Raw genomic sequence first — 128,453 nt, 5'->3', positions numbered from 1 at the left:
CCCCCTAACTACTGGCAGATCTGTGTCATGGTTTGAATAGTTTGGGCATTTCTGCAGGGTCTACTCCAGTTTTAAAAATGTTTAAAAATTCCACATTTGAGAATTCTTGGTGAAATGGGATTGAACAGCAGGAAAAAGGCAAACCCAAGACCATTTAGCCCTGCATCTTAGGAGACTTCAGGCCCACGATCAACAGGAGGCACCTGAGTGCTTGGCGCAGGCTTTGGGTATCTCCAGCAAACAGCTGCAAATCTTCTACATCCTCATGGACCACTAATGCTCCACAAGCACATTGCAAGAACTCCTTGAGAAATACATATTCCCTCTTAAAAACCACCCTTTTCATTTTCTTCTTCTCTCTGTGTCTCCCCCTGAGGACTGGATTCCTTATCAAGATCCAGTGCCTAAGACCTCTAGCAGTGTCAGTTACAGTGAAAACTGGAAGAACCATGGTTTTTAATACTGTGATCATTAAGATCCCCCCCTTGCTGATGCAGTCTGTTGCCCACTGCTGCTTAATTTATCCAGATACCCTATAGCTATAGGAAAGGGGATGGATAGCATCCTACAGATGTTTTTTGGAGATGATGGCTTCCCTCCCTGCACCCTTTCAGCCTCCCTACACCCTCCTAGCTGGGTCCTCGCCTCCCTTGCAGGAAGCACACGCACACTCACATGATGCAGGAGCAAGTTTTGACTATTTTAGGGCCTGAAATTTCCCTGTCGGCATGGCAACTTTCAACTCCTCACCTCTGACGGAAGCTGCTTAAAATAGCAAATCCAGAAAGCGAGCTTTGTGCTCCATGCTCAGCAAGCCCAGCTCCAGTATCCAGGCAGGGCAGGATCTGGCCTCACAGGGCCAGAGAAATGCCGGGGTTAGGGAAGATGACCCACAGGCCATCACCACCCCCTGCTGCAGTTTGTAAAACACCACCTGAATCTCCATGATTTTTGCTGTCTAAAGGTATCCCCTCCCTGTCCAGCCTTCTTAGCTCAGGGAAGCTTGGTTTCAATATTCCCAGGCTTATGCACAGCCGCTGAGCCTCCATCTTTCCATGGTTATTGTCTCCCTCTTGGATACATTTCCCCCACACCTCCAGGCCTATTCACTACCACGAAGCATGCCAACCCTCCAAGCTTACTTTTTATTTGCATTTTTTTCCTTTGCAAAACCCATTAATTTTTTACACTTACTCTTTTTCGCAAACCAATTTTTCCTCCAGCTCACACATAAACAATTGTGATTGCATGGGGTCAAGTGGGCATGTGGTGTGTCTGCTCTAATCCCCGCTTAACCTAATTCATTTTCTGCCTAAGAACAAAACTCTGCGAGATTCATTCAAGAGTCTGGATTATGTCTCTCTTGGCCTACAATGCTCACATAGGATTAGGGAATAAAAAAACCTAGAAGTCATTGGCGAGGCACTAAACCTGCAAACAACCTAAACACCTTAAAAATCCCTTTCTGTGCCTGGATTTGAGCTATGAGCCAGGATGTGCGGGAAGAGCTTCTCCACTGAAACGTCACTGCCAACACAGAGTCCAGCCCTCAGGGCTATTTTTAGGTCAATGGGGATCTGGACCTTGCTGTCATATTTTGTGCCTGAGGGCTTTTTCCCCTTATTTTCTCCTCTCTGCAGCCCAAAGTTTTCTGGGGAGTTCAGCGGATGGAGCTGGGATGTCTGGGGGGCTTTATTCGGCTTTCATATGGGAAAAATAAAATCAATCTTCTACATCAGGGAGAAGGGCTTGTTTTCTACAAACACAATCACTGCTGCTTGCTGTTGCTTCTAGGGGAGCTTGTTGACATTTTTCAATCAAAATATTTTCCACTCTCCCTCCAATTTATGTCTTTTTCTTTTCTCCCCTCCTCCTCCTCCTCCCCTTCAGTTTGGCAGGTGTTGTTTTTTTAAACAATTTATGCACTTTCATTTCTATGTGTTTTTGAAAGGGCAACAAACACCCAAGCATGTTTCTCTCCCTTTCTGCAGGTGGGCAGTGAATATTAACATAAAGAATTTCTCTCTCTCCTGTCTTTATTTTGTTTATTCCCATCCTTTTTCCCACTGCTTTCCTCTCTCCTGAACTTGACAAAACTTCTCCAGGCAGGCAAAGGGCAAATGCCAGCTCGCCTCTGGAGAGCTGGAAGCACCCCACTGAGCCAGGCAAGGCCAATAACCTCTGTTTTCCAGGATAAAAATTGATTCACTTTACTTTTCCTTCTTAATTTGAGATCCAGGGATGCTTGACTGAGGCACCTCTAACAAGGCATCTTCTCAAGAGTCTGCTGCAGGCTCCTGGCTCCAGGGGGATGCAGGACTCCGCTGGGAGGAGAAGTCACCTCCAGGCACAGGGATGAGCTTTTGTCAAAAGCAAGCCTGGGACACTGTCCCCTGCAGATTTTGCACCTTTTTTTGGGTATTCTGACCCTTTTAAAAGCTGCCACTCGAAATGGAGATTACCTGGCTTTAGGCAATGACTTTCGCCTGACTTGCATTTTGAAATCACCACTCATAGATTCCCTTAGAGGAGAAACAGGGATGTCCATTCCCCAGACCAGACAGAAAACCTCAGGGTTGTATCTCTTACACAAAGTGCCAGAGGAGATTTAATGCTTTACTACCACAGCGTGTGCTGTTGTTCAGCCTTAGAGGCAGCAAATCCCCATTTCCCAGGCAAAGCTCCTCTATGGCATGTGAGCTGCTACAGTCTCCAAGGAATGCCAGGAAGAGTGTGGGATATCAAGAAAAAGCAGTCAAGCTGGACAAGCAGGTAACTGCAGCTCATCTAAAGGACCTGCAGATAAGAGAAAAACAGCAACAGAAATTTCAAAAGCAGATTAAGGGAGTGAAAAAGTGCATTAATTCATTTCACTCCCAGGTGTTTGGGAGTGATTTACCGAAGTGTGCTCATTCCAAACATCAGCTTTCCTGGAGCCATTGAACAGTGAAGCAAAGTTAATATGCTCATGTAGTTGCCTTTATATAAATGTCTATGGTGTCATTATTAACACAGTCAATACCAGGAGCTTTATTTCTTGATTCCCCTGAGCGGGACACGAGTCCCGAGGTGCCCTGGGTGTGAAGCCCTTAAGCCTGGAGCTGCAGGTGGGTTCCTGCAGGACTACAAAGCGTGCCTGTGCTCGAGCTGCCCAAGCAGACACGGTAAACACCCTCAGCCCTAACTATTATAGGAAAGAGTGAGCCCACATGTCCTGACTCACTCCCTGAGGGACACCCAGCAGAGGAGCTTGTGGTCACCCGTGCCTCCCTCCTGCCCCACCACTCGCCTTTGCTGTGGCTGCAGCTGGTTCCCTCTGAATGTTGGAGCCTCTCTGACCTCTGCTCCCAAGGGAGTGCACCCCTCCTTTCCCAAATTCACTGTCTGTCTCCTGTTCCTCCTTCTGTGCAGCCCCAGTTCCTCCCTCAGATATCCCTTCCTCTGCGGCAGGCACTGGCAGTGATGGAGCTCCCTTTGGGGCAACTCCGGGTTAGCCCACTGCTCCCAGCTGACGGTGTTCATCTTCCAGAGGTGTAAACAACTCATTGAAAGTAAATCAACCTTGAAACCCCTTCCTGGTTTGGAGCTTCTCCATCAGCCTCATGGTCTTACCTTGCACGATGGCCATGCCATCACAATGCTTCGAGCTTTGGAGCAGGGATAGGACAGAAATTTGTGTGTGCATCTACAGAGAAAAGGGGTTGATCAGTATGAGGAGAAAGGATCAGGGAGCAGTGCAGCAGATTTGTGCCAACAAAGGATGTTTTTTCCTCTCTGTCGCTTTCATTCCTGTTTAACTCCCCCCAGCCCCTCACCAGCCACCAGCTGAAGCCCAAAACCAGCTTTCAATGTTCAGGCTCTGTCTGAGGGAACAGAAACCTGCTGTGAGAAGCCCAGATGTTGGGATAAATGGAAAATTTCCTAAAATTGTTGCAAAAATCAGCTGCTATTTAATTTAGATATTGCTAATGAGAATTGCCTGGGTAGGCTGTGCAGATTACTAGAAAGTCCCTTCCATACCTCTCCGTCAGTCTGACTATTTAAAACCCCCTCTGTCCCCTCCCTAGACACCCCTCGACTGCCCCTGCTGGCAGGACATCTGCCAGGGGAGCATGGTGAGACAAAGGAGCCACCATAAATCACAGCTGCTAATTGCAAAGCTGTGTGTATCTGCCCTTGCCCTTTTGTGCCTTCGCCTTCAATCCACAGCTCACCCATCCGATCCATCTCCTGTCAGTCTTGCTCCTTCCTGTCCCTCTGTGCTGCTCCCCTCTATGCTCTGAAGCACAGCCTCTGCTTCTTCATAATCAGCTTCATTCCCTGTGTCTTCATTCTTGAGCACTCCTGGCCCCTTTGCCAGCTTGTTCAGTCCTTTGATATTTCTCTTCTTCCTCGAGTGTCATCACCCTCCTTGCTTCCCTGCTTGCCTCTCTGAGCAGACACACATGACATGTTTTGCTGTTGCCATGCTTTTCAGACATAAACTATATATGGTCTGTGAGCCAGAAGGTCAGCAGTAGGATCCTTATTTTTGCAGCCCTCAATCCCACTATGTCAACGCACACACAAGCATGGATGAAGGTCTTTCAGGGAGATGGTCAGGCCCAGACACAAAAACCCTATAAAACCAGTAAAAAAGGCTGATTCTTATCATAGAAGCACTCCCTTGTCAGCATGTGCTGTGCCCAGTGCTCGAGAGAAAAGCCACGTCAGCTGCACTTTAATGTCAGAAATATTCAGGAGGCAAAACTGCCAACCTGCCAACCTTTGGGTCATCTCTTCATCCTTAAAGCATTAGTCAGCCCCCAGATTTCCAAGAACAGGTTTTTTACCACCCTGAGGAGTGTTGGGAGATGACAAGAGGCCATACTTTTATATTCAAGGGATTTAGGAAAAATATCAGGAATAGATCCCAGGGAGAGAAGGAAACCCCTTGGGAATTACTAGGAGCCAGTTTAGTGCTTTCCTGGGGGAAAAACAAATTGCAGGGCAAACCAAGAACTGGCAGTCTCTGAGGCAGTGTTTGACTACCTGCAGAAAACCATCCCTGATATTTGCTGTCAGTGCTTTGTTCCAGCCTGAACTGCCTCCACCCAAGCAAAGTTGTTCCACAGCTTTCAAAAACTGAAAAATTGTAGGGAAAACAGGGTTAAAATATTTCAGAGAACAAAGCAAACCAGGAAAGTTCTTCTGCGAGCCAAATACCATTATTTTTTAGCAGAGACTTCTGGACTGTGGGACCCCAGCATTAGCAACTCTTGTTAACAATTTGCTTGAGCATTTCTGTGAGGCACCAGAAGAATGGGTTACGTGTCTTATTGATTTAATGACAACTATTGCTGCTGGGAATTGATGCTTTCATTAGAGAAAGCAGGTTAGCAATAGACTTGTGAATGTCTGACCAACTCAGGAGGTGGCAGGGAACAAATGGTTTCCCCTATTGAAATAGGCAAGGTGCAATGCAGAAAGACTCTGCTAATATCACAGAGCTGTAACACAGCTCTGGTTCACCGGATTAAAAAATCCCATAGTTGCTGAAATCCTCCAAAGATTATGATTAATATATCATCTCTTTGGAAAAGAGCAGTGAAATACCTGATAAAAGCTAGTACTGTTTGCTGAATATCTGCCTTTGAAACCTTGGGAATAAGACTCAGTTTCCCCGTGCTGGGAATCTTTGGCTGATGATGCCACATGACTTGGATGATTATTCCTAGAAGGATGTAGGCAACCTGAGGCAGAGAAGGCTTCCTCAGTGTGAAAAAAGTCAGAAAGGAAATTGAGGGTTGAGGTGGGAAGAGACCTCTGGAGGTCACGGGGTCCTGTATCATCTGTGGATGCATCCCTGTTCTCTCCTTGAGGTCCTTAACAGAGATGTGGGGCAGCACTGGGGGGCTCCACCGTCAATCCCTGCCTCTCGGGGTCTCTCGCTGGTCTGAGTGATCCCAAGATAAGTTAGAGAGTCTCTTTTCCCAGCCCAGCAGTCGAAGAACTCTTCATTTCTCAGTCTCAAGGTTGTTTATTGTATCTTATCTATAAAATTATTTCTCCTGTCCTGCCGAGGTCTGCTCAACAAGACAGACAGAGGCACTCTGCCTGGCCCCGGGTGGTGTTATGTCTTTATACTAAAAACTGCGTGTACAACATTGACAATTATCTTCCAATACCTATCACCTATGTTAGACAGTGAGCTTCTACTCTAAACCAATCTAAAAGTGTCAACATCACAGCAGAAGATGGAGGCCAAGAAGAAGAAGAAGAAAGGCTGGACACACCCAGTTCCCTCCATCTTGCCTCCTGAACCCACATTCTAAAAACCCCAAAAACCTATTTTTTCACCCCGTAATAAATTCACTATCATTAAACTTTCATGGCTGGTAATTCCTCATATAAAGTTGGCAATTGTTTTTTCTAAGGGCTAAATCAAAGGCACAGGGGGTCTTGGGCTCTGTGCCAGGGTCTCTGAGCCCCTTGGGCAGGGTCTTGAGCCCTGCAGGGCAGCCAGAGGAATTTCCTGGGTTCCCACACCTGCCTGCACCATTTTCCCCTGAGTGGGCTTTGTGCCACCAACCACAACCCTCTGGACCCAGACATTCAGCTGCTTTTTAACCCACACTGCCATCCCCTCCTCTAACCTGCACTTTGTCCAGGGGGATGTCACAGGAGACAGTGTCAAAGCCCCTCTGAAGCTGAGGTAAAGAATATCCACCATTCCCATCTTGTCTACCCTGTCACCTCCTTAGGGTTGGTTAAACACAATTTGCCCCTGGCCTTTCCCTTTTTCTGCTGAAATAACAGCAGAGCCCAAGGATGTGGTGTTTTAAGAAAACAACTAGATTAAGAGACAGATGCTAAGTGTTCTAAGACTTCTGACAGAGATAAACTGCAGTGTCAGTCTCTATCAGATGGGGAGCACAGGCCCCACGCTTCAGGGGAGAGGCTTAATGATTTAATAGAGCTTTCCCACCTCTCACTGGTGAGCTCCAGCCCTGCACACAGATATGTGAGCGCCAAGGGGACAACCCCAGATGTAAATAAATCATTAGAAACCCTCACTCAGGGTCTCAGCACTGAAGACATTGTTTGGGCATGTTTCAAGCAAGAAGCAGAGCATGTTTCCCTGTACCAGGTTATGTCCCACGCCTCCTGGAGGAGGGTGGATATCTCTCTTCGTTCTTCCTACTGCCTCTGGGGCTACAGCCTCTGTTTTCTCTGGTGCTTCAGGCTTTTTAGCAGGTATTTAACTGTTCATGTGAGTGCACAATGATTATGCTCATGGTGGGAGAGGGGGACCAAAGAATTTTCTGGATTCTGCTTCCTCTTTGTCCTTTTTTTTTGTCTGCCTCCCATCCACCTTGGCTTTCTGTTCCCCCAGAGGAGCTGCCCCACGTTACCCAACCAAGCAAGCACAGCTTGGCTCTGCAGGTTGTCCTCCATCTGCAGCCCTCACCCCAACACTCAATTAGGTGGAAACCTCTAACCTCCAACTGGATGGGAAAGGAAGGAAGAAGAGAAACTTCCATGTGGCTGCTTGAGGTGCAGCATCTCTCCTGTTTGTTGGGGAACAGGGTCATAACTCTGGCATCCTCACTGGCTCCATTTCTGAGGAGGGATGTTCTCTGCAAGCTTCCTCTTCCTGTGCAATGGCTTCCAGAGGCTCTGCCCACTGAGGGATGATGTTGAAGCATTTAAACACACCAGCATATGTGGATCCAACAAGACTTACCAAGTGTTATCCACAAGGAAAATGGAGGCTTGTGATGGTACCACTGCTCTATTTCCTCTGAACTCATTGACATGTATTAACCATGGCGGTTAATACTCACATGGTTTAGATTGATTAAATGAAGAAAGAGAAAGGGAGAAGGACTCAAGCATACAGATTGGGAGAGAGGAAAAGTCCTGAAAATGCCATAAAACTTGCCAGGCATCCTTATTGCTGCCATTGGGAATAAGATTTTTTTCTAGCACAATGGCAGAAAATAGTTGAAAGATGCGATTTCAAGGACCTCCATAAGAAATCCTCCTCCTTGCTGTGTGAAGCTTCACCTTTTCTGATGAGTTTTTAACATCCTGCTTGGACCACTGTACTGATTACAAAATTAAGTTGCTCCTCTGAAATCAGGACGTCTACACTAAGTAACAGCCAAAGAAGCTCTAGTCCCAAATCCCACATAAGAAGCTCTGGCACCCACAAATTTCACAGGATTTTTGGGTGCTCACCACCTCCCAGGCAGCATGTGTCCTCAAATGACTGAAATGAGAAGAAACAAAAAAAAAAAAAAAGAAAAAAGTCCTCTCAAAAGTAAAACACGCTTCTGATGCAAAATTAGCATTTGGCAGAGAAGTGACTCATGGTGACTGAGGGTTTCATGCAGCCCTTCTCTGAAGCATCCAGAATCTTTTTCTGGCTTGTGATTCACCAGAAAATGGTAGATGAGCACATCTTGACCCAAGCAAAAACTGAGGGTGTCACAGAAGAAGATTAACATCTCTTCTCTGCTCTCTGAAATGGCGCTGCTGGCAACTCTGTGATGCCAGGAAGAGGGAAGGCAGCACTTCCAGGGCTGGGTTAAGAGGTAGAGAGCTTCATTTACAGCATATTCTAAGCCTTTGGGAAGCCCAAAGGTGAACCAGTGGTGGATTCCACTTCATACAGAGCAGGACCCTGCGTGGGAGGGTGACATGTCAGCTCTTCTGAGGGTCTGATACCTTTTATTTTTTTATTATTATTTATTACAGGACCCCATTCTTGTCACATTTTCCTTATGCTCTTGTGACTGCTGAGTCCAAAAATCTCATCTTCAGGCTCTTCACAAAGGACCTTCAGACTTCTTTGAGAAGAATTTTTGGGAATGGGGATCAGCAAAGCACCTGAGCACCACCCTAAACCCCATCTATGCTTCCCCTTTGGACCCAGCCTCACATCAGCAGCGCTGTGTGCAGCAAAGACAGAATTTTATCAACACTCATGAATTGCAGTTTCACCACCTAAAATTGCTACAGGACAGAAGGAAAGAGACATCTATAAGACATGTATGTGTTTGCTGAGTGGAGCACATACACAACAAATTTGGCTTAGAGTCCAGCTGCATGAAATGGGGCAAGCACAACATCTCCAGCTCCACAATGTCCTGAGAGAGCCTTTCTGCCCAAGGCAGGGCTCAGTGTGGAGCCAGCAGGCACAACTGTGCTGATGCCCCAGGGATTCCCTTGCTTTTTGCAGGAGGGGCGATTGCAGCTGTCCAGGCACAGAGAGGCAATGAAAGACATTTTGTTTGTGGTTAGATTAGCTGGGTTTACTGATGGCTAAGGTGAAAAGACCAGCTCGTCTTCTGCTTCTTGTTTCATAACTATGCCCCCTGTCATACTTCATTTCTACATCTCTCTTAATTATTTTTAAATCCAGATGACTCCCCACAGCAAAGTCCCCAGTCAAGCAGTCTCTTATTCTCTCTGCTAGAGAAACAAATGTTGACAATGATATTTTTTTCTTCACATCAAGTAGAATTAAGTGCCAGCTTTTGTCATGACTACAAAACATTCTCTCTGGGCCGAGGATCCCCTTTGGAAAAATGCTCATCACAAAATAGCACCTTCCCAAGCACCTTCCCTCATTAATTATCCCCCTGGTCAAAATTTCCAGGACCTTCCTACTGCAAAAACACTATGACACTGATGTCATGGTTTAACCTGAGCTCATCTTAAAGAATCTAAATCAGGTTTTGTGGGAAGGGTAGCCACAACTACAGAGAAATACTGAGGGTAAACACTTGAGGTGGTGGATGTTAGCTGAGCTCTGTTGGATGCTACAGGCATTGAGGGATCCCTGGATGAGTGGCTGGGTGTGTCACTCCCCATGGCTCCGGATATCCAAGTGCAAAGTCCTTTTTTGCCACTTGTGAATGCAGGCAAGGCCAAGTGTCTTTGGGCTTTTGTGCTTCCCTTCTCTGGGCTCTCCATGAACAGGAAGGTGAAAATTGCTTTCCCTGTGCTGTTGCTGAGGGAATCTGAGCAGGAGCTCTTTCCATAAGGATGCTTTGCTGTAGGATCATCCCCCTGCCCTGAGGTACCTGCTGAACCTTTTTGTCAAATGGCAAAAGGGAGATACAGAAATGGTGTCGGGCCAGCCACGCAGACCTGAGCACAAAATGCTGCCTTGGTGAGGCTGCCTCCTTGAGCAACAAAGGAAAAAACAAAAAAGGAGTAAAATTCCAATCCTGCCATTGCTTTCATGGTAATCAGCACGACATTATGCAGAATGATTTGTAGTTTTACACTGACAGCTATTCTCTTCTGGCAGCCGCCATGACTCAAACAAATGTCTGACGTTGCAAGGGGCTGTGGGTTTGTGCCTTTGACAAAAACCTCAGCTCAATAAGGAGCCCAAAGACAGAGATGCTGCTCTGCAGGCCTCACTTCACTCCTGGCCTGTGGATCATGGAATCTTTCCTTGGTGCCTGTGGTCGTCCTGTGATGTCAGCCTCACTTGGAATTCCTTTTGCAGAGCAAACAAGAAGCACAACCTGTGGAGTTTGCTTTTAATATCCTCCTTTTCTTCTGATGGAGAAGTGTCTGGAATGAGAGGGGATGCAGGGATAAACCCCACAGCTTGACCCAACTTGGCAGACTTTGAATATAAGAAATGTCAAAGTAATATCCAACCTCTTACTTGGGCAAAAACTTTTATTTTTTTAATGCCTTCTAGATAGAAAAAGCGGGCAGTAAGTGCCTGGGTAATAAGCGATCAAGTAACTCTTCAGCTGTACACAGGTTCACAGGAAATTGTCTAATCTTCCTTACAACTCACAAAACAAGGGAGGCAGGATACAGAAAATGAGAAATATTCTCTTTTGCCTTGAATTAACTGGTATTTCCAACTGGATTTCTCAGAAATCCAAGTCCAGTGACTGGAGGAGCTTGAGCCTTATGAGCTGTCTGGTCCTGGACACTGAGGAGGATCAAACACAAAATGGGATGAGGCTCCAGAGCTGGAGTGCTCCAGCTCAGATTCATTCATAATATTAATATTTTTCTCGCCATCAGGTCTTGCTCATTCAAGATACCTGTATAGCTCAGGCCTCCCACCAACCACAAACACACCCTGCCAATCCACAGGGGTTTCCTATAGGTCTATTTTTAGAAAAAGTTCAGAGTTTGGAATCAATAAAAACTGCTTAGGTCAGAGTTCCATCTGTGTCGAGCCTGGCTGGTTTTCAATCAATCTCTTCATTAAATTTTCATGTCTTGATAGAAAATTAGAAAAAAAAAAAGGAGGATTTGTTATTGTGTAGGAAAAAAAAATTGCTTTTCAAGCAAAGCAGCTATAATTTGTCCAAAGTTGATCCACACTTACAGAACTACTTTGGCTTCTGTGAATATTTTTAGTTTTTGTCTGGCTACTTTTGATGGTTTATTTAAGGTGTTGTTGGCACAAGTGGGAGATTTCTGGGAACTTTATAAAAGCTTTTAACTTTTTTTGCTTTTATTCTGGAAGCTTTTGTGTGCCCAACAGCTGACAAGCTGTTTCCAGCTCTAGTGGCTTGTCCAATAAAATATATTAATGTTCCCTACGGCCCCGATACATTTCTGTGACGCTCAGAAAAATAGAGGGCTGCAATTCCCACCTCAAAGCCTCTCACCAAGTACTCTGCCTGATATGTAAAAAACCCCAGTGTCCTGAGGCATTTGTAATATAAAGTTGAGGTTATATAATGCACCATCCCCTTCAATCCTGATCGGGACAGATCCAAGGTCATTTCCCTGGTAACTTCAGGAGACTGGCACAAACCCATGGCTTTATTTATCATTTCAAGCCACTTTTGAAAATATTGCCTGATACCACCAAAATCTCCTCAACCCAAAGGGATTTTTTTTTCAATTTTTTTTCCTTGCAATGCTTTTTTTTCCCTCCCCAGGTGCTCCTTTTTTAGCATGAGGAGGTGTTGGCATCTCTTTTGATGCTGTCCAACACGTGAGATCCAGCAGGAGGTGGCACAGTGGCCCCTCCAAGCAGAAGAACAGTTCCCCCAGGTGGCTCTGGCACATCTGTCTGGGATTTTGTGCCTCATGGTCCCTTCAGTCTGAAGGCATGAGAGCCTTGCCAGCTGGTAGATTAACATCACACCAGCCCCATCCAAGTAAAGCCATTTTTAATTATTCCAAAGCTGTGGCTGCTCTCCTCGGTGGGCATGGCTCCACAGCCTCTCCACTCCCCTCCTTCCCAAGCCCTGGCTGGGCCCTGGGCTCCTTTAATGTTGGAGTTCTTCCTTTTGATCTCAGATTTAGTCTTGGGAAGAGTAAATGCTCTGCAGCCTGAGCGGAGCCAGCCACAGCTACTCCCCAATAAACATCTTGTCCTTTGTTTTTCCCGGCAATGTTATCTAGGTCATTGTTTTACCTTTCCTGCTCAGGCCCACTCAAGGTGACTGAAACCACATAGAAACGATGAAATGGGGAACTCCCAGTTCTCAGGGCCCATCTTCACCCATTGTTTGGATGCTCACCTCACCTTCTCCACCCTAATTTCTACCACACTGAGAGCTGCTGGGATTTCTTACTTCCTCATGGCAGTGCCTCAGCAATCCCCCCATGGGCAGGATTTGCCTGAGGTCATTCTGCACAGAGGACGTGACCAGGTCATCATCACTAGTGCATGTGGTGGGCAGTGGGGTGAACCTCCAACACCTGAATGCTGCCTCTGTAAAGAAATCAACCCCCTAAGGCTCAGCTCTGTAGCAGTGAGCATGAATATGAAAAAAAATAATTCAAAGAGAGTTGACTTTTATATCCCCACTCAGCTCTGAGTCTACCTTTGAACATCAGCACTCATGGCAGGACTGTGTTTCTATGTAACACACACCCCCTTTAGATAATTACATTTAATTGCTGTTGTTGGTGGCTCAGGCTCTCCCAGACTCCACCACGATCCTGCCAGCATCGCTCAGGAGCTGATCAGGGCCACCACGTGTGCTCCAAGCTGCATCCCGAGGATGCCCAGTGCCACTCGCACCCCCTCCCTGCTCCCTTGGCAGCTCTGGGAAAACAAAAAAGGCCCAGGGCCTGTTACAGAGGGATGCAGAGGTCTGCCCCAGCATGCAGGCCAGGAGTTATCTGGGAACTGGGAATAGCCCCTTTCATCCCAGCCAATTAACTCCGAAGGATAAAGATGGTGATGGAGCGACAGCAGCTGAGTTTATCACAGCTTTCAGTTCAGGAGAAACAACCCACTGATGTGTGCTCTGAGCAGATGGATGTCACACAAGCCAGGGGTTTAGGGAGCATTCCTCATTTTTCCAGACTCCTCTCCTTCAGACCTTCCCATTGCCTCTTCTGAGCTCCAGAGAGAGCTGGGAGACCACAAGGCCAAAATGGGATGGTGGGGGAGCAGCAGCAAGGAAAGGCAGGAAGGACTGGCTGGAACCCCTCGGACCCAGGTGGGGAGCACTGAGGCTGGTGTAACTTCTGCCCCATGGGGCCCTGCAACAGACAGCCCTCCCCCACGAGGAAGGGATTTGCACCTGGAGCCTTGCTTCCTGTGCTCACACTGCTTTTCTCACCTGGAAAATGCCCTGCTCAAGGAAAGGACCCCACAGAGCTCTATGGAGGCAGCAGTCTGACCCCAGCACATCATTGAGATGCCAGATTTGCAACAGCCTTTACTACATTTTGTTTATTGCTTGAATGAGAGAGAAGAGAATCACTATTTTTCTGTCTTATTTTTGAAGCCCTTCGCTTGTTCTTTTGTAGTTTCTGAAATGCCCAGCCCTGCAGGAAGGTTAGCAGGAGCTTAGTGTTCTACCCTTAGGGTATGAATCAGTGTGAGTGGGCACAGGATAACTTATATCCTGCCTGCCTGCTCACTTAAGGAGCACAGCACCAGAAGCAGGGCTATATTGCCAAACAACCCCTCATTCCTGAAATCATCTACCCCAGCACTCTGAAATATCAAGAGATAAATACTAATTTCAGTGATTCCCTAAGCCACCCTCACAGAACTTGTCCACAGTGTTTATCTGTATTGTTTCAGCCAAAAATTGTTGTAATACTTCTTCTTGGTAGTTATTTGAAAAAGCCATTGCAGTGTGCCACTGCCCCTCTGCCTGTCCCTGTATTTTACAGGCAGCTACAGGAACCAGATGCCAGGGAGAGGAAGACAATTCCCCCATGGCAGGAATATCTGGCTCTTTGGCAAACTCCAAAGGCCATTGTGTCAACCAACCTCTCTGGTGTCCATTCTGGTTGTGCAATCAGCTTGTACAGGAGCTGGCACTAAAACCTTGCTCTTCCAGGCACCTCCTGTCTTCAGGTGACTTTTGAATGTAGAAGACTGGTTGCTTTGCCCAAAAGATCTGTTTTCTTGAAAGCTTCTCAGCTTATCTATGCTGTCCTTGTTTCCCAGCTGAACCCTTTGCTAGCCTCAGACCTAACCACATTTCTGCTAGGCACAGTGGCTTCTTTTTTCCTTGGAAAAGGTTTATGCACTGACCTTTTCCCCACACACTTCACTTTTGCCTTCTGTTTGTCTCACCCAGCTTCAAGCAGCTCTCTGAAAAACCCAAATAAGGAGTTTTGTCACCCTGGGTTGTCCCTGTAGTCAATGCCCCAGAAGACAGAAGAGATATTTCTTTTCTCCCAGCAGGAGTTACAGCTTGGCACCATGATGTTCTCCAGGTCCTTCTTTCCATTTGCATGACCATGGACATCTCAGACAGCTCAGTGGTATGCAATGATAGGCAAGGCAGCTTAGAGCTGACTTGTAATTCACTTGTGCTGTGGTGATACCAGAGATGACTTGTCCAGACATCACTCAGGTGATGTGGGCTATGGGGCAGGGTGGGATTCTTCAGGTCCCAAACCAGAAGAATTTTGTGGAGTCTGCTTTGGGAGTGCATTTATGGGTATACAAGAGCCAACAACCACATGAGCTGCAAATGCAGTGAAGAAAGTAGCCTTTGACTGGTGTTATTTTTTGGCTGGTGAAAAATATGCCTCCTGTCTTCTATCAGATGCATTGAAATTACTACATTAAATTAAATAATTTCCTCCTCTTTTTTTTCCCCTTAAATATACAGTGCTTTGTTTCATATAGTAACATTTGCTATAGTAGAATGTCAAATTATTGTGGTAGAGCTAAACTACTGTGGCTTGAAGACTTTTGCAAAATATGGGGTTTTATATTAGACAAACATGGAAATTTTGGTTAGTCTGAGGTAGCAGCAAATGAGGCAGAAATAAAAAACTTGGAAAGTTAAGAGACTGCTCTCTCTGTTTAGTTTGCTACTTACGTAGGAAACTTTCTTGATTTTGTGGAAACTTTCTTTACACCCCTTCTTAAACTGATGCTCTACTTGGCCAGGATCTGAAACATAAAAATTAAAAATAATGGACTGTCCTGCATAAATTATGAGACATTTACACCTTGAATGCATCTTCTTTCTATTATTAATTGTCCTTTTCCCAGAAGGGATTGTGAAAAATGGGCTGCTTTGAAAACAGTCTTCCCCAGCCTGCTGATGGAAGGAGGGATGATGGACATGGTGTGGATTCTACATCTTGTTGCTCCTGGGGCACCTCTTGCTTGTTCCTTCTGCCTGCAGGAGAGGAGAGGGTTCCAAGGGCACAACTGCCAGGCCAGAAGTCACAGTTATCATGAGTTTCACCCCCAAAGCCATTGATATGTTCATGCAGAAGGGTTTCTCCCTCTGGGCTTTAATTTCAGCAGCTCTAGCTGAGCAAACAGAGAGGGACCACCAGGTCCCTGTCACTGCAGTGGGCAACGGCCCCAGGAGACCAGGTTAGCTCAAAGCCAGCTCTGGAATAGCTGCTCTTGCAAAATGGCCATGCAGTAAGTGTCTGAGTGGAAAAACTTTACTAAAAGGTGCATTGTGCTGCCTAAAAATAACTACCACATCTTTGTCCAAACCACATGCCTCCAGAGGGCTCCAGTATTTAAGCACGTTTGGATCAAAGAGGATTCCCAATCAGGGAGATGTTTTGCTCTGGCCACAGATCTCTCTGAAGTCACTGGGAAGCATCTGCAGAGGCCCTGGGAGGGCTTGGCTGTCACCCTTGCCCAGGCACTGCAGCAGTGGGCTGGCTCTTGGAGCGCTTTCCTGTAAGTGGGGCGACCGATCGATCGATCGCTCACGTGCAGAGGAGCGAATTAAAATCCTGGGAGCTTGGCAATGTAGAGAAGCTCACAGCTGCCCAGGGAAGGCTGAGGGGCTGACACAGAACCGTGGGCTTCTTTAGGCTGGAACGGGACTTTAGGGTCATCACATCCAATCATTAGGGCAGCACAGCCAAGGCCACCACTGAACCGTGTCCCCAGGTGCCACATCCACACGTCTTTTAAACACCTACAGAGACAGTGACTCCACCACTGCCCAAGGCAGCCTGTCCCAGTGCTTCTCTAGAAGCTTCTCCAGACCCTTTCCCAGTTTTATTGATCCTCTCTGGACATGCTCCAGCACCTCAATGCCTCTGTTGTAGTGAAGGCTCCAAAACTGAAGACAGACAGGGTTTGAGGTGCAGCCTTACTTGTGCTGCATAAGGGGGACAATCACTGCTCTGCTCCTGCTGGCCACATTCCTGTGGTGAGCAGCAGGAGGTATCACTTGTCACCCCATCCCCTGCCCCATGAAAAAATAATTTCCCTCCAGACACCATGTTTGCCTTTTCAAGAGTGCTTGCCCGGAGGGAAGAGGCTCCCCAGAGTAGGGTGTCCTACCATGGGCTGTTCCAGCATATTTTGGGGATACCATGACCTGCCACGCTGGGCCTGTGCCTCAAAACTCACTTCTCATCTGTCTCCCCTGTCTGCAGGATTCCTGTAATTCCTCCCAAGTAGATGGATGAGATTTTGAATGGGAAGGGTCAAGGTCCAGCTGAATCCAGCAGATCCCCTTCCTCCTTCACCCTCACCCTGTCCTTTGTGGAGCTCTGCTCCTTCCATGACAGCAGACATTTCAAGCACTACTTTAAGAAAATAAAAATAAAATTGTCCCAAAACTCTCTCGCTCCCCAAAGCTCCTCTTTTTCTTTTCCCAGCAACTTTCTTTCTTTAAATTTAAGATGAGGCTGGTCACTTTTGCTCCAAAAATGCATAAAACTGCTGCATAACTATTTTACAAATAATTAATCTTTCCAGTGGAATAACTCAAAGCCTCACGTTTCCTGTTATGTTACACAGCTGCAATTTGTAACAAGAGATCCCGCGCTGAGCTGCATGGGCAGAGGGCCAAGGACGTGGCACTTTACCTACACAAGAGCCCTACATAAATAATCCTTCCCTGCATGTTAAACAGTTAGGTACTGTTCAGTTCAAGAAAAAAAGGAGATGGAAAACAAAAGCCTTTCTTTTGGTTGTCATTTCACAGTTTGGGATTAAATTTTCAGTGGTAATCTCTTTTGTTTCCTAAGCTTCGGGGGTTGGGAATGCACCTTCTCAGCTGTCAGGGGCACCCATGCTCAGTTACCACTACCAATAGCTGTTTTATTGATTAATTCACATGTCACACAAATATTTTGTCTGCCATAAAACTTACAGCCTCCTGTATAACTGGGATCTTGAGATATGCCAAGTATAAGCAGAGTAATCCTTACTTCTCTGCCCAAAACCAGGCTTGGGTGGAAATCGTGGGAGATGGCCAGAAGATAGGGGGTGTCACTGGATGGGACAGCCCTGGAGGGCCACAGGAGCCAGGCATACATCAGAGCCACCCTGAGATGGTGAGAAAGGACGCCAGGAGCTGCACTGTCCCCTGCCAGCGTCAGCATGGGGACAGCTCTGAGGTGAAATGAAACCTCCCCTGGCAAACCTTCCTCGCTCCTCTGCCTGGCACAACATGCAGCTCCCATCATGCTGCAATTTGGGGTCTGGCCTCCCAAATCCCTGAGGGCCTCTGGTCATGTGTGTTTTACATATCCATGATAACAGCATCATATGGCTGTGAGGCGGATGCAGGGCTTGGCTGAGGTAGCAGCAGTGTTTGTGGGTGTTATAAATCATCATCAGATTCATGCACACTGCACTTGTACTGTCAGGATAACAGTGAGAAGGACTGGGATATGGCATAAATCAGTTGTAAATTGTTGTCTTATCAAATTGAGGGAAAGGATTTCAAAGGCTTTCAGCAAAGGCAGATAAGCACAGTGTGCACGCTCACGGATCAGCCTCCCAATTTTATCCCTGGAGATACAAGCAGGAGCTTGGCAGAAGTTTGTTGTGTGATGGGAAGGTCTGAAAGCATCTAAACTAATTCAGCACCCAGCCTCCTGTGCTGTCAGTGGGATTTTAGGCGTCATTCACTTCCAGACCTCTAAACATACTCAAAGCATCAAACCTGTGTTTAGTGGGACTAACATGAGGAGGTGGGATGGAATGGAGGATGCATCCCTTGAAAGAGCAGGTGCTGCTGCTTGTCTCCTCTTTTCGGTGAGGAGATGAGGGTCTGAGTGCAGCAAGGTAAAAATCCCAGCTCACTCAGCCCAGTGAGGCAATGAGCCTGGAAAGATTGCTTCCAGCACCTCCCAAATTTCAGTGACACTCCTGATTTGGGGATTACCATGAGACTTCCAGGTGATGGGGTAGTTTTGCTGGGAGGAATGAGTGAGGAGACTGCAGGCTGTGGTTTCCCTTGGCCCTGCCCCTGTGCTCACACTTCACAGAATTCACCCCAGGTGATGGGCAGGAGCCTGGTGCCCATGCCAGGACCAGTCCCAGCTGGTGAGCTTGGCTGCCCCGGGCAGAGCAGCCCCATCAGCTGCAGGAGCAACCCTTCACAAGGGAAACAGTTTGAAATCAGGCAAACAGGAGAACAGCTTCCAAAAGGCATGAAAATTAGCTCGTTTCATGCTTAGAATAACCCCATTACTTCAATATCCTGAATGAATTATGCCAAACTTCCCATGCACACACGCACACGCACAAAATCCCCCTTTGGGCTACTTAACAACAGGGAGAAATTTCAGAAGAAACAGCTCCCGAAAAGAGGGAATTTGAAACAAAAGTGTTCTTTGGAGCAGAACTACAAAGTGTGTATCATTGTGCTTTGATATTTAGAATGGCAATTGTTCTTCTTATTGTGAAATATATTTCTTTTGTACCAGCAAATCCTTGAAAAAAGCTTAATCTTGCACACATTGTGCATTAGGAAAATTCTCAAATTAAGACCTCTTTGAGACACTGATCAATGCAGCGGTGAGGAAGGCCAAGAGGAAAAAAAAAGCAGCTCAGAGAGGGAAATTTACCTCCTTCTGGACAGAGAGGGCTATTTATTGTAAGCAAGGATGGGGGTGCTTACACTGCATTATGAGAAATTATGTTTGTGACTTCACTTCTATGTGAGAAGGTTTGCACCCAGGTAAAGCAGCTGTACAGGCAATTGTTCTTCAAGAGAGTCTAATGTTCTCCTCACACATGGGTGCTGTCAAACTCCATGCAACTTTAAGATCTTAAAAACTTTTTTGTGAACTTTTTTACTTCAAAGCACAGAATAAAATGCTGGGCTCAGATGAAGTCCTTGCCTTTTCCCCATGTCTGCTCTTGGTTGCTTCTCTACATGAGTCCACTTTTTTCATCAGAGTGATCCAAAAGACTGTGTGCCACCTGGAAATGCCTTTGTGTCAGCACAACTCTCATTAGACATCACAGTGTCCCCACCAGCAAATTGGCCCAACCCTGGGAACACTTCAGCCCTTTCTTGCATGGAAGAGACACAAATCCAGGGTAAATTTGTATATACTTTTCCCACCATTTGCAGGAATTTGTAGTTTGGATATCTCCTCCCAAGTTTGAAGCAGTGGGTGGCAAACCTTGGAGAAGAAATGGAAAGGCCAGAATGGGAGATCATATATGGCTGGGGAGAGGAATGTAGCAGGAAAGGTGATGAATTGGTGAAAAGAACAAGCAAGCAACCAAAAAGTAAAATAAACTTACAGGAACATAGAGAAGTTTCAGTGAAAGGAGAAAGAGAAACAATCTGGGAATGTCAGGCAGCAATGTGGACAGTATATTTAGTTAAGCCACTGACACTGGTGGGAAAAGTGACAATTGCAGGGTTTAGATCTTAATCCAACAAGGGAATTTCAGCATGGGCTTATTTTTAGACATGTGAGTAATGCTCATGATTTCAGATCAGAAAGGTAGATCCCAGCTGGTATCATCCTGTTGTCAGCATGGACCTCACTGTTAGGAAAAAAAAATATTTTAAACCTTTTTTAAGTCACATTTTATTTTCCCTGTGAAAAAAAAAAAAATATACATACCCAAATTTATTCAGATGAATAAAGACATGGAGGTGGCTGCTGTGAGACAGGGAAACGGGGTTTGAGGTTTCCTGTGGGCTGAGGCAGGTCTGCCCGGGGAGGCTGCTCCTGCTCCGGCTGGGTTTTGCTGAGAGCAGGCAGAGCCGGAAAAGCAGAATGCTGGAGTCACTTCTGGAGGATGGAGGGAGCAGCAGGACATGGGCACCCAGGACATCACACCCTCAGGAGTGGGACTTGTCTGGTGCAGAGAAAACAAGGCAGGTCACTACTGTGAGCACCCCAGGTGTTGCAACCTGTACTGAGCATGGCTTGGGTGGAAAGGGAAACAGAAGAGCACATCTAAGGGTGAGCCCGGCTCAAACATTCAGTGCACAATTCATTATATTTACATTTTAAATGAGATAATATTATTATAGTTATTTATTGATTGTTTCCAACACCACTGTCTCCTCTTAAAAGTCAGACTAGACAGTAGCTTGATATAAAGTATTTCATTCACTGGATTTTAGGGTGGTTTCTTTTGGAGGGGGAGGCAGGATTGCTAGTTCTTTCTGCATCCATCCTTTTAAAATGCTCTCAACAATAAGTGTTTTTAAGCTTCCAGACACAGTGATGCTTGGAGTGCCCCATCTTCAAGCAACCTGTTCTTGCGTGGAGATGGTCCTGCTCTCTCTCAGTGACATTTTATCACTTGCTGCAAGCATTGCAATGTTCCCTGAGACAGCAAAGCCCACCACGGCGTGTTCCTTATGGGCCAGTGATACCAAAACGATTTACCACAACCTCATCATCCCCTTTTTGTGCTGGGCTTTGTACTGGTTGTCCTGGTTTACGACAAATTTGGGAGAAAACCTCCAAAGGGGTTCCTCTACAAAGCAGATTCAAGTGGCCCCTCCCCCAGCTGGTTCGCAAAAAGATTGCCTTGGAGAAAAGTGGAAAAAACCTGTTTCTCTAACAGGCAAAGCATTCACCAGCGCAAAAAATTAACAATATTAGGCAACAAAACCTCCTGCCGCCCTGAAGAGATGACAAACTCAGAAAGTCCTTTCCATGGGTTACAGCTGAGCTCACTCAGTCTCTGATCAGTCCCTCCAGTGCTGGAAATGTCGCAGCCCAGGCCCGGCCCCGTGGGCCTCAGGTGCAGCTGCCGGTGCTCTCCTGGGTGTTCAGTCCAGAGCAGGTTTGAACAGGTCCAAAGAAAAGGGAAAAAACCACAGTCCAGGGACCTTCTCTGCCTCAGCTAGCTAAACTAACTAAAAGCAAAGGAGAGCTCTGTCCCGCTGTCTGTCCATCCTCAGACATCACAGTCCAGGAGCAGGAATGTGGAGGAGCGAGTGCAGCTCCTGATAACAAACTGCTGCTTCTTCTTCCTCCCCTTCACTCTTGGAGCCACCCTTAAAGGTGCAAAACTTATTCCTGGGCTAAACAGACAAATGGGAATACAAGCATCATAAAGTCACCCCAGGACATTCCACCCCGTATCCCCATATCTTCAACTCACTACCAAAACTAATACATATTCCAACTTTACAAATGCATGCATTATACATATATATACATATATACACACAGAGTACATAGCTATATGCAGACAATGACAGTGATATTCAGCAAACAGTGATATTTACACATGGTTCTTAGCCAACAATCAGATCTCCCTGAGGTACACATCGTGTTGTTCAATCTCTCTGCATTATCCACCATGAGCAACCTGGTCCCTGAGCAAAGACAACCCCACAAATGGGTTTGTCTGTACTTGAGGCAGAATTGATCCAAACAGTTTCCCCTAACAAACCTCTGACATGTACCACTGGGACTTTGTCTCTGGCTACTGTATGCAGGGACTCAGACTGGGCAGGACCTGCTCGGTTGGTGGAGCCTCGGGTGTTGACTAACCAGGTGGCCTTTGTTAGATGCTGCTCGCAATTTTTGAAAGATTCCCCCACTCAGTGCTTTCAATGTAGTTTTTAACAGTCCATTGCACCTCTCCCCTTTGCCAGCAGCTGGTGCATGGTAGGGGATATGGTACACCCACTCAATGCCATGTTCCCTAGCCCAGGTGTTGATAAGGCTGTTCTTGAAATGAGTCCCGTTGTCTGACTCAATCCTCTCAGGGGTGCCATGTCTCCACAAAACTTGCTTTTCAAGGCCCGGGATGGTGTTCCAGGCTGTAGCATGAGACACAGGGTAGGTTTCCAGCCATCCAGTGGTGGCTTCCACCATGGTCAGCACGTAGCGCTTGCCCTGGTGTGTCTGGGGCAGTGTGATGTAGTCAATCTGCCAGGCCTCCCCATACCTGTACTTGGACCACCGCCCACCGTACCACAGGGGCTTCACTCGCTTGGCCTGCTTGATGGCAGCACACGTCTCACAGTCATGGATAACCTGAGAAATACTGTCCATGCTTAGATCCACCCCTCGGTCTCGTGCCCACTTATAGGTGGCATCTCTGCCCTGATGGCCTGAGGCATCATGGGCCCATCGAGCTAGGAGCTGTCGCAGACATCTTTTGTGAAAAATCTTTTCTTTAGATTTTTTCCGCTAAAGCTGAGAAGTTTCAGCAACAAATGTAAACAACAGTTATCTGCTGCTGTGGAATGCAACAGGCTCATCCATGATTGATCTCCTGTGGATGTTTGGATGTGGTGATCAGTCATGATAGAGCTGGGTCTCGCTTTCTGTCCAAGACAGCCGCCTTTGTTATTTTTTTCTTTTCTATACTTAGCTTAGCAATCTTCTGAGGAAACCTTTTCCTTCAATTTCTTTTAGTATAGTTATAATGCAATATATATATATATCATAAAATAATAAATCAAGCCTTCTGAACATGGAGTCAATATTCTCGTCTCTTCCTTCACCTGAAAACCCCTGTGACCACTGTCACAAGGAACAACTCCCCCTTATGTTGCCAATCTAAGTCTATATTTGACATCTTTGTCTTTGCAGCCTGGTCTACCTGCTCATTGTTTTGGTGCTCCTCATTGGCTCTATTCTCGGGGGCATGGGCATCTATGTGACAGACTTTCACAAGTAGCCTCCCTACTCTGGTAGCAATGTCTTTCCACTCATCAACAGCCCAAATTGGTTTTCCCCTATGCTGTCAGTTGGCCTTTTTCCACCTTTCCAGCCATCCCCACAAAGCATCCATGAATCAGTGTAGAGGTAGAGCTTGGCCATTTCTCTCTTTCTGCAATGTCCAGGGCCAGCTGAAAAGCTTTGAATTCTGCAAGTTGTTGCAGGTGCCAAAAAATGTATTTGTCCTGGTTTAGGGCAAATTTGGGAGAAAACCTCCAAAGGGGTTCCTCTAGAAAGCAGATTCAATTGGTCCCTCCCGCAACTGGTTTGCAAAAAGATTGCCTTGGAGAAAAGTGGAAAAAACCTGTTTCTCTAACAGGCAAAGCATTCACCAGCGCAAAAAATTAACAATATTAAACAATAAAACCTCTTGCTGCTCCAAGAGAGATGACAAACTCAGAAAGTCCTTTCCATGGGTTACAGCTGAGCTCACTCAGTCTCTGATCAGTCCCTCCAGTGCTGGAAATGTCGCAGCCCAGGCCCGGCCCCGTGGGCCTCAGGTGCAGCTGCCGGTGCTCTCCTGGGTGTTCAGTCCAGAGCAGGTTTGAACAGGTCCAAAGAAAAGGGAAAAAACCACAGTCCAGGGAACTTCTCTGCCTCAGCTAGCTAAACTAACTAAAAGCAAAGGGGAGCTCTGTCCCGCTGTCTGCCCATCCGCAGACAACACAGTCAGGAGCAGGAATGTGGAGGAGCGAGTGCAGCTCCTGATAACAAACTCCTGGCTCCTTCTCTCCCCTCCTTCACTCTCAGAACCAGACTTAAAGGCACAAAACTTATTTCTGGGCTAAACAGATGAATGGGGATACAAGCACCATAAAGTCACTCCAGGACACTGGTAAACATGCTGGCTATTGAAATATCCAGAGAAAACTGCACCTCCTCTTGCAGAGGCTGCTCTTAGCCAACTCCACACTGCTCCAGAGCTTCACCATCTTCAAGGAATTTAGGAAATTAGGATGCCTGAAAGGGTCTCAAGTTGCTGGGTGCAGTGTGATGTCACTGGGATGGCTCCTCCACTGGACATTGATGGGGCATTTTTGGGCCCCATGGAGACCTCCAAATCTGGGAGAAATCACCACCTTCCTTGGAATGGAGCACATCTCAATGCATTGGCTGATCAGAAAGACCTGTGTCTGCCTACCTGTGACCTGGCATCCTCTGCTTAACAGGTTGATTTTTAGCAAATAGACCCATTTAAGAAGAATTTGTCAGCAGGTTATTCTGCTTCTTTCCATAGAATTGTCATAAGACCCTTCAACTATGTGCCATCATTAAGAATTTATTTTGGAAATGGGTGGAAAGCAGTGAGATTTGGCTAGTCCGTCCTCATCCTTTTATCAGTGACATTGTGGGTCTCTGAAATTTAGGAAGTTAAGAAAAGAAAAGGAAAACTCTGTTAACTGGGCTCTTTCTAATATATATCAAATTGCCTGCAAGTTTGCCAAACCTTCCAAGGAGGAATTAAGGAATACAAAAGAGATGGAGAAATGACTAATATGAAGCAGGTCAGATGCTCAAAAAATATAGCATTGTTGCAAAAACCAAAAACGAACATACAAATAAAAACAAACAAAAAAGAAGGGGGGGAGGAATAATTGGAGTCTTATTTCCATCAGTATAAAAATTCATCTCCATGATTATGGAAACATTTTATACTGTCTTAGATACAAGTTCTGTGGAAGAAGGGCTTTAGCATAGCTTTCTGCTATGGAGCTGAGCAGGAGCTCAGGAAAGCAAGGGCCAGGTCCTCTGTCACTCCAGTCCTGAAACTGGTTTAGACAGCAATGGTTTAAAAGGCAGGAGCAGCAGCTTTATTTATGGGGGGGGGTTATCTCCAGTGGTGTGGCGTGATGGTGACAGTGATGGGAAATTTGGGCTACAAATGCTCACAGGCATCCCTAAGACGTTTGCCTTTAGCCAGCTTTGAGAGCAGCATTTAAACCTGCAGAGGAGGGATCGCTAAGCAGTGGAGGCACTGAACCGGCCTGTGCATCTTGCTCACCTTTAGCTCCTCGTCTTCCTCCTCTGACCTTTCACTACGGGGAGAGGAGGAGTGAGGTGGGGGAGCAAACAGCACAGCAGGGCTTCAGAGATGCTCCCAAGAACAAGTCAGGAGCGACACAGACCTTGAGCACCCATTTATCCCAGCAAGGAGCATTTATCGGTGCCAACCGGGCAGTCGCAAGAGAACCAGGGCACGCTTTGCAGCACTCGGGCGAGGCGAGGCAGCTGGCAGGGACTCGTGGATCATTTCCCCGCTGCTCCCCGGGCCTGCCCGCGGCACACGGCGCTCAGAGCTCACGGCGCTCAGGGCACACAGAGCTCAGGGCACAGCGCTCAGGGCACACAGAGCTCAGGGCACACAGAGCTCAGGGCACAGTGCTCAGGGCACACAGGGCTCAGGGCACACAGAGCTCAGGGCACACAGGGCTCAGGGCACACAGAGCTCAGGGCACAGTGCTCAGGGCACACAGGGCTCAGGGCACACAGGGCTCAGGGCACAGTGCTCAGGGCACACAGGGCTCAGGGCACACACCGCTCAGGGCACACAGCGCTCAGGGCACAGCGCTCAGGGCACACGGCGCTCAGGGCACACGGCACTCAGGGCTCACGGCGCTCAGGGCACACAGAGCTCAGGGCACAGCGCTCAGGGCACACAGGGCTCAGGGCATACAGGGCTCAGGGCACAGCGCTCAGGGCACACAGTGCTCAGGGCACACAGCGCTCAGGGCTCACGGCGCTCAGGGCACACAGAGCTCAGGGCACAGCGCTCAGGGCTCACGGCGCTCAGGGCACACAGAGCTCAGGGCACAGTGCTCAGGGCACACAGGGCTCAGGGCACACAGGGCTCAGGGCACACAGAGCTCAGGGCACACAGGGCTCAGGGCACACAGCGCTCAGGGCACACAGCGCTCAGGGCTCACGGCGCTCAGGGCACACAGGGCTCAGGGCTCACGGCGCTCAGGGCTCACGGCGCTCAGGGCACACAGCGCTCAGGGCACACAGGGCTCAGGGCTCACGGCACTCAGGGCTCACGGCGCTCAGGGCACACGGTGCTCAGGGCACACGGCGCTCAGGGCACACAGCGCTCAGGGCTCACGGCGCTCAGGGCACACAGTGCTCAGGGCTCACGGCGCTCAGCCCCTTGGCCCATCCCGGCCCCGCCGCAGCTCCCGCTCCGCTGGCACGGCTGCAGCAGCGCGGCCGGCAGGGCCCAGTGACGCACCCGATCGGTATTAGAAGACTTCACTGGCTATTTATAGGCCCCCACCGACCGCAGAAAGCTCTTGGCCTCGCTTTTTCTCCCTCCCTCCCTCTCTCCTCTCGCTCACTGGCTTTAGCTCAGCACAGGAGGGGGAGCAAAGAAATGCTGTCAGTAAACCAGCGAGTCCAAGCGCGACATTCCCAAGCACAGCAAAATTTCTGCCCCTCCGCTAGTGGATTCAGTCTGAACAAATTATTTCCAGCATGCCGCCCTTTCACTCTGGTGTTCTTTCCTCCTTTTCAGCCTGGATTTCTTTCCTGCTTGGCTTTTTTTTTTTTTTTTTTTTTTTTTTTCCCTCCCTCTCTGCGCAGTTTCACTTTCCAGTTCCTGGCATTGGCTTGGCTGTTCCTCAGCAGGGCTGGATACACACCAGAGACGGGGAGACCTCTCTGTTGAGCTTGGCAGATTTCCCCCGTTCCTGCCAGGAGCTTCCCTGTGTGTCTCAAACACCCAGGCCGAGCCCTGACCCTTATTTTGGCCCGGGACATCTGATGCTCTGCTGACTGCAGGGCCAGGCTTCATTCAGCTCCCACGTTCACCCTCTGAAGGATAAACCCATGGTCCCACCCTTGTCACCCACATCTCTGCAGCCCCTGCCCTGTTCCCGTGCTGGTGGGTGAGTCAGCGAGGACTAAGCAGAGCTGTGGATGGAAATTGTACCTACGCATCGACCCTGGGTGCTCCTTCAGCATGGATAACCACAGCAGTGAGCTTTAAAGTGCTGTTGTTGCAAAAGCACAGTCTGCTCCAGTTTGGGGCAGAGGTGGCATTTGGAAATGTGAGTTAAAAGTTCAGTACACCTGGATATGGGCAGTGAGGTAAAAACAATGCCTAGTGTCCACAGCAAAGGCACTGATGGAGAAGTGAAGTCATCTATAATCACTTCAGTGAAGTGAAAAATAGAGGTCACTGGAGGTGCACATCCATTCTTTTTTTACCAAAACAATGCTGATTTTCAGAATATTTATTGTCAAAAGCATTTCTAATAGAAGCACTCCCGTCTGCATGCAGGCCCTCAGGTTTACAGCAGAGGTAAGAGAGGACGACTGTGGGAATTAAATCTGTAGCAAGCTATTCTTCTGCTTTGTCAGTGAATTAACCATTGCCCCACCTGAGAGGCTCCGTTCCTTGCAGCTCCATCAGCACTTCAGGGCTAAAGCAATCAGGGGGTGGGGCGTCTTCTCAGTCTTATCCTTGAGTAAATCACTTTATCTCTCAGTTTTTGTATGGCACCCTGCTCCTCACTTATCTCTGTGGACTTGCAGGCTCCAGGGCTCTCTCCCACTGCAGGGCAGGATGTCCAGCACCAACTCCAGGCACATCCCCAGAGGGCTGAGGCTCGCTGAAACGCTGGCAGACAAATAACAGGGCCAGGGTCTTTGGCTTCGGAGAGAAACAGCACACTCAGCTGCAAACAGCTGGTCCCAAAGTTAGTGCATTATGCTTTTCAAATTTATTATTAGTTGTAGTATTTACCATGTCCAGTTCTGGGCTCCTCAGTGTAAGAGACAATGAGCTCCTGGTCCAGCAGAAACACAGATGAGGGAGGGACTGGAGCACCTCAGCTCTGAGGAGAGGCTGGGGGAGCTGGGCCTGCTCAGCTGGAGAAGAGACACTGAGAGGAACCTCATCCATGTCTGCCAGTGCCTGCAGGGAGGGGCCAGAGCATGGACCAGCTCTGTCCAGAGGCAGTGGGACAATGGGGCAGGAACTGAGGCTCAGGAAGTTCCACCTGAACATGAGGAAGAGCTTCCCTGTGCAGTGCCCGAGCACTGGGACAGATTGCCCAGAGGCTCTGGAGTCTCCCACACTGGAGATATTCCAGAAGCATCTGGACACACTCCTATGCCATGTGCTCTAGGACAACCCTGCCTGAGCAGGGAGTTTGGATCTGATCCCTGTGGTCCTCTCCAATCTGACTCATTCTGTGATTCTGTAGCTCATTGAAATGAAGACACAGGAAATTCACTTGAACCTGGGGATGGTGCTTAACATTTGGCCACAGAACCAAGAGCATTCTTAACAAAAATTACTTTTTCTTGACAAGCTTGTCCCTTTGTAACTTTCTGATGCCATTTCTAAACCCTGATGTGAATGAGACTCTTGCTATAGGTGTCTTACAGCTGTGTCTTACTCATGACCAGGTCATCTGGGATGTGTGGGACTGAAAACTGAGTAAGAGAAAGGAAATTCTTATTCCTTCTACGTTGTTTCTTTAGAAGCTTCACAGAACTGCGTTTGCTGTGTCTGCCAAGGTGAGCAGGCTGCCAGTGATCAAAAACAAGGGGATGGAAGGGGATGGGAAGTGTCCTGGCAAAGGGAAAGCGCCCCTTCTCATCTGACCACGCTGGAAAGTGCATGGGGTGGTACTGAAGAGCCACGTACCCCGTTGACCCCTCTCCTCACACTACTTCTCTGCAGAGCTGAAAGCCTACAGAACCTTTTCAGAGGCAAATCAGTACACACGGATTCCCCTTGCCACAAACAACACCTGGGACACTTCACTGTTGCATCCTTCTCAACTTGGAGATGCTCTAGCCCTGAGAACTGCATGCTCACCCTGGAAATGTGGGATAAGCCAGTAAAATTTCAGGATGCCTCTGGAAGGCTGTTTTAAAAGCAGATCAGAAGCAACAGCCTGCACAGGAAAATTTTGATTTATTCCTTAGTTCCTACTTCTTCAGTTTTGGAGAAGCACATTCATAAACCATAAAAGCAAATTATCCTTCCACTGACAAAGATCCAACCTTGACCTTTCTGCAGCACAATTAAAATGTAAAAGCATTTTTGCCATATGACTAGAATTGTTCCTTTCATTTACACCTCATTTTCTGCCAGCACCAATGTGTAAGGTAGTCATGACTCACAATAAATGTCTGGTAGTTCTCCTACAATAAAATCCTGATTTTGAGGAACTTCCAACTTGAGCTGGACAAAAACCTCATAAGATGTAACTTACTCTTAAATTCACCATCCTGGTCCACATACAGCTTTGTTTCCTCTGCTTTTTGTGTGTGAAATTTTCTCACCAGACGTTTCTTAGAAGTAAATCTTGTTCTCGTGGATCACACAAAAGCAATCCTGCTACAAGTACCTGACCCTTGGCATTCCACAGAGGAATGTGCTTGATTCACTGCTATCATTTATGGCATTTTTGCCAGTGCTGCAGTTGTGCCACTCCACTCCTAAGCAGGAAAAACCACACAGGCTCTGCCTTGCATGGGCTGCAGTCAGATGACAACTGGAAATACTGAGGTGCTGCAGGTGGCACCCATGGCTGGGCAAGTTTCCACACAAGCACCCATTAGGCATTTCAGAGCTCTACATAAAAGTTCTGCTAATTTCTACAATAAACGTGTGGGGGACAAACTCCATATTTAAATTGCAGTTCCAACTTTGGACTTAACACTATTGTATTTTAATATACTAAATGTCATGTGGCTTCTGGTAGTGGAATAATACAAGCAACTCAATGTGTTATGCATTCGTGGATTAGGTTGTAAATGTTTGTAAACCAGGCAATAAAGCTGTATGAGCAGAAGCATTTAAAAGATAATAGTAAAGTAATTTGAGTTTTAAAATTATGGGAGAAGTTGGTGTTTGGCAGTGCTGTGTGGGGAGACAGACATTGGACAGCTGAAAACATTATAACCAATAGGAGAACACAGTCCAAGGTGAAGAGCAGCTTGCAATTGGGTATAAATGGCATGATTTAGGGATAAAACATTACAGATTTTTTTGCCTTTACATAAAGGAGGGTCTGTTTTCTTGCAACAAGAGCTCTGGATCTTCTCTCCTGGTCATTTGCAAAGCAAAGGGATCGGGAATGTGATGCTAAACTTTTGGAGAATGCACATGAGCATGATTATGTGATGGTAGTAATGACATTAAACTTAAATCTCAATCTGTCAAACAAGACAAATTGTTTGTCCTATAATAAACCAATTGCTTTTCACATAACTACTTAGAAAGACAAATGTCATTTTAAAAAAGCAGGCATATTACACTGGTATACCTTTGTTCCCAGTTCTACTTCACAGAGGAGTAGATCAGAAGCACCCAACATCTAAATGAAATTTATAAAATGGCAATTATCTCTGTTTCAGCACACAGTATTGTTATTTCTTTGCTAAATACAGCTGGTTTCCAAGAATCGATACACTCATTGCAGCTGGACAATGTTTATAGGCCTGTGGCAGAGGATGGTTTCCAAAGGAATTTAAATTTTGCAGGGAGTGGTTTTATATTCCAGGGCCCCAAGTTTGCTTTGTGATAGCGGTTTAGTTTCACTGTTGCTCAAGAAAGAAGCCCTCTGTTCAAGAGGGAAATGCAGAAGGTGTGAAGTGAACAAATAAAATGTTCAGTTCTCCATGCCTGGCACAGAGGACTAGGAATCAGGATGGCACAAAAGGAGACAAGACTGGATAAACAGCAAAGCTACAAATCCTGAACAAATCAGACACGTACTACTGGTTTGCATTCCCAGAATATAAATTAACACCTGGTAAGATGACTGTGTTTTTGAGATAAAATTTTGCTTTCCATGAATACGCACTAAAATGGGCTTAAAAATCTTTCCATAAACATTCCTATCCACTAATCTAATTGGTGGGAATGTGTTCAAAAAGTAAACATAGATGAAGGAAATTCACTGCTTTTATTCACTTAAAAGTGAGTATTTGCAGGTTTTTAAAGGTATTCCCTAAGGTCAATAACTAACTAAACAATCTTATTTTGTAAACAGCTGTGGTGCAGTAAAAAACGCCAGGCTCCAAAGGTCTTTGTGTGAAACTATCAACAAAATAATCTCAATTACGCTCAGAAGAACAAATATTTTTAGCAGTTGTTCTCCTCAACATGATAGACGCTTTCTGATGCTCCCTAGAAGACGTAGTTGAAAGTGAAGTTTATGTCAGCAGGGCACCTGCACGGGATCAAAGATTTCTGACTGCTTGGGATGTGCATGGATGTGAGCAAGGAGGGCTCAGGCCATCTTGCCAGACCCTGGATTGATTCAGGCTTTGAAGCTTCAAACCCGGCAGCTTCAGGGGAATTACTGCCTGCTCACAAGGGTGGAAGAGCTGTATCAAGCCCCTGGGACCAAGCCCAGCTCCAGGCACACTGCACACCTCAGGCAGACCTGCTGGCCCGAGCTCCCTCTGCTCTGTGTTTTGTGGTTTGGTTCTCTCAGGTGAAGCCAGAGCCAAACCCATGACACACTTCCTGCAGTTTTGCCCCACACCCAAATTACAGGGGGAGAGCTGCTGGATTTCTGAGCCAGGACACCAACTATCCCTGCAGAGCTGATCCTTGTCTATGAGGCCCCAGTTCACCTGTGAGCACTCCTGGAGCAGTTTGGCAGAAATGCTGTAACTGCTAAGCCCAGTCTCACTGAGGAGCAGCTCAGCTCTGTTCAGCTGAAGCAAGAGCAATCCTGAACAACCAAACGTGCAAATCCCAACCCAAACCACCTCAGACAGAAATCACCTCTGGCAGGCAGGCAGCTGCATTTCCAAATTTTTCTCTGTAGCTATGAAATTGAGACTTTAAAAGAAAAGCCTTCATACAACTGCTGCTTCCCTGCCAGCGCTGGCCCTGCAAAAACCCTGCTGCATATTGGGAAAGCTGCAGTGCCGTGCTGATGTGAAACATTTCCTCGGCTGCTGCCTCTGAAGGGTGTGCACAGCCCCCGTGCCAGGCTGTACAGCAGCACAGGATGAGTGCTTCCAGACCTTCACCAGCCACAAGCAATCGTGCCCAAACTCACCAGCCCAATTTCTGTGTCAATTCTGTCAGATTACTGCTGCTAAAGAAGGTACAGCTACCAAAACACAACTGTCTGCCCTGAGACTCCCACCCTTTTCAGTTCTTTGAAGAGGGGTATGTGTATATATATCGGGTTTTTTTAATCTATCATTGATTGGTGAATGCTCTGCTCATTGTTTGCCAAATTGCACAGGACCTGATGCAAAGCCCTCCTCAGTGCAGCGTTCAGAAGTCTCCAAGCATGAGTCAGTGTGAGCACTGCTGAAGGATGCAGAACCCTGCAAGTATTTTAACCTCTTGCTAATGGCCAGAGGGGGTGGGAGAAAGACGACAGATCCTAAATTCTCTGCTTTTGCTATCAATTCAAAGATGGGAGTCACTTATAAACATCCTTCATTATTCCCAATGATTAGTCGAAAAGAAAATCTTACCCCCACCATCCTTTTTTTTCTTCCCTTTTTTATTCTGACAGGATGGCTTTAATGGTCTTATTTTCTTCCCCTTTCATATTAGAGCAATTTGTGTACTGTCCATCCTGGATTTCTTGCAAGACACTATGGCAAGGATGGCAGAATGGGGCCTTAGACACAAATCTGAGAGCTTTTTTTGGTGTATGGTTTAACAATTCCTGCTTCAAATGAGGAACTGTGAATTCTCCCTTCCAACTCCCTTGGATTTCAATAAAAGCAAGCAGGAAAATACTGTAATTAGTCCCACCATTTCTGAACTGAAAAACATGAAGAAATTATTGCAGGTTACCATTTTTCAGCTCTTCAATTACTGTGGATGTCAAAATAAGAAAAACAATCCGTATTTATAGCAGTCTTAGCAGTCTGTTGATGGAACAAGTTTTTAAAACAAAAAAAAATTGTATTTTTTCAGCCTGTGAAAATGCCAACGCAGTCCCTTATTCTGTTATCTCACTATCTTATAGAAATCTATCAGCTGTTTTGCGCTTTTACTGCAAAAAGCAGATCTTAGTACAAGAGTTAGTACGTAGAGCTGAAGAGGTGAAACACAATTTGAGTATCTCATTTCCTTCACGGGGATTAAAATGTTGGTAAGGTTCCAGTATTTGTTGGAAACTCCTACTGGGCATTACTTCCTCCTCGTGCCCAAAATAAATTCCTCAAATATTAATCATTTGTGATAACAGCGTTGCTTTTTTATACCACTGACGCTGTTCCTACCTGTCAATCCCCCCCCAGCAGCAGGAGAGAGGAATTGCTATTGCTCCCATTTTTTTTCGTTCACCTGGTTAAATTCTGACACCGTACGGGATCCCGGGATATGCTTTGTTCTCTAAAAACCTGTCACAATCAGAAAACAGCCGAGACTCGAGCCGTGACACCTGTCAAGCACAGGCAACAACCGCAGCTCCCCACTTCCAGACGCGGTGTCCCGAGGGAAGCCCCCAGCCCCTTCCCCGGCTTTTCACCGCCGCCGGCGGGGCCTCCCCGGCTTCCCCCGCACCAGGCCCCGGCTCCGCTCTCCTTCCTCCCGCGGGAAACGACCTTGGCGGCGCCGGGGCCAGCCCCGATCCGCCCCGGCCGCCTCCCGCTCGGCAGGCGGCTCCGGGCCGAGCCCTTCCCCTCCCCGGGGTCTCGGAGGCGCCGGCCCCGCCTGCCCCGCCGTGGTTCCGCCGCCTGCGGCCGCCGCCCCCGCTCCCTGCGTGACCATCTCCCCGCCGCGCCCCCGCGCGCTTCCCATTGGCCGCCCGCCCCGTCAATCAACCCGACCCTCGCTGCCGATTGGCCGTCGGCCGGGCCGGCGCGCGGGTCCCACCCCGCGGGGCTCCCCCCGGCCCTCCCCGGCACTTGGCGGCGGAGTGTCCTCAGAAGACTCGCAGGGCCGGAGGGGCCGCTCCACCGCCGGCGGCCGGCCCGCGCTCCCATTGGCCGCCCCTCCTGCCAATCCGCCGGGCCGCGGCGCGCCGTTGGCTGTCGGGCGGGCGGGGGGCGGGGCGCTCCCCCCGCCCCCGCCCGCGCGGTGCCGCCCTGTGACCAACTCCCGTGTGTGAGTCACGGCAGCGCCGTCAATGCCGTGTGCGGGCGGGCGGCGCTGCCTGGGCTGCCCCGGCCCCCCTCCCCCGGCACAGGGCTGGCGGGCCGCACTTGTCACCGTGTCACATCCTCCCTGCCGCCTGCCGACCCGGCTCACCCTCCCCAGCTCGGCCGCCGCCCGGGGCCGCCGCGGCGGCATGGGATAGAGCCGGGCACAGCCGCCCTCGCCGCTGGTTTCACGTTGACCTCCCCGCGGTTTAAATCCTCCCCCGCGTGTCCCCCCCGCCGCCTCCTCGCCTCCCCCGCGGCCCCTCTCTCCGCCGAGCCCCCGCTCCCCCGGGCGCCTCCCTCGCCGGTCCTCGCCGCGGAGCCCCCGGAGCGGGTGAGTGCCAGGCACGGCCCTCCCGGGCTCGCTGAGGGGCTGGGGGTGCGGGGCGCGGGCCGGGGCGGCCCCCGACAACTGTTCCAAAGTTGGGGCATTCCCCTCCCGGCGCAGCCTGGCGCTGCCCGCTCGGATTGCTAAAGAAGGGGGGAAAAAACCATTGGTATAACCCCCCGGCATCGTTGCCAACTTCTAGTGCGTGTCGTGCTGCCGGCGAGTGTAATTTTGATTTTATTTTGGTTATCTTCCCCGCCCTGGTTGAGGCTGTGGTGAGGGTTGACGTGCGGGTATCCCGAAAGGCGCCCGGGTGGAACAGCCCCTCCATGCCGGGCTCTGGCCACTGTCCGTGCTGGAAAAGCGGGGAAAGGCTCCTTTTGTATTTCCAGGTGCTCCATCCTCTCTCCAGCCTGTCAGTGCTGGGTGTTTCGCTGTTACCTGGGCTTCGCTTGCCGTGGCAGGAACATGCGTGTTTGGAAGGGGGAAGCCGTGCTCCGCAACGGGGAGTTTTGGTGTTTTGGCTTGGTGTTGGTGGGAGCGCTTGATGTGAACTGGTTGTGTCTCTGTTTCACTGCTATTGATTTTCCTTTTCTTTTTTTTTTTTTTTTTTCCCTCAATGTATTTTTAGAACATGAATGTGGTGTATGTTGTCGTGTGCTGTACGTACAGAGCAGCTAAAATAAAGCAGAGGCATGGAAAACCCCAGCAAATACAGCAGTGCTTCCATGCACAGGGCATCCAAAGCCTCAGTACTCTGCCAGGTTTATTTATTAATATTAATTGCTCGATCTTTGTAATTTATATCATATGGAAACTAATTGCTGAATTGAAGGTTTACCAAACCTCACAGGTTTACCTCACAGGGCTCCAAAATCATCTCTCTCAGGCGTCTGAAAAATAAATCTGCTGATTTTTTGTTAAGAGGAAAGGCCAGCATCATTCTGGGAATCCTCCACATGAAGTTTCTCTTTTAAAAGGCAAGCACTCCTGTAAATAAGTCCTAGTAAAGAATGGCTTTACTCAGTGAGCACTCAAGTGTATGCAGAAGGTCAGTGAATTTCTAGAGAAAATTAAATCTTTACTAAATCTTGTCTTGCTTTTATCTATAAATAGAGGGAGGGAAACAAAATGAATCAGCTGTGAGATTAACATGAAATAGAACATCAGTCCTTTTCCCGAGGGGTAACTTGCCCATCATAACCTGAAAATTTCGGAAATTTTGCCCTTATGGGGAGGGGTCCTTCAACTGCAGTCTGTTGAATCAGTATGAAGTGGGCTTGTTTCTCCTCTGGAGCTGGCTTGGCACCAGTGTAACTTCATTACCAGAGCAGATTTGCATTAATGTGAGGAGCAATCCAGAAACTCACGTTTTGAGGAAGGCCCCTGTAGTAATGACGTGCCAAGTCGTGATTCCTCCCCTCGTCAGTCCCAATTACAGCGCCCTTACTCACTGTGAGTGGCACTTCACTGCGCAAGTGCTCCCTGCGATGCCTCTGTGACTCCTTGTGTACTACACTGCCAGTCTGGGTGAGCTGGAGTGGCGCTTGTTTTCCTCATCGCTGTTTTATTCCCTTGCCTTCAAATGACAACGTGCTGGATAACTGTTTTTTCCTTGAGCCGCGAAGAAAACTTCTGAGGATTAAATGTAAATCTGCTTTGTTAAGTGACCGTAGCAAAACCCCCCTGTTTGAGACTTCTGTGCTGCCAAGTGAAACGGGCAGGTAAGTTTTCTGTGTGCTTAGCTTTCTCTTGTTTCTACAGCAAGTAGGAAAAAGATTGGTGAAAAATTAATTATCTTGTCCTGAAATTCCTCTGCGCCTGTGGGATTCCACACCTGTATTCGGTGTTCAAGTTGGAGTTGTTTCCTAATTCCCCTCTGTCTCTAGAACCGCCCCCATTCCCCAAACATTCACATTGCATTGTTAAAGTGTTTGCTGTTGGAATGGCTGGCACAAGGATCAGGCCCCGGGCTGGTGTTCTTTTAAGCGGTTGATAATGACTTGGATGTGATGTTGTAGGAAGATAATATTATCTGGTGTGTCCATAGCTCAGATCCACTGTCTTACTACAGTCTCAGAAGAAAGCTCTGTGCTAAGCAGCGTGTAAAGAAAATGTCCAACAAAGCAGAATTGTCTTCTGCCTTTCTGTACTTATATATAAAATCTCTTGAAAGTTTGTTTGATACTCTTTCAGAACAAGACAAGATCCCTGCGTGTTTGTTTCATGTTTCCACTTCCTCCTATGACTCTGTTCATTGCTAAGCCTTTGTGTCACTGATTGAGATGTTATTGTAATTAACATTAATTATGCAAACTAGATTGTTTTTAGAGGCTCTCCAGCTCTGTATTGATACTGTCAACTTGTTTGTTTGTTGAACAAAAATCCACGGATTTCACCATTCTCGGAGGAAATAGATTAACCGACTCCAAGGTGATATATGCATGGGAAACCATAGCAAAATCAAGTTATATTAGCTCAAATGGCACACTGAATCTTGATGGATGTGGTGAACCGAGTATGGCTGGATCTGAGCTATCAAGGCAGGGCAAACAGGGGGAGCAGGAAAGGGGACTCTGGGTGCAGTCATTCGGGGAGGGTGTTTACACTGCAGAGTTCCATTACATTTTTTCCAGATAGACAGTACTAGGATCTATTGGGCCATATTCTGCCGTCCCTAATTGAATTAAACTCTCACTAAAATATACTGAAGCTTTCTGCTTGAATTTTTTTGAGAAATGGAGAAAAATGGCAGAGTTTAATTCATTAATTATTTAGGACGTTTTTGATTTTAGACTCAGAGAATTTGGTTTAGGAGGCATTCCAGGGTTGTCTTTTTAAAATAAAAGCTTAATAAAGATATCTTTGAAATATACATCCCTGTAGCAACGGTAGCATTTTATAATTTTTTTCACAATGTTAATTGTAGTGACATCCACAAAAGTCTCCATGTCTGATTCCGATCACCCTCTTGAAACCCTTCTGAGCTGAGAAGGATTTTAGAATTTCTCCCTGGAAGTCAAAATTGTTCCAATATTTGCATATTGTATTCTTGTGTACTCTTAGGAAGAAAAATAATAGAGGCGGGGAGAGTTTAAATGGGAATTGGTTGTCATGATATCACATCTGCAAATATATGCAGACTGGCAGATTATTCCCTGTCTTAAAAATCAAGTCTCTCTAACTTCTCATTTAAATAAGCAAAATTTGGTTTGCAGTTTGCTTTGGGTAATAAAAGAGATTTTTTTTTTGTTTCTACTTTTGGTGCAGTGGTCCTCTGGAAAGTTAGAAACAGTGCCCTGGGGCTCAGCGAAGTGGAGGGTGTATAATTATATGGGAAGGCTCCATAGCATCAGTGAATTAGCACTAGCAGCTGAGTGAGTTTGTTAAGTTGTAGAGATGGCATTATGGAAATCAATAAAATGCTGATTTCTTTTCCTTATTGCAGATTCTGTGTTAAAAGGAAAATATGCTATTTGTTTGTCTGCCTTTCATGTAGGCTTGCCAAAGCATTAGTTGGTATGGAAAGGCAGGTTTTTCAGCTCTGACAATCAGTAGTCGGGCTTGTTTTGTTTTGCTTTTTTTAAACACTTTTAAATCTTTATTTATTAGATTGTCTTCCAGAAATCACACTAACATCCTGGCCTGCGAGTGGCTTCACGTGTGTCTGTTTGTCAGGAGAGGCAAAAGGGAAGGTCACTTATTTTTCTTATGACATGCTCGTGTGGCATTGTCTGCTGTAGCCCAAATGCTCTATGTGCCTGATATTCCTGTTTCTGCTTTAAATGAAGCTCTCCCAAGGATTTGGAGGATACTGATGCTGAAATCCACATTCAAAATAAAAGAGAGAGTGACCTTAACTGTTTTCAGAGGTGTGTGTCAGGAGGAATGATATTAAGCACTGTAAGATGTACGATGTGCCTTGGCCTTTATTTCTTTGTCTCAAAGCTTCTCCTGCTTTTATACCAGAGAGACAAGTACCCAGATCATTCATCACACTGAGCTCTTACAGAGACATGACAGACCAACAGCCTTATGTTGCACGCTGTGGAACATGTACAGTGCATTAGTTCTGATGATCTATATAAAACATTTTAATTGGGAGGAGCTGTAAATGGCAACGGCTGTCTTCTAATCCAAGGGCTTGCTTTTTCTTCTCTTCTTCCTGATTGAAATGAAACTTAAGTTCACCATCAAGTTACTCTGTTTTAATGTAGCTGTATGCTATGACTCCTGATGAAATGGTTTGTTCATGCTGAGGTGAAGTTTGGGGGACCCCTCTGCCTTTGTGGTGGGTTTGCTGGACTTTCTGGAGCTAAGAAGGTCCAACCCTGCAGCTTCTTCAAGGATGCTGTGGCGAGCATCTGTTCTGTGACATGTGAGCAGCCTGTGTGACAGAGTTCAGATATCACAAGGCTTGTGGGGCACATTCTTGTACGAAGAGAAGCAGTCCAAAGTGCTGGGTGTACGATGCAGGCAACACTAAAGATCAGCAACCTGCAAAAGTAGTACTGTGGTTCATGGTGACGTTTCAGGGGGAATTCTGATGGAGGCGTGGTCCCAGCAAAGGTAAACTCAGGGGTCCAGCAGCACAGATAAAACAGCAGCCTTACTCTTATCTCTTTGGTAACCCAAACCTGTTTGCTGATAAACTGGCAAAATTATGTTTATAGTCTCCCTATGCTTTGTTTCTGCTAATCTCTAATTAAGTAGATCTAGGGAAGGCCAGCATGGTGCTTTTAGTGCTCAACTACAGCTTAGAAATGACACTCTGCTTTCTAATGATTACAAGCAGGTGAAGTGACAGGAAGGGCAGAGATGTTGGAGTAACGTGATCTGCAGTTAAATTCCTGATTCTCTAAAATATTTACCCATAGCTGTGGTGATCCCCAGTACTTCATAGCTGGCACTGCCCACGTGTGTCCAGTTAAGGACAGTTAAAAAGCACAGAAATACGGGGGGGAGGAGATTGGAAAAAAATGTAAAGAGATCTTGACTGAACCAGAACAAAACCTCTTTAGCTCCTACCATTTGAAATGAGGAGGAATCCCAAGAAATAACAAGGGTAAAATCTCTCACAACTGCAAAATTACTGTAGTGATTGTGACTCTGAAAAAGCAGGTTCTAGGTAGAGAAGGAATTGTAGTTACCCTGTGGTCTTGTCATAGCCTTGCTAATATGGTTAAAGCATTAGTTCTGAAAACAACTGCACTGAGACCTTGGAGTACTTTTCTTAAAAATGTACAAATCTATATTCATGTATTTTCTGTGGAGCAAAATAAAATACTGCATGTTGAATTACTTAATTCAATATTATTATTAGAAAAAAGAAATGCACCCTGATTTCCACCTGTCAAATGAAGTCAGATATTCCTGTGGATGCCTTTTTCTCCTTTATCTTTTTTTGAATTGAATTCCTTTTTCATTGTTGCTTTGATCCTTCCACTTCTTTCTGGATAATTTTTTTTCAATTTGTTATTGTTCCTTCTAGCCTTAATCAACTACCAGTGTTGCTGCTTGCCTATAGAATCGCGAGGTCCATGCTGAGGTGTGTCATGCCAGTAGTATTTGGTGTGCTCTGTCCTCAGCAAGGCAAAGGTTCACCCCTGCTGCCCTGTGAAGGCAGAGCCTGCTGGAGATGTGACTTGAGTCGGTGCAGTCATCTGGGAGGAGCCAGGGCCACAGCCAGAAATTATACCCAGGTGTCATCAGCTTCCAGGCACGTGCCCTGTGCTGTAGCAAAGCAGGTTTTTTTCTTCTTCTGTCCTTTGCAGAGCTCACTTTTTTTTTTTTTTTTTAGTTTGTTTTTCTGCTTCTCTTCATTTGGCCTTCTTTTCTAGTTTTGTCTTTCCTCCTCTGTAATATGTAATAGCTACTAATGGCCTCTCAAACTGCATCACAGGAGTGTTGAGGCTAGTGTGTTTTCCGTCATCCTGTCTGGAATATTTGGCTGTTGCCAAAGAAATTGAGATTAGAATCAGGGTCTCTTTGAGTTCCATGCACCAGAAGTGTATGTACGTGTGTTGAAGATACCAAAATACTGTTAAAAAAAAATCAAACAAGATTTGTAAAGTTAAAAAGCTAATACTTGTTTTGAGATGCAGTGTGAGAACTAAGGTATGAAATGATACAATGAATAAAGGCAAAGACTCAGCCTTTTTTAGAGAACCTTTAAACTATTAAAACTTTTTAAAGGAACATGTCAGTTCTTTGCTGAACCTACTCAACGGAAGGAAGGTGAGCCATCCCCCTTCCTGTGAGAGGGAACAAATCTGATAGGAAACTTCCAGAACAGAGCTGAGGTCTTTAGGCCTGGTGGAGGTGATGGCTGTTGCCTGATGTCAAGTGAGGGAAGTAGTGGCAGATAGGCAGTGGGAAAATGCCCAGGAACTGGCATTCAGCCAATCCAAGGAGGCTGTTTTAATTGTCCTTTGATTCAGAATATTTTTAATTTATTCTGTTTTCAGATATTTCAGCACAAATTCTAGAAAAGACAGCTTCTCTCTTTTCAGATTGGCAGATTTTGTAGCATGCCTATCTTGAAAAATCCAAAAAAGGGAGGAGGTAAAAAAGTAAATCTCAGATACAGTTTTCTTCTGTCCCTCCTTCCATGTTCAAAATGATATCTCATCTTGTTCTTATCCTTGTTCAGAATAAAAGCTGTGATAATCCATTTCCTTTGCTGTGATAATCCCTTGCCCAAATGTCCTGGTAGCATAATTTGATTGTGGTGCTTGGACAGCTATCATATCACTCCTACAAAGCTACAGTAATAGTTGTTGCAAACAACAATATAATCCAAGAAATCCAGAGTTAAAGTGCTTACAGCAGAGACTAATTGCCTGCTAGAGAGTATTACTGTATCTTCCTGATTGATGTCCCTCATTGGCCAAGACAGACTTGCAGATGAGTTCTTAACATATTATTTAACAAGATGGTAGTGCTCTGTGTTTAAATTGCTTGTTGTTGTGGGGCTTTTTTATTGCCCCTCCCCAGTGTGGGGTTCAGAACCTCCTTATTAGTTTTATGGGAAAGCCACAGATCCAGATTCCTTCTGGAACTATTGCAATGTGAGGGAACAAAGTGTAGGGATTTTTTCAAGAGCTGCTAAAGTAGCCTGTGCTCCTTGCCCAAGGAAAGTTAAGAGTCCTTATAGTCACTGGGGGTTTTGTGTGGTTTTTGTTTTATTTTTTATTTTTCCTTTGGCTTTTTTCCCACTGAAACCCTGATTCTGAAGGAGCTGGAGCAATTACCCAGCCTTTCTTACATCTTCCCATTCAGAAGAGGATGGAGTGGGAAAGAGGGTCTGCATTGGACCTCAGATGTTCTCTCTGGCCCCTTTGCCACCCCTAAGTCACACTATTTCAACCTGAAAAACATCAGAGGAAAAATTCCTGCTTGAACACTTTTTCCTGGCTTTAATGAGGGATTTTTACAAAGAGAGGAAATAGTGTTGGTGAATGCATCTAGCACCCTTTAGGAAAGGGTCACCACCACAGGGATGCTGCTGAAAAAGGATGCCACATCCTCCCAGACTCTGTACCAGGCCCTTTGAAAGGCTCCTATGAAATAAAGAAGCTATATAGCCAGTGTGTATGTATATTTCTGAAGGTTATGCTGGATTTCTGCCATGCCACAAACCCTGATTAGAATAATTTATAATAAAAAGTGATGCATGGATTCCAGAAATGGATAATGTGATGGGGGAAAGAGGGAGGTGAGTAGCAGAGAAAGCAAATCTGAAGGTTTTCCTGGTCCATAGATGTACCTCAAAGTATGGGTTTACTGCCACTGTCTGTAGGAAGAAGCTACAGTCCTAATTTTTGATGTCAGAAATGACTGTTATAAGGTTGGCTTAATATACATACTGTGCACTGCTGTTTGTTTATTTATTTATTTGCAGTAGGACTCGGGATATTTCAGGTACTTTCCAGGTGCTTACAGGTAATTTCTGCTCCAAGGACTTCACAAATCAGAGAGGCCAGAGGAAAGTAAATGGGTGGGAATTGAGTGCTGAGCAGCAGAACAGGATTCACAGGATGCAGGGCCCTTGAGAGCAGTGCAGGTGTGTGGCAGAGGTGCTGTGCAGGTAAGATGGGCAGGAGGATGCCTGCAGTGGCCTCCAGGAAAGAAACAGGCATTTGATGTGTCTGGAAAAAAGAGAGATCCTTTTGTTTTTCTTCTGCATTGTAAGTCAGTCTGTGGTCAGTTCAGAGCTCCCAGCTCCTGATCTCTCTCTTGGATCCTTTCCCCTGTATTTGTGATTGTGTGGTGTGGTGGCTTTGTAAGTGGAGTTATTCTGTCATGTTCTGTGCAGAGAAATGCTGTGAAGATGGGAGAGCAGGGGACTGAGGCACAAAGGTGTGTGCATGCAATGTGAGGCTTGACATGGCCAGGGAGAAGTGGCATTGGGGTTTTGCACAAGCATTCTTTGGGGCACAAAGTGTCATCATCTTCAGTTCATTTTTTTTTCTGTGATTAAGGCCCTGAGCATGCCTGTAACGCAAAACAGAAAACATAAAGAAAATGTTTTCTCTTCAGCCATCATTCTAGCATGCTTATGTGTGTATGAATCATTCCTCCTCCATCTGGAAGGATGAGATGCAGAGCTCTTTTCTAAGGAGGTATCTAAAGTACATCCTCATAGCAGCCAGCAATTGGCATGACAAAAGGGTTATAGCAAGTGGCTGGCACTTTTCCCATCCATCTTGCCACTGGAAACATAATGATTTGCAATGTGCTTGTTCTTCAGGCACCAGTGCGCAGAGCCAGTCCTTGGGACATGCAAACGGAAAAGTTGCATGTTGTTGGCTTTTGTTTGTGGCACCTCCTCAGCAGCCCGAAAACTGGGAAGAGGAAATAACACTGATAAACTGTTTTCCTTGATTTAAGCATGAGATGGAGTCAAAAGGAACAGTGGGGTACTCATGGAATGTCCCCAGGTGTAGGAAGATGGGCAGCAAGGCATCTGGCACTGCCAGTGTAACATAACATCAGGTGTGGGAGAAGACTGTGCTTTGCTTCTTACCTTGTATACTTTGCACAGAACAAGGAAAAACATAGTAGTGTTGAGTGCACAAGGAAAAAGGTCTGATTTTTAAAAATTTTATCTGTTGTTCATGTAAACTATCTTGTATGTATTTTGTCTTTCACTTGATTTGCAAGAAGGCCAAGGCCCTGAATCAATTAATTTAGTCTTAAGTGTTCCTGTGATGTCAAGAAAGGGTTTTACTGTGCTTTTTTTTGGGGTAGAGAAGTGTTTAATGTGGTGTCAAAACAGGCAGTAGAAAGAAGTGCTCCTAAATCTCAGTGCCCTGTTTTAACAACTCAATTCTTACATTTCTCTTCTACTGACCATGACTGGAAATGACTTTGTCTTGTGAGCAGTGGCCAGCTCTGTATGTAGTTCAAATGTAGAAACTGAGTGTTCTTCTGCTGAAGCTCCTTGGGACACTCTTGAAAGTCAACAAATGCATGTCCATGGGACTGGACATGTCTTTGCTGCTTCCTTCTTTTGAACAGGGGTTGGAGATGAGGTAGGAGCACCCAGGATTCATTGCCTGGCGGGGGTCTTTGGTGCAGTAATGAGCTTGTGTTTTGGACCAGTTGTTCTCAGAGCTGGGACCAGTGGCCTTTCCTCCCTGGGGAGTGCCTCTGCGGACAGGAAATGCCTCTCTGCCCCCCATTCCTGCTCTGCTTTTTCACCACTGTCTGTTCAGCAAGGCAGGCTCATTTTTGCTGCAGGAGCTGAGAGGATTTCTCCACCTCACGCAGGATAGTCTGGAGGTTTAGGGCACTGCTCCTGCAGGACCTCAGCTGACTTGGATCACAGTGGGAATGGCAGGGAGGAAATCACCAGCCTGTCTTACTGGAGAGCACCAAGTCCTGCTGTGCTGCATGGAGAATGCAGGCTGCTTAGTGCCTTGTGTATGAAGCACTTCAGCTTTTTGAAGGACAGGTTCTTGCCTTAGTGTATGGATGGAGAAACTTCCTTTCTGCTTCTTTGCAAAGGGTGGGTTCAACATGCAGCCCTGTTCTTGGCATCTCTTATGAGCTGACTCTGCACAGTGACGTGCTGACCTCAGGAGTTCAAAGTACTGTCCTCTTCCTTGGTATGCTTTGGGTTTGGGGTAGGTGGAGATGGCTGGTGGGTCTGCAGGCTTTCTGCAGCAGGGCTCCTGTTCTGAGGTAAGAACAGCCATGCCCCTTTCCTTTGGAGATGTTGTGGCTGCAGGCAGGGACTGCGAAACCCTCCTGTGCCACTGTGTGTATCCCTGTCTGCTGCCTCCCAAAGTGCTTTTAGGGGGCTGCTCTGGATCTGGGATGTAAAATGTCCCAGAAAGCCATTCTGCCCTGGAGAGTGAAATACTCTTGCATATTAGGGCACACTGTTGGACTTTGTATCTGGGAGAGCTTTTCTTTGACTATATCTCAAGCTTCTGTGTTTATCTTTTTTCAGATACATGATAGCCCCGAGAAGACCCTTCAGGCAGAGATGCTTTGTTACTTTCTTTGCCTTCATAATTGCTGTTTGTAGTATGGTGCAATAAACACAATTAGCATTTTTGGCTTATTTCAGGGTGTGTGCTTGCATGTGAAAAGGATTGGATATGTTAACTCTGCCATCTCTCTTACCTGTGCCTGAGATATGATCTGATTATGATCTTTCCTGATACATTACAGCTTTGGAAAGGAAGTAACACTCCCTATACTTTTAGAAACATTTCAGTAGCTTGATTCAGTATGGAGTACATTGGTATCAGGGATAAGGGGTGTTACATTCAGTCTCTTGTTTTGAAAACTGGCCTCTGGATCCTGCAGAGCACTGTCAGCAGGTGGAGGATGTTCGCATTGCACACTTCACCTGCAGTGTCCAGCTGGGACATGCTCCATGTGTATAAATGCAGTTTTGCTTTTCTCTGTGTCATGGGTCAGAGTTTACAGTCTGGGGACCCCTGAGGCAGAAGAATTGCTCTGCCATGTGTGTGTGAGTACACTCAGCAGGTGTCATTTGTCCTGTAGTGTTTGGTATTTTCTAGCCCAGGTCAGCTGTGGGTATTTCCACTTTTTGAGAGGCTGAAGACCAGGTTCCCATGAGCTAAATTGTGCCTAGGGCTCTGTGCTTGGAGACCAGGAGTCAGATGGAAGGAAATAAAAGATACAGTGACTTAGGTGCAATTTAGGACATGTGAATCTGGCTCCTCCTCTCTTGAAATACCAGGGTGCCAGCAGCATCTGATGTAGGAAGCTGCTAGGAACAGGCCAGGCCAGTGAACCTATTTCACTTTCCAAAGTATTTCTAAACATCCCAAGCTACACTTCGCACCTTTAGCCATTTTGAATTCTCAAGGCAATCCCTTCAATGTTAGGCAGAGCAAAGAACCTGATCCAAGCAGCGCTGCTGATTACTGGAAATGTCCTGACATCTCACTTTACCCTCTGGGGAGTAACTGGAGGGGTGGGGGAGAGGCCTGGAGCTGTGTTAGTACATGTGTTGTTTTCTGCCTCTGGGGAGTTTTGTTGTTGTGCATTCTCTTGTTTTTCCATCTTACACAAAATCTGAAAGCTTGTGTTGCAGCTGTGGCCTAGAAGGAGCAGTCAATGCTCTGTTACCCATCAGCACCAGACAGACCTGGTGATGAATGAGGGGGAATTTTGGGCTCTGGGACAGGGATGCTGAGGTTGCTTTGCAGCCTTCCGAGCGTGCTGGGCTGTGGGGGACTGAGCCCTGTCAGGCTTTGTGACTGTGGCCACAAGGAGTGTGATCTCTCCCTGTGATGGCCCTGGTAATCTCTGACTATCAGTCATCCTCTTCTCATTTGGAGGAACTTTGACTTAATGAGAGATCCAGCAGCTTGAGTCACTTCTGCTTGAAGGTACTGAGCTCTATGAGTACTGTAGAATATCGTATCCTAAGTTTGTGAGCCCTTCTGAGTGTAATGCAGTGCTGTTCTTGGAATGGTTTGTTTCAACTGTGGGGCCAGTTTAAATAGAACTATTGAAGTATATGTTGCTGTTCATCATACATCAAAAGTGAAGTTCAGTGAATAATGAGTTACCACAGGGCACCACAAGATAAGAACTCATCATAGCTTTGCAATAAATGGCAATGCCATTAAAAGGAAAAAAAAAAAAAAAGCAAGAGTTTTTGTCTATAAGCTTAATTGGAAAAGCCAGGAATCTTAACTGGAGAATCTTAGCATGCTGACCAGCTGAAATATATTGTAATAAGAGCAAATTTATGTGTGCAGAGGGTGTCCAAGATTTTGATTGCTGCATGAGACACGTAGCTTTGGGATATTTTCCTATGTATGCCTTTTGTGTAGATAAGTGACGGTACCTGATTTTTGGTCCTGGAGGGAAAATGTACACCCTTATTAATGAGCACCTTTCCAAGATGCAGCAGTTGTCATTAAAACTCAACAGTAGACCATGGAGCTGAATTTGGCAGGTGGGGACTTTTTTTTCCCCTTAAACTTTTAATGGCAATGACTTGCAGTTAAGTCATGCTGTAGTTTTAAAGTGTACGAGTCACTTTGGCTCATTTATGTTCTCATTCAGGTTTCTAATGTGCACACAGAGGCAGCTGCTCTCTGGGATTGCTGATAATATGGAATACAGTGAGGATGGCCAGCCCTTGGTGTGTACAGGGATATCAGGCACTCCCTCTTTCACTGAGTTTTGCAGCAAAGCCACTATGCTCCAGTTTCCTTATCTGCAGAATGTGGCCCCACCCTGCAGTTTATAAAATATGTTAAATAAAAAAATTTAAGAGGAATGATGTGCAAGATTCATGTCACTTTTCCCTTTGTGGTGCTTACTTTAACTTACTGCTTTTAGCAAGCAGAATCACTGTACCACAGTGGTCTCAGGCACGGTTGAGCAGGACACCACGATCTGCCCATCTGCAGCAGCTCTTCTGGAAAGGTCTCATCCGCAGGAGCCCTTGTTTGCTCTTAAGGATGAAATGCAATTGAGCATCTGGTGAAGTCTGCTCTATGGTAGCAATTAATTATAAATATATACCTGGGGATTTTTTAATCATTAGTCTTAAATTGATTATTTCCTACCAGTTGTAGGACTCCAAAGAACTGCTTTTTCTTCCATAAGAAAAAATATCTATTTGGTGGGCAAATGCAATGCTACAGGTAAGATATGGCAACAATAATGCATGAAGAGCAGTGTGAGGAAAAACACAACTTCCTTCTCTGTGGTGTTCCTGATTTTTTTTTTCCCTCTAATTATATGGAGTTGGAAGAGTGAGCTGGTAGGATATGAATGTTGCCATCCAATAATAAGAGTTGTGGTCATGGGTGCCATGCAGGCATGAAGCTTCAAGAGACTGTGATGTGTTTTGGGAGACAGACCAGGAGTAATTCAGGCCTGCATATGGCTTTCTCTGGTAGAAAGGTGAGTTAAGGGAATGTCTGCAAAGCTAGGGCCCAAAGCTGGAATTGTGCTCCCTATTCCAGTTAAACCAATGTGTAAACAAACCAGTTCATGATGTTCCCATTAATTTGGGCTGCTTACCTTTCCAGTTTTTCTAGCTTGTGATTTGAGCAGAATGAGCCAGTAGGAAAAATGACAGTCTGAAACCGGCTTGGCTTGTCTCTGGCTGTCCCCAGAAAGCCAGTTCCTTTTTTACCACCAAAATAGGGCCTGGCTCATAGCTATTGTTCAGGACACCTGAGACAGCAAGATCATCTGCCACTGCCTAGAAAAGGATAGCAAGGAAAAACTTTCAGTCCTTTGCCAGCCCCTTCTGCATCTTTCTACCTGCTAAGGCCTTTCTCCACTGCACAAATGGTGTAGCAGCTGTGGCTTGAAAATCCCTGGGGCTTTCCCCTCACCCTGGGATATTTGACTGTGTCCAGCCCTGGCACCTTTACAGGCACAGGCAGCAGAAGCTGTGTGTGGGGCCAGTGTCACTTCTGTGCCTCTTCCAGCACAGGCACACTGTACAAAGCAGGCTGGCCCCTGGGATGACAGGTTGTGCCATTTGTCTGACTTGAGGCCTTCAGGCCTGCAATGAAGGCATTTTGTCCCTGAAAAAGGGAATACCATAAAGAAGCCTTTCCTTTTTAATGGAGAACCAAAACTTGGGTTCCTGAGGGATCTCAGGGACCAGTTGAAGTAGGTTTTCCCACTGTGTTTGAGGGGGAATGGTAAGGAGAAGGAGACTGGGTTCTCAGTACAGCATTTCATTTGATTGTGTAACTCCAGTGCAGCATGCTCGTGACGTGTGTTTCTGACTTCACCAAGAACCACTGAAGGTGCAAAGCCCCTCAGTGTCCTCTCTGTTCCAGGAAGTCCAGACAAGCTTCTGGCTAAGCAGTCAATGAGTCCACAGAGTCCCTTTGGTGTTTTGATGCCTGTGGAAAGAATAGTTGGCAGTAGAACTAATTTTCTAGCTTTTGTTGCTGACTGTGACAAAAAAAAAAAGCTTTCTTGATCTGCAATGATGCCAAGGCTGTGTGCAGGATGGAGAATGTAGCCAGTGGTCTTTCCCTGGTGCCTTGCATCTTTGGAAAAAGATTTTTTTTGGTGTTAAAGTAGACCGTAAGCTTCCATGGGATCTGGTTGAATTCAGAGGTCTGCAGCTGAGATCTGGGGGCTGCCTTCTGGTCAGGCTCACTTTACCATCAATTTTTAAATGGCTCTGCATGGGGCAGTAGTAGAGATTGTGATGTTCTGTATTCTCACACATCACTCCATGCTTTGGTATGCTGCCTGTGTATCAGTGGATGCAGTTGGGATGTTTCCCTACTGAAAGTGTTTCCTTTTTTCCCTTGGTATTGCTAGAAGCCATTTTCAAATACATTTTACCAGACAAAACAAAATGAAACCTGTGAATCCCAAACCCCAAGATTTACTGTAGGCTCTAGTGGGAGAAATGAAAACAGATTGCAAACTCCCAGAAGGTTGTTTGAATGCTCTGTGAGGAATACCACCTGAGAAAGGGGTATTCTTGCTTCTTCAGAGAGAACAAGAGATCAGTTGGGACCATTTTCTCTAGCCTTACGTAGCAGTGTAAAAAGAATTCATGGGAATTTTGGTTTTGACTAGTAAGCAAGTTGGGGAGTAGCAATAGAAGTTATTAGAGCCATGATTAACTGTGTTGCTTTTGATCTTGTGGCTGAATCAAAACTGGATTGGTTTGACCCGAAACATGAAAAGTTTCTTTTGCTAACATTAAGATTTGCTAAAATCAAGATTTTGGCTAATCTTAAACCCAAGTATTTTATATTGTCTGAAGTCCTTTAGGTTAAAGAGTGATTGAAAACAGTTTTCTAGTTTCAAGGAAACAAGAATCTTTGTGGTTATTCACTGAATTCAAATTTATTTCAGTCCTCTTGGATCCTCATTTTGCTGAATATAACTTGGGAGAGGAAATGGAGCTGCAGTTCCCCCACTGTCTCTCTTGTATCTTGAGAATGAAATCACAACTGTTCAGCTCCCTTTTTCAAAGCAGTGCTGCACACATCTCTGTGATAGTCCTTCAGACCAAAAAACTTCCCAGCATTGATAACAGACAGACAAAACTGAAAGTCTGTCACAGTGAGAAACAGAGCTTTTTTTCCCCCCAAAGAGCAGTGTGCATGTAGAAGGCAAGTGAAAATTATCCCCTAATGAAAAAGCAGTAAAATTGCTGAAGAGCACAGCTAAACAAAGGTCAAACTGCAGTCTGAATGGAGACAGAGGCTAAACCTGTTTGCAGGACATACAGAGAGCAGTATGAAATGTAGGTAACCAGCCCAAGGACTGTTACAATGCACAGATAATGCATATATGTGTAGGTAATACATGCAATCATAGTTCTTGAAAGCTTGTAGTCAGAACAGATTGCAAAGCACAGAATCCACACAGGAGTTAAAAAATTTGTAGCTGCAGAGCGTAATACCAAGGTCACCACAGAAACAGAGCATTTTTTTCAAGAACAAAAGAGGCATATCAAGGAATAGTGGATTAAAGGAGTTGTGTGAGATACTGATACAGGTCCTGGCATTCCAGCAGTGTGTATGATCCATGCCGCATCCCACTTTTCCCTGAGATATGAAGGAAAAGGTGGAGGGGTAAAAGTAAGGGTTGACAATTCAATGTAGTTATCAAGCAAGTTATTAGCATATGGTTCTGGTGTACAGAAATAAATGTTATTTTGAACTGTTGTCTGTATACAGAAAGTCTGTATGAAGCCACATTGAGAGTGTGGTTACATGGGGAAGGTACAGAGATGAGGAGGCTTCCAAAAGAGGAAATCATGTCTAGACTTCAAAATGCCAGTTCTCAGTTTTGTTTTAGGTGGTGATATCCTGTCTGGTATCTTTGAGGAGAAATAATTGAGAGGAAACAGTCAGTGACATATAAGGAGGTGCTTTGTATCATTTCAGAGTGAAAGATCCTAAACTTTTATATTGAAAATTGTCACCAACCCTCAAAATTTGTCACATGAGAAAGGCAGCATGTATTTTATTGTCTGATAGAGCATCAATTTAATACCACTGGCCAGCAGCGATGCAAAGTGTTCTTGTGAAGGCTGTCTGCAAAGTCTTGACTAACTTGCATGCTGTAATCAGTGTGCCTTCTTCATAAATTTTTATGTTAAATATTTTGGGTTTTTTCAGGTTTAACTGTCCTAGGAGTTGGAATGGTTATGCTGATTCTCAGCTTGGTGTTTTTATAGTTAACTTGATAAATGTAAGTAAAATATAGAACATTTGACCTACAGAGTAAAGTTCACTGTTTCTAATAGTTCAAATTAAGTTTCCCCACTTTTGCATATTTTCTATGTTCACTGTACTTCTGATGTTGAGAGAGGGATCTCAAACTCAGTACTTCCCTAAATGAAGAGGAAAATAATTATTTATGTTGTTTGTGGTTAACCTACAGAGCAGTATTAATGGTCTGTAAAACCTCTTCAGATAATTGACTCAATAGAAACTTTTGAAAAATTATTTAAACTTGAAAGAAAAGTTCCATGGGAACAGAGGACAAGATGGAGTTAAAATCATCAGGAGGGTGAGTTGGTGTGTAGGTGAAGATCCTTTTGTAATACATTCATGGGAAGTAAGAAGGCAGAGGAGTGTGTATTTAGGTGCTAAGGGGAAGAATCCATTAAGTGGAACCAAAAATCTTCAGTACAGTTAATTTTTTCACCCAGATGACAGTGGCAGTCCATGCTTCGATGCAAATACTGGAAACTTCACCTGAGGTGCCAATAATTGCTTTTTGTATTCCTCAAATTCAAATATGCTCGAGTGTTTTCCCAGGCAAAAATGGCAGTGTAGTACTTAAAACTTGAAACAGAATCTTACAGCCATTGAGATAATTATAATTGTGCCATATGAAAGTTGTGCTTGAAAGCAGGATTTTATGCCATTGTGTAATGTGTTCCTTTACAGAGAATAGCGTAAATTAATAAAAAGTCATGAAAAAATCACACAGGTTGGATTTTTTTTTTCCTCTGGACTATTAATAATTTTGGATATTTTGATACAGAAAATTCAATTAAGTAATTGTACTTATACCTGGGCCAGGGCTTTCATAGTCTTAGAAGTGGAAGGCAATGAAGTTTCTCTGAAAGCTTATATAGTCCTTGTAAAACTTGGCTATTTCTTCTGTTCTGTCAAGTATTTAAATTTTCACCTCAATCCTTTTAAGGATGGACAGGCATTAGGGTTTTTAAAAATTATGTGACTGTGTAAACTTCTTTGCAGGGATTTTAAGGGCATCATAAGCTTATAATTATGTTTTCATCCATACTGTGATCGTTCTTACAAGAAAACTGGCAGCATTTCCCTCTCTGTGCATTTCTCAGAGAAGATGAAGTGCTGTATTTTTTTTTCTGCCATTGTTTTTATTTCTGGTATCTGAGTGGAAAATAAAACCAGTGTCTTTTCCCCACGTTTGTGTGTGCCCACCGGCAGACACACACGCACACAGACACACACAAGGAATTCTCGCCTGTGCGCAGCCAGAAGGGGCTGGACCCGGCTGTCTTCAGCTCAGTGGAAATTGGCACCGTCCCATCTGCAGTAAACAACAGCCTGACGTCAGCTCTCGCAGCGGTGATAGCAGCACAACTTGAGAGATTTTTCAACTGGCCGAGCTGTTGAAAGGCTATCGCTGGGTTTGATAATCTCTGGCTGCACTTGAGAGGATTTGGTGCAAAGGTGGGGGGAGAAATGGTTGGTTAATGACAGAAATAATAGAGCAGTTCCTGATAACTTCTTATGGGGTGGAGAGGTGATTTTTAAGTCTTACACCAGAGCGTATTTTGATTCCCAGCTCATCAGCTGCAGTCGTTCTCTCCAGGTTCTGAAATCCTGGCTGCTCTGTAGAATTCACATTTGTGCCCTGTTGGAAGTTGGAGAACAAGTCAAGTGCTGTGGAACAGTCAATCAAGCAGATGATGAAATTTGACTTTTCTAATGTGTTGAATTAAGCACTTTTATTATGATTTCAATTCCTGATGTTTGCTTTATTCGGCGTAGACGAGTTCAAAGAACCTGAGCCTGGCAATGCTAAGATTTTTGCTGGTTTCTGTATATTCCATTTCTATTAGCAAGATATAAGTCATTGAGGCCCCACATTGTGGCCACAACACCCAGAAAAGGTTTATTGAAAGATACTTGGTTATTCATCATTATCAAATTGAGCTAGAATAAAGGGACCATTTTGTGGTACTGGTTTCAGATAAGGATTCAGAAAAGTACCTGTTTTCCTGAAGTGCTGCAAGCTCCTTGACTGCAAAGTTAGTGAAGACTGTTGCATTTCTGAAACAGAGCCACTATGACTTAAATTTAATTACAGCTGGTTCTCCTCATAACCCGACAGTTGAAAGAGACTTTTCTATTGTTCAGTACTACCGCTGAAAACACATTTCCATTATGAACTTAGAGTCCTCCTATGCCAAAATCAACAGTTAAAAATGAATGGTTTGCTCTGGTAACAGGAAAAACAAACATGAAAATCATTGTGTTGTGTGACAGAAAATCAGAATGTTAAAGTAAAAGAAGTTGATAAACCTATAAGAATAACTATCTGATGGGCTGTTCTTGAATCAAAGACACTTCCAAGCAAGTATTTCAAGGACATAAATAATAGTGCATCAACTTCTGCTTTGTTTCTTGTATGGCTGCAAAGATAGCAAAAAGTTCATGTTCCATTTAGGTCCTGTCACCAGGGATTTAAGAGTTTTGTGAAACCCTGGAAAGGAATGTGAATATCTGCCAATATTAACATTTTCTAATGTACACATTTTTACATCTGCTTTTAGGGTACATTCAGACTAGGTTAATCATAAAGTCTGTCTTAGCAGGGAGGGACAAGAATGCAAGAGGGAAAGAAAAATTGGACTCTTTCTAGGACTATGCCTGCCCTGTTAGCAGTCTTTTGAGGCTTTTGACCAAATTTGATGGGGAGGCACAAGTCTCAAAAGTTCACAGCTTCTGTGAAAGTGGGCAAGAAAGCGAGGACCTGTCTGAGCCTACACTCCTGGGTGAATTCATAGTCACTGAATATCTCAGAATGATACAACTGGGATTGCTGATCTTTCAGAGGGGAAGGAATGGGTGAGCAATGGGTCTTTAAAAACCAGGGAAGTCCTGGATTTCTGGGAGTCTGACTGTCCTTGGAGACTCATGTGGCTACTTGACATCCTGTCCCCAGAGGGGCTGGCATGTGGCAGGGCCTGACTGTGCTTGATTTATGAGAAAAGCCCAGGACAATTTTAGACCAAAAGCCAAGCTGTCAGAAAGCTTGTGCTTGAGAGCTTGCAGTAGCAGAATGGTTGACAGCTCAGGTAAGGAATTTGTTCAAGAGAAGTTGGCTGGAGCAAAACTCTCAGACTTCCTACACTTCAGGGCCAACATGCAACTCCAGGATCACAGCTTTGGCCCTGTGCAAACGTGAACTTGCCAGCATGTAGGAGAGGGCAGACCTCTTCAGCTGTCCTTCCTAGGCCGGTGTGACTCAGGCTGGGCACCATGACCTGTATACAAACTTGGGAACAGGTTGCCTTAGGTCTGTTTATGACCTCTTTCCTTCTCTGTGGTGGTAGGCTCTGAGACAATGCCTTCCCTGCAGCCTGCCTCCTTTTCTGGGCTTATGCCTGCAAAGGGAAAACTGGCACTTGTAGCCCTGTGAAATTTTTACAGTGGCTGTAGCTGAGCAGGGGTCTCATCCTAGGTCACTTCAGCAGTACTGAGTATTTGTCACAACCCTGAGCAGAACTTCCCCTTCCAAAAACCAAGCCAGCAGCTCACAAGGGTAGTTAATCTCTCAGCTGCAGCCTCCCTGAAGATGATGTTAGACCATAACTGGGAGGAGATGTGCAGTAGGAAAGGTTCTTTATGTTGTTGTTTTGGGTTTTTTTTTCTCCTTGCTTGCTTTTGCTGTGTTTCATCTCATTTAACCAGCCTGCTAGTGCTCTAAATAGGGAGATGAGGTGCTGGGAAAGGTCTGTACTTTTCTCTCTGCCTCCAAGTGGGTAACACTTGCATTTGCTGCCCGAGGTAAGAGTTAGCCAGAGCTGCTCACACTAGCCTTGACCTAACCCAGAAGCCAGAGACATGTTGTAGCATGTCTCCTCTTGCTGGAAACCTGCAGAATGGCTTTGGGATTCTCAGCCCTGCTTGTCTCTGCATGTAACAAAGTCTGCTGAGTGGCTGCTGAGGTTATGGTTCACTCTGTATCAAGAAAAGTTACATTTGGCTTTAGAGTGGCTCGGTATCCAATAATGCACATTTATAATCAATTTTAAAAGATCTTGAATTTGCTTTTGGTTTTATGGAAATAACTGTAAAAAGGCTCCCAAATAGGCTGGTTTGCTATCAAGATGTGATTTTGGAATGGCTTTGTCATGCATCTTGAAAGGTATTATCCTTCCCCAAAGATTCAGAAATACCTTGTGGTTAGCCCCTTCAAAGTAACGTGTCAAGGCTTCTAAAGAAATGATGCTGAGGGCATCCTTTTGCTCTTAGATGATTTTGGATCCTTGCAGGTTGATATTTTCAAATTTTTGTTGAACATAAAGAGCTAAAAAATAAAAAAAAAAGTAGTAAAGCTGAAGTTCTTTTTTAGTGACTGCTCAGTACTTGGAAATGTTACATGCTCCTGCCCTTGCTCCTTCTGTGCTCCTCAAATGTTACAACTTTTCTGAATAGTAAGGAATCATCATAAGGATGGCTTTTCCCCATGCTTGATCACAATGTGAGATGCAATGCACAAATAGCTCTGGGCAAGACTGAGGGAGGGAGGATTCTTACCAGCCTCAGCCACTGGAGCCTTGCAAGAGCTGCTCCCAAACCTGTTCTGTGTCTGCTACAGCACACACATTAGTGACTTTAATGCAGCAGAGGGCAGTCCCCAGTAAATTTTGGGGATTTGGGGTTTTCTTGTTTAAGACACTTCTACAAAGTGAAGGAGCAAAATAACTTTGCAGCTCGCATTGACTTTATCTAAACTAAAAAAAACTAAAGACATTTTCCAGGCATGGTTTCCTACCTTGGCCATATCCTCACATCTTACTGTATAAAATATGTTCAGCTGAAGAGACCAGCAAGGGAGGCACAGTGATCCTGTTTCACAGCTTAGAGATGGCCACCACAGCTTGCTCCTTCCTTTTTCTATCCTCTCTGATTATTTCTCCCTAGTGGGCAGGGATTCCTTCGGAGCGTGTGATGCCTTTGCATCCTCCCTTGTTCGTGTCTCATTGAACGTGACCCGTCCCACCCAGAGGGATCCCTGAGTTCCCCACAGGCATTTCATCACACTGGAAAGGTTCTCCTTCTTGTTTGGTCACTTTAAGGGTGGTGTGAAGCACAGGAAATTTACTGATGTCTTCTTGTTGGCAATGCCATGCCAGCCCATCATGGAGAAAGAAATCAAGAAAACCAGAACAGGGGGTGGGGTAGACTGATGCGCAGGAGAGTTTGGACTTTTATGATCTACACTGAGCAGAACAGGGATTTGTGTGCTATTTGGACAGTTGGGTAAAACGCGCAGCCCTCTGTTCAGCTCCATGGTACTGCTGTTCCCTGTTGAGGCCCCCCACTTTTACCTGTGCAAATTCCTTGTGGATTTTTTGTCGCCTGAAATAAAATAGCGTGATTTGGGAGGGCAAAAAAACCACAAAAAAACCCCATAAAAAAAAAACCAAAACCACGCCCAAACACACATTAAAAAAAGTTCTTGCAACTGAAATGTGTGTTTGTACCACTAAAAACTCAGTTTTCTCATTACTACAATAACGCGTTGATTTGAAATGGCTGAGTGGCTTTAATTATAATGCTGATTTTATTTTCCTTTTTGGTAGCAATAGTAGTCAAGCAATGGCACGCCGACAAAGGCAGCTTTGAAGGAGCAGCAATGCTGAGAGGTGCCGTCCTGCTCCCTCCCCCCAGCCCCATCTCCCAACTCCTGACAAAGAAAACAAGTCGCTGCCTCTTCAAGACTTTTCTTGTCCTTTCTGTTCGTGACAGGCGTAAGTGTTAGTAACATCTGCTGGCCCGAGCTCGCTTCCTCCTGCTGTGCCGGGCTCTGGCAGGGCCGTGCGGAGGAGCAGGAGCCGTGCCAAGCACGGAGCGCGGTGTGCCGAGCCAGCGCTGAGCGCAGCGGCCGGGCTGTGCCGGCGATCGCCGGGCACGGGCTCCGCGCGCCTGGCCGGGGCTGCCCGGCCCCGCCTGCCTTCTCCGGCCCCGGCTCTCGCTAGTGGGAGCCTTGCTGGCTTCTGCTCCTGGTGGGTAATGAGTGTTATTTCAAGTGAAATAGCCCAGGGGGATAAACAGATCAGCATGTGAATCTGATCACATCTTCTGTGAGCTTTGACTTAGAAAGTTACTGTAAGTTAGATGTTACAGAGAATGCTTTTCTTTCACAATTTATTCTTTATCTTGTTTCTGCCTTTCAAAAATATTCTGTGGTTCACTAGGTGGTGGGGTTTTTAGTGTTTTTTTCCCCTTTACTGTCAGATTTCCTTGGTTTTGGCAGTATTTTCCAGAGCAACCTGAAGGGAAAGTATATATGTATATAATTTCACAGGGACATAGAATCTGTAAATGCAGATGCAGACCCTGCTTTATTTTGTAATTATTTTGTAATTTTATAATTATTTGTAAAAATATCAGGGTTGGATAGCTTTCCCTTTGGATAAAATGGACAAAAAGTATTTGGGTTTTGCTTTTTTAAAGTAAGACATAGGGTTTATCTTCCTATGACTGGTTGGTTGAATACTTTTAATTTTTTTAATCAAATTAAAAAAATAATTAAAGGGATATGTGGAGATTTGGTCTATTTCATGTCACATGTGAGGTCAATGGGGAAAATTATGTGCATCTAAGAGTAAAATTTATCTCAGACTTGTCAGCTCCTAACAAGTCATGATCTTGCTACTTGCTCTTAGGTTGGCAGTAATGTGATGCTGTGCTTCAGATTTGTTTTTTGGGGGATGGACGGGGAGTTCCTGAGACTATTTTATGTGCCATTTCCCAATGAGAGAATTTTTGAAGATTCTTGTAATGATTTATCTGGATATTTTCTTCTAACAACATTGAAAGGCAGCCTTAAGTTACACTATCCTATACTTCAATCAGCCTTATAGAATAATCCAGTTGTTTCTTCCTTCCGAGTACACAAAGAGTGAGTGTGGCAATGGTCCTGGAGCCTGCAGGCAACTGCAACAGAAAAGGACTTCCGTGGTTTGCTTTTGCTTTCTCTTCCTGTCCCCTCCATTTTCATATATGTTTTTGAGAAGGCTGAGTTTCTGATAGACTACCTAGTGCAAGACCAGGGGAAAGTGAAACTGTGTTTTGGGGCTTGTTTTGTTCTTTTGGTTTTCATATAGTGTTCTGTCAAAGACACTGTTCTCTAATATTACAAACAACCCAGTGGATGGAAAAATTAAAGATGTCAGTCAATAAAAATCAAAATCTGAACTTTATCTGTAGGAAATACTAATGAGAGAGAAGCTGGGTATGTCGCCCCCTCAGCCCTGCCCCCTGCAAAATGCCAAGCATCATCACTCTGGCATCATTTAGAAGTAACTTTGTAGTACTTCTAAGTAGCTGAAAGTGAAAAGATTAGAAATCAGGTTGATGATACAGTTTCTTTTCAAATGCTTTCTCTAAATGTTCAATACTGTGTCCCTGAGGAAGTCCCATTATTAAAGCTGCGTGACTCTGAAATCACCTTGACTCTGCGGGGGCGATAGTTGAGAGTTCTGGGGATTTTCCTCATCTGACTCTCAGAGTTCCCTTTTGTTGTAAGGATTTAAAAGGTTTTTTGTGAAATTGTCCCTGTCAGAGCTTGTATCATCTCCAGTCAAGCCAAATTGACAGGGGTGGCCAGAATTATCCCACATACCCTATAAACCAAAATCATGTTATTAACTGAGACTAGGGGTTGCTGTAAACTTCTCCCAAAGGATTTTGGGGCTTGTTCACAAAACAAACATTGAAGAGGAGTTTTGGTGCTTTCCAGGCACCTTTCCCCTCATGTGACATTAATAACACTGACAAAAATAACTCAGAGTGTATACTTCTAATAGACTCAGTGACAGAGACCCTAGCACACTTTGCCCTATGGATACTTGTAGAGGGGAGCTGTTCCTCTCTCCTCTGCCACAGCCTGGTGAGGGATGGGATGTGGCAGCTGTGTCAGCATGGCAGCACACGAGGCATTGGGATGAACAGTGGGAGAATTTCACTATGTCCTGTACAAGCAGTTAAGAACTTAACCTGAAACAGGAGCTGATAAAGACATGGCTGGCTGGGAAGTTTCATTTCTCTGCAGAATGCAGATTGTTGGTTGATGGCTGGTTTTTCTCTCCTGAGTTACAAAAACCTGCTCATTCTTTGCTTCAGCTTTCCTTACTGCAGGTTTGGTTATAGGGCAGGCAGTGATCCAAGGCATGGGGTGTGCAGGGTGAGGTACAGGGTGCTCTGCTTTATCCTCTCTCTATGGATATGTGGTAGCAGCTTTGGAAGCAGAGCTGTGTGTGCTGTGTAAGGGTGTGCATGTCTCCTCCAGGATCTGCTCCGAGCTGTGAGGTGCCATGCTGCAGATCTGCACAGCAGCTTCCCTGGGGATAGGCAGTCCAGGAAGAGCAGAGCAGTGCTACTACATCACTACTAGCTGGAGTAGCTGCAGCACTTGAATCTTTCCCTGGGGGCCTCTCCTTTGCGTATTAACCCAACCTGACCCTGCTTGCCTTGCAGGAACTGCCTGGATCCCAGCTAAAGGGGGTATGGCTGTAGGCATGGAAGTGTAAGGTCTGACACTGATGGTATCAATGAGCAGGAAGCCTTACACTGCTCTATGTGTTCTTAATGAATGCTGAAGCCAAAATATTCATGCATTTCTTTTTTCATCTTTTACCAGTACAGCATGTTTAATAGTTTTTTGAAAACTGTGTGATGAAAAAGAAAGGCCAAAACCCCTTAACTAAACCATTAACAAAGCATTCTTCTTAATCTTTGTGGGCATAAATATGGGCAGAATACCCTTACAGGTTTCTGACTGGGTCATTCAGCCTTAAATTGAAGTGACCTCATTCTGGGGGGATCCAAGGAGCTCAAGCCTTGAATTTTTTTCTTGCCATGATTGCTGATGATTTTTGTACTGTTAGCAAGACTTCTGGTGGGTGATATACCAAAAAGCTTGCAGTGGCAGAAATTACTGATGAATTCAGTGAAGGAAAGCTGGTGTGTGTGGAGGTTCCGAGGAGAAGAGGGTGTCTTTGGATTTTTGTTATTTCAGCTTGAGCTTTGCTGTGCAGTTTGTCTGGTCCTTTGAGCTGCCACTCTCTGACAATGAATTCATATTTCAGCTTTTGTTCAATTGATTTGATGTTGCCTAACATCAATTTTTTACTTACTTATGATCAGACAGTGCTGATGGGTTTAGGAGGACTGATTTTGGGGTAAAACTCCAAGTGTGAAGTGACTTTTTGTGTTTAGGTATACATGAGCACAGAAATACTTTTAGTGACATGTGTTCCTTCTAGAGGCACATGCTTTTCTCAAAGCTTTGGGCTTGGTTGGTTGTATATACCAAAATCACTTTCTCTTCTGTTTTCCTGTTTCTGTTCCAGAAACTGGTCAAAGATCTGTTTGATTTCAGGTTTTCTTTTTAATAAAATTTTTAATGGACAGATTTCAGGAGTGGTTTGAAAGGAGTCTGACGTAGAAGTTAGGCAAAAATGTAACAAAATTCAGTATCTGTGCATGATTTCAAATCTAAACCACAAAAAACTGAGATTTGCTTTCAGATTTGAAGACAACTCAAACTGCAAAGCAAGGCAAAAAGAAAGTCTGGTACTTCTAATGCTGCTGAAGTTCATGCAGTTTTTGAAGCCACCAGCTACTAAAACATGCTAATTACTCCATGGAGATGATAATGTTTTTGGGACGTCAGCTGAACAGTTGGCATGAAACCTGGGCTCTGAAAAGTCAGCTGCTGCTGACTGTGATGGAGTCAGTGTCACCTGCTGACCCTTTTTAAAGAAAGGGTTTAGGCATGGTGTCTAAAGGGGGTGGAAGATGTTTTCTTTCCCATAACAGAAGATATGGGTGTGTGACTGCAGGAGCTGCCCCTGCCCAGAGGCAGAGACTTGGGGTAATTAAGCAGGAGCACAGACACCTAAAGAGGGAGAGAATTTCCAATAACTAGACATACAAAATTAAACCAAACTGGTGATTCTAGTTTCAGGTAGTGACTGTACTGGTTTTGCCTGGCAGAGACAGTGTACACAGGGAGTGTTAGGTTATAGTGCCCACGGTAGCTTTCCAAATACCACTCAGACAGCCACAATTGATTGATTTTGTGCCTCTAATTTTGACTTCTTTTCATCAGTGGGAAAAACAGATTCCTCTAAGCCAAGAGGACCATACCCCACCATCTTGCAGTTGTAAACAGAACTTGGTTCTCTCCAAACTTCATTGTGAGTTGTTGCAGTATGTGTGACTCATAGCCTAATGAAACAGTCTCAAAAAGAATACAATCTCAGCATTAGTTGTGTTTTCACTAAGCATATCCAAGTATTTTCTATCTCTTGGGGAGTCAGATACGTGGTTTTAAATCACCTGCCTGCCTGACATTAGATTGCCAAATCATCAGTGATATCTGTCATGAATGTGCAGGACTGGGTTGTCCTGTGAGCATGCTGGATGGCTGCTTTGGAAGGGGAATTTCTGTCAAAAAGTACCTGCTCTTAAATGTTAATTGGGCCTTCATTTTTTTGATGTGCATATCTGTGTAAATGTATGAGAAAAATCAGCTATGGAAAGTAATCTTATAATTCTCTGTGTGGGTATAATGGAGGAAGGAAGCTGTTTTTTATTATTATATTTCTAAAATTTATTTTACTTAGTCGAATAATGTAAGGAGGTTCAGCCCTGTGTTTTCAGTGAATAACTACTTGGTAGTGAAATGAAGTCATGAAAAAACATCCAGTTTTTGGGGATACTGTGCATGTGAAATGGAACATTTTTGCATACTGAGTAGGATGCTCCAAGGCATGTGTAGTCTTTGAGGCTTTTTTTGTTCCTTTTACATATGGGCCTTGGTGAAAAGTCAGACCTGCTATAGGTAAAATTTCCATTTGTGATCCTCTTGCTTCTAACCTTGTTGAGCTCTCAGATGTGCTAACTTGTCCCTTTGAGTCTCTGTGTGTGGTGCAGAGCCGTTTATGCATCTCACACTCCTGTTTGCTCACCAAAAGCCATCTGATGCCCACAGAGGTGTCTTTCCAGGCCAAGGTGCTCTTAAATAGAAGACCCAATTTTGATTGCTTGGTACCCAGAGTTTTATGACCACAAACTGTTGAGAGAATATTGATAACTTCCTAGACTTTCGTTCCTTTGAATTAGCTTGGGTTTGGATGTGTTTGCTTTATTTCTTGTCCATGTTGTATCAACATCCATCTTATCTCTGCTGCTCCGAATTTGTCATTATTATGCTATGCTAACACCTTTATTTGGCTTCTGAAGCTGCCTTGTGTTGCTTTTGCATTTACTGGCTTCTTCAGAGGGAAAAACTTTTTGATTAGTACTTAACCTACCCAATAGCATAGGTGCTTTGCAGAATAATTTTTTTTTAAATAAATTTTCCCCAAACAGGTATCTTCATGTGGACTGGAATACAGGAGAGGGAGAGCAGGGGGTGTGTGGGATGGGAAGACAAATCAGGAGACCTGAGCTGAGTGCTCAGCCTTTAAACATTCCTTTGCTCTCTTGCATTTGTTGTTTAATTCCTGAGGATTGCATTTCCTTTTCCCATCCCTCTGACATATCTGCTTAGCTTGTAAGATGCCTGGCACAGGGCTGTGTGTCCAGACATGGATGTGTGTGCAGAGCCGAACCCCATGAATCTCCGGGTTCAAGAGGAGACAGCAGCGACAGCGTTGCCATCCTGGAGCTGCAGTGGTTGTGTTCCCATCCTGGGAGCTCCTGTACTCGAGGCTGCTTGTCTCTAGGTAACTCCTCAGTGTAGGAACAAGAAAGTCACACTCCTCTGCAAGCTGCTGCAGCATGTCCTGGGAGCACTGTGCCACATCCAGCCCTCTCCTTTCCAGGCTCCCTGATCCCCTCAGCCCCCATGACCCACACACTGTCTGGGGGAGTGGTGCTGGTTACCTGAGAGCCCCAAATTCCGGGAACCAGACCCACCTGGGTGATTCCTCTGTCTCTCCTTCTCTGGGGGGTTTTGGGGATTTGCTGGCCTGTCTGCAGATGTTAAAGGCCTTGCTATTTCACCTCTGTCTTGCTGCATTTTCCCCTGAAAGTGGAGTAGCGCTGCAGCTGCCGCTGGCTTGGTGTTGCTGAGTGCCGCTGTGAGGTCTCCTGGCCCTCGCCGTCTCTGGGCGAACTACCTCTGTCATAGTTATCTGCTGTAGCTGCCTTATAGCTACAGGATGCTTTTTTCCTTCCCCTCCTCCTGCATCCTTCTTACCTTTGCTGGGTAGCTAGCGTAGGTGCTCTCTGGAGTGGGTGCTTTGCTCCGTTCCCTCGCTACCAAGCGCCCCTCGCATGCTAGCAGACCTCACCCAGAGCCAGGCTGCTGCGAGCGCAGCGCGGCTCCGCTGGCAGCGCTCCCGGCTCTCCGAGCTGGCAGCTGTCCTCCTTTCTTTGAGCTCCGATAGCGGGAGCAGCCGGAGCGCTGCTTTATGGGCCTTTACTCCTGTACACCTCCGGTTTTCCACAAATCCTGCCAAGTGAGTTTCCTGATTGTGGGCTGTGTCATTCGCTGTGCTCCCCTGCCCTGCCCCCACCCATTTCCTGACATCACTTCAGATCCGGCTCTAGCGCTGGTCCGGTTCTGCTGGAGCACTCCACCCTGGACTTCCGAATGCAGTAAATCTTTCTGGCCGGGAGAGTCGAACGGTGTGTGGAGCATGAAAAGCTACGAAGCTTTGTCAAGCTTAGGAAAGAAATCCTCAAAAAATGAGGGAGAGTATTTAACTCCTTTTTATTCTCTCTCTTCTCTCCCCCCACCCCGTACTGTGTTGCCTTCATTTGGTGAGTTTGCTCTACCTTAAACAAAAATAAATAAACAAACAAAAACTTTAAATTTGTCTCTACTGCAGTTTCCTGCAGCAATTTTGAAATTATCTGGCATAAAGGAATAAATAAAATACATTCTCATTTCCTTCAGTGGTCTCTTTGTGGTGCCTTTCTAGACTATCACTATCATGATCTTCCAGAACACCATGGGTACTGTTATTTTACCAGTTCTTACACCATCTGGCCTCAGAGGTTGGAGTCGGTCATTCTGGGGCTAAAACTGACCAAAGCAAGGTTTGCAGTGCTGTGATTGTGAATAACCTCTTGGCAATTTTGCTGCATATACCTTACTAAAAAAAGCTTTTTTATTAATGAGGAAAGTGTTGGAGCCCCCACTGGCATTATGACTAGATATTTTTCTGCTGGAGGTCCCTAGGATCCAGGATTTCCTCAAATTTCTGGCATTTGGGCTTGTTCCATTTGCTACTGATTCAAATCTCAAACAGCAAACACAGACTAGGTTTTGTACTTTTTTTGTCTTTTGTGTCAGCACTGGGAGTAAATGGACATGTCAAATTTTGAGATTGCTTTTCCCAGTGTAAAGTCAAAAGTCTTTTTACCTGCATAAAAGGGGGAGGGATCAGATGGACTTGAGTCCATATGAGGTGTGTTCATAACAACGTGCTCCTCTTCTAAGAAAACTAATTTCTTTAAACAGTGGGCAATTGATGGAATTTATAGCCCAGTATGTTTTGCTGCAGGATTAATAAGCAGTGTCCTGTAGGACAGCTGCCATTTGCTGCCCTAAACACTGCTTGGGATCAAAGTGCCCTTCTGCCATATTGCCCATGAGCTGTATGTGGTGACCAGAACTTGGGTGTGAAATGTCTTCAAGTCCTTTTTTCCAGGTCAGTTGTCTGAGGCAAACACAGCTGCCCCTTCTGCCTATCTCTGCCTCCTCCCCTTTAGCCACAGTTGAATTTTTGCTCACTTTGTATCAGTCTACAGATATTTGCCATCATAGTGTAGTGTAAAAGCCCTGGAGAGAAACAATGTCTGGTGGAAATGATGTCTTGTGTGGACTGAAATCGCTTTGATGAATACTATAGAAAGAGTGATGCTTGCTGGTGAAAGTTCTTAGGGGAACCTGTTTCTTGCAGGAGACATCAAAGTTCTGCTGGATGCTCCACCATCATGATCAGGCAAATGCTCCTTTTCACTTTAGCCTTGTTGAGGCTTTTGCACTTTTTTTTTATTTTAATCAGCTGCAGTGATCTCCTTTGCACTGGGTTAAATAGCAGCATGGCACTTGATCTGAATTATTTTTAAGTCTTGTGGCAGAGCACAGTGGTCCATCATGAGCAGAGCGTATTTGCGTGACATCCCCAACAACTTTGTCTTCCATACTTTATTGTAACTCTCAGGTTAATCCCAGGGAAATTCCATGGACTGGACGTTGTGGAGTGCAATGTCACAAACGCTCTAGGACCAGTTTGTGTCTACAGTGGTCAATTCCTGTGTGTCCTCCCCAGAAGTGATGTACAGTGGGGATTTTTCTGCTGTGGGTGCTGATTACACTTGCAAATGATACTGGCGTGGGAGGAGCTCTGAGTTTTCTTGAGAACAAGGTTAGAATTTAAAATCTTGACCAAGTGGAGAAATCACTTGAAAAAAATAAGAGGTTATTCAGAAAAGGACAAGCACAAAGTTGTTAACTTAGGTGGGAATAATGGGCTGCCCAGACCCAGAATGGGAGATGGCTGGCTGAGCAGCAGCTCTGCAGAGGGGGGATGGAGTTGATGGTGGATTCCAGGCTGACTGTGAGTCACCGGCCTCATACAGTTGTGAAAAAGGCAAGCTGAGGTTTATAACCAAAAGGGTACAGCAATCCTTCCACTCAGCTCAGCTTGGTGAGGTCTCAGCTGGAGTCTTGAACCAGTTTTCTGCTCACAGCTTTTAAAAACAGCAAAACAACTCAAAAGTGGGTCAAAAAAAAAAAAAAAGGAAAATAGCATGAATGGATGATTTAGCAGACATGACCTATACAGAGATGTAAGTATTGGGGTTGCTCAGTCCATGGAAGAAAAAAGTGAGGGGATGGATGAACATGTTAGCACCTGTAAAATGTGGGAAGGAGTAAGCTGTTTAGCATATATTTCAGGGAGAGGACTGTGTACTTGAGTCTTGTGGGAGCTTTGTGCAGAGCAGTCCCGGTGACAGGCTGTCACCAGAAATCCACGGGAGCCGCTTTTTAGCAAATGTATTTATCTGGAACTGTTTCTGTGGCAATGGCCCTTCCTCCTCTCCTGCTTTGTGATGGCCAAGCCTGAGAAACACATGGTGGGAAGGGAGCCTGTGCTTGCCATTGCAGGAGAGCTGGCTCTGGCCCAGTGAGTGGAAGGGAGCAGGGCAGTGCAGAGCTGTCCTGCCCCTCTGATGGATGCTGTCATGGCAAAGCTCACCCTGTACCTCCCTACTGAGGAGGCAGCGCCTTCCTGTCTGGGTAGGACCCCACAGGTGCTTGGTCAGGGGTGTGCTCTGACATCAGGCAATGACATTTTTGGCTGCTGGTGTAGGGAAGTTGAACATATATGCATTTGGCTTGCATGGAGAGGCCAGTCATTTTCCTCTGTAAGGCTGGAGGCAGGAGAGGTGACCAGAGTGAAAGCAGCAATGTGGCTTTGGACTCACTGCAGGACTCGGTGATCCTGCAGGAGCACCAGCTATCAGCTCTCAGGGTATGACAGATCCATCCCAACAGATGTCCCTTTAGCACCAGCAGCCATAACATCCTGGATGTGTTGTCCTGAGGGGTTTGTTCTCATCTTTTAGGGAGATTTCTGTCTTGGGGATGGGCTTGCTCTACTCCATCATGTAGCAGCTACTGCAGCAAAGCAATATTAGGAAGTAAGATTTTAGCTGTCTTCCATGTGATTAGTCCTGCTTGAGGGAGGGGGAAGGGCCTCACACTCCCTATTAATCATTTCTTCTTCCCTCCTCCCATCTGCTCAGTGATTCTCTTGCTCTTGCATACACCACTAATATTTGATCACTTTTATTTCTCTTGGATTCTCTGGCTCCCTCCCTGTCCTTGTTGGTTCTTTCTTGAATCTCTGCCCTCCTTGCTCCCACATTCTTGCAGAGATGCTACTCAATGACCTAATTTTCTTCCCTAGCTTCCTTAAAAAAATTTTAAAAGGAAAAAAAAGAAAGAAAAAATACTCTGAAGTTCCTCATTCCCTTCTCCATGGACATTATGCTTTTCCCAGCAGTCAGCACCTTCAGCCAGAGTTGTAGAGCATGTGTGGGCAGTGCCTGCTTCCCTCCTCCTCCTCTTTGGGCCCTCCCCAGAGGGTGCAAGCCTGACTCCTCCTCCACCTCCTTCTCTTCCAGCTGCTTTCGCTAGCCTCCTAGCTCTTCTTGGCAGTGAGGAGCCTGGACATCTGTAGAAGCAGCTGGAAGCAAGATGGAGAGCCAATATCCTGCAGCTCATCAGATCCCTACAAACCTCAGCTCAGGAACAAACTGCTTCATTTGCTGCGTTTTTGTGCCCTTTCAGTTCGCAGCGCGCACCGCTCGTTCCTCACGATCCCAGCAAAGCTCCAGCTTTATTGAAACATGGCATGGCATGGCTATAGCCTGGTGTTTTAGAAATATTGTCACCAATCAGTGAATCACAAGAAGAAGGCAAAGTTAAGCTTTGTTTCCACTTGGATTTTCAGCACTACCTGCCATTAGCATCATACGGTTCCACGGACAGTATTTAATCCTGTGTTAGTAAAATTTTACCTCTGTCAAACAAGCAGCAGTAGCACAAATTCATAGTCCTGAGAACACAGCAAAAGTGTTTTTTGCTGGTTCTCTGTCACCTCCCCTCCTGATTTACATCAAAACCTTCCTGCGAGGATGACTGGTGATATTCTGAAAGGTGACAGTCATCCTTCCCTGTAAGCCTGGCAGGCAGCGTTCCACCGACCTCCGCAGGCTGAAGGAGCACAAGGAGGGGCAGGATCCCCGAGCGGTTCCTGTGGAGCTGGGAGAAGCTGGCGGGGGCTGGGAGCGGCAGCGTTTTGCAGCAGGGCGTTCGGGGATGGGCCCCCGAAGGGAAGCTCGCAGCCGTGGTGCCGTGAAAAGCCTCGCAGCGTGTTACATGATGCAAGCTCCTGGCAAGGGCTGTAATTGTGTCACTGAAATGGCTGAGCCACAATGCTCAGGGAAAGGTTTTTCCTGGTGAGCCTGCGAGCTCACTGTCCCCTTCCCTGGTGCACGAGAGGCCAGGGGTACCACAGTGCTGAGAGAGCTCCTGTTTGGGGAAGGGTTCCTGTGCTCTGGTTCGGATTTGAAATGTGCCAATTTGTGCTGAGAGCACGTAACAAGAGATATAACTAGACAGATGCTTTAAAAATATTTTTCAAAGGACTTGGAAATGAGTGTGACGATTACGGACACCATTTTCATAAAGCTTTCAGCCCAGCATCCTGTTTTACTTTCATGACAAACTGCAGTTATGCACAAAACCAGCTACTGGAGTTTTTAATATCTTGCTCCCTCAGCAGTAGCTGTTTGCTTTCAAATGCCATTATTTGCACCCAGAGCTGTTGGAGCACAGAGGTGCAAAGTAAAGGGAATTGCTTTAGAAATCGGGCTTTAGGCTTGGTTTGGGGTCAGTCTTCAAACCACCAGCTCTGACATGGTTGGGCAGTGCTTTGCAGCGTGGGTGCCCATAGGTACGGGTGGGTGCACAGAGCCTGCATGTGGTGTTGTCAGGTGTCTAAGTCCAGTATAAGGCAAATACCATTTGCAAGTAGCCCTAATATGTCCTTTTTTTTTTCTTCCCCTGTCTCTAAACCTTTGCTGTGAAACAGAGCTCTCATATTTTCCATTCCTAATTCAAGAGCTGGAGGGATTGCTAAAGCCAGGTATCAAGTTACAGGAGAAAGAGTGAAGACATTTGGTTGCAGCTTCGTTGGCTCACACAGTGCATACACCCAAGCAAACATTTTCATCAGCCCCATGTCTCTGTTAAAACTCTAAGGAAAGTCATCTTTTCTCTAGGTCTGTCCTTGGGAAGGACACTGTCTGCAGGGAAAGCTCCCTTCAATGGAGGAGTTTGAAGGCTGGAAACAGGAGGAAGGAAAAACCCTGTAATGATCAAAAAGCATCTCGTCCATAGTACAGGAAATGTTGTTCCTACTCATCTAAATTACCAAAATAAGGCAAACCAACAAGTTTCAACAATAACAATGTTCAAATTTAAAAAATCCTTTGAATGGGTAATGTGTGTATCTTAAAATGTGGCTCAGCCAGGAATTGTTACTATTTCTGGTACTGTTTTAGTTTTTAAACATAGTCTACTTCAGATATTTGGCATGTCCTTGGTTGTGATAGGAGGCTGATTAGAAGTGGTGACTAAATATCCCTTATAGGCTGACTAATTCAAGCTTGGGTCTTTTTTGCTGAAATTGGGATTTGACACTCTCCAGGTTAGACATGAACTTGAGTGAAGAATGCAGTGTGTAAAAGAAAGCCAAACCCCGGTATTCTTTTTTTTTTTTTTTTTTTGCCTTCTTGTTATTACCTCCTATCTAGCATTTATTTTCTTGTTGGTGTTTTCAAGACCATGTATTTTTTCCTCAGACAGAACCTCTTCTCTGTGTTAGGATGCTTTCTTCAAACTTTCAGCTGCTTCTGTTTGATTCTTAGAGTGGTGGTGTGTGTTTGGCTGTTTCCTCAGTAGTTTGTCCCACCAGAAGAGCCTTCTCACATCCTCTTTTCCTTTCCTATGTATTCTCTTGCTCTTTCCCCTGTGTGCTGGTTTTCCTTTTGCTGATCTCCATGTGTTAGTCCTTTTTGTTACTCATTTACGCTTGTCTGGCTGGGAATGATCTGCAGCCAGCTCTTCTGTTTCCCCACCATGCCTTTCCTTTGGTAGAGCTGATGGGAAATGCTGTCTTTCCCCCTTCCCTCCTCCCTCTGCCCCCTTCCTCTCCTGCTTCCTTTGCTTGTACAGCTAAGTGAAAAGCGCTTAATAAAAATGACTTTGGGTAAAAGAGGAGCAGAACAAACTCCAGTTATTTCCCTGTGCATGTTTTCTATTGTTAGCCTGTCCCTGCAAGCAGGCCCTCAGCTTTTGAAGCTGTATATTCTTGGGAATCAGTAGAGAGATTAATTTTGGGCAGGGTAGTAGTGGACTGACATTTGATTTCCTTATTTAAGTGTGACTGTTATCCATATGCTGGAGCCCACACGTGACTTACAGCACCCACTCTATGTGCTTCCTCAGTTTTTCTGCCCAACCTTCAGTTCACATATTGTTGGCTACCCTTGCAGTGAAAAGAAGTAGAAATTGTCTTCTTTCCCACTGAAAGTTTAGGTTAAAATTGAAACACGTACAGAGCTGCAGAAGCTCTGGGACTCGTCTCCTATAACCCAAAAGCCTTTGGGAGCAGCCCTGGGGGCTTTTCATAGAGCTGGAAAGGGGAGATTTCAGTGTTGTGCACAAGGATTTTGCTTCTTGCTGCCCATGTGGCAGTTGTGAAGGTGTCCCTAACCTGTAGTAGTTGTCAGTGTATGTTTGCTATACTGAGATACTCCATGAACCCTGAATGTGAAGCATGCTGAGATCAGAGGGGAGCCATGACTGAATCTCTATTTTCTGTCTTTATTTTTCCCAGTTTGGTGGACAGTGATTTGTTGTGTGTGCTGCTTGTGTACCATGTTGCATGAACAAAGAGAGTCCATGCAATATGAAAGACACAAATTGAATTAAAACTGTCAAGTTCTTCCCCTCCTGCCACTTTTCCAGGCTGTTTTTTTCCTGTGTGGGCTGTGTGTTGTTTGCGTGCTTCCGCTGCAGCTCAGTGAAACACACAGCACTTCTGGAGAGCAGACAAAACAAAATTAGGTGCTCTGTTGTTGCCCATATGCCCCAAACTAAGGATAAGAAAAGACTCATCCCTTCTCATGGTGTGACTCTTGGGGATGGTTCTGTGCAGGGCCAGGAGTTGGACTTGACAGTCTTTGTGAGTCCCTTCCAGTTCAACAGATTTTGTGATTCTGTCCCTCATCACAGACCTTCAGTGTAAGCAGTAGGAGTTTGAAGAAGTTGGCTGAAAACCTGAAGGGAGTCCAAGGTCCCCTTCCATTTGTGTAATTCCTGGTGGGAGCAGTGTGATGTAACACTGAGCAGAGTCACTGTGCTGATGTACCTTTGGACCTGGGCAAGAGGAGGAAAAGCTGTGAGACAGCCTCTTGTCAGGAGCTTCTCCCTGCAGTCCAGATTCCTGAAAGACAGGTCACATCCAGCCAGGCATGAGGGATGCTGAGTGAGGCTGTACAGCCTGTGCTCTGCAGGTCTGCAGGCTGGATAGGTCCTTTGAGCCTTTGCCTGTGAATACAGGAAGGACACACTATGGAAGGTGCTTTATGCAGATCTGCCTTCAATAGATGAGGAAAAAGAAAGCCCAAGTTATCTGCCTCTTCTTCCATCTTGCCCTCACAAATGCCTCCCATGGTTGCTAGCCCTTTCCTGGGAGGCACAACCCCCTTCCCTCTGAGGGGCTGTGGGCTGGAGGCTTGCTCTGGGGCACTCCAAAGAGGCAAATCACCTTTGGGAATAAGACAAGGATATTTGGATCACACCTGCATGCCCTGCTGTGTACCCTGGTGCTCAGGAAGGGGTATTACTGGAGAGCTGTAACAGATGAAGCTCACATGAGCAAAACCAGATGTCAAACATATTTTCTACCTATCCAAGCTGTCCCTTACTGTAATAGTGGCAGCAGGAGAAACTTTAAACCTTCTGCCAGTGAAAAAGTAGCCCCAGACTTTGAATTGCTTGTTCAGCTGCTGTGTCAGATAGATGGTGTGGGATAGAAGCACACATCATCCTCTGTCAGTGTGGGAGGCTCCCACAGCAAGGTGGACAGGATGCTGAGGGTGGGACAGCTTGGAAAAGTTCCCCAGAGCCAATCCACATGTGCTCTTAGTCACTGCCTGTCCTTTACTCAGGCAGGAGTTTCAGGCTGGGTGCTGTAGCTCACAGTCTGACCCCAGATGTGTGTTAATTATTTATTTTCCTCCACGTGCTGGCAGATGGTTGGAAGAAGAGTCTGCCAAGCATAGTGCATGCTTGAGGGCAGTGATTTTGAGACGCGTTGTTGAGATTATCTGATGTTTCACATTTTCTGTAATTTAGTTTGTGTGTGTGTGAAGGGAGTATTTAAAACTTGCAGACAATAGTTTGCTGGGTTGCAGGGAATGAAACCCCTAATGAATAGTCCATTGTTTACATCCATTTGAGGCTGTTTCTTTGCTGAATTAGTGCCATGAAACATAGCTGCAACTCTGTTGTTTTTAACTCCCCTCTCCTTACCCATCCCCCCTTCCTATTCCTTATGGTTGCTAAATCCTGCTGCTATCTTCTCTACACAACTTTCCAGGCTTCCTTCTCTCCTCTTGATTTTCTTCTGCTTATACCTCTTGTCCAAACTGGGTCATCTTTTGCTTCCAGTGTGATACATTTTCCCATCCTTGGCCTCTTGGACTCACACTTCAGTCCTTATTATTTTTATCCAGATGAATGTGGGGAAAGGGAAAAAAAAAAAAGCACCCGAACTGTTTTCTGCATAATCAGGTCTAGATCTCCCTCTTGCCATTGCCTTTCCCTCCCCACCCCCTTGCTTTGGAGCTCTTTTTGTGCCAGTTTGCAGCTGTGTGTAGCTATATAACTGTTTTATTTCGTGTTTGCCTGCAAGCCCTCTGCCCAGTTTCTAGCTCCTATTTTCCTCTCCATTCAGGAGGCTTCTCCCCTTGCTCTGTCAGCTCCACGCTCTGATCTCTGTGCCTTCTTCTGGTGACCCCTACAATTTGAGGTAGCTCCATTTCCCCTGTCTTCAAACAGTTAAGTGGTTGGTTGGCAAAGTTGTAAGCTTTTTTTTTTCTGTACTCTGATTTGTAGATGGTCCTTTTTTTGTGTGTGTGTTGCTAATTGATGCTATGTAGCTGTTTACCTGCATAATGCTGTGATTGCTCAGACTGATGCATACCACACTCTGGAACTGTTTCTTTTCTTTCCAACGCTGATTTATAGATAACTGGAAAAAGCAATTCTTGGCTGCCCTGTTTTGAAAACTATTACACCACAGAAAAACTCATTACATGAACACAGCACCTGATATAAAGAAGCTCTGTTTGGTTTTCTGGTTTCTCCCATGAAAAAAAAGCTTCCCTTTATTATTGAAACAATAATTCCCCTCAAATTATATTTAAGGTATGTAGGCACCAAGGCTTGCCTGCTCTTCTAGGACTTCCTGGAAATTGGAACTGGGGATTTTTTCATAATCAATTGAGGGAATGGGGTATTTTGGAGAGGTTTTGTTTGTTTTCAGGATAGGCAGTGTGCACATGCCACATAATACAAACCCACCACATTTCTATCAGGCTTGTGTATACCGGACGAAATGCTAGCAGAGGTATCTGCAGAGAATTCCCTGCGGATGAAGGTGTTGGCAGGGTTGGAAAGCCCCAAAGATGTCAGGAAAGTAGGTACAGACCAACAGAGAGTCTCCTTTAATTAAAGGAGTGCTGTGCATTGAGCAAATCAAGTGCATTTGCTTCCCTTTTTTCCACAACCTCAGTGGGATGCCCTCTGGACTGCAATGCTGTAAATTTTGAAATACTGTTTGTTTGTGTAGGATGGTGCTGGTGTCCTTTTGGGTCAGCATAGCTGCTCTAAAATATGGCAAAATCATCAGGTGACAAGCAAACCAATGATGCTTCAGCCCAATGCCAAAGAAAATCCTGCAAGAGAGAATTAGCTGTGAAAATTTACCCTGTTGCTACAGAACTCATTTGGTTGCATATATCATGCCAGAGTTGAATGATTGAAGAAATACTCCAATTGGTAAATGAATATTTGTGCCAGTTAAAGGACAGCTTATTCATGCATAAAACCTGAGACACCTGGTAGTGCTGTGGACAGGTTGTTTTTGAATGAATGTGCTTGTTGGAAGGCAGGGGAGGAGCGAAATGCCTTTGTGTCTTTAAAGTATTTCTCCTTTTGATGCCATATACTGTTAAGGAAACCGGATTTTGGGGACATGTTAGTTCTGTTAGCAGCAAAAGTTTCTCCTTCCTACAGTGGGGATCCTTTCTCCTTCCTACTTCCACTCCAGATTGATGATAAGATCCTGAGGCTGTGGCACTGCTTTTGTTTTGGCCTCTTACTTCCCTCTAAAAACACAGAGTCAATACGTATAATATGATCAATTCCTGACTTTTTTATAACAATTTTCTCTTATTCTCATCTCCATCACTAGACATTGCACATCCCTCCCAAACCAAACCCCTGTAGCCCAGAAATAGGTCACACCCCACCACCTGGACAGCAATCATGGCTTGTGTCATTGTTTGGCGTGAAGTTGGCGAGCCCTCAGCGAGCAGGACCGGCTCCTTCAGGGAGCAGGATGTGAGAACACCCTTTGTGATTCCTCCAGATGGGCCTTGGGAGGTGATGGGGGAGAGGACTCTGTTTACACACGGACAAAATAAGGAGGAGGTATAAGTTAACATGATCAGCGCACAGATTTTCTGCTGGTTGGTTTGGATGATTTATAGTGGTATACAGAGCTTTGTCGCCTTTAAGCTGACTTGTTCCACTGCTGGCCAGAGGTCAGCCCGTTGGCCTGTAAAAAATGAATTGTCGATGTCTGTGGCTTTTCCTGGTGGCCACAATCCTGGGGCTGTTGTCAGTCCTGCTGTTGAGCTCAACTGGGGGCTGGAGGGGGCTGTCCAGGATACTCGCTCAGCCTATTAGCAATGGCAATTTCATTTTGGACATCCCTATAAAGTGACCCTATGCAGGGCATATCCAAATCTCCTTTTTAGTTAGTGGGTAGAGGAGCAGCAGTGCCAGCAGTTGGACTCTCTGTGCTCAAAAATGTGATTTCTTGTTGCAGTGGTTACTTTGGGAAGCTCACAGGAAAGAAGCACACTTCCATTTTTCTTCAGATTTCAGTTGCTGCGAAAGGGTAGCTGCACAGCAGATAGGCACAATGGAATTAGCAGCAGAGGCAGAGGTATCTATGAGCATGTGACCATTTTTGTATGACATGTACGTCGTGCTTCTTCCTGAGAAATGCTGGGAACAAATTGTCATAGAAATGGAAAATACAGTCGGTCTGTTTTGGGCTGAGGCAAGAAATGAAGGCCCTGTAGCCTGGAGAGATGTGTATGAATCTGCGTGGGGAAAATGCTCCTTAATTAGATGGCTTGACAGATCCTGTTTCTCCTGCTCCTTCCGCAGTTTGCAGCGTTCAGTGTAGGAAACGCCTCCCGAACTCGCCCACCGCTGCCCTCACGGAAGGCCCGGCACACTCACCTGGAGTGCTCCGTGCCGTGTGGCTGGACGTCACCGAGACCTGGATCGTGACCTGTTTGGCTGGATGGACAGCTTCAGGCTGGGAGGGGAGCCCAGCACATCCCCTGCCCTCTGCAGCCCGTGTTCCTTAGTGCTCCGTCCCGGCAGCTGGCCGGGCTCTGTCCCGCGGGGCCTGCCCGGCGCTGGGGCTGTGCCAGGGCCCTGTCCCCTCCTCCCGCACCGGGGAGCTTGCGGTGCTGCCGTGCTGCTGAGCACTGCTGCTCTGAAAGTTGCTTAACAGACAATGCGTGACTCTATCTTGACAATACACCCTTTTCTTGAGAGAAATGAGAAGTTTCAATTTCAGTCACTAGCCTGTTTTTCATTGACCTGTTTTAGTCAGCAAGTCATGGCTTTACTGTGCCAGTCTCTCAAACTGCCACTCATGAGCCTAACGAGACAGTGGAGCAAAACTCCTCTCTTCTGTAGAAAATGCAAAGAGAGAAGAGACAGTTTTACCCCAAATGTTAGAGGAGACTCAGTCAAATTAATGCTACAGTAAATGTAAAATATTTTTAATTTACAGAGTACTTTAGGCCCCAACTGGGAGGTGGGCGGGAAGAGTTTGGCGTGAAGTTAATAAACCTTTTAAAACTTGTGACTGAATCTTTTATTCAATGTTTGTATAACTCAGTTATCTGCTAGTTAATACCAGTATTTTTGATACCTCTCCAGAGCCAATACATGATAGACCTTCAGCCCTGTTGGGTATTTGTGCTACAGCATATTTAATAGCCATGACAACAATTCAACAATTGTATAGAAGCTTCCCCTCCCTGTCTGAGTGTTGCAGGCACCAGAGTGTCTCCATTGGAAAACCCCTAAACATACAGTTTCAGCCAAAACTGGCTTAATGATAGTCTACTGAGAGCTTGACAGGCTTCTTTTTTTCCTTTAAAAATAAAAAAGGGGGCACTTTTTTCCCTTCCCCCCTCAATTTTTTTTCTAACTTCTTCGCTGCTTTTGTGAAAGCTGCCGCTGTAAAACACAAGGCAAATTAAAAAAATAAATTGCTTTAAATTGCTTAACAGGCTTGATGAGACAAAGCCTGGTGTGTTGGAGTGGCTGCAGGGAGCTCTGCGGCTGCTTTTGTATGATTTCAGAGGTGAATTTAGATGGCTGGAAGATAGATGGGTGCCAGATGCAGTTTGACACAGATTCCGGCAGCTGCTCCTGCGCGAGGTTTCATTAGCGGTGAGTTAGCGAGCAGCAGAGTGCCGGCGAGGCCCCCAACGCTGCGCTGACAGCAAGAGCACTGAAACAATACAATATTCGCTAAGTGATTTTAATCTGGGAGATTAAATGACACCCAGTTGGTTTCCCGACTTAGAAAGCCAGCACAGTATAAAGCTGTTCATGGCACTCACTCTACCCAGGCTCTTGTCACATACATTTCCATTGAGAGTGCTTTGCCGAGCCCCTCACCCTGAAATGGGAAGAGAAGGGTTGATTTTGTGTTGCAGACATATTTTTCCATCCTCACTGTATAATGTGCTTTTAACTACAACAGGAAACATTGGCCTCACTTCAGCAAATGCTTACATTGGACCAAAGTGCTCGCGTGCTCCTGCTAAGCGCAGGCAAAACTGTTTGAAAGATTAGGGCCACGGTTTGTAAAGTGAACAGCGTCCTTTTAATAGATGGGCAAGTCCCAAAATCAGGAAGCAGTTGGTATTTACAGGCTTGGGCTATTGGGTTTGGTTTTAAATAAACCAGTGTACTACAATGGATGACTTGATAGAAATGGTGGAGGAGCTGCTGTTCTCCAGGAAGATGGAGTTTTATTTGTGGAGGAACACTAAAGATTAAGACTTGGTGAAGGGAGGGAAAATGTAATTGAACTTACTTGCAATACAACCCAGGCTGACTTCAGGATTCTTCTAGGGGGACTTAATAGCTGTATTTGGGAACCCTCACTGTGGCACATTTACTGTGTGGTTATTCAGACTTTCTGTATTTTTTGTGTATCTCTAATTGCTTCAGCAAGTAAATCCTTGACTAGGAAAAAAAAAGGTTTTCTCCTCTGATAGGTGGGGGAAAATATGTAGGGAAGCAAACAAACAAGATCTTTCTTTCACATGTACCACCTGAATTTTGCCTTTGCATATTTAACTGCTGATGTCAAACTACTCTGTTCACTTTGAGTCATTTGGTATCCTCACAGTAAACAGACAAACTTGCCTTTTTTTTTTTTTTCCTCCAGTAAATATGCGAGTTGGATGTGTATGGGCTGCTGTCTTTGGATCTCAACTGTTGTTTGTAACATTTCTGCATGTTACAATTCTGTTGCTAGATGCCTTTGGTAAATACCCCATGCATGGCTTCAATTAAGCTTTCTATATTGAGAAAGTATGCCTTAATTTATCAGGTTAAAGATATCTCTGTTACATCAATTTGTTCACAGTGTGTTGTGACCTAATCAGCTAGGGATGTAAGCCATTTCATGAGGAGTAATTACTCAACAACAAAAAATGTCTCTCTTTCCTAATAGCTGTGAGTGAGTTGGCTAATTGGAATCCATTTTGGTAGTGGCAGGTCAGCAATCAGGAGGTGGCTTTCCTGGCTGGCTTCTAGGTGGGAGGGAGAAGGCAGCAGCAGCAGAAACACAGAGCTGTGGTTTCCTCAGGTCACTGGGAGAGCTTCTCTCTGTTGGATCAGTGTCACATGTGCTGGCATCAGGGTGTCCTCATGATCCCCTTTACCACCAATGCTGTGACAGTTTGGTCAGAACCCTTTCCTGGATATTTTTGAGTGAAAGAATTCATGAGTGGGTTGGAAATGCCAGATCTTCTTTCAAGACTTGCATAAGAGTTCTGGTGTTGTTATTGTTAGTGGGGGCAGGGGTCTGCAGTGATGTGACAAATCTCCATGGCCTGGCTAGGCCTTGGTCAGGAGATGATGTGAAGTTTAGGGGTGATGGCTCCTTATGTCTCTACTCAAATCAACTTATGACAGTGACTGAGCAATTTTTGCTTTCAGTGCTGCATCACTCACATTAGCTGCCAGTCCTGCAGCAGGATGGGGGGTGATGTGCAGAGGCATCTCCTAGATGACCCCACTGGTTGCTGTCCTATTTTCCTACTTGATAGATCATTGAGATGCATTCTGGCTTTTTCTTCAATTTTTTTTCCTCCCCTCCTTGTCTTCAAACCTTGCTGAGAGGGAGGTGGAGAGGAAAATCCTCATGAATTAACATTATTTCCCTGGTGGGCTTTGCTGCCATTTTATCTAATTACGCCTGCTGTTTTCCAGATCACATTGTAAGCATTTGCATGAAGGGGCTTTCACTTACCTCCTCAAGTAAATTAAATAACAGCCCTTAGGCTGGGCTGACAGCATAATGCATTTTCATGTGGGAGATCAACAGCTCCCATACCTTGAGATGGGAAATGCTGAAATGACAGGGAAGCTCTGTGCTTTTGTCTCGAATTAGGGCAGCTAGACAGAGTTAGGGCCACTTTGAAAATGCCTGCTGCTGGCTCCTCTGGTGTGTAGGGATTGGTAGGAACAGAGGGGCACATTGGAATCTGCAGAGGGCCACAAAGAATAGACTCACAAGGATCCACGAGCTACGTGCAAGATGTGCAGGAAAGCCAGGGAAAGCAAGCCTGTTGTCAGCAGGTTTGAATGCACAGCCCTATTGGAAAGCGTGAAGGGATCTGCAAACTGTGGAAGATTGGAAACCACAGACATAAAGCAAATGAGAGGTGTAGGCCCTGCCCTGAGGATGTTTACAGCATGACTTCGTGGATGAGGAAGGCTGGACTTGTGTGGAGAGCTCAGGAAATCAAAACACACGGCCTTGACTTTCATTTCCACAATAAGCCAACCCGTAGTTTCCCTGTGCTTCATTTCTTCAGTTTGCAGAATGAGGCAGTGGCCCTTCTCCTGAAATGCTGAACTGACAGTCCGCTGCTTTCCTTGCCTGACCCGTTACTCCCAACGAGCATCCAGCCCCAGGAATTATCCTCCTCCAGATGTTTCAGAGTTCCCAGAGCCCTTCATGATACCAGCCTCATGGGATGATCTGGTCCCTTCACAGTCATGTGTGTTACACATCAGAAGTGTAGATCAGCCCTTCCCTGGCTGTGGTCACTCCTTCATTCCTTTGCTATAGTTGGGAGCTTCTGAGGAGGAGAATGGATCAGGAGCAAATGACCATGAGGAAATGTATTTCTTCTGCTCCTGATCAGCCCAGGCTCGTCCTGGCAGAAAAGAGGATGTTGATGGGAAGGCAGAGAGACAAACTCCACCTCCCCCAACCATTAGGCTTGGACAAGCCTTGGGTAGCTCAAAATTCTGGTGTGCTCTTGTATTCTTTCTGAAGTGGGGACATGCCAGCAAGCGGGCTGGTGAGCTGCACTCAAACTGAGTCAGCCCTTGGGAGTGAGGAAGAGAAGGAGAGGGACCTCTACAGCAAGTAGGGAATTTAATCCCTACTCTGGCTTGCTGATGTTGGTCATGAACAGGAGAGGCTGCTTAGCTTGGGAGGCTGTACCTAACTTATACAAAGCTCCCACCACGTAGATGTTTCACATAAAGGAAGAAAGGTGATGTATGTTCATTTAGTTCACTGTAACTCTGTGGTGACAGTGACCCTCACAGTATTACACCTGTAATATTGAAGTACCTTCTCGCTTTTGCTGCTAATTCCTTTTATCCTGTGTCATTGGTTAAGGATTAAGGAAATCATGCAGATCACTAAGATCTGCTTGAAGGAATCTTCAGTGACTTGCTTTTGTCTAGGGATCTTTGCTGAAAGAATGTGATTTACTTGTTTTTCTTTAGAAAATCAAGTTTTCTGTTCCATCAAAACATAGTTCCAAGGTTGAAGGTGGAGGAGAGCTAGAAGTGTTAGTGTGGTGGGTGTGTAAACACCTTTTAGCTTATATATTAAAGCATCTTGGCTCTTCCAAGTAACTAGAGAACTACTTTGTGATGCATTTCTCTGTCTGAGATGAATTTTGAATGCCAGCAAGATAATGAGATTTATCAAATAAAAAGCCTGTCTTTCACTTTGTTCAAGTTTGGCCTCATGCCTCAAATACGTGGAGTTTAGCTCAGAGGCAGCTTGTAATTTGTATCACAAGCCCACCGTGTGTAATTGGTGATGGATGGTGGCCACTGGGCTGCAAGGGGAGGTTTGCAGTCGGAGGCGCTGATGGCTCCCGCTGACGTTTGTGCCTGGCCAAAGCAGCTGCAGGGGACAGGGGACCAGGAATGGTCACCACGAGGCTTCGTGGGAGAGGCTGAGGAGCTGTTTGCCTTCATCAGTCAGGGATTCAGGTTTGATGTCAATCAGTCTTTAGCATGAACTTGCAGGATGTTCACGATGCAAGACACAGTGCTGCTTTTAACGTGTATGGGGAGATGATTCAGGACTGATACAGCTGCTTCAGTGATCTGGTAGTATACATCCCATTATCATTATTCACTCACATTATTCACTGTTAGAAAGCTTTCTAACAATTCATGATATTTCTCAAGCTCTCATCCCCTCCTCTCTCCTTCTAAAAAAACTAATTTAATTTTATTATTATTATTATTCAGATTCCTGCTGTATACATCCCCCAAGCAGGTGGGAGGGGGAGTTGGTGGGTGATGACTTGGCTTTGTTGGAACTTCACTTAATGCAGGGTGGGGGCAGAGAAAATGAAGCTAAATTACGCAGATCCTGAAGGCACAGCTAGTGCACTGCATCACTTGTGAGCATGACTAGAACTGAAAATGAATCACAGCCTTGTTAGACACGGTATGTGTCAGTGCATGTGGGCAGAAATATCATTCAGCGAGAGAGAGAAAAAGACAGAGAGAGACTACATCTTTTAAAGTGTGCTGGTCCCACTGAAATCTCTGTAGTATTTAACCTAATGGGTGAGAGCTGGGAAACAGTGGGACAGTTGCTCTAGGATACTTCAACTTGTCAATTTTTATTCCTTTCTGAAGGTTCAGGAGGAGTCTGGATTTGTCAGCAGTGGCAAAAAAAAAGAAGCATTGCAAGCTCAAGTTTGAACCCACTGCTGAGGACTTTAAAATACAACTACATCTTTGGGGCTAGGTTTGAATGTAGAGTTGCTTCAGCCTGTGTGTTCATTGTTCATCCAAATCACATTAGGAAGCAAATGTGATTTGCTCTTTGTGTAAACTTTTGATGGTTGCATGTGCACACGAACACACAGTACACACACGTGCACACTGAGCCAGTTCCCATATTTCAGAGACAAAAATCCAACCTGGAACTGTAACCCTGGTTCTTGCAGCTGTATAATTCAAACATTCTATTTCTAGAATGGAAATCGGTTTGCAGTTCAGTTGCAGTGTGACACAGCCACGTCAGGTGATTTGTTGGAGGGATGCTGGAATCAGCTGGCTGCTAAAACCTGCTGTATCTCTGCTTGTGTTCCAGAAGATATTTGCCACAAGTGATAGCAACATTCCTAAAGAAGCTCTGCTACTTCCTGCAGAGACCTATCCATAGCAGCCAACAAGCAGCAGCCATCTTAAAATTCCCCCCTTGGCACAGTAAAACCACACTTCTTCTAAGCCAGATGGAATCAACCAGTGTATTCTTTCAGGGATTTTGGTTGTGCCTTTTTGAATGTTGTGCTTGGTGCCTGTGGTCAATCATTGGCCTGTTATGTGTGATGTATAATTTAAAAGCTGATGATTCTAGGCACTAGCCAGAGTTTTTAATAAGTGGCTGGAGATGTGTGTTTTCTCCTCTATCCCCCTCCCACAGACCAGGTGCTTTGTACTTTCTGAACATGCAGTGGTTTTTGAACGTTGTGAAGGATGTAAACTGCAGCTGAGAACACAACAGTGCACCTCCCCTGGCCAAAACAAAAAAAAAAAAAAAAAGAAAAAAGAAAAAAAGATAAAAACTCCACCATCAGTAGCTTTCTTAAATCCTAGTCATCTTGTGGCATTCCTAGAATGTCCATACTTACTAAATGAAAGAGGGAAAATAGGGATAGCTTGTGATTTTCTGACTCCTGACGGGACTTTTCTGGGAGGAAGGCAAGGAAGGGATCCGTACTTGTGACAAGTTAAAAATAATTTTTAATTACTTAGAGTAAGAACATGTTCTGAAAAGTAAAGATTTTGGACTTAATGTGCATGGAACAAAAGGCCGTTGTGAGCTCTGTACGAGAGTTGCTGCGAGTTTGTATTCTGCCCTTTTTTTTCTGTGGGAGTTATTTCCTGTTGTTGACTAGAGTTCTTTATTTAGAACCACCTAGCTACTGAATGACGGCTCGCTTGCAAGAAGAAAAAGTGTGATTAAAACTTGCTAAGGCTTATTCCAAGATCTCCCTACTTCCATTTATTTAAGGGGAATCTTTGCTAAATGAAAGAAAGTGAAGTTCAAAACAACAAATGCATTTCCTTCTCGTTATTGTGCCCACATCAGCTGTGGCAGCTAGCAAAAAGATCTTGGGAGCCTGAGGTCTTTCACCTGAACATCTCATGGAAGACAGAGTTTGTCTAACAGAGGTGATTTGGTTTAGATTGTTCTGGTTTTAAAACAGAAACAAACCCATCAAATGCCAGGCCTCCCTTTTTGCTGGCAGGAGTAATGCACTGATGTTCTTGGGGGCAGCTCTTTCTATGAACCTCACAGGTCAAGTACAGAGTGGGCACTTGCACTTTCCCAGCTGCTCAGAGAAGGAAGAGTTTCTTTGAAGAGCACTGCCAGCAAAAAGAAGTTTCTGTATGCTGACCTGCTTGGCAGTAGTATTTGGGTATCTATGTGGAGTCAAATTATCAGCACTTTGACAGCTGCCTAACTTCTTTTGCTCTTGTGGCAGGGTCTGAACATCCAGCAAGAGTACAGTAAAGTTAGCAGAAGAGCAGATTCAGAGGGAAAAAGAAAAAAGAAAAAGGTTTAACATGAAGGTTAACTCTACTGGAGGTAATAGGCAAGCAAGCAAAGTAGCTGGGGTTTATTTTGAATTTTTTGCTTAGCAGGAAACGTACTAGGAATGTCCCCTGAGTGTGGATGATTAGAAAATGCACTGGGGCATGAGTGAGAGCAGATGGACAGCCATCCCTGCTTGGCTTGGCTGCCCCTTTACTGTGAGCCTCTGGCAGAGGGTGCCTCTTTCTGCCCAGCTCTTGCAAAGGGTCTGGTGCCTCTCTGCAGTAGCTGAGGCTGGCTGCTCTGGCTGGGCAGGGACTGCACTCGGCAGGCAGGAGCTTCGGCTCAGTCGTTGGCACCTTCCCTTTTACAAACGAATCCTATAGAAACTGGTTTGCAAAGTCGAACCTCTGTAGGAAAGTGGATCTCTGTGAAGGAGAGGGATTTGGGAGCCTTCTGCCCATCCCACGTGTGCTGGGAAAGTTTGTGGCTGGGAGAAGAAGCAGGGAAAGCCTCAGTGATACACCTCGTGTTATTTTCCTCTCCTGCTGATGTCCCGTGGTCAAACAAGGGAGGACCCTGGACTCGGTAGCAGCACCATCAACGGGAATGCAGCTCTTCCTCCTTGTTTCTTGGGTCCACTCTTTTCCCTTGGCTTGTTTCCCTCTGCACTCCAATTGTGCCTCTGCTTTGCTCCCTTGCCACGGCTCAAATAAAAATAGAAGGAGTCAATTATTACTGTTTGAGCAACCTGCTAATGGCTGTCACAGAAAACCACCATAGTTTATGCCACATGCAGCCCCTTCTTCCCTACCTCCATGCCATCCCTGCTCAGGACATCTCTTTTCTCTTTCTTTCTTTTTTTTTCCCCCATACACCATTTGCACCCCTGCAAATGTCCACACGTGCAAATGTCCTATGGGTGTGACCAGGCAGGAGAGCTGCCCCTCTCCTCTTCCAGATCCTTGCCACATTTCAAGGACATTATCACCCCAGAATCGCTGTGGGAGGAAGAAAGAGACCATTAAGAGGTGTGAAAGGAAGGGGACTCTGATGATAAATGGTGGATTTTCAGCTTTTTTTCCTTTGTCCTGTTGGTAGGACCTAAATGCTGGGTGGGTTTGCAATGATTTAGTGTTTCATCCTTGCTTGGGAATACTAATTAGGTGTAAACCTCTTTCAGCCTTTGGCTAATGGTCACTATAAATGAACAGCTTCCTTTAAAGTGAAAGAACATTAAAAAAAGGTTAGAGGAGAACCTCAATTAATTTGTGCAGTTCCCTTTTTCTTCAGAAAGATAAAATGCCTTTCTGACGGTTACAGGGTGGTTTTAGGTAAAGAAATGCAGACATCGCCCACGGTCTGTTTACCTGCATATGCAGTATGAGCTTCTGCTGACTCTTAGCCGTGCTAGCACTGGGGAATGTAGAAAGACAAAATGAATCATTACCACAGGCATAGTCACTAAAAGCATCTGATGTACTCATTCAGTCTTTTTTTTTTTAATCTCCTCTTTGCATATAGTCTAAGGAGTTACACATTTTGTGAAGGGTTAAAACAGAAAGATTTGTGCATTCACTGCATTGACTCAATGAGTTCAGTTCTGTATGAACTTCAATAATTTGTAGAGGAACAGAATGGCAGTGGGAGTTAATGCTGCTACATTTGATGTTCTTGTGCTAGGTTTTCTGCCAGCTCCTTTTTTTTTTTCTTCCTCTTCTGAATTTGGCCCTACAGATTCAACTTCTGTTTTATTGGGGTTTGTTGGTTTTGGCTTTTTGCTTTTTTTTAAAGAAGTGGTGTAGGTCACTCACCGTTTATTTAAAATTAGACCCTCAGAAACCTCTGTCTGAAAGGAGTGCAGATAAACATAGTCTGTAAAGAATTTTGCACCTGGGACAGTCAGAGAAAGAATTTATCATTGCAAATTTGAATTACTTTGAAAATGCCTCTTTCTTGGTAAGCATTCTCTGAATCTAGAGGCTCTAAGGAGCTGCAAAAACTAGTTTTAAAGAGTAGGCCTAAGCCCCCAAATCTTCATAGGAGCATTAATGTGCTTTACAGATTGTATTCCAGCCAGCAAAAGCAGCTATAGGTGAGTGCATTCATTTGGATGTCCATGTATTAACTCATGTTTTCATGTAAATAAGGATTGAGATAGCTTGTTGTTGGTTTGGTTTTTGTTTTGGTTTGGTTTTTTTCTGGTAATGCATCTGAGCACAAACACATTTAACTCCAGTTTTAGTTTTGGTTTAAGTCCAGCTTAACATTGAAATGCTGTGCAACATCAGCACTGTAGCCACAACACCATTTCCATTGTGCCCTCCCAGCCTCAAACTCCTTGTAACTTGTAGAATGCTTTAATGCAGCAAATCTGAGCAGGAACATCCACTTCTAGAAGCTTCTGGTCACCCCACTGGTGGCCCCATTTGGTCTCTCAAGCCTTTGGCATCTGAGCAGGGTTGAGCAGCTGCCTATGCACCCAGGCCTCTTTCCAACCTGCCTGTGCACCCAGACCTCTTTCAGGTTTCAAGAGTGTTTAGGAAAAGTGTGGAGGGCATCTGTGCTCCAGGAATGTATGGCTCCATGGGGAGCTTTGTAGGAGTAGCTTTGCTGCAGGAGAGGGCTGTAGTGTGTGCAGCACTCAGGGTGAGGCAGAGCAGCAGAGCTGTTCTCCCCCGGTGACCCAGGAGCAGGTGGTCCCTCAGCACTGGGGATGTGGTGGGCACCTTTGTGCTGGAGTGTGTGTGGCGTGCGTGTTTGACAGCCCCACGTTGTTAAGATTTTCAGGCTCATGTTGGGTTTGTGCTCAAGGCTGGTGGGTGGCCCAAAGTCTTCTGGCTTGATTGCAGTGACATCTGTTTACACCAGTGGTTAATTAGGCCTGAAGACTGGCCATCTCTCTATTTTTCCCCACCGTTTCTCTGTTTTTTCTTGATTAGAACTATTCCCTCCTCAGCTCTAAAACAGAAGCTTTGGTTTTATCTGCAGATTTTTTTCCCCTTGATCCACTGGCCCTGATATGAGATGAATATCAGGACATCAGCATAGCCTCTCTTCAAAAAAGTAACCAAGTGTTCCAGAAAAGAATGACTTGCGCTTTTGATAGGGACTGCAGAGTGAGCGCTGAAAGGGAAAGAAAAGCAGCCTGAAATTGTTTAAAACTCAGCTCAGTGCAGAGTACAATTCACTGTGTTACAAGAAGCAGGATTGGAAAGGAGAGACTGTTTTAGGAGCCTGTGTGCCATACAGGCAGTGCCAGTGTGAACAGTCTGGCCTGGGCCAGGAATGAAGCACATCTTGCAAGGGATGCAGCCTGAAAGGGACTTGAAAAGGAACACAGAGTTTTATTAAAAGGCAAAAAGATGTAAGGAGATACACAGCAATGGTAGGCAGCCAGAACCTCTGTCAGAGGACAGTCTTTCAGCTGGAGCAAGGATGATGCACACCAACAGTCTCCAGAGGACTGGGAGTGCACAGGGAATTACAGAGGGAGGGAGTCATCTCCCTGCATGAGGAATGCAGCAAAACCTCCTCTGACTAAGCCAGCTAATGCACACTGCTTTTTTTTTCTTTCCTGATAATCCTGTTCCATAATATTTCCTTAATAATTTAGTATGTGAAGAGTAGCCCTTCTGAAAAACATCTAAATCACCAGATCTTACATTCAGATGAAACCTTGCTACCCCTGTCGTTCGCACACACTCAGGATTTTTATTTGGTGTGGCTGTTTGAGAGCTATCCTGGAGTTAAGAGTTGGGTTTTATTCCTTAATTACTTAATGAATTTACCATGCAGCACAACCCTTGGTACTGCCAAGCAATAGCTTCCTATTACTAGACTGTACAGGCCTGATCCTGCATTACCAAAGCCAGAAGCAGTGTTTGGGAACCGACATTTTCATCAAAATCTGTAGGAAGCTTAGAACAACTATACAAAAGGGGTTAGTTGCACTCAGAATATTGATTCATGAGCTTCCTCGTTTTTTGCATTGCTGTTCATTTTACCCAAAGAAGATCAACTGCCCAACTGGACATATAATATATGATACTGCATTAAAACTAAGGCTGCATTTGGTCATACTCATTAATTAAACTGATTTCTCCTGTAGGGTTTTTTTTTTCCTAGAGAACTAACCGAGAATGATAATTAAGCGTGTTATGCATTCTAGGGAACAGTGTTTCTCCTACTGCCACAAATGCCTTAAAGGAGAAAAATATGAACTAAAGGAGAAAATGAAGGTTGGGGGGGGAGAGCTAAAACTGGAGTGAGAAGGAGTGGATCATCAGGGTTTTTACTGACTCCTGTGCTTTAGGACACATGAGACAGCCATGTTAGAGTTGAACCAGCAGAAAAAGGAGAAAAAGCCATTGAAATCCCAAGGAAAGCTGCCCAGCTCCCAGGTGCAGCTCCCTCCCTGCTTGTGTACAGGTGCAGGCTGCAGTAATGCAGCACCCCAGTTTTTTACTGAGGAACTTGTTTTTATTTGTGGCTGAGCCTCACATGAGAAGGGCCCTACTCCTGGAGGTCAGTGCTGGGCCTGAAGAGAGCCTGCACGAGGTGTGAGCAGTGTTTCACCGTGCCTTTGCTTGCAGCATGCTTTCTCCTTACCCAGGAGAGCCTCGCTGCTCGGGTGGAAGGAGCAGCTCTGCTGTAGGCAGGCCCTTTGTCTGGCTTCTCCCAGGGTACCACTGCTGAGGGGGTCTCTATTTGTAAAAAGTTGTCTGCATTGGGGGCAGTGTTAGGTGTTTGCCTGCCAGCTTCTGCCTGCACCAAAGCAAAGACAGCCAGGGAGAAAATGAAGTTGTGTTGAACAATTACCTGATGAAATCTCATAGTGTTCATACATATTGCAATCAGAAAGGAAAAGGCCAAAGATTCAATTAGAATCATAGGAAGCAGTTCGCTCCCTCTATTTTTGAAATATGCAAGGGATGCCAACATTCCAGCACAAACTTTGCCACTCTTTCCTAATTAGCATCCGTGTTGATGGGCAGATTACCTGGCAGTCTGTAGTGTCTCTAATGAATTGATTTATGAAGTCCAGTGTCTGTTTCCCCCTTCCCAATCTTTGATTTCTGTTTGTTCATTTATTACCTTGTTCATTTATTTATCTTCAATGCAGGGGTGGTTTTTGAATGATTTTCATGAGACCTGGCCTCAATCAGACAGGCTTTGACCATCCTTGCTCAAAGACAGGGCTGCACTCAGGCTGTGCCTGTAGCCCACATCAGGTCGGTGCTGCTGCAGAAAGACACAGCTCAGCTCCTTCTCTTTTACTGTGTCATCTTCACATGTGAGCAGCTCACGGGCCTCTGTCAAGGCTAGGACTGCACAGCTAAACCTGTGCTACCGCTCCCTGGGAAGCCCATACATGCATGGTTCTGAAATGGGATGCATTTTGGGTGGCTCCTCCTTGCAGACGCTCAGACCGTTCCCCCTCCCGCTCCCGCAGGCTCTGGAAGCCTCTGCCGGCACACTTCCTAGCACGGCATTCCGTGCCTCCATTGCAGGCTGCTTCTCCTGCTTACTGAAGTGCTCAGCAAACTGCATGTGGGTGTCGCAGACATCCTCTGCTCGGGCTTCTCCAGAGCTGAGAACGGAGTTTCTTGGCCAGGAAGGTCTCCCTCAATCAGGTGCGGGGCCATGTGAGGAGCAGGCAGCCGCGGGATTATTCTCCTTGCCTAGCCCAGCCTCGTCCCGCCGCGCTGGAGCCCGGGCTGTGCGCGAAGCACGGGAAGGAGCTCTATTCGTATCGATTCGTATCGTGACCTATGCTCAGCTGGGAGTGCTTCTGAGTGTGGATGCAGGTTGTACTAGTTGTGTTCGGAGGCACAATCTGAGTTACAGCGTGACTGTAAACTCCTGCCAAGAAAGACTCGGGAGAGTTACAGTAGGAAACAGAAGGGGCGGTGAGCTTTCTCTTATGCCGGTGTAAAATTGGAGCAACCGAGCGAAGTCAGAAGCGTTTAAAACTCGAATGACACAGGCTCAGGCTTTTTACTGCCGACTGTAACATGGCAAGGGCTGTGCACATCGGGCTGGAGCCCAGCTGCTTATTTAGCAAATGTTTGTGGTTGTGCCTCTGGTGCCGGTGATAGCGCGCACACACCCAGGCGCGGGCACTGTAAACCTGCTGCGGACTTTGAGCTCCGGAAGGCAGCGCTGCTCGGCTGGGCGCATCCACGGCGCGATTGCGCAAGGCCAGGTCCCGCTGGGTTACAAATCTGCTGTAAAGGAGGGTGGAATGGGGCCCCGAAATTCAGTCAGTCTGGCATGCAAAAAAAAACCCCCAAACAACCCAGCCAACAGTGTGCAAGTATTGCAAATATTCTGTGTGGCTTTTGAGTAGGCAGAAGCTGACCTAGAAGTGATACCACCGAACAGGTATCACTCAGGCCCTAAAGAAGATGAACCTTTTCCTTTTATTTAGTGATTTTGTTGTGAAGCTGGTAATTTCAGGGAGAGACTTGTTTCCCCAGGCAGAAGGACCAAATTTCAGTGCCTTGCTCTGGAAAGTATCCAGCCAGGGAGATTCTGGTTTTAATGTTTGCCAGCTCCTGGGCAATTCGCAAATCACTCGTCAAAATCTAGTAAATGGCTCGCGAATTGCTTTGCAGATTGGTTTAGGGCTAACTCTGTGCCACAGATAAGGGATGAGAGGGCTTGGATCTCCTCAAAGGAATAGCGCGGGTGGAAAGGGAAAGGTGTGCTGAGGCCTCCAAACCTGCAAAATTAAATGTCAGTTTTTAGGTCTGATGTCCTTTCTTTTATTTTTAGTGAGTTCAGCAGAGTGCTCAAGTGCCAGTCCTGGTGTTTTAACATCAACGTGATGGGGCCTTTTCAATTCTAATTTTAAGAATCCATAAAATCAGCACTTAATCTCCTTTTATTTTGGCAGATTCACTGTTTTAATGGTTTGGTGTTGTTTTTCCTTTGTGGATTTTTGTCAGATACAGTTTCCAGAGCAAGGAAACCTTTCTTTTAAAGGTATCCTTTTCCTTTTCGGTTTTCTAACTGAAAATGGAACTTAGTTTCTAGTAAGACTATCATCTTGATTGATCACAAATCATTACAGACCGTTTTGAGCATAATACCTAAGTGAGTCGTGGTATTAATGACTAATAATCGCCTTTATATTGGGTCTTAAAGCTTTATTGTCCCGAAGTACAACCGGTTTAGTGGAACATGAAAGGCCGGAACGATCCGAGATGCCTGCTGGGGCTACAGCCAGTGCTGTAAGGTGTTTGAGTCGCCTTTAACAGCGCCGGCTGGGATTACAGCCCCTTTCAAAACTCAGTCATTGAGGTGACTTAAAATAATCATCTTCTTTCCAGATAGCGCCTGGTGCCGAGCGCTTCCCTCCTTCCCCCAAGTCTTCGCGCGCTCGAACATCTCCGTTTGGCCTCATTTTTGTGCTTCGGTGGTGTCTGCACAGCCCAAATTAGCAGCGAGGATTCCACGGACGGGGGCCGCCGCCTCCCTCGGCTCCCAGGTGAGATCCCGGGGCGGGGGGCGGCCGGCAGCGCTCCGGGCTTTCTCCGCATCCCCCCTGGCCCTCGCTGCGCTTGGCCGGGCCGGGGGCTCACCGGAGGTGCCGGGGGGACAATTTTGGGTTGTACCGGGACAATGCGGGGCCAGCCCCGCGCGGGGAGCAGGGCTGGCGGAGCCCCGTGCCCCGGCCGGGTCCCCGCCACCGGATAGCAGGGATACTTGTCATATTTGCGGTCGGGGCGCGCTGGCACCCGCCTTTGTGCCGGCCCGGCGCTCCCCGGGGAAGCCGCGGCGGCGGCGGGGGCCGGGGCACGCGTGGGCAGCGCGGGGAGCCGGAGCGGGGGAGGAGGAGGAGAAGGGGGAGGAGGAGCAGGAGCAGCGGCAGCAGCCGCGGGGGTTGGGGGGGCGGGGGAGGAAGGCCGGGGCCGAGGCGGAGCTTTGACGCGGGCCGGAGGGTGAGGAGCTCGCCGGAGCCGCCCCTGTCGTCAGTGCTGGCGGCAAGTCCTGGGAGCCGGGGCTGGTGGTGCCTCCTCCTTCTCCTCCTTCCTCTCCTCCTCCTCCATTGTATAATGCTGCGTGATCGCAGCCGCCGGGGCAGAGCGGAGGCTTAAATCCTCACGCCGCCTGCTCCTGCCTCCTCCTCCTCCTTTCCTCCTCCTCCTCCTTTCCTCCTCCTCCGCATCCCACCCGGCCCCTCCCCGGAGCGGCGCGGCGAGGAGCGACATATGGAGCTGCTCTAGGGCGAGAGTTTCCGACCTCCCCCTCTCCATGCTTTAGTTCTCAGGTGGAGCTGCATGTGGTGAGTGGGGCTGGGGGGCTGCGGGGCATCGGGGTGGGGGGGGGGGGGGCAGGGGGCGGCGACACTCCTCCACCCCCTCGGGCTTTGCGAGTCATCGGGGCTTGTTTTATCTCTACCTTTAAATTGGTGCCCGGGCAGAGGAGCCCGGGGCGGGGATCCTCCCCCTCTCCTCCGGGGAGGGTGGGGGGGTTCGTGCTGAGATGAGCAGAGGAGGGAGAGCGGCGAAGTTGACCTTAAAATACGCCCCCTCCCCCGCCGGTGCGGGGGGATCCCGAGCCGGAGCAGGTGCGGGGAGCCGGAATGTACTTTCCTACCGAGGTGGCTGTGCCGGCCCCGGTAGCGCGGCCGCTTGTGCTCCCCGGAGCCGGGCTCCCTCCGACGCCAGGAAAGCCGCGGCACCCCGGTAAGTTCGGTGTGCGCCCCGGAGCCCCTGGAGCCGGGGGCTGCAGCCCGGCTCCGTTCTCCCAGCAAGAGCGGGGGATTCAGGGAGTGCCGAGAAGTGCGGGCTGTAGTGCCGGGGGAGCTGAAAGGGCCTGGGGGAGACTTTCACTCCGCTGTAGCAAAGCTGACATATGGCTGGGCAGGACCCGGCTGGCCCCGCTGCCCGGCCCTTTTCAGGGGTTGGTGTTAAGGGCTGGGGATTAGCCTGTCTTTTCCCTGAGCAATAGCGCGCATGGGTCTTCCTTGGGAGCACCGCCAGCGCGGAGACACAGAGGCGTCTGGGGGCGATTTTGTGAGTAAGGTGGTGCATCTTTTGGAAGAGACGGCAAAAATGTGTATTTATTAGGATTTTCTTCGGGGTGGATGAACACTTGAAGAAAAATCCTTTTGTGGTGCCACTTTGATTTGGAGCGTTGGCTGCTTTATTCACATCAGGATCTGGAAAAATAAGTTATTCCTAAGCATGAAAATAGAAGTACAGTTACCTGCTGTCATTTCTTGCATTTTGTGAAGCACTGCTGGAAAAGCCAGGGCCACTTTAGTTGGAAGTCTGTGGAGAGGCTTGTGTGCTGTCCAGTGGGCCCCTCGGTGGCTGATTTACAGCTGTGGGTCAGCTGCTGGTGTAAAATAAAGCGAATCTGCCCATTTTATCTCCATCCGGGGGTGAGGGGCTGTCAGCTTCTTCAGCCGAACTTCAGTGCAGCACGCCAGAGCTGTTGCGTGTGGCAGCGTGTGCTCAGACACATCCGAGGCTCTCGGGAGCAGGGAAATCCAGGCTTTTTCATCTAGTGCCTGGTGCAGTCATCAGGGTGACTCTCGCTGCCGTCAGTGAGTGCTGGATTTTGCCACTCTAGAATGCACTATTGCTCAAACAGCGGTGGGAGAGGGCTTGGCTGCCCCAAACACCAGTTTTATGTGTGTGTCTCTCAAATGAGTGAGCACTTGCAATGTGTGTGAGTTCAAACAACGCTTTCTAGCTTTTTTAATTCTGATCATTTTAGGCATGCATGGGCACAAGTGAAGGTTCCTGTGTCTTATGGACTTCTCACAGGGTACAAAATTGACAGAGGCACTTCAGTTTGCCTCTAAGGGCACAGGAAGCTTTCAAATGGTAAAACAAACTATAAAAACGAATTCTGTTTTCAAATGATTGCTATAGAAATCAGCCAACTGATTTAGCAGGGTAAATTGAAAGTAGCCCTTTCTGGCTGAAGTTAAAATGCATGCCTTTGACATAATAGGATGGCATCTTTGGGCTCTGATTCAACATCATGAGCCAGGTGATGGTAGAGAGAGGAGGAGGATTAGGAGTTTGTGGTGCTGGACAGGTATCCAGGAGCGTGTCCTTCGGAATGCTTCCATTGTTCAGGCAAGTATTGCAGCATCCAATGTAACAGCTCTAGATATTCCTCCTCTCGTGACTGATCCTGCTTCCATTTAAGTTGGTAGCAGCAGCCACCCACTCCTTTTCTGCAGGAACTGGATTGGACTGCTGAACAAACGAAGCTAGACTTTGTGCATATTAAAATGCTGCTTTGATTTTTGTGTCAAGCTGATTTCTTTTTCTCTGAAGCTGATTGGAAACAAACAAAAAGAAACTTGATAGCCATAGGTCTCTCAGGTTTTGTCTTAAAGAGCATTAAATACATCTCTAGGTGCTGATTTATTAAGAGTTGTAATTGTGTTCCTTTATACACCTGCTCTTTTTTAATGGGAAAGATGAAATAAAGATTTTCACAGGGGAAATAATGACATAAATATACCAAGTGCTCAAATTGTCTGCCTGAGAGGCATCAAGGACTTTGAGATAATGTCCTAATAGCAAGGAAGCACTCAAACTTCATATTCAAAATTTATTTTTTTAGCTTCCATGAAGTACAGCAGATTTTATGCAGTATCTAGTTTGAAGGATTTTGCCATCATTCACACAAGCTGCTTTTTGTTTTTCAATAAATATTTCATTGGGAAAACATTTTTTTTTAGGAACTCTGACTTTTTTCACACTGATGTAAAGCACTCCTGGCACAGTTCATCTCTGGCAGTGCTAACACTAGACAGATGATCCAAAGTATTTGTGACTATTTTTGCCTTTATGTAACATCTTAAAAGTGTAATCTGTCAAACAAGGAGAAGGCAGTACTTTGAAAGTGCGAGTAGTCTTCTGGTGATCTACTTCTCATAAGGGCCAGGTAGCAAGAGAGACACCTCCTTTTAACTCAGCTCTGTAGTGTAACTGGCTCACAAGGAGACAGCTCCAGTTGCAGTGGTTCCTAAACTTGCGCACGAATCAGTGCCAGAAATAGCAGCTTTCAGTTACCAAGTCCAAAGATCAGGAGTGTTTCAAAGGAGAGAGCAAGGTCCAGCTTCAGTGTAAGCAGGTTGGCACTAAGCAGAGATCTTTAGTCTTGATGAATCTTTTGCTAATTAGTGGTTTGTGGAAGATGAAATTCGCCAATCTGAGCACAGCGCTCATTTTCTTCAGGGGTGTATAATTGCATGTTTTCTGTCACTTCTTTTGATTTTTAAACTTTCATCAGTCAGAGAAACTGCTGTCATGAAGAGGTGCCTGTTTTCTGTAAATGGAGAGAGACTCTCAACACACGTTAGTTCTTTAATTCTTTTATAAACAGAGTCAATTTTTGTGTTTGCTGTAGTGGAGGCTTCAGGTTTGTTCAGCATTACCAATGCAAACACTATAACAAAAATAAGATAACAATGCTCGGCTGTTCAACACGAGTGGGGAGGGCAAGGCCCGTGAATGCTGTGCTAACGCTGCTCCTGGGTGTGCTCAAGTGTAGCCCAAGCTGAGGTCCAAAGCAAACGTGTGGCTGGGAGGCAGCAGAGGTTTAGTGGGAGAAACAGGCTTGTGTGTGTCACAGCAGGGTCCTGCCCTGTCTCTTGGCTGTGTGGGTATTAAGCTGTGTGTCACTGTGCAGAGCACAAACTGCACTGCCGCCACGTCTGCCTCCCCGATGGCCCCTGATGAGCGTGTCAGATGCTGGCTGTCATTGCTGAGCGGCCAGGAGGAGCTGTGAAGATGTGCTGGCTGGGACATTCCTGCAGCACAAAGGGGATTTTCGGGGTGGGGAAGGCCTGATGCGATGGGCATTTCCCAGGGAGAGTTGGGGCAGTCTCCAGGGGTGATGGGTGCAGCCTCAGAGCCTTCAGAACGGCCAAACGGAGCCACTGGGGGTGGGAAGGCTTGGAAGGACCGAAGAAACTGTCAAGTCACCAGAGAGCAAGTTTTTGGTTTTCGTGTGTCCCTTCTTTGAGGGTGGAGGCTCATCTAGCTCAGGTGAGACAGCAACCACCACCACATCAGTGACACTGGATTCAGGCTGCTGTAGTGAAATTAAAACCATGCTCAGAGCCCTGCGTTAGGCCAGGTCAGACCACTGCTCTTCGAGTGAGGGGCCACGTTTGGTACCCTCCTCAGCTTGGTGCATAAAATCAGAGGGGTTGCCATAGGACTGAAGTTCCCAACCTGTATAACATGATCAGTGTTTTGAGTACCATTGGTTTTAAATTTTTCCTTAATATCACAAATTTCACCTTAATATCACCCTGGAATTAAGTTTTAAGTGGCATTGAATGACATGACTCTCTGTGTAATTATTAGGAGCCAAAACCTGTTTACTTTGCTTGCACACCAGTAAGGTGTGAAAGCAAAGTAAAGTTTGTTTTCAGTGAAGTTGGAATAAAAATTGAATTCTTGGTATAGAGTACAGAGAGAGGAGTTCAAACATGGCTTGTTTTCTTTTAATGTAATTTTGAAAACTGGGTAGTATATGGAAGTAGCAGAAAAAAGAAGTTCCCTTTTTCAAGGAGTCCTGAATTGGTGGAAAGATCTAAACTTGCCCTAATACTTCCTCAGATGTAACAATTAAAACTGTTTTTCTTGATCCCAGATTTTCCACCCCGGAAACCCTTTGACTGTTCGAGCCACACTCACCTTTAATGGAAATGTGACAAGCATTGGCTGTTTTCATACAGTTTCTTATAGTAGCCTGTAACATTAGTCTTTAAAAGCCCTCCTGTCGTGCCAGGCAGGCAATAAGGTTGAGTGAACTGTGCTATAGCAAGAACCACCCATGACTGGAGGTAAACTATGCGGATATATGTTGGGGTGGAGGTTGAAAGGAGCGTGGAGGGCATATTTGAAGCAGACTGTGCAACTGCTATAGCAGGTCTGACTAGTTTGAGATGCCTAAAGGCAGCTTTGTCTTAACTTCAGGTAGCTGCAAAATGAAGTTTTAAGTCCTAATTCAGAAATACATCATCATCATCTTCCGGTGCCTCCACAAACTTTACTTTTCATGTGCTTTTACAGGCACTCTTTCTCCCTTGGAAAAAAGCCTTTAGTAGGTACACATCCACGTGCATGCATATCATTTGCATATTTTTCAAATATACATTTCATCAAGATAGGAGACTAGCGTTTGTGTGCAAACCACAGTGTTTTTTTTGAACAGTGGTGGTTACATTTTGCTTTCTCACTGCTCTGTGGGCCTTGTGCGAGACAAGCCACTCTATTTCAGCACTTTAGGCACAGCCTGATTTGCTGTGGGTCGGGTCTCATGCCTGCTCCTGGCCCTGTGTTGGAGCAGTGCCTTCATCTGCAGGAGCCTGTGCTGTGGTCACAGGGATTTTGGCCAGGGTACTCCCATGTTGGCTGTCCCAGGGGTCCAATAACCTGCTTGGGTTACCCTGCTGGGACCTGGCTCCCCCTTTCCCCCTCCTGTTCCATCTGCTTGGTGAAATTGGCTCTTCTGAACAACCCTTCCACTTTCCTTCCCTAACTAAAGTGTTCCACAAATAGCTTGTGAATGAATAGAAGAGAGAGAATATTTTCTCTGTGAGTGACACACAGTGTCAAGCTTCCTGTCGCTGCTCTGCTTCCCCTTGCTGGCAGGGGCACACACGTGATGTGTGTGTGCTTGGATGAGGACTTTAATTGTGGGGAAAATCAGTATAATACTATCATGGGTGAGGTGAGTGGGTTGTGCCTGACTGAATATGAAATAAAGTTTCAGACATTTCATTTCCTGAGCTGTTCTCCTTCTGTATTTTCCGCTCCTGATTTCCAAATTTTCTAAACTAAATTTTAGTTTGTGGTTAAGTTAGTTTCTTCTGTGTTAATTAACCTGCCCTAACCATGCTTCAAAATACAGGCTTAATACAGACACATGTTGTCAAAATATGCTGTTAAAAATGTGCTTTCCTATAAGTTTAAATTATTTACTTGTAAAAGTCTAAATTACTCCACATAGAAGAGACGTGGGTCCCATGGTGGCTGTTTTAAAGAACATCTCTTCTGTATAGTACTTTTTGTTGTGAAATCAAGCAGGTGCAATGAAAAATGGAATCTCTTTTGTCTCTAACTCATAGCTATTACAGGTTGAGAATAGCTCAAGGTTGGCCAAAGTTCCCTTTAGTCAGTTTTCAGAAGGATCCTTTGTAGGACATGGAAACACATGTTGTATTTCAACAAATGCATGAACTTTAGTGCACTGGACTGAAAGGGCAGCAGTTAGCATCTTCTCCATCATTTAACACCATCTGAGCAAACTTTCTTGTCAAATTTTAACTATGTTTTAAAAATTTGTTTTGTGTTCACTGGTGGGGGAGTAATGTCCAACAGCTTTTTCACCTCCTTAAGAGAAGCTTGCAGGGTGAGTGGATTCTTTTTCATAGAATGTATTTGTTTGCAGGGTTGTGTTCCTTTTATTTAAGTAAAAATGTTGAAAAAAGCTTATGTGCTGTTTAAGCTACTTCAAAAAATGCCAGGGAAACACCTTTCTTTTCTCCTAACTCTCAGTAGTGCAAAACTGGTTAGCAAATAAAATTTGCAGGCCAGAAACTAAAATGACTTGTCATTGCTGGGATTTGTATGGTGCATTTGCAGCATATATTTCTTCAGAGGATTTTTTTTTCCTTTCTCCTCTTCTTCTCTCCTGCCATTTGCTGCTTTTCAGTTTGACTGTGATAATTTATTCAACACTGTTTTCAGAGCAATAACCTACTTTTTGGCAAACCATTCAGTTCTTTCAATAGTGTGGGGGTCCCCCCCTACCATGTGTTTATTAAGGGTCCATGACAAGGGGGAAAAACAAGGTATCTTTGGGGAGAAGATGCTACGATTGGATTCAAACAAAGTAATTATACATAGGTGAGAAAAACTCCCTTATTATACACGAAGGGGTCTCTCCCTCATGGGTGCACACACAATTCTCATTAACCTTTGCAGGAATTGCACAGGTCCAGTGGAGATGGGTGTGCAGTGCTCAGTCCCTGCACACACTGAAAATAAAAGGCAGCCCGTGCCACGTGCGTGCCAATAGAGATGTCGTGTACAACACAACACAACACAGCGGCGCCGTCATCCATTGTTCTGTGTGCAGGGGAGGAGGGGTGCACAGCCAGCCTGGCTGTTTCATCATTCTCCCTTAGAGCTGACCAGCAGCATCTTGTCATTACAGGCGTGTAATTTTAGCAGTGAAAAGGGAGAGTGTGTGTGTGTGTGTGTGTGTGTGTGTGTGTGTGTGTTTCCCAGCCTGTGTCACTTTCTGGTAGCTGTTCTAGGTCTTTCAGATGATTGTTTTGAATTTCATTTACAAGCGAGGTGTCTCTTTTTAGACAGCGCTTGAGCTGTGCTGGTGCCTGCTGGCTCTGCAGTGGGAAGGAATGGAAGGCAGTCTTTGCTGAACTGGGCCCTGGGGCAGTACACAGCCATCTTAATTGCTGCTGTTCCTCCTCTTGAGGAGATGGCTCTGGTTCTCCCAGCATGGAGTTGTGTGCACCGGCACCAGTGTGGCTCCTTGCTCTCTGACATGGGAATTCATGGTGTTGTGGTGCTGTCTGTGGGACCAGCACCTCCTGCTTCCATGCAAGGAGGCCCGGAGTGCAGCACTTGGGGGAAGAAACAGTGGTGTGGAGCAGGAAGAGCTGCTGGGCTGATCCCAGGGAGGCTTGTGTGTAGAAGCCCTTGCATTGGGTTGCCATTGCCAATGCACCCATATTTTTTGGGTGCCAACAAGCAGAGTCTGCTGAATAATCAGCTAATCCCGTGGTAAAGTCAGGGGCTCTGGCACAGTGCTGTGCCTGGTTTGCTTTACTGCAGCTCTGATTTCCTGCTGCTGATGCCCAGGTGTGTAAAGCAGCTCCTGGTCCTTCAGCAGATTGCTGAGCCCATGTGTTCACAGCACAGTGGAACTCAATTCGCACTTGGCAGGCCTGGCTGCTTCTTTAACGCTGCTACATGGAGATCCAAATTTCAAAACAGCCTCAGCCTGGCTCTTTTTGGTGTCTCTCTGAAGCACAGAGCCCAGGTAAGCTGACCCCCAGAGAAGGAGGCTCCTGGTGGTGGCTCAGACACTGTTGTGAGCAGACCGTGTGTGCAGCCATCCTGGGAAAGGATGTAGAGGAGATTTGGCACAGAGGTGACCTGAGATAAGGGCAGCTTTCCCTTCTCCTGGAAAATCTCTCTCCCCTCAGTAGGTAGCCCTAACAAAGCATCTCCTGGTGGTGGGAAGGGGGGACAGCTCCACCCTGATCTGGCTCAGAGCTGGTGGTTGGTGGTCAGCAGGGCCAGGCCTGTGAAGGGCTGTGGCAGGGTTGGCAGTCATGGACAGTGTGATTCCTAAAGCTTTCAGTTAAGGACAAGACCAAAAAAGGGCAGGCTGGGGGCTTGTTTGCATCTTCTGGGTGCTGTTTTATAAAGAAGCACACGGGAAGTCCTGTCTGAAGCACAACATGTGAGGATTGACATTTTGGCTTTGAGATCTTTGAGTCAGACATCAGTTTCTGCTGGGCAATCCAAACCTGTTCTGCTTTTTTCCAGTAAAGACTACTGCCTGCCTGTATGTGAATGTTAAATAAATGCTTTCCAACCCTGGTGTCTTACCCTGGTATATTCTCCCTCTTGCTTTGCACTGAAGAGCAGTTGCCAGAGTTGCACAGGGCTTTTGCTCTTGCCTTCAGCCTCACAGTGGTTTGCAGTGTGCCTTGCTGGCTTTCCATGCTCAGAACCTGTGCAGTCTTGTCCACCTTCTGGTTCTGCCAGGGCAGCCTTTAATGCTTTAACAAGCTAACAAGTGCTCCTCTGATTTAAACTTGCATTAACTTCTGCTACCCTGATAGAATTCCTAATATTATAAACACCCTTAATAACACGGCTATAATCTAGAAAACCTGCTGTCCTTTTTCCAAACAATTACTTAATGAGGCAGTAATTTATTCTAAGCTATATTTATTGGAGCCCATTCCAGCTTTATCAGACGTACTCTGGTTGGATGTGTGCAGTTAGTCAAAAACATTAAAACTGCTCCACTTCTTCCAGGGGAACATGTTACATTTAGCAAACTGACAGCATTAGAAACTGTTTCCAATTTAATAGAAGCATATGTTTCCTGCAAGGCTTAACACGCTGCAGAGTCAGAGATTGCCTTCCACTGCGGCTTTGCCTTTTTTTAGCGTGGTGAAAAGGAGCTGCAAACTGAAGGCAGAAGTGGAGTTTGTGTTTCTGGTTGTTTTGCAGAGATCCTTCTAGCAGGGCTTCGGCGGGCTGCAAGTTTAAGAAACTCTCAAGAAAGTGGTGTGGGCGGTGCACACAGAGCTCTCGCTCCAAATGCAGTTTCTGATCATGAACAAACAGCGAGAGCTCGCTTTGCCCTCTGGGCCTCAAATAGTACAGTATGCAACAAGGGAGAGCAGGCAAGGCACGAGGATGGAAACAGTAGGATCAGATTACAGTTTCAAAATATCGCTGGAACACGTTGGCTGGCGTTACACTATTGACTGGCTTTATAATTGCATTGCTTATTTGCTAGGGAAGGCTTCACCTTACTTTCTGATTAACATGGGCACTCCTTCGGGGACCGGGGACTCCGGGCTCTGAGTATCAAAGGCAAACCCCGTGAGACCTGCACGACTTCAGATGCTTCTCAAATGAGAGTCTGAGCTTCCTCTGTTGTCTCCTGTTTGCCAGAGGTTTCCTTACACAGCCCCTATTGAAGTTCTGATTAGAATAGCCTCTAACAGTCACTCACTATGGTTTTCCTTCTTATTTTGATTTTAACTGGAGAGGAGAAAAGACCCCTGTCACTCATCTTGCTAGCTGCTCCTTGCTCAGTCTTCACTCTGTGTGAAGTGCCTAAAGCAGGGGGCTAAGGCTGTGTTTCTGTAGGGAGAGAGAAGCTGCCTGTCTTGCTAAATGCAGCAATGGGGTGCTGAGGAGCTTTACTTGCTTCTCTGTTTCTTCTGGAAGAGCTGAGGTTTACCCATCCACCACAGGAGACGGGGAAGAGTTAGGTCCCTGTAAAATATGTGTGAGAAATACCTGCCACTTAGAATTACTGCTGGCACTGACAGCCTTGCAGTGAAGGCTTGCAAACATAAAAACAATCCCCTGTACTCTCTGGAAGCAGAGAGCTGCCCAGGAGGCCAATTTTTTTATATACTCTAAAGGAGAGTTTTGTAAGTGATTATTAAACCTCACTCAGTTAAAAAAAAAAAAAAATTAAAAAGGGCAGCCAGAATTAATGTAAAATGTGTCAGGGAAAACAAACCTTGTAAATACAGAATGTCTGAGCACTGGCCTGGAGAGGACAGAAACCCCTGCACAGCTCCGTTCCCCCTACCTTTCTTTGGGGGTTGTGGGATTTGTTTCCTAACTCACATGTGGCATGAGACACAGTTCTTACCAGGCAGCGTTGTCAGGAGTCCTCTTTAGCCAGGCAACATGGATGCAGTACACTCCAACATGTGAAAAAGCATCAGATCCCGAGAAAGCAGCCTTGTGAGGGAAAAAAAAAATAAAATTAAAGAACACTCCCCCCCTCCCCCAGCCGCCATCCGGGCCGGTCGGTTCACACCCTGCAGGCAGCTGCAGCACAGCACAGGCAGCGGGGCCGTGCAGCTCCGCATGGAACAGGCTGTCCCAGCTCGGGGATGCTGCCGTGCCAGGCTTTAAACACTCCGGTGTCAGCAGATGAAATCCCCAAGGAGGGGCCATTTCCACCCAGCTCTGGCTGCTGCCTGTGAAAGTCCATGTTGCTCGTTCGCTCCAGCCCTGCTGTTAAACCTCGACACCTGGGCTGCTCAGCTTTCCCCCTTGTTTTGAGCAGGGCTGGGAGAACCTGCCAGGTTTATACTGGCCTTGCCCTCTGCTTTTCCTTTGTCACTTTCAATGGGAGGAGGGTGCCAGTGCTCTCAGATGTCTGCCTTCCACCTGCTGGGGCAGGTTTGCTGTGCTTTGCCAGATCCCGCTGGCCAAGGAGCATCCTTCTGTAGTGGGTGAGCCCATGGTCCTGCCCCAAGGGGTCTTCTGCAGATGTGGTCATTCTCTCTCTCTGCTGTGGCCTTGGGGATGTGGAAACTGGGACAGGGAGAGAGAGGTTTACTGGCTTGCCTCCCTAGCTCTAGGGGACAGATACTTTGAAGTTGTGGAGACTGGTTACAAGTTCAGGTGGTCCCTCAGGCTGGGTCCTGCAGCACTGAAATACCTCACAGCAGCTCAGCCTGCCTCTGTTAGCTCAAAGGGTCTTACCAGTTGAACACAGTTGGCATAAAAGGCCTTTTTATTTTGGTCCTGCAGCTATCTGTGCCAAATCCTCATTCTGCTGAAGTCAGTAACAAAACACCCATTGACTACCATTGAGCCAGGATACAACCAATGGACCCCTCAAGGATGAGGAGTGAAGGATGGAGGAGAGGAAAATTGTATTTCATGTGCCAGAAGTGACACAGAAAGCACTTCCACAATTCACCGGGTAGGTTCTTTGAGAAAACCTGGTGAGGGTCACTTACCTCTGAGGTTTGTGAACTTGTGGGAATGAAGTGTACAAATTCAGTGCTCTCATTGCACTCTGGAGGCTCTTATGGGGGAGCTTTGGTGTTCTGGGGTTTTGTTGGGTTTTTCCATGCACATGTGTGAAGTAGCATTTTATTTTAATTCCCCCAAGTTGCTTTTTTCTTTCTCTCTCCTTTTTTACCCCCCTGTGGTTTGAATTGCCTAAGACTTCAGAAAGTAGCTGGTCCTGCTTTAAACTCCTCTCACAACCCCTGTGGTTCACACCTGTGTTTCGGTGTTTGGCTGCCTGGAGGGGAATGGTTGCCTGTGGACTCAGGGATTTTGTGATGCTTTTACCTTTTTGAGCAACATGATGTTTGTTCTAAAAGTAACCTCAACTCTAATAAGCTAATTATTTATAATTTATAATAAGCTGTTCATCCTCTACACTGACAGAGGGGGTGGCGTAAATCCGTGAGTGGAAATGTGACTTCGTAAAAACCCTTTTCTGCTGTTTCTCTTGATGTTCAGTTCCTCCTTTTTTTTTTTTTATTCTCCTTCCTGTCTGTCTCGATGAGCAGGGAGGGCCTAGTGGATTGTAGAATTGATTTCCAAGATGAGTTTTCGGTCTTGAGAGGTATTTTAAACTTAATTGTTAAAAGTCTTTGAGAATTAAAATTACAGGTTTTTTGTTGGGCAAAATCACTTTTCCTCTCAGTTTTTACATATCTGGTGCTTTTCTATGCCAAAGTGCCGATTACTGAAGACTTCAGAAATAATCTGGCAGTGTTGAAGTGTCCAAAGCACAATCAATAAACACAGTGCTCCTCTCACAGTCTACACGTACCTCTGTCCTCCTGAGAGCGAAGGATTCATCATCACTGGGTGGGCTCAGAGACACAGGCATTGCACGAGCTCTTCTGCCGTTCATCGCTGAGGGCTGACTCCAGAGAACCTTCCACTCCAGGCTGATTATCTCTTCTACTGAGCCCCAACTGCTTTTTCTCCCAGCTCTGTCTGAAGAGCATGCAGAGCCAATAAAAGGAAGCTAAATGACACGCAAACGAGGAAAAAAATATACTACTTTTGTTTTTCAATTAAGAAAAGACAGCTCCCAAACAATGCTAGGGTTTCTCTGGCGCTGAGGCGCGTGCAATCGCCCTAAATGGGCAAAAAAGCAAGTAGTATCTTTGTCAGCAACAATGGTCTAGCTTTTGGTTCTGGGTCTTCCAGAGCTGGAGCCAACTGGTAGATAATATTGGGGAAGATCTCCAAGTAACTCCCCCCGCCCCAATCTCCAGAAAGATGCAGCTTTTCCATTGTCTTTCTTCAGCTTTCTGCTTCCACATACCTAAGAAACATTGAAAACTCACTTGCAGACCAAAACCCTGCAACACCCTTTATTACAACAGCAACAACAACAACAAAGTGACGTCCAGTCTCAACTCTTAACACCCAGCCTCAAAATTGTGTTTAGCAAATGGGTGAAAGTGCAGCAGAATTACATCTGGCTGAGGTTGCTGCTCGGGCAAAATAGATGCATGAAAGACCTTCCATGAGCATTACCATTTATTTCTGCCTGTGCAGTGCCACGTTTGGATGGGTTGGTGTTGTCTGGCTGCCCTTGTCACAGCTGTATGGCTTGGTTGGACAGCTCTCTTTTGACACCTGGGATGGTGCGGGTTTGTCTCTTTATGTACTGATCTTTGGTCAAGCTGATCTTTTAAGTTTGGCATTTTCATTTTCCCAGCAGGAGGTTTGGCTGGAAAGGCTAGAAGCAAAGTTTTTGAGATGAACAGAATTGATTGAGATCAAATGCTGGTATTGTACAGCATCCTTTTTTTTTAATGTTATTCTTTATCTTAAGACATACAACACTGATCCCTTTAATGCAGGCATGAAAGTGATTGGTTGAAGGAGGGAAGAGATGGTTTGAACTGTAAAGAACAAGCAGACAACATTGTCTTAAGCTTTGATAGTCAGACACTATGAAATTCCTTTTTGAAGAACCGAGGAAGACTTGCAAGCCCCCAAGCATGTCTGATTTTACCAACTCTATCAGTTGGTCTAAAAAGATATCACCTCCTTGCTTCGCTTGGCATGAATGAAGTGATTTATGGAAACTGGAGGAAAACATTCTTTACAATTCCTATTGGCATGCCAGAGGAGAAGGGGATAAAATAAAACTTTACAAAGCCAAGAGTCTAGCAGTGTTTATTTGAGCCTTCTCCTTGGTGGAATAAAGCCTCCATGCTTAGGCTGACATCCTGCTTTGGTGCTTTAGGGGTTAAACCCTCTTCAGAGAGTATTAGTGGGGAAAAAGGAAACTGAAAGCTGTGCTGAAAAGCTAGTAGGTGAGCCTGGGAGTTGCCTGATCTATTTTATCTTTTAAAAGGGCAAGCTCTGAATCAAGCTACAATGAAGATGGAGTGAGATGTGAAAGCTTGACAGTCACACATACAGGAAATCTTGAATTATCTCTGAGCTTCCTGGAAAATGACGTAGTGAGGTTATCATAGTATTTACTCAGCAATGATCCCATAGTTCTTACTGATCAGCTTTAAATAAGTGTTCACTACCAGCACCTCAGCCTTGGGTGGAAATGGGCTCGGTTGGGTTTGTTGGAAATGCTTGGCAGCGTCACCTGGCAATGATGAATAACTGAGCACAGGGAATGGAGCCTGGGCTGTTTTCTTTATCATGGGGGAAAAGGTTTGCTTTGTACAGGGAATGTTTTTATACATTCCTGGCAGAGGCTGACAAACTTCAAACTCTTCTAGTCCCAAAGCCATTTAAAAATGTCTTCTTTAAATAGGGCATTGTAGAAGAAGCACTGCTATGTCTTTAGGTCAGAGTCTATCTTTTTTCAGGGGGAGGAGATAGCAGGAAGGGATGGAAAGCTGCTCATCTCCTCCTAACCCCATGCTGCTTTAAAAACGTGCTGGAATTGGGCAGGGTTTTTAATTCTTGCTAGCCCCATCCTCCCTTTCTCACTCTTATCTGTCTGAAGTGAAAGGAAGCGTGTCTGCTGTGAACACTGGAATAGCAAAGCCCCCCGCTCGCCCCCCAGACCCATGTGAGCAGCTCCAGAGCAGTCCATGGAAGTGACACTAGGGAGCAGAGAAAAGCCAGACTTCGGCAGCAGTGCTAAATTTCAGAGGTTTTGTTCGCCCGAGATTCCAGGCGCAGGAATTGCTGGTTGCTGGCCAAGCAGCTTGGATGGCAGCCTACCTGTTCCTCAGCTCTGCTCAGCCTGCTCCCTCCCCCCCCTTTCTTTTTTTAATTGCATAATATGCTAGAAAATTATCTGGATTTGGGACTTATTTTTAACCAGAAGAGGCTCGCTTCACCCGATCTGGTTTTCGATTTACCGCCCAGCAAATGCTCTCTGAAGCTCTTGTAGCACTGAGACCCTGACTTCTTTAGCCTCCTTGCTTTCCAAGGGTCTCTTTGCTCTTAAATGTTGGTCAGTCATTTTTGGTGATGTTAAACTGTGTTGTCTGTCTGCTGAACTGGTGTGCGACCATCAAACTGTGTTAGACCTGCCTGGTGCAGTTGTTTCGCAGGCACTAATCCCACTGGGTGGATTGGGAATTGTACTCAAATAAGGAAGGCAAATTTTGTCTCCTAGATGATAGCTGCATAATGTGAGAAGGGATCTGGGGTAAAAATCTGTATGGCCACTGCAACTTCTTTCTGGATACCTGTGGCTAGAAAGCCTCTTCCATTTTTTTGGAGTTTTTTTAGGTTTTTTTCTTTTTTTTTTCTCGTTAAACAAGGCAGACTTCTTCATGTCAGAAGAATTTGTTAAACAGAGGGAAGGATACAAGAATGAACAGGGAGCTCCTTGTGATCATATTAAAAGAGTGAGCGGGTTAGAGCTCCAGCACCTCACCATCCTACCTGAGAAAATGAGGGAGAATAATGCCAGGTCATGCTACTGCCACAGCACAGCAACTCCTTCATTCCTCTGCATTTGGGAGGGATCTTGGTGTCACAAAAATAATGGTGACAAAATGAGGTTGGGACTGTGCTGTGTAGAGGAGCATTTCCAGGCACTCTGAAACATCCTGGAAGAGATGGCACTGGGGACTGAACTGCCCTACTTAATCTTAGCTCAGAAATTATTTATAATATGGGGCAAGTTTGGTAAAATCCCCTTTGTTTCCTTCAAAATCTGCCATCTGACCAGCAGCAGAGTGTAGCACAGAGAGTGGTCTTGGGGATTAGAGTAAAAGACTTGACAGATCTTCTTCTTCTTCTTCTGTAATTTATCTAATTCTGAGTATAATAACTGCATTTCCTGCTCTGGTACTTTAGTCCTTAGGCTATCAGCTAAATAAACCCATATGTGTGTATCCTGGTGTACCAAAGGGCTGATCTCCCAACCTCACTGGGGAAGTTTCTCTTAACACACAATTGCTTGAGCCTCACTTCCCTTCCCCCGTGAACACACTTTTCAATAAAAAGAGGAAATTCATTGTGAGAACTTCAGTGCTTTACATTTGTATTCCCAGGCATAGCACTGCCTCAGTCAGGGAATGTAAGGAAACATTCAGTACAGTGCCTGTGGCTCATGCTCCTATGGACAGGTATTTGCTTAATGTAAGGAAGAGGAAATTTGCTGCCAGGCATGCCAGATCTTGACTGTTATAGATGCTGTCTGAATTCCTGCTTGGAATTCACCAGCACAGCCATGCCTAAACACGGATGGACCAGAGAGCCCTGTGTTAGGGTGGCTGCTGCTTGCCCATCACGCTGCTGTGCGCCAAGGCTGACTTATTGATGGGGACAGATGTGCACCTGCCTTGCTGCCTTCATCAGTGTCCTCTCTTCCCTTGCAGATATATGTTGGGGAAAGGAGGAAAGCGGAAGTTTGACGAGCATGAAGATGGGCTGGAAGGCAAAGTGGTGTCTCCCACTGACGGTCCCTCTAAGGTGTCTTACACCTTACAGCGTCAGACTATCTTCAACATTTCCCTTATGAAACTTTATAACCACAGGCCATTAACCGAGCCAAGCTTGCAAAAGACAGTTTTAATTAACAACATGTTGAGGCGAATCCAGGAAGAACTCAAACAAGAAGGCAGCTTGAGGCCCATGTTTGTGGGCGCTTCGCAGCCTGCCGACCCTCTCAGCGACAACTTCCGCGAGGCGCAGCCGGCGTTCAGCCACCTGGCCTCGCCGCCCCTGCTCCCCGCCGACCTGGTAAGCACTATGCCCCTGGAGTCCTGCCTCACCCCGGCCTCTCTGCTCGAGGACGACACTTTTTGCACTTCCCCGGCTGTCCAGCACGATGGTCCGACGAAGCCACCACCTCCTGCTCTCCAGCCAGTAAAGGACAGCTTCTCCTCAGCCTTGGACGAAATCGAGGAGCTTTGTCCAGCACCTACCTCCGCAGAGGCAGTAGCAGCTGAGCCGGCAGCCGACGACTCAAAAGCCCAGCCCAGCGAGTCCAACATCCACAAGCCCGAGGGCCTGCCGGAGAGCAGAACGGCTGAATCCAAACTCATGGACCCCCTGCCTGGCAACTTTGAGATAACAGCTTCCACAGGTTTCCTCACAGACTTGACCCTGGATGACATTCTGTTCGCTGACATTGATACGTCCATGTATGATTTTGACCCCTGCACGTCTGCCACGGGGGCTGCCTCAAAAATGGCTCCTGTCTCAGCAGATGAGCTCCTAAAAACTCTCGCTCCGTACAGCAGTCAGCCAGTAACTCCAAATCAGCCTTTCAAAATGGATCTCACAGAACTGGATCACATCATGGAGGTGCTTGTTGGGTCTTAAAAATATTAGAAATATAGCAACTTTTTTTTTTTGTCTTTTTTCTTTTTTCTTTTTTTTTTTTTTAATTTTAAGTACCAGTATATACACTTGGTAGTATTTCCATAGTCCCTCCCAGCCCCGATTCACAGCACTGTGCATGCATCCTTGCTTGCCTTTTTTGAAAAGAAAAGGATCACACTAGTTTTTGCTTCGAGCAGAGTTGGAGTGCCTTCATCCATGTATGACCACTTCTAATGTATTTTTTTTAAAGTGGTTCCTCAAGGAAGACCGAATATCCTGGTATAGGAAAGAATACGTATTGTAGACAATGTTATGTTATTACAAAAAAAAAAAAGAAAAAAAGAAAAAAAAAGGTAAAAGCTAAGCACAAGGATTATGTTGGGGAAAGCTGTAAATTGCATGTGCATACTTGTCTATTTTTTCTATAAGTTTTATTGCAAGAGGTAAAAAATTTTATTATTTAGATAATCTCAATACCATTTTAGCCCTGTATAGGTTGACTTTAGCAATTCAGCCTTTTGGAGGCATTAACCTGCTCCTCTTTAAGTGTTGCATTTACATGGCTGTTTAGAAACTGCTGCCCAAATTTATTTTATATTTTTGTACAGATTCTGCAGTTTATGGTATTGTTTTTTCTAAAAACAAATGCTGTTTATACACACAAAAAAAATAGCTATTTTGATAGGATTTGCTCACATAGTTCCTGCATAATTCAGATGTACAAGAACCACTTGTACTTTTATACAGAGTTGTAATGTTTTATATGTGTATGGTGCAAAGAGAAAATTGGATCAAATAAGCCTGCAGTCGGTTTCCCTGAATGCAAACAAAAGAAAAAGTGCTTTAAGAAAGGGCTGGGAGCTGCTTCTGCCAGAGTTTCACAAGTGTTTGCTCCCTGCTGTACCCACTGCGCACTACTGTGATTCCTGAAACTTAGAGCCATGTCCTTTCCAACACGTATGTGAAGCAGTTGGCAGGAAACAGTTGTGGAACTTCACCCCGGAGCTCCTGAGCGCTGCCGTGGCCGCAGCTCCCGCCCGCCCCACGTGGAGCCTTAACCCGGCGGAGATCGGCACCTCCTGACCCGGAGCTCCCGGCAATGGTGAGGGGAGCCCGGAGCCTGAGAGCCAGCCAGGCTCCCGTGGCATTCCCTGACTGACGGCGCGGGGCTGGGAGCGTGCGCTCGCCCTTTCTTGGAGCATTTCTCCTCCCCTCTCCCACCTCACTGTGCTAAGTGCTGAAAAAGGCAGCTTCAGTATTACTGCAGTGAAGCTCATCTCGTACCTGCACTGGATGGACTTGCTTCAATATCCATTGCTGTCGAAACTGGAGCCAGTCGTGTGACATCACTTGGCATCTCGTATAGAGTTGGGTTCTTGTATCAACTGCGTTACCTGCTTCACACTTTATAGACCCGTTTTACAAGGAATATACAGACACAGCTTTCTATGCATGGTCCCCTCACCCGTAACACCTGAGAAGTCTTCTTACTGCACCAATAGCTGGTTTTTTTTCCTGAGTTCGTTGTGGTGTACATTTAATTTAAAAAGAAAAAAATGTTTGCAATGTATCATGCCTATTGCTGAAGTTGCTACGGCATTTTAGTTTTCCAATGGTACTTTAGTTGTTGAGTGCCGGTTACAACCTGTATTGTTGACATGCCTATGGCTTCTTTAGGAATAACTTTTATATTTATTTAAGAAATTTTAAATTATGTTTTACGTCATTTGGCAATATTCAGTCAGTTCTGCTCCCTTCTTGTCACGGATGAAATTGGGTCTTGCCTGCCTTTTGAGGAGGCGGCTTTTTGTAAATTGGCACTTTAAAGCAGGCCATATATATTTATTAGTATATAGATAGATGTAACATAGATATGCACACAGACACAGGATGAGAGCAAATACATTTTTGCAATGAAGGAACTCCTAATGGAAATGAAATGCATCATGTACAGCTGCGAAAGGCGCTTCTGGCTCCCAGCTCATCTGTCAGGGAGAGACAGGGCTGGGGGAGGAGGGGAGCACTGGCCCAGGGGGGTGGGTTTGCTTTTTTCTTTTTCCCAAGCTGAGCTCCGTGAAGCACTGGGGTGCTGGTGGATCTGCAGTCACCACACAGACTAAAGAGAAAGGAGGTTATGCTTCAATGGAGAACCACTGACCAAGTGTAGCGTTAGGGACCAGGGGAAGGGAGGGCAGGGAGGGGAGGGACAGCTCCAGCTCCACCCAGCCCTTGTTCCACAGCAGTCCTCAGCCCTCGCAGGAGAACCCACAGCCTTTCTGTCCCTGCACCTCGAGAACCTGGGAACACAAACCTGGAACAGCACCAGGCTCGGTAACTTGGAGGCACTTGCCTTACCATGGTTAAAAACTGATTTGCAGGACGCTGGAGCCATCTGTTTTTTGGGATTACTTGAGTATTTACGCGTGCATAAATATCACCTGCTAGGCAAAAGCTCCCATCAGTGCCCTTCTCAGAGACCTGTGCTGTTCAGGGGAGTCAGCTGAAGGGAAGTTTTTGTACCCAGAGAGCAGGAGCTGAGCTCTAAATCCAGCCTGCCGCTTGGGCAGTGTCTGTGGCTCCTTGGTGCTGAAGCACATGTCCTGGGGCAGAATCCCTGCAGGAATCCCACAGGACAGAAACCTACTTGATTTGTGGGACTCAGCAGAAGGTTGGGAAGGCTGCTGCAGGCCTGGGTCGAAGGGCTGAGCTGTGGCTTTCCCCCTGCCCAGTCACTGACTTGCTCCAGCTGGGCCTGCGCTGTGGTCCCAACAGCAGCCAAGCATGGAATTTCTCTGAGACCTACACCAGGGATGGAGATTGACATTAACGTGCAATGAAGTGACAAGATGGGAGCAGAATAAGAGGGCTTTGGATTTGAAGTGATTTTTTTTTCTTAAATTATTTATTCTTTTTTTTTTTTCTTCTGTAAATATATTTATTTTATTGTGAAGCTAACAACATCTGGATTGTAACATGTACAGAATGTATGGTAGGAATGTATCCTCTTGTAGGAATGTAAATCTGTATGAAAAAGGGTATGGGAGCCAGATTCAGAAAGAATTAATTGAGTTCCAGTCAGGATATGCATGGATCACAAGATTATTTTTTCCCTACACTCTTTTTCTAATATGGGTCTGGTTGTTTGAAATATGCAAAAAAAGGTATGGAGGAGGGACAGGGTTATGTTCAAAATTAGTTCTGATCAGGCTCCCACCCCCCAGTGGCCGCTCTAGAGGGGCCTCCCTTGGCACGCTACTGGAATTTGCCACTGACGGCAGCAGCAAATGCAGTCATCTCCATCGTGCTGGCCTGGGAGAGGTTTAGAAAAGATGTTTTCTTCCCTTATTTTTCAAACACGCACGGGAGGCCCAGCAGAATTCCCTGGGGTGGGTGCCCTGGAAGGGGCAGGGTGTTCCCCAGGAGTTGTGCCGGAGCCGGGGCCGGGCAGGATCTCCCATCCTGTCCAGCCCAAAGCCCGGCTCTGTGTCCGGCCAGCCGGGCCCGGGGCTCCGCACTCCCTCCGGAGCCTGGGAGCCAGGGAAGGGGAGCATCCCTGCTGGAGAGAGCGCCGCGGTCTGTGCGGGCACCGCCCGCAGCCCCCGGACAGCAACGCCGCCAGGAGCCACCACTCACTGCCAGGAGAAATTCGGATTTTCCTCAACGCCGTGTGGTAAGAGCCTGGGTTATTTAAAACTGATACTTTTGAATCCAAAGTTTACACTTTATTACTATTAAATTGAGCATATAGCAATGGGTCCTGTCTGACAAATGGTTTAATTCATTCTGGCATGTTTTGAACTTTTTGTTCTTGTTACAGGGTTTGTTTTGGTTTGGTTTTGTTTTGTTCTTTTTTTTTTCTCCCCCAACCCCCCCCAATCAGGCTTCAGTATCCTGCTTCTGTGCAAGTTGCTTTCAATATTCTATTAATTAACAAGACTGAACATTTTAAAATAAATTAGTTATTTTTAAGCACTTTTTTCTTTTTCTGAAAATAAGCCTAATGCAAGTTCTGGAACCTTTTTAAAAACACAAATTGCAGATAAAATCCCAACCTCAACTCCTATCTAGTTCTGAGCGTATTCCATACTAGTGCCTGCAAAGGCCAAGATTCTGGAAAAGGTGTAAATAGTGTGACATGTTCAGTGCATGGTTGTTTGAACAGGGCTTGTTATTGTCAAAAAAAAAAAAAAAAAAAAAAAGAAAAAAAGGGAAAAAAAAGGAAAAAAAAAAGAAAAAAGGCTGTATTTCCCCTTCCCCTCCCACAGACCTTAGAGCTGTGCCTTTTCTATGCAATATTACAGACATCTGAAACCAGATTACTGTATTCACATGTAGGTATGGGCTGTAATCAAAAAAAAACAATTGGACAAATGTACATGGAAATGAGCAGTCTTACTTTTGTAGTTTTATATTATACAATAAACAATTAAAATAAATTCTGGCTTTGTTCTTTCCCTCCACGGAGGAGGGCAGTCAGGGCAAGACGAGACCCGGTGAGGGCTGCAGGAGGAGGGCTGGGAGGTGCTCGCCCGCGGCAGGTGGCGAGGGACAGGGGCGGACAGCGCGCTGTGACCCCGCTCCGCCTGACAGAACAAGGGAACCTCGCCCTGCGCGGGGCCGCTCCTGCTGCGGGGCTTTTGTCCTGCCCGGCACGGAGAGGTGCCCGTGGTGGCCCTTCCTGGCCCGCGTGTGCCGAGGGATGCTCGGGGCTGGAGCGGCTCCCGAGGAGCGGGACCTGCCCGCTGCCAGTGCACGGAATGCCCCGTCCTTCGGGCCATCAAATCCCAGCAGGAAACACCTGATACCTTAACCCACCGCTTCGTTTATCAGCGCCCTCCCCGCTCCCCCAGGTGCCCGGTGTTTGCTTTCAGGGCCAGTCCGGAGGGAGATCTCGTCCCTGCCTTTGGCTCCCCCAGCCTCCTGCAGCCCGGATCTCGGCCCTGCCTTTGGCTCCCCCAGCCTTCTGCGGCCCGGAGCGCCCTGGGCAGGCCCCGGCTGCGGGCTCGGCTCATGAGTCACCCTGCGCACGCCTCGCCCGCCTCCACACCCGCGGGAGCACGCCTGCTCCATTTTGGATTCCCAGAGAGCCGAGAGTCGGCGGGAGGAGCGGCGGGCTGTGCCCGTCCCGCCCGCAGCATCCCGGCTGCGGAGCTGGCTCGGGTTACAGCGCAGCCCCCCGGGCCCGGCACCAGCTGCCGCCCGGGGACAAATGGCTGCGGGGACACGGGCGCAAAGAAAGGAGAAGTGCGGGAGTTAAAGCCGGCCCCGGGATTGGATTTCTGTCTGCTCAGCAAGCGCTGCGCTCGCAGGGGTGAAGCGCAGCCGGGGCGAATCCTTCCCCGGGGGCTCGGCTCCCGTACGGGCACGGCCGGTCCTGGTGCGCTGATCCGGGGCAGGGCCGGCCGAGATGCCGCTGTTGCACTCCCTAAGCTGCCCCGGTTTTGTTGCCACCTACCTTTTGAGAGTTTATTTCCTCACTTGTGACTTGTCAGTGAGAGCCGCCTCCAGCGCAGAACGCCCGGGCACTGAGCCTTTCTTCCCCCTCCTGAGGTGGGCAGCTTCCCACCCACTGCACCCCTCCACCTCAGCGAGGGCAGACCACTGCTCTGGGCTTTTAATCTGCATCTCCCCGCAGTGTCTGCCCCGACCCGAGGGCAGCTCCAGGCATTTGCCCACAGGCAGCCCTTGGAGGAAGCGGGATCAGGCTGGAGTTCGGCACAGGCTGGATGAGGCTCAGGTCCGAGGTATCTCACACCAACACCACAGCGGAAGAGTGAGGCACTCACCTTGTTTCTCGAGGTGACGAGGCTCTGGGGTACTCTGGGGACCGAGGGACACTCCCTCCCTCCCTCGGGAGGTGCCACTGTGCCCCAGGAGTGGCATTTCCACAGCCCTGGGCAGTGGCTCGTTTCAGCAGCACTGACTCAGGTCTGCAGATGCTCGGTATCACGAGGCAGGGCAGCGGCCCCGTGGCCATCGAGAGCCACACCAAGCTCCTCTCTGGGTCCAAGTGGACGATCAGGGAGCTGAGGCCACCAGCTTTCAGGGACCTTGCTCAAGTATATGCTGTGTGGGCAGAAAGACAACCAAACACTGAGGCAAGGAGGGGATGCAAAAGCGCCCCTGTGCACCTCGCTGCAGGTGGCCTCAGCCAGGAGGGGCAGCACTCCCTGCCTCCAACCTGCACATCCATGTGGGACACGAGTTCCTCCAGCCCTGGCATTAGCAGCCAGCCCTGCTCACACAGCACAGCCAGCTTCCCTGGACCACACACATCCCGTACTCACCAGAGGAAACACAGCAGGAAAAATCGTTGGAGAATGAAATCCCCTCCTGCCACAGGCAGTGCTCCATAGAGCTGCTGTGAGCCACAGCAAACCCATCAGCTGAGACAGGTCTGCTGGGATGCTGGCTCCACGGCTGAGCTGTGCAAGGAGCTGCTTCTCCTGGCTCCCCCTGCCCCTTTCCACCTCACCCCTCTCCTCTGGGCTCCTTGCCCCCAGCTCCCATTTGTCTCCATTGCCGGTGGCTGCAGGCTCCTCTCTGTGCCTGGTCCTTGCATGCATCATCTGCCTCCTCTCCAGGCAGCTCCCTCCTTGCACAGCTCCCCTCCCTTTTGAAGAAACTGCCTTAGCAACTGGCAGCAGGCCAGCAGGATCATGGGTTTTCCCTCCCACCCTTCCTTCTCCTCCAAAGAACAAGGTGGCCAGGGAGGGGGAAGGAGCCATGAGGCCTCATGTGCAGCAGCCACAGCAGTTCTGCGTGTGGCAGGGGGCTGGGTGCACCCACATCTCATCCTCCAGCACTCCAGGTGTGCCAGGTGCTCTGGGGTCAGGAGCAGGGAGGGTTCCTCTTAGTCCTCTGTCCCTCTTCCTTTTTCAACCAGCATGTCCCCAAAACCCAGCCAGTTCCTCCCCAACCATCCCCAGATCTAGAGATCTGCCAGGGGAAGGCACAGAAGGAGCAGCTTCCAAATAGCCCATTTCTGCCAGGATTTCCTTCCATTCTTTTGGCCCTGCCTTCCCCAGCTCATGCTACTCTCCCTGAACTATTTCCTCTCCTTTTCCCCCTGTTCACTGGGCTTCCTTCCCCTCACCCTGTTCCTCCCCTTGCTTCCTCTCCTTCAGTTTGGCCTTCAGCACTTGCCCCTTTCCTGGTGTGAGCAGGGATGACATGGATTGTGTGCTTGTGCCAAGCTCTGCATTTATTAGAGAGGGGGAGGAAAAAGAGAAAAGAAAATGCCTCAAACCCCTGGAAGCTTGCTAGAAGACAATACTCAGGTAGGGTAACATTGCTCTTGCTTTCCTGGCACTTTTGCATGGAGAAAGGATTATTTGGGCTGTTCCAAAGGGACTTCACTGGCTAGCTGGCAGTAAACCCTAACCCTAACCCTTTGGCAGAGCTAATCTGGCCAGCCTGCTCCTTCCTGGGGTGGGGAGGTGTGCTGGGGTGGGAGGCACAGAGGGATAAACTTCCCCCTTCCCCCTGCCCTGATGGCAGAACAAAGCAGCTGCCACCACCCTTCCCCTGCCTGCCAGGGGTTAACATCACGGCAGCCAAAGTGGCACCTTGGTTCAACCAAAGGTTTCCACCCAAATCCTTCAAAAGTCACATGAAGTGCTCTGCATTGCTTGCCCTCCCTGCTGTTTGGTGGGAAAACCTGGTGAAGCAGATGTGCCTGGTGCAACCTTAATTAAGGGATGTGAGGGAGAAAGGAGGAGACCCCACTGGGAAAACCCAGAGGCACCACAAACCCAGGGGCTGTGGGTGAGGGGGCTTTGGGTGCTGACTGGTTTAGCAGCAGCATTTCCATATGAGGCCTGGCAGCTGGATCAGGACACAAATGGAAGGGGGGCTCCATTTAAAGCCCAGCCCTCTGCTCCTGCACCTCTTGCTCCAGCCAGAATTGCAAAGCAGCTGCTTCTGCCACCCTGAATGGCACTGAGGGTCACCTCAGCCACTGTCCTCTCTAGCCTCAAGCTAGCACTCCAGTTCCAGGGATGAGGAGCAGCTATTCTCAGTTTGGAGAACATCTCTCCTGAATGTAACTCCATTTTCAAAGCACCAGAGCATCCTGCCTACCTTTGGTGGCTGTGGGGACTCAGCTTCAGGCTACACCACGGTTTGAGGAGGGTCTGGTGAGCTGAGCTGCCAGACTTTGGCTTTCAGTGGATGAAATCAAGAGCAGGGTCTTGGCCCAGATCATATTCCCCAGGAGGAAATGTGTACAGTGGCAGTGATGCTCAAAAACCACACAGGGGCTGGCTGGTCAGTGCAGCCCAGAGGCAATCCAGCTCCAGCAGCAGGACTTGGTCCCAGCTGTGGAGCTTCCATCCAAGGAAAGGCTGGGGGGTCAGGAACCAGGCTGCTCCCACCTTAGGAAGGAAAAGGATTCAGGGAAACAACAGGGCAGGGGGCTGGGGAAGAGCTGAGCTTGCAGTTTGCTGGTTTTGCCCTCTCAGATGCAGCTCTGCCAGATCAGCAAAGCCACCCCCATTTGGGTGACACCCCCATTTGGATGGCACCCCAAACACACACAGCAACAGCAACAAACACAGCAGAATTTCTAAACAGAGTTCAAGACACCCCCTCCATCCCTCTCCTGCTACAGATGACCCCAAACTCGGTGTGGCCTCACTGGTCTCATGGCTTATTACTGGCTACAAGCTGAATTCTGGATGGTTTCCTGTATCCAGCCCAAGTGAAAAACTCCGATGCAAAAAAAAAAAAAAAAAAAAAAATTAAATCATCTCATCACCTTTGCCACTCAATTTGGGTTATTAAAAAGCCTCAACTTAGTGGGTTAGGGATCACCAGCACACCCAGAATCCCTTGCAGAGAGGAGCACAGCCATGATTTGTACACTTGTGGTGTGTCACAGGGGCTCTGGGGATGGCAGAGATGCAGAACAGCAGCCACAGCACGGCCCCAAAACCAGACACTGTGGGAGCAAGGCAAGGGCCCAAAGTGCCTGGTGAACCTTTCACTAGGAATTGTTTAAACCAGTCTGGAGTCCCACACACGAAGGCAGGGACAACCCAGGACTGTGTCCTGCCAGGCAAGGGAGGGGGGGAAAAAGGGAGAGAAACGTGCTGGGCAGGAGGGACGACTCTTCCATGTGGCCCTGGGGATGAGCTTGGAAAGGTGGCAAGTCCCAGCTTGTTCCTCCTGCCAGAAACTCCTATTCCTGCTGCCCTCCCACGCCCTGTGCTCCTGCTGTGACCTTCCTCCCAGCCCAGCACCCGCAGCCGCTCCCAGGCAGCTCCCGAGGGGAGCAGAGGGGCAGGGGATGGATGGGCTGAGCAACCCTGGGGAAGGAGGAGGGCTCCAAGGGCTCAGGACTTGCCAAACAGAAGCATTCTGCAGAAGGGAGGGGAGGAAAGCCAACCTTCCCACAGGGGATGGGCTGCTCCTGGGGGACAGCAAATCCACGTGGCTCTGACTTCATTTCACAGCCACACCTGGGGCAGGGGAAGTGCTCTCCAGAGTTATGGATGAAAAAGATGTGATTTAAAAATAAAGAGTGGTTCTCTCCAAGACATCCTAGCTTGGCTGGTGCTCGCCAGGCTCAGAGCAGGCACGGTGGCCCCAGCCTGCCCAGCACCCCTGCCCAGGCAAATCCAGCTTTGGCAACAGCTCTGGGTGCCAGAACGTGCCCAGCTGGCTGGGAAGGGCTCCCTGGGACAGTGGCACCGAGGGAGAACTGCAGCCTCAGGAACACACACACACACACACACACACACACACACACACACGGAGCCTGCTCTCTTGTGCTGCCCTGAATGCTTCACTGCTTCAAGGGAGAGGCATCAAGATTGAAGCCTAAATTAAGATTTAAGATAAACAGCAGGAACAAACCCATTTGGCCCAGCTCCTTCCTCTCCAGCAGACCTGCAATCTGTACCAGGTGAGCAGGGCCCAACCATTGCTGGTTATGGTGTCTGTTCTAAAGCAACTGATCTAAACCTCAGTGAAACAGGCAAATTTCACTCTGCTGTTCCAGAACACCCTGTGCCATCTGCAGATGATTCTTTACACAGAGAGAATGTGCCCTGACAAACAGAGTTAAACAACCCAATAGCTACATGCAATGTGTAATTTATCACCCAGAGTAACCATAAGAAAAGCACATTTTAAATGTGGGGTTTGACTGTGGTTAACCCTGAAATTAGGGACTTTCTTTTCTTGATTACTGCACTCCTTTTTTTGAAGCTCAGCTACCCCCCAAGCCAAACTCTGCTGCTTCAAACGCAGCTCCTACCCCCTGCTCTCACACAGCCTTTAGCAGGAAACAGGTCCTGCAGCTGTACCTTTGGGCCAGCAAAGGCAGCACCTGCCATGGAGAAGAAGAGTTAAAATCACTTTGTAAAGCTCTGCCTCCTTGTTAAGGCGAGGGAGCAAAGCCAGGCACCCACTCCTGGTTTGGTGTCTCACAGCACCCCGAGCAGCAGAATAATTTACCAACATATGAACGGAGGCTTAGGGGCAGCTGCACCACATAAACAGTCACGGTGGGGCTCTGAAGTTTCTGTCAGGATATGGGATATAAAGCTGGGTGAATAACTGATTTTTCGGTTCACTGGCAACCCTGAAAAAAGTTTCAAAAGGAAAAAAAAATTCATTTGGGGTCGACTGAAACAAATGTTTCGCTTTGACTTTTCAGCCCCTTTGACAAAAGTTAGCTCCGAAGACCATTCCAAATGAAAAGTTGCTTCAAATAGGAAAATCTCAACGCCTTTTATTCAGAAAAGGCTGAAACAAAATAGGTTTGTTTCTTTTCTAGCTAGGAAAAAAAAATGTGGCAAATCAAAACAACGAATTTTCATTTTGCCAAAATTTGCCTTTTTTGCTCAAGATTTTACCCAGCTCCAGCACAACCAATTTACACATGCAATAACTTAAAGAGAGACACTAGTAATCCTGATGGAATACAAGTTTGTTTTGTTTTTTAAAAAAACAAAACAAACAACAACACTGCACAAATGTCCTGAAACTGAAACCCAACAGAAAGTAAGCTCAAAACCACTAAGCTTTTCTTGGCTCGGCTAGAGAATCTTATTAAGGCTCTGAATCATAGAGCCACAGATTTGGGATGTTGTGAAAATTAAATTAGTCTTACTTATTATTAGCAAGGCAAGAAAGGAACCAGGAGATTAGGATGCAGCAAGTGGCATTGTGAGCCAACTTTTCAGCGTGTCCCTGCCTTTCTCCTGCAAACCCACAATTAGCTCCGTGGTGCTTTTAATCTCGGGCTGCAGTTCCTGACTCTCCCCTCAGCCTAATGCAAATCCAGGATTTCGTGCCACGCCACAGTGAGATTCTCATTTCACTTCCTGCCTTGTTTCATTTGGAGCCTCTGCCTGTCTGTGCTCTGTAGGTGCATCTCGCCCCATGGCTGCAAACATTTAACATCCAGGGAAAGCAGGAGTTAAACCCTTGGGGTAGAGGAGGAAAGGCACCCATCCATAGGGACTTCCAGAGAGTGCAAGTGGGATGATCTCACCCCTCTCCTGTCTGGCCTTTTCCATTGGGAGTTTAATACTGGAGTTTGCTGGCTGCTGGATGGCTCTGATGCCCTGGGGGACAGAGGCTGGCCAGCTGGGACAGGAACACTGTGGGACCAGGGACAGAGATGGGATTTACCCAGATTTATTCATACTTTCATTCAGGATTCAATTGCTCCACGTGTCAGGGAAGAAGTGGGAGCGAGGCACTTTGTTTTTCTAACTGCTGGACTTTTAAATTAAGGCAGGCCATAGCACAGCTCGCCTTCATAATTCACAGCTTCCACACATCCCACCACACTCCTCAGTGGAAAGAAAGCAAAGAGCAGATATTCCAAATGCCTCACCCAAGCCTGGGTTTTAAACAGTAGGAAAAAAAAAACAACCTAGTTTTCATACGTCATAAAGAGACAAAGACAGGCAGTGACAGTTTGCTGGAAATTGCTTTAACAGATCACAACTGAAAGTGGCTTTAAACCCACAGAAATCCTTGGAAGGTGAAAAAACCGATCCAAAGGAGAATTTGGACCATCTCAGATCACCACTACTCTATGAAACCATGGCCTTCCTGAGGGCAAACTCCAAAGCAATATTTAATGAGCCAATACTTCCATTTATCATGAGCTCATTTGAATACCAGAGTCCCTACATAATAAATCAAACCTGCCTGCAGTGTTATTATTATTGTTTTGTTTAAACAGCCCCTTTAATCCCCAAAGAGCTGGCTGTGAGCACAGGAGGGCTGGGGGTGAGCACTGGGCAGCACAGCACCTCTGGTCCCTCAGGTGAGGTGGGAAGGGCAGAGAGGAACCACGCATCTCACAGCAGAGAGGAACCAGGCATCCCCAGCCCTGCTCAGAGCCAAAAGGAGTGAAAGCCCTCCTGGCTGGAGGTGGGTTTAGCCCTGCACACTAATAACAGGAATTGGGAGCCCAGGGAGCTCCAGCACCGACTGCACAGCTCCAGTCCCCACCTGTGTCCTTCAGCCAAGGACAGCAGCTCCTCATCCCCTCCCTCCCCAGGGCACAGCACCCCACAGAACAGACAGGCTTTGCACAGGGGGTCCCCAGCCTGATTTAAAGAGTAAGCAAGGTTGGTTCTGTGCAGAAGAGCATGGAAAGCTGGAGTTCCTGCAGCCAGGACCTCTGCAGTCCTTGGCCTCACCTCTGGAAGAGACAAGCTGCAGGGAGCTCCCAGCACACACATTCCTGTCCTTGCACTTACTCCTGGTCTCACATCTCCTGTGGTGCGCCAGCTGAACAGAGGGAGGAACCAGATCTGCTCCAAACCTCCCCTCAGAGCCTTTTGGGAGCAGAGCTTTTCCCTTGTCAGAGGTCTCCAGCCCAGGGTGAGCACATGCAGCCTGCCAGGATGGAGCAGAGCCCAGGGACTCACTCATTCCTTGGAATGAGCTGCAGGCCCTCAGAGCAGCAGGGACCCAGGACCACCAGGTGAAGCCCACAGGAGATGGGATGTGGTGCCACTTCCAGCAGAGAACAGTAGCTGAGGTTCTGTAAGCACCCTGATCACTGCTGCAGCACTGAAGATGAGCAGCTCCCATGTGCACTGTGCTCATGAGACACAGCTGGATCACCCAAACAGCACCCAGAGCCTCTCAGGATAATTCCAGCTGCAGGAAAGGTCTCCCTGTATCAATCATGTGTGTGTGTAATCATATATAACTGTGTATGATAATTATCCAAAATCACCTCTTCACAGCAAACTAGGCAGGGAAAATGGTCTGGGCTGCATAAATGACAAAAAAGCAAATGTAAATGTAAATCCCTATTATTTGACACTTGAGTTGAAGTGTTTGGCTAGAGAGTGCAGTCCTGAGTTCATCAGCCCCTCCTGTGAGCAGCTCCAAACATCACACTGACACTGCAGCACCTTTCCTGACCCTGGCATCTCCCTCTGCAGGGAAAAGGCACCTCTGACTCCGGGGCTGCACTTCTGCAGCTACAACAGCAACTGCAGCCTTAAAATTCACTTTTGTGAGTTACTTCCTTCCCCACATGCCAGTTTGCTTTGCAGGAGAAGAGCAAGGCCTCCCTCTGTCTCAGTTTCCTCTTTTCCAGGGGCAGCTCTGGTTTTGGGGAGCTCAGAGCAGCAGTGGGGCTGCAGTGCTCAGCCAGGCAGGAGGGAGAGCCGAGCCCTGCTGGAAGTGGAGCAGGATCTCCCCTGTGGTCCTGCCAGCGTTCCCTGCCCGCCTCCACCTGTTTGGGTTGCTGAGAAGAAACCAGAGCCGGTTATCAGGCCGGCTGCTTTGTCAGGTGCTGCTTTGATGTAAATTCAGGCACGATCCGATGTGCTGATGGCAGCAAACAGCCACAGAGAACCGGACCTGCAGAGATTACAGCCAGCGGGGCTGGGGACAAATCACGGAGATTAAACGTGAACGGGCTGAGAAGTCTTGGAAGAAGCAGCCAGGGAGGCAAAAATAAGCAATGCAGAGAGAAAACAGGAAAACCAGGTAGACCAAGGATTGACCAGACCCTACTAATGCATAAATCAAAGCCTTTCCCCACCTCTTGATACTTCAGCTTTGCCCAGATGCTCCTGCTCCCCTGCTGCAGGCCAGCTGCTGACAGAAACCCTGAGCGCACCTTTGGTGCATTCTGCCTGTCACAGGCATCGCTGCAGAACCAACTCAGCCCTTACAGGGGGAAAACCAGCCTTACCCCACCCACCCCTTCCTTCTATCCTTTTTTCTTTTTCAAAAATTTGTGGAGAGCTGGTGACCTTTTGCCAGGGTAGAGGACAAGGCCAGAAAGTCGCATGCCCACATCTGAGGTGAAGCAATGCAGCTTCCCTTCCTGCAAATCTGTCCCTGCCTGCAGCTCAGCTGCATTTTGCAAGGTTTCTTTAAAATTTGGAGAGTAGGACTCTGCTTTTGAAGGTGGAAACATTTAATTTGGGGCAGTATAGCACACCATTGCATTAAATAATTTTTTTTCATTTTTCATCTGTTGCTAGTGGCGATGTTCTGCCCCTGCAAGCTCTCAGATTTGAGGACCATTTCTGATGTAGGGACCACTCAGCAATGTGCCAGGTGACAGATATGGGTATTCAGACACCCAAATTCATGGGGAAAACCAGAGAGCACCAGGGAAAAGTACTTTTTTCACTGATCAAACTTTCTGCAGCTAAATGAGGCCTGATGTCTTATCACAGGCACATCTACCCTTGGAATCCCAGTTGCAGACAGCAATCTCTGTGTCCATCAAAAAGGGAATTTCTCCAGCAACAGCAGCAGAACTGTAAAATTCCTCCTGCAAACACACTGAAGTCCCCTTGCCACCACACACCATGGCTCTCTCACCACCACGTGCAAACCAGGGCAGCCACATCGTGCTCACACTTGCAGACAGGAGGGGGAATTTTCAACCCTGCTGGCCACGAGTGGCAGAGCAAGACCAAGATGTCAGGGAGGCAGATTGCTGCACACCAGGCCCATTATTGGCTAACAGGATTTCAGCTGTGATCCTCCCAGCTCAAAGCAAACTCCAGGGATCAGTAGAGTCAGGAATTTGTTGCCAGCAAGTCCTGGACTCTCTCTCCTCATGCTGTGGTGCCAGGCTGGCCTGGGCAGTGCTGCCCCTCACCAGGGATCTCCCTACACCCACTCCCAGCCTCAGGGGAAGGTGGCTTTCAGGAAGAGATGGAAATTGAAATGCACACGCTGCAACATTCCAGCAGGGCCCTGAGACAGCTTCACCTGCACAGTGCCAGCCTGGTCCTGCAGCGACTGCACAAACCCAGCACAGGGAATGAACAGGAGCCTGTGCCAGCTGCAATGGTCCCACAGGCTGGGAAGGACCAAACTCCCAGCACCTCCTCAGCCCTGCTCTGGGGGAATTGGCTCAGGCTGCCTCCTGAATGAAAGAACAGCTTTCCTAAGGACTCACTGTCAGCCTGCTGAGGAGCTGCGCTGACTGGAAACCTAAAGGACAGCTGTCTGTTCCTCCCTTTCCACCCTGCTTCCTCCTCCCCAGCCAAAGGAGGGGGAAAGTTGCCAGAAGAGACTTCATCTAGGTGGCCATGGATAGAGAGAAAGGGATAGGACACCCCTTCAAAATGGAAAAGGGAGAAAATGTCCTGTAGGAGCACAAAGCAGCCACACAACTGCTCCCTTTGCCATTGTCAGAGGGAGGCAGCTCAGCCCAAGGGAGAGTGGAGCAACCTGCAGGAGTCTGAGCAGCTGCAGAACACCCCACCAGCTGCACTCGGACTCTTAACTCGCCTCACCATCAACTCAGTGACAAAAGGCTTTAGTGCTCCCAATGAAAACACAGTCCCTGCACCAGTAAAATCACACAGCCTTAAAAAAAAAATCCCTTTTTGTAGTAGAATTCTCATGCAAACAGGTTTCAGGTCCAAGTTGCTGAGATTGGGACAAAATGTTTGATATTTGGGGCTGGAGACAGAGAGGAAAGGGAGGGTTTGAAGGTGTTAGGGGGACACTTCATGACTGCTTTTGATTTGTTTCTAAAATATCCATGTTTTCTACTTGTGCTAATGCTCCCTGTAGTTAAATAGGCAAAATGTGATCCAAAAATGCTTTATGGGTCCTGAGCCAGCCTTTGCAGTTTTGAAAGTGCCTGTTAGGTACTTTCTGCTCTGAATTCCTGTGGAAGGTGCTCCCACATCCTTCTCCCAGACTGTTGTGAGCAACTGATGTGCTTTAGGGAGAGATTCAGCAAATCTTGTTACCTTGTCTTCTGTAAACTCCTTAGACTGGTGAGCATAAAGGAGTAAAAAAAACAACCCAAACCAGTGGTCCAGCTACTCATGGAGTGTCTGCACACAGCTGCCAGAGTTCACTTGTTCTTTCCAGTCAGTCTCCTCACACACCTCTTTTCCTCAGCTGAAGAAGACCTGAAAAACCTGCTCCAACCACAGCAAAAATTACAATTCAGACAGTATCACAGCCCTGCAGACCTGAGTGACAGCCCAGAGAACACTAGAACATTGAACATTAGAGAGAGAACACAGACACAGAACACAGAACATTAGACAGAGACAGTTCTACCATGACCACACACGTGTCTTCTGCACATCCCACTGTACCTCAATCTGCTCCTTTGATCACAGAGCTGTCCACTGGCTTTGGAAAGACATGTTGGGATAAAGTTGTGTGGCATGAGCAGCAGGACTGCCTTCCTTTCCCCTCTGTTGCTGTGGCCAAGACTGGCTGCTCCCTCAAGCAATAGGGGAGACCCTTCCTAGGGGTTCTTTGGGCTACTTACACCAAGAGGCTGCAGCTGACAATTAGCAATGTGGATCTAGCCTGGGAGAGGCAAATTTGTCTGTTCCATTATCCCTGGAGCTGGAGTCTGTAACAGACAAACTCCCCAGTGTGGCACAAGGTGCTGCATCCAGGCCAGCAAAGTGCTTGGGGTGGGATGGGCTCTTCCCCCTGGGCACAAGGGCAGAGGGCTCAGCCCTGTGCAGAGCCAGCCCAGCCTGCATCACCAGGATGGAGCTCAACACCACTGAGGTCTTGGGTTGGTACTGCAGCAAGGCTTGGGGTGCCCACAGACCATGGCAGGGGACCCCAGCTCCCTGAGGAACCCCTGACAGCTGCTTTTCCTGCCAGGTGTCCTGCTGAGCTGCTGGAGGCCAGGCAACACTGTGAGGTCTGATCCAAGGAACTTGCTTCTCTCCCCTTGTGCAATGCCTCCTGAAGGCCAGCTCAGGCAAGGCAACACTTTGTGCTGTTTGTAAGATGAAGACAGTCTGCCCTGACTGCAATTCTGTGCTGAGGGAAATGAACACTGAGTGTTTAATCACTTAAAGAGTCTAAAACCAACTGAGACACATTTCACTGAAGCACACACATGGCTGCTGAGCTGAGCCTGCCCCTTGGCTTCCCCTCCCTCTCCAGGTAACTTCATTGCTTTCACTATGGAAGGTGAGGCTCACACCATGGCAGCAATCCCAGCAAGGAACCTTCTCCTAATTTGGAGGTTTGCTTGCTGGACCTGGTGTGAACCATGCAAACACCAGGACCTGCCCATGCACCAGCACCAACAAACCCTGAGGAGCGAAGTGAGCAAAGATCACTCACTGCAGGTCCATGACAGCAGGTGGAGCAAATGCCACCTGGGCACACAAGCAGTGAGGGCACAGGTGACAGCCCAGCAGAATCCCTCAGGGAACACAGCCCAACCTGAGCCTCAGATCAGTGTATTGCACACACAGGGTACACATTCTAAACACACAAAACTATGCCAAAAGGATCATCAAGCATATGGAAAGAAAGCCAGAAGAATCATTGAGGATGTTTAGGCAAACATTAAAAATATGTACAATACCCTAGTTTGACTCTCCTTTGAATTATTTTGTTTTCCACGGGACCCCAGTGTCTTTTAGTTCAAGGAGAAATACTTTTTTTGCCCCTTCACATTCTAGAAGCAGTCCCAAGCCTTACCTGAGGCACACAATCCAATTCCTGTATGGGACACAGCACAAGGAACCTCTGCAGGTGTGTGCCAGGTCAGCAGGGTCCTGACAGAATCACTGGACCTGCAGAGGAAGACTCAGAGACCCTAAACTAGGAAAAATACTTTTCTTTGATGAGCAGAGTGAATCCAGACATGAGACAGTCAGAATCCCCCTCTGAGATGTGAGTGAGACCTGTGCCAGCTGAGTCCTTCTCAGATATTGCTGACAGAGTTGCTCTTTGTAACCTGTCTGTAACACAGGGTTAACATGTATTACATTTTAAAGTACAGGTTGACAAGGTGAAAACAAGAGCTCCATCAGTTTTGGATGCATCACCTGTGAACCTGACTCCCAGTGCCACTGAGTATCAAACAAGCAAAGCCCCCAAGCACATCCCAGAGAAATGAGCATTTCTGCACATTCCAACCAGGCAACCCACGCTGGGTACCAAATGACAGAAGTGCACAAGTGACCTCCTGCAAGAAAAGCTGGCATGGCCAACTGCTTGCAGCCAGGAGAGCATCATACTCCAGTACTCCAGTGTCTTCTCTGCAATTTCCACCCAGGCCACCCCTTCCCTGCAGCCACAGCAAGCAGGGCCCTTCAGAGAAGTTTCACTGCACTGTGCTGGTTCAGAGAATCAATCTGCACAGGGCACGAGGCAAGGATCAGGTGAGGACAGGAGGATATGTGAGCAACAATTGTCACATTGCAGACACATGACAGGACTGAAGCTGCAGCTCCAAATCCACAGCAGAGCTTTGCTTTGGAGGATTTGATTTTATACCTACAGTGAGGAACTATAATGTGCCTCCTTATCTAAAAATAATCTTTGAAAAAGGTCTTCTCACATCTGGACTTGTATCAATGCTGGGACAGGCACCAGCAGCTGCATTTACCCCCTCAGTCTGCAGTCCAGCTCTCTAACAATAACTGACAGCAATGGGGGGCTGTGGTGATGCAGCTCCCACGCACCCCATGGCTGTGACACATTTCTTCTGCAGAACAGGAACTCAGACCCTTGCAGCTCCAAGGCTCACTTCCAGATTTTGGAGGAAAGCAGCCAGTGGGCACAGTGTGTGCACCTGTAATCCAGCCCAGGCTTTCCCTTCTCTCCAAATGCTCCTGCTCCTCATGCTTGTATCCCACTTTCTCCACCATCTGCTCTCCCTACAGCTCTCCCAGCTGCCTTTACTCTGAGTACAGCTTCACCTTCCTCTTTCTTCTTCTGCTGAGCTCCTGCTTTGTGTTTTCTTCCAGCTCCTCCTCCAATTGTTTTTAGGCTTCTGAATTTAAATGTGTTTCTTCCCATCTCCTTTCACATTCCAGGCTCTCTGGAGGGAGCAGACCAGGCTGCTTGCTGCCTTTAATGGCTACGCTCTTTGGTAGAGGCCAGAAGACAAAAAACTTCTCTGATTTTGTAGCAGACACTCCTAGCAGGTACTATGCAATTATTAGATAACCTATGCTTTTATAAATGATATATTTATAAAACAGAACTATTTGTGCAGAACTGGCACAAAATGTAAATGGCTGGACCAAGGGTGATTCATCTTACATGCACTGAGCTACATCTCACATCCTAAATGGCCACAGATATGCAGCTCAAGTACAGCAGCCCAACAACCCAACTTTCCACATGATGATTTCATTACCAG

At 46.7% G+C, this 128,453-nt stretch overlaps 1 protein-coding gene across 5 annotated transcripts; it reads left to right on the top strand.

Moving 5' to 3' along the window:
• The first annotated feature begins 34,469 nt into the window (after window positions 1–34,469).
• SERTAD2 (SERTA domain containing 2) lies at window positions 34,470–111,157 on the top strand. Of its 5 annotated transcripts, none has more exons than XM_054290586.1 (3): window positions 34,470–34,762; window positions 90,866–91,023; window positions 107,896–111,157. In XM_054290586.1, exon 3 carries the CDS (start codon window positions 107,900–107,902, stop codon window positions 108,842–108,844), a length of 945 nt encoding a protein of 314 aa, XP_054146561.1. In that variant the 5' UTR covers window positions 34,470–34,762; window positions 90,866–91,023; window positions 107,896–107,899; the 3' UTR covers window positions 108,845–111,157. The 5 variants fall into 5 exon arrangements, with proteins under 5 accessions (XP_054146561.1, XP_054146563.1, XP_054146562.1 ...); XM_054290587.1 differs by lacking the exon at window positions 34,470–34,762 and adding an exon at window positions 36,283–36,480; XM_054290588.1 differs by lacking the exon at window positions 90,866–91,023.
• The last annotated feature ends 17,296 nt before the right edge of the window (window positions 111,158–128,453 follow it).

The sequence above is a fragment of the Melozone crissalis genome, unplaced genomic scaffold (assembly GCF_028551555.1).
Source record: "Melozone crissalis strain CALT ecotype California unplaced genomic scaffold, PUWL_Pcris_2 ptg000081l_1, whole genome shotgun sequence".
NCBI classification, from domain to species: Eukaryota; Metazoa; Chordata; class Aves; order Passeriformes; family Passerellidae; genus Melozone; species Melozone crissalis.
This window is presented reverse-complemented; position numbering and strand designations above follow the sequence as displayed.

Excerpts from the sequence above, each read along its gene's own strand:
- SERTAD2 (XM_054290583.1), top strand. The coding sequence starts at position 102,964 with ATGGAGGAGAGGAAAATTGTATTTCATGTGCCAGAAGTGACACAGAAA. Across the intron at positions 103,032-107,895 it reads GCACTTCCACAATTCACCGG|ATATATGTTGGGGAAAGGAG; the intron begins GTAGGTTCTTTG and ends CTTCCCTTGCAG.